The following is a 134,034-nucleotide window of genomic DNA, read 5'->3' on the forward strand; positions in this document are numbered from 1 at the left end:
CTGTTGTGCCCCGCTGTCACCCTCTTCTGTCCCCTGTTACACTCCTCTGTCCTGTTATGCCCCGCTGTCACCCTCTTCTGTCCCCTGTTACACTCCTCTGTCCTGTTGTGCCCCTCTGTCACCCTCTCTGCCCCAGCTGTCAACCTCTCTGCCCCGCTGTCACCCTCCTCTGCCCCTGTTACACTCCTCTGTCCTGTTGTGCCCCGCTGTCACTCTCTCTGCCCCAGCTGTCACCCTCCTCTGTCCTGCTGTGCCCCGCTGTCACCCTCCTCTGTCCTGCTGTGCCCCGCTGTCACCCTCCTCTGTCCTGCTGTGCCCCGATGTCACCCTCTCTGCCCCAGCTGTCACCCTCTCTGCCCCAGCTGTCACCCTCTCTTCCCCGCTGTCACGCTCCCTCTCACTCCTCTGCCGCACGCCAGCCATAGAATAAAAAGAAATAACACAGAAACTTACCAATGTGTCGGGCGCCGGGACCCAGCAGTCTCCTCTCTCCCGCAGCAGCTTGTTACTGACGTCGATATTCAGTGACAGCTGCGGGAGAGAGGAGTCTGCTGGGTCCCGGCACCCGACAGATTGGTAAGTTTCTGTGTTATTTCTTTTTTTCAATGCTCGGCCCGCGGCACCCCAGTGACAGCGCCGCGGCACCCCTGGGAGCCGCGGCGCACAGTTTGGGAACCGCCGAGTTAGACAAAAAACTACACATCTCTATAAGCATATTGTCAATATCATACTCTAAAATTTCCGAGATGTATGTTACAACCACTCTTTCATTGAGGTGCTGCTGTCCAGTGAATAGATGTAGGGAAAAACTGGATCTATAAAAGGTGCACTATGTAGTATTATGTCTCTTGTTTGAAATATGCATGTACCAAGTATTGACATAAAACTTAACTTTTATTAACCAAAATTAGGATAAGAGGTTTTGTTATATAAAAAGTAGTGAAATAATATATAAGTGAAAAAATGAATAAAGTGTTAATAAACTTGCCGTGCATGGCTTTTATTCCATAATTATATATAATTAATGAAAACACCCTATTTTTGATTGTCAGCTAAGGCAAAGTCAGCCCCCTTATAAGCTTTTTTTAATTTAGTTCGTCAATATTCCAACAACACTGTCTGATATTAGTTATAATCTGAAATAAAAATGATTGTTTGTATCTATTCAAATCCTTACCAATCTTTATTAAGAAACCTGTATAGTATTTATGTTGCGATTAGGTAATAATCACATCAGTTAATTATGGCCGTCTGCTCTTGAATACAGCTGATATGGCAGGCTATCAGCCATATATTTAAATTGTAAAGAGATTGCTTTTTTCTTTTTCACTGTGCCGATCTGATTAAATGGATAGTATCGTCAGGGTATGGAATAAGTGCAGCAAATAAATAGAACTACTGGTACTTCTTTGCTATCTGCAGCAGGTTACTAGTACAAAAGCAATAGTATCACTTGAGAAGTAGGATAGATCTTGGTGACGGGAAGTTAATCGCTATCTACCCCCTGCTTGGGACTTGGGCAGTATCCTACCTATAGCTGTCATAGAGGAGCTAATTCAGACTAAATAAATTTTGCATAAAGGATTGGTCATCCATAGCAAGAAACGCCAACTCGTGTTTCGCAGTTAAGCTTTGTCAAGGCAAACTTAGATTTAGATCATATAACACAAATTGTGATAGGCTAAAAATGATCACATATCACTTTGTTGTTTTTCTTTTCTTTTTTTTTAGGATTCACACCACACTAGCACAGTTTTTATTCAAAAAATTAGACATGATAAACGTTTCTATCATTTATTTCACTATTTATTGAATTCTTATAAAGAAAATTTGATATTTATAACAATTTTTTAAATATACTGTACGTATATGTATCTTGACTAAAATTATACCACACATTTAGCAGTTTGAGAGTGTATTTTTTACAAGGAAAAAAAACATATTTGATTATTATTGTATTTTACCGCCTTAATTTATTCTGCAAATTGGTTTCTGTTGTTCATGTTAGTAACGATAAGATTGCAATTAAAATCTTTGAAGCTTTTTGTCGCCTGGAGTGAATGAGATTTGTTGTGTACTGGAGTGGATTTTAAATCCTTATATTTCTAGATGTTTTCTTTCTCACTAATATACGTATCTTTATCATTTGTAAAATTTCTTCATTTCTTCTATATTTTTAACTTGTGCTTTTATTTTCTATGTCTTTTTTTGAGTTTACTTACAGTACATTATCAGAATTTTCGTTTAATAAGAAGATGATTTGGGCAGGGCCTGATTAAGGGTTCTGGCCGCCCTAGGCTAATACGGCCGCAGCGCCCCCCGCCCCCCCTCCTCCGAATATATAGGTGTATAGCAACACTCCTGAATATGAATGTTCAGGTGTATTCTCCAGCATTCAAATTTAGACAGATTGTGCCATTGTCTCTTACCTTGCTCTTCTCTCTTGCAACTTTGTTATCCTCTCGCTCTCTTCTGGAAAGTTGGCGTCCTGTTTTGAAAATGCAAAAATGTATTATAATGCAAACCCTGAATGATTAGGCCCTTTAGTTAAAACAAAACACTCCATTATGGCCAGCTAAAAGTACCCCATTGGACAGGCATATATAAGCAATATCTGAATATTTGTTGTCAATCAAATACAAACCTCTACCAGCCCCATCTCACTAATATTTAGTATTCTAGTGATTGCTGAGACCACCCATGTGACCACCACAAAATCATGAGATTCTGCCCCCCAAAGCTGCTCTATTTTTTAAATACCCCCTGCAACCATTTTCCTTAACCACAACCCCCCCCCCACAGCCATTTTCCTTAACCCCTGCTGCAGCCATTTTCTTTACCTCCCACCCTGCATCCATCCCCCTTGCAGCTATTTTCCTTACCTCCACTCTGTAGCTATCCCCCCCCGTCACCTCAAAACTCCCCCAGTCACATATATCAGCCCCCCTCCTCTGCCCTCCTTCATACATATCAACCTCTCTCCCTCCCTTTAGATTTTCATCGCAGCCACCCCTCCCACCCTATAGATTTGTATGACAGTCCCCCTCTCCCTCCCTATACATATGCATGACAGTCCCCCCTCTCCCTCCCTATAGATATGCAGGGCAGTTCCCCCCCCCTCCCTATAGATATGCAGGGCAGTTCCCCCCCCCTCCCTATAGATATGCAGGGAAGTCCCCCCCCTCCCTATAGATATGCAGGGCAGTTCCCCCCTTCACTTACCTGTAGTTGTGCCAGCGTCGCTCCTCTCCTCAGATCAGCAGATAGGAAGTGAAGACGTCCTGCTTCCTGTCTGCTGCACAGCAACAGGCAGCCTGGCGATTGGCAGTGTGTTGCTAACCACTGACCACCAATGCTTTTGATCGTCGAGCCCTCCACCCCCCCCCCCCCCCCGCGGCGACCCCCCCCCCCTCCCCCACCCCGAAAAAAAAAATGAATGAAGAAAAAATAAATAAATAAATACCCGCAGCGCCGCGCCCACCGGGACCCAGCGCCCCAGGCTGCAGCCTGGTCAGCCTAGTGGTTGATCAGGCCCTGGATTTGGGTGTTATACTTAAAAGGGGATTTGGGGGAGGGGGCTGGTGTATTCATTTAAAAAAAGAGTTGGTACCTGATTGAGACACCATTTACCTGGGTTTCAAATTTGGTTTATTCAGTATTACTGTCCTTAAGTTTTTTTAAACTTACAACTTCCCTTTGTTAATACTAATATAATATTAGTAGGTGACTTTAATATAGTGGCCTCCCAACATCTAGATAGAACAGCAAAACAAAATACATGTCAAAAATATTCACTTGGAATTTATAATCTTGCCACACAACTTCATTTGATAGATGTTTGGCGCATAAGTAACCCTACAACTCTTGATTATACTTGTTTCTCAGCTGAACATTCCACATTTTTACGTATAGATTTCTTCCTAATTTCTAAACCATTATTGACCAGGACACAGGTAGCCCATATAGAACCAATGAGCATATCAGATCATACACTTATTTGGATTAAGATTGATGATTTAGATCTAAGAGGAGATTCTCGCCACTGGCGACTCCCCACTTATTTAATGGCTTCAATCAAATTTCGTAAAATGCTGGAGATGGCCCTAGGTGTCGTATCAACAAAATAATCAAAATCATTTAACAAACCCAGCGCTTTTTCTGGCAGACAGCCAAAGCTGTTATACATGGAGAGATAATATCTTTCGCAAAACAATGTAACAGGGATTAGTCTGAGACATACAAGGTTTGATGAAGGGAGCTATCTAGAGCACTTCACAAATTGAAAGCAAATTCATGTGCCCGAAACAATCGATTATATAGTCAGAAAAAGGAAACTTTTGATAAAATAGTGACCCAGATGGGAGCTAAATATGCTAATAGAAGTAAATAATAGTTTTATAAACATGAAAATAAATCGGGATGCTTCTTTCAAACCTCCTCAGTGGTGAAAGACCCAAATCCAATATTGCAGCTCTGTTTGATGATAATGTGGCACTACAGCATACGGGGGAAGATATTATTGGGATCTTAAAGGACCTCTATAACAATTTATGTAGTCAAACAACTATTGATGTGGAAGCTAAAGTGATGAGAGACCATAAGAAAGTTCTATTAGCTTCAATTAAGATGGAAGAGGTTATCAAGGTGCTTAGTAACCTAAAACCCTTTATAACCCCATGTCTAGATGGATTTAGTGGGGAATTTTAGAAGATAACTCAACCATATATTGCTGAACTTTTATTACCCAGAGGTGATCTCCACAATTACATGATTTATATAAAAAAAAAAATTGACAATTCTAAAACAATCAATACTAGGTCATTGGAAAAATCTACATCTTTCTCTTTTTAAACAGAATACAGTCTTTAAGAGCATTATATTCCCAACATTGTCATATATTTTACAGATGCTACTACCTATTTGTATAACAAAAGCAGAAGCCTATGTTTATACCAAGTTATTTTTGCCGCTTCTTTGGCAGACGAAGAAACGAAGGACAGCTTGTGCTAAACTTTCGTTAGATAGGAAACAGGGAGGGATTGCCTGTTAAGATAATGGCCTACTCTAGATCAGTTCTGTTTAGATACGCCCTAGACAGGCTTTTAGACCGGGAATTATTCACAAATGGAGGTTTTGAGGAAGAGGTTTTTGCTTCATATTCAAGAGCTGCTTTGTTACATCTATCCACGATATTAATTCCTCCCAATATTAATAATAATTTATTGTTTGCACATACTTGTAAGGCTTGGTCTATAATTACAAAATGTTATTGTCGTAATTCAATATACACTAAGTTTGTTACATTTTGGGGGAAACCTGATTTTCGTCCTGGATTGGACAATACTACTTTACTTATATAGAAAAGAAAGGGAATTGCAGTTATTAAAGATATATTTGATCTTAGAGGTACTAAATATGCTTCCCAGCAGCTTAGAGGAAAAAAAATATGCCAAATATCCAATTTAATATGTATTTACAGGTCAGGCATTATGTAATGACTGTAACTCAATATAAACTTAATCTTCCATTATCTAATTATTTTGAATCCTTGTTACAAGTGTTAGCTACTAAGAAGTACAGGATACAATATATTTATTGGCATTTAGTAACAAGAGACCCAAATCAGATTAACTCTGGGACAGATAGTGAAAGGGATGGTAGAAATCAGCGAGAAGAAGGCCAAGGCTTAAGAATACAGGGAAAACAGGGCTAGCGAAGCAGGCCAAGAGGTACAAAGGGTGAAGGAACAGTAGAAGGAGCACATAAGGAAAGAGGGCCCTGCTCATGAGAGCTTACATCCTAAAGGGAAGGGGGAGACACAAAAAGGGTGGTACTAATTGGGGGAGAGAGCCAGGACAAGGAAGTTAGGAGAAGGACTGAGAGACTTGAATAAATGAGTCTTAAGGGCACGCTTGAAGCCTTTGAGAGTAGATGCTCACCTGATGGAACATGGAAGATTGTTCCACAGCAGGGGAGCAGCCCGGGCAAAGTCCTGAAGACGAGAGTGAGAGGAGGTGATCAGTGAAGTAGTGAGGCGGCGGTCACGGGCAGAGCTGAGGGGGGTGGGTAGGAGTGTAGGTAGAGATGAGATTGGAGATGTAGGGAGGGAAAGATTGACTAAGAGCTTTAAAGGTGAGGGTGAGGAGTTTAAATTTAATTCTGTAGGGTATGGGGAGCCAATGTAGTGACTCTTAGAGGGAGACAGCAGATACAGAGCGGCGGGAGAGAATAATGAGGCAGGCAGCAGCATTAAGGATAGACTTAAGAGGGTCAAGGCGACTTTAATACACAATTTGTGGTCCTGTAGAAAAATAATTAGATTTTGGGATAAATTAATGCTGTTTATAAATTCTAGCTTTAATATTTCATTACAAAAAGTGTCACACATTAGACCAGTGGACCTAACGCCCATGGACCAGTGCACTTACCTGTCCCCATTCCTTGAGCATCCTGCTAGCTCTGAGGCACAGCAGCTCCTGACACCTCTAGTCTGCTTTCCAGGACTGTGCATCTGCAGACCAAGCTTTTATCACATACTCCTCCCATTCATAATTATCCCTCAGAATATTGAGGGTACCTGTTCCACAGGTAAGATGTTCTTTGAGTCAGATCTCTCTAGCACTCAGACGTGGCTCCGTTTGCTCTCCTGCGCCATACCTGCTGCAGATTATCGCTCCTTGTCTCCAGCAACCCTGCAGCTAACCACTGTGGTTTCCATACCTCCTGCAGACCATCGCTCCTTGTATCCCGACAGACTCTGCAGCCATTGCCAAGTGATCACTCCTTCTGCCGCCCTCCTAATTATCAGCAGCCTTCAGACCATCAGGCCTTCTTCAGTCTCTATTGGATCATTACCTTTTCTCAGCCTCTGGGTTCTCCGTACTGGTCTTGTCTGGCACTCACTCAGAAGACCGTGACCTGCGGGGCAGAGGCCACAAAGTCCACACCTTCTTGCGGGGGTCCCTGGCGAAAACCATCTGCCTCATAACACTCCACACCTCTGGGCTGAGTAGCGCCAAGCCAGACAGACTACAAGGATCTGATCATCATAGTGTCTGTGACAAAAAGTTTATAAAGTTCTCCTTTTTTCAGATTTTAATGAATGGTTACCGGATCTTCGGGAAGTTGACATCAAGCCAGTATTGACAATTATAGTCACTATCGGAAAAAAAATATACTGAGAAACTGGATCTCGGCTAGCTCCCCCTACTCAATGCAGTTAAATCAGAGGTATTAAATGTTCTTTATTTTGTTAGGAGAGCAACTCTCCCAGATATAGAAAAGGGTGTGGAGCAGTTTTTTATTAAATGGAGGTTGTACATAGAATCTCTGAGGAAACACAAATTACCATTATGAAACTATTTGAATCCACTACATGGTCACTAATGCACAGTTTATAAGATATGCTACTAAGCATAGTAACTTTATTCTTTACAATAAATAAAGAAGTGTCCATAGGATAAAATTGGAGACCGGGCTCCCTTTTTACCTTTTCCCCCCTCTTCTGTTTTCTTTATTTCTTAGTATAGAAAGTATGTTCTGTTTACTTATATATATATATATGTAAATCATTGAGTGTAAAAAAATGTCAATAATAAAGCACAAGTCCATAGGCATAACATGTAACAAATGCAGAGTTCAATGAAATTGATAATACAATGGCAGCAGATACTGGGAGTAGTAGTAAAATAGGATTTCGATACTGCACTGCATAAACAGCAGGAACTGAGTAAACAAAGTTGATGACTCCCCGAAATTCTGGAGCCTCCCAGAAATTCCAGGAGAGTAGACAAGTATGATTTACAGACTTGTGTCATTAGAGAGTGAAGCTGTAAAATATCAAACAGAAGCATCTGGAACTGAGAAATTTCAGACAAACTAAAAGACATGGGGGTAAATGTATCAAGCTGCGAGTTTGCAACTCCAGCGATTTTCTCAGGAGAGTTGAAACTAGCCGATGTATGAAGCTGAGATTTCATGCAAAATCGCCAGAGTTGTGCTTCTGTCAAAATCGCTGTTTGCAAAATCGCCAGTGATCAAACTCCCGACTGTTTGCCACTGCAGCTATACAGCTCTCAAATGTATGAAGCTGCGAGTTAGCAAACTCAGGAGAGTTTGCTTCAAAACACGCCAGATACAACACGCTGCTTGATAGCAGCGTGTTGTACAAACACATCACTGTTACACTGCCCTGGCAGTGTTAAAATGTTAAAGAACAGATAAAAGTTGAAAACAAAAAAAGCGTGAGGTCCCCCCGCTATTTATGCTTAACCCTAGTGCTGCCTGACTAGTGCTGGTCCCGTGAAAATCGGGGAAAAATTTTGCGTGGGGTTCCCCCGATTTTCACTTTACCAGCACTAGGCAAACCAGCCAGGGTGTCACGGGCACTAGGAGTCTTTACCCAGGGATCACCAGGTGATAGGCTTACCAGAGCAGTATAGGTGGTAATATGGTACTCTGGTAGCAGGGTGATCACGGAACAGGAAATAGCAGATGATGGGATGCTCAGGAAAGTCTATGACTAGCAGCACTGGCAATATGGAGGTAGTAATACACGAGGAACTGTATGGACAAAGGACACGTGAAGGTAGTCAGTGGTCTGCGGTAGCAAGTTGTACCACTGCTATAGTGAGGAGGAATGTCCAACAGAAACGAGGAGGTGATGAGAGTCAGCGGTCTGCGGATAGCAAGTTGTACCGCTGTCTGAGTGAAGGAATGGAATCCAAGTGGAGGTATCCGGGGAGTCAGTGGTCTGCGTTAGCAAGTTGTACCACTGCTATGTGAGAGGATACTGGAACAGGTGAAACTGTAAACAGGAGTCAGTGGTCTGCCACTAGCAAGTTGTACCACTGAATATATATGTGAGGAGGTGCACGGGGAGAGACTGCAACACAATATATACACGGGCACCTTGACTTTGATCCACAGTAATATGCACAATATAAATGTATAAATGACTGAACAACACTGCCAATATAGAAAGTCTCTTGAAGTAATCCAGCATGAGATAACACAGTCAATGATGGCAGTAGAGTCAGCAGATAGTACACTCCAGAGGAGAACCAACACAGTCAATGATGGCAATAGACTCAGCGGATAGTACACTCCAGAGGAGAACCAACACAGTCCAGCAAGGTATGCAATACACAGCACAGTCAATGGGAAGTATGCATACCGTGGTTCAGGAGAAGGCAGTCAGACAGGAGTGCAGAGATACCTGAAGGGCAGGAGGCCAGCAGGATACAAGTCCCTGGATGGGTGAAGCGGGGGTCTAGCAGGTGCAGCGCACAGGTAGGTAGACCAGCAGGGAACACAGGAAGGCGTGGAGAGCGGATCAGCAGTAGATGGATGAGTAGCGCTGAGAAGTCACAGCAGCGGGTCTCTGCGGGAACACGGAGGTAACCAATAGCAACCAGCAGGTGCAGTAACGATGGGACCCCGGGGCAGAGTTGAACTGGAACAGATGATCACGGAGAGTAGCGGGTAGCAATAGTGGCAGCAGACTCAAGGAAACACGGTAGAGTTGACAAGGACTGAAGACTGAAGCGCACAGAGGCAGCGGATAGGAATCAGCTAGCAGTCACGATGATGAAACACAGACGAGTTGCAGGTTGAAGACTGTAGTGCATGGAGGCAGCGGATAGGAATCAGCCAAACAGTCACGGTGATGAAACACAGACGAGTTGCAGGTTGAAGCCTGTAGTGCACGGAGGCAGCGGATAGGAATCAGCTGGCAGTCACAATCATGAACAGGTGAGTGGATGTGGTTGAAGCCTGTAGTGCACGGAGGCAGCGGATAGGCATCAGCTAACAGTCCCAATGATAAATGGTAGAGTTGAAGTGATTAGAAGACTGTAGTGCACGGAGGCAGCGGATAGGAATCAGCTCACAGTCACGATGATACAGTAGATGGTAGAAGTGGTATGGGAACCACAGTAGTAGAAGTGGTTTGGAAACCACAGAGGTAGAAGTGGTTTGGAAACCACAGGAATCAGCAGGGCTGAATGAACAAGGAAACACAGGAACACCTTCAGAGACTCATGGGGAATGAGACTCCAAGATCAGGCAACGTGGTGTTGACCACAGGTGCTTAATATAGGGAGGTTGCCTGATCTGCCAATTAAGTTAAAGGAACATACACTGAAGGTTTGGAAAGGGCTGCGCATGCGCAGTCCCTCAGGATAGAGGACGTCCACGGTTCCTAATAGTCCGGGAAGAAGCACTCACAGTCCGGTGAGTGACAGTACCCCCCCTTTTAAAGGTGGGCACAGAACGCCTGGAACCGGGCTTGTCCGGATTTTTGGAATAAAACTTCTTCAGAAGGGCAGGAGCATTAAGATCTTCAGCTTTGATCCATGAACGCTCTTCAGGACCAAAGCCCTTCCAATGAACGAGGAAACGGAGGACTCCTCGCGAAATTTTTGCATCCAATACCTCAGTAATCTCGAAATCCTCCTCCTGATGAACTTGAACTGGCTGCGGTGCTGAGGAAGGAGTCGAGAAACGGTTGATGATGAGAGGTTTGAGCAAGGACACATGGAAGGCATTGGAAATCCGAAGATTCTTAGGAAGAAGAAGTTTAACACATACTGGATTGATAACTTGAATGATCCTATATGGACCAATAAAACGAGGGGCGAATTTCATAGATGGAACCTTCAAACGAATATTTTTGGTAGATAACCAGACACGATCTCCAATTTTTAGTGGTGGAATAGCCCGCCTCTTCTTATCTGCGAAAGACTTATATTTGTTAGATGTCTTCTTTAAACAGGTTTTGACCTGAGACCAGATATTTTTGAAGGTCTGACAAGCAGTCTCCACAGCAGGAACTTGGGTGGGCGGGAGGGCAGGAAATTCCGGAAAAGACGGATGGTGACCGTAGACCACAAAGAATGGAGTTTTGGATGATGACTCATGGTACATGTTGTTATGGGCGAATTCAGCCCAAGGGAACAATTCTACCCAGTTGTCTTGGTTGGCTGAAGAGAACATCCTAATAAAAGTCTCAAGATCTTGATTGACTCGTTCCGTTTGTCCGTTAGATTGCGGATGGTAAGACGATGAGAGTGCTAATCGTATGCCCAAGGTTTTACAAAGGGCCCGCCAGAATCTGGAAACGAATTGTACTCCTCTATCTGACACAATCTCAGACGGACATCCATGGATGCGGAAGATTTCTTTAATGAAATGTTCAGCCAGAGTAGACGAGGAAGGTAAACCGGACAGAGGGACGAAATGAGCCATCTTCGAAAATCTGTCTACCACTACCCAAATAGTATTGTGATTCTTACTTGGTGGCAAATCAGTAACGAAATCCATACTAATATGGGTCCAAGGCTTGGACGGAATGGGTAGTGGTCGCAGCAACCCTGCTGGAGTTCTGCGGGAGGATTTGAACTGAGAACATAAATTACAGGAAGCAATAAACTCTTTGACGTCTCTCCTCATTGAAGGCCACCAGTAACTACGAGAGAGAATCTCAAAGGTCTTATGTTCACCGGCGTGTCCAGAAAAACGAGAGGCATGGAACCACGAAAGGATTTTCCGCCTCAGAGTAGGAGGCACGAGGGTCTTCCCAAATGGTAGCATTTTGGTGGATGAAGCAGCCAGAGAAATACATTTGGGGTCTAGAATAGCATGGTTGGGAACCTCTTCTACATCAGAGGACGTCACAAAAGCTCGAGATAGAGCGTCAGCTTTCTTGTTCTTAGCAGCTGGTTTGAAGGTTATAATTAATTCAAAACGGGAAAAGAAAAGAGACCATCTTGCTTGACGAGGGTTCAAGCATTGAGCAGATTGCAAATATGACAAGTTCTTATGATCCGTGAAGATCGTCACCGGATGGCGAGCTCCTTCCAACAAGTATCTCCATTCCTCTAATGCAGCTTTGATGGCCAGCAACTCCTTGTCCCCGATAGTATAGTTTTTCTCTGCGGGCAGAAGACCCCGAGAGTAGAAGGCACAAGGATGTAATTTTTGTTGCTCCGAGCGTTGGGAGAGAATAGCTCCTAAGCCCACATTAGAGGCATCTACTTCTAGGAAGAAGGGGAGTGTCACATCAGGTTGTCGCAGAATGGGAGCAGACGAGAAGGACTCTTTGAGGATTTGAAAGGCTTGGAGAGCCTCAGATGACCATTGCTTAGTATTAGCCCCTTTCCGAGTTAAGGCCACAATGGGAGATGCAATGGATGAGAAGTCTTGAATGAAGCGTCTATAGTAATTGGCAAAACCTAAAAAACGCTGGATGGCACGAAGAGTAGTTGGCTGAGGCCAATGTAGTACAGCATTTACTTTGTCTGGATCCATCTTCAGGCCAACTCCGGAAACTATATACCCCAAGAATGGAATCTGGGGTAACTCGAATGAACATTTTTCCAATTTACAGAACAACGAGTTTTTCCGTAGTCTGGAGAGGACCTCTGCCACATGTTGGTGATGAGAAGGCAGGTCCTGTGAGAAGATCAATATGTCGTCCAGGTAGACAACGACACATACATATAATAAGTCCCGAAAGATCTCATTGATGAAACCCTGGAAAACCGCGGGGGCATTACACAGCCCGAAGGGCATTACTAAATATTCGTAATGCCCATCTCTGGTGTTAAACGCGGTCTTCCATTCGTCACCGGAACGGATTCTAATTAAATTGTAGGCACCACGAAGATCCAACTTAGTAAATATCCGAGCTCCCTTGATGCGATCAAATAGCTCAGTGATCAGCGGAATGGGATACCGATTCTTGATAGTAATGGCGTTGAGTCCACGAAAATCTATACAAGGGCGTAATGATCCATCCTTCTTTTTGACGAAGAAGAACCCAGCTCCAGCGGGAGAGGTGGAAGGTCGAATGAACCCACGCTGGAGATTCTCCTGTATGTACTCAGATGTGGCTTGAGTTTCAGGTAACGAGAGAGGATAGACCCGACCCCTGGGAGGAGTCTTGCCAGGTAGAAGGTCGATCGGACAATCCCAAGAACGATGAGGAGGAAGACGTTCAGACTGAGCTTTATCAAACACATCGGCAAATGAAGCATACTGAGGAGGGAGTCCCGGGGAGGAAGATGAGATGGAAGATTGCTGTACTTTAAGAGGAATAACTTGAGAGAGACAACGATGGTGACATTCAGACCCCCAAGACGTAACTTGAGGGGTGCGCCAGTCAATCTGGGGAGAGTGACATTGAAGCCATGGAAGGCCTAAGACAATCGGACTTGTCGTAACTGGAAGAATTAAAAACGAAATTTCTTCATGGTGTAGTACACCAATCTGAAGGGTTACTGGAGACGTACTCTGGGTGATGAGACCATTGATGAGACGTGATCCATCTATAGCCGTCACAGTAATGGGTGTTTTTAAAGTGATCACTGGTAGGGACCATTGATTCACTAGTGATTTAGAAATGAAATTTCCTGCTGCTCCGGAATCAATCAATGCCTGTGACTCAAAGGATTTGGTAGCAAAGGAAATCGTAACATCGAAAGCGCAGACTTTAGATTTCATAGACAATGGAGAGGACTCCAGGGACCCTAACTTCACCTCTCCAGAACTAGTTAGGGCCTGGCATTTCCCGATTTCTTAGGGCAAGAACTGAGCATATGTGTGGAATCAGCACAATAGATACAGAGTCTATTCTTTACTCTTCGTTTCCTCTCTTCTAAAGATAATTTGGAACGTCCTATCTCCATGGGAATCACAGAAGGTGAAACTGGACGAAATTGAGGGTTTAAACGAAGAGGTGCTTTAGCAGAAGTTGTTTTCTCAGATTCTCTTTCACGAAATCTCATGTCTACACGATGGCAAAGAGAGATCAAATCTTCTAGTGACGAAGGAAGCTCTTGGGTAGTCAGTGCATCTTTAATTTTATCGGAGAGCCCCTGCCAGAAGGCGGCAACTAATGCTTCAGTATTCCACTGAAGTTCAGAGGCTAAGATCCTAAATTGAATGACATACTGTCCTACTGTATGGGAGCCTTGTCGCAAACGAAGAATGCTGGAAGCAGCGGAGGTCACACGACCTGGTTCATCGAACACACTTCGGAACGTGGAAATGAATTTGGCACTATCTTGTAGAATTGGATCGTTTCTTTCCCACAGAGGGGAGGCCCAAGCCAGGGCTTGTCCAGAAAACAATGAGATAAGATAGGCCACTCTGGAACGATGGGTAGAAAAATTTTGAGGTTGGAGTTCAAAATGGACTGAACATTGGTTAAGGAAACCTCTACAAGTTTTGGGGTCCCCGTCATATTTTGACGGAGTAGGCAGGTGAAGCGTAGGAGCTGTAGACACCTGGGATGGCACTGGGGAAACGGAGGAAAGCACAGGAGCTTCAATACTAGCTGTAACAGTCTGTCCAGATGTTCCTTGGGAGGTTAACGATTGGTAACATTGAAGTAACAGCTGTTGGCGAGCATCCTGTTGCTCCACACGGCTGACCAGATGCTGCAGCATCTCTTTAGCAGTAGGTTCCGTATCTGGGTCTGTCATGGCCTGATCTTACTGTCACGGGCACTAGGAGTCTTTACCCAGGGATCACCAGGTGATAGGCTTACCAGAGCAGTATAGGTGGTAATATGGTACTCTGGTAGCAGGGTGATCACGGAACAGGAAATAGCAGATGATGGGATGCTCAGGAAAGTCTATGACTAGCAGCACTGGCAATATGGAGGTAGTAATACACGAGGAACTGTATGGACAAAGGACACGTGAAGGTAGTCAGTGGTCTGCGGTAGCAAGTTGTACCACTGCTATAGTGAGGAGGAATGTCCAACAGAAACGAGGAGGTGATGAGAGTCAGCGGTCTGCGGATAGCAAGTTGTACCGCTGTCTGAGTGAAGGAATGGAATCCAAGTGGAGGTATCCGGGGAGTCAGTGGTCTGCGTTAGCAAGTTGTACCACTGCTATGTGAGAGGATACTGGAACAGGTGAAACTGTAAACAGGAGTCAGTGGTCTGCCACTAGCAAGTTGTACCACTGAATATATATGTGAGGAGGTGCACGGGGAGAGACTGCAACACAATATATACACGGGCACCTTGACTTTGATCCACAGTAATATGCACAATATAAATGTATAAATGACTGAACAACACTGCCAATATAGAAAGTCTCTTGAAGTAATCCAGCATGAGATAACACAGTCAATGATGGCAGTAGAGTCAGCAGATAGTACACTCCAGAGGAGAACCAACACAGTCAATGATGGCAATAGACTCAGCGGATAGTACACTCCAGAGGAGAACCAACACAGTCCAGCAAGGTATGCAATACACAGCACAGTCAATGGGAAGTATGCATACCGTGGTTCAGGAGAAGGCAGTCAGACAGGAGTGCAGAGATACCTGAAGGGCAGGAGGCCAGCAGGATACAAGTCCCTGGATGGGTGAAGCGGGGGTCTAGCAGGTGCAGCGCACAGGTAGGTAGACCAGCAGGGAACACAGGAAGGCGTGGAGAGCGGATCAGCAGTAGATGGATGAGTAGCGCTGAGAAGTCACAGCAGCGGGTCTCTGCGGGAACACGGAGGTAACCAATAGCAACCAGCAGGTGCAGTAACGATGGGACCCCGGGGCAGAGTTGAACTGGAACAGATGATCACGGAGAGTAGCGGGTAGCAATAGTGGCAGCAGACTCAAGGAAACACGGTAGAGTTGACAAGGACTGAAGACTGAAGCGCACAGAGGCAGCGGATAGGAATCAGCTAGCAGTCACGATGATGAAACACAGACGAGTTGCAGGTTGAAGACTGTAGTGCATGGAGGCAGCGGATAGGAATCAGCCAAACAGTCACGGTGATGAAACACAGACGAGTTGCAGGTTGAAGCCTGTAGTGCACGGAGGCAGCGGATAGGAATCAGCTGGCAGTCACAATCATGAACAGGTGAGTGGATGTGGTTGAAGCCTGTAGTGCACGGAGGCAGCGGATAGGCATCAGCTAACAGTCCCAATGATAAATGGTAGAGTTGAAGTGATTAGAAGACTGTAGTGCACGGAGGCAGCGGATAGGAATCAGCTCACAGTCACGATGATACAGTAGATGGTAGAAGTGGTATGGGAACCACAGTAGTAGAAGTGGTTTGGAAACCACAGAGGTAGAAGTGGTTTGGAAACCACAGGAATCAGCAGGGCTGAATGAACAAGGAAACACAGGAACACCTTCAGAGACTCATGGGGAATGAGACTCCAAGATCAGGCAACGTGGTGTTGACCACAGGTGCTTAATATAGGGAGGTTGCCTGATCTGCCAATTAAGTTAAAGGAACATACACTGAAGGTTTGGAAAGGGCTGCGCATGCGCAGTCCCTCAGGATAGAGGACGTCCACGGTTCCTAATAGTCCGGGAAGAAGCACTCACAGTCCGGTGAGTGACACAGGGTTGGCGGCACTATAGCAGGGGGACGCGCGGCAGGGGTCCCCCTGCCATAATGACTAACCAACCCTAGACTGTTCAGCGCTGGGCTGGATTCCCTAGGGAGTGGGGTCCGCTGAAAAAAACGAGCGGGCCCCCCCCTAGAAAGAACCAGCCCTGCCCTGGCTGCCGTGGGTATGCTGGTGCTTGTAGTTATACAAGCACCAGCATGGCCACACTGTTTTTGGCAACCTGGCTGGCTGGGACTTGTAGTTCCACAAACAAAATTGGTGTCAGTTTGTTTTTTTAACTACTTTACGCTGTATTACCCTACTACCCACAGCCCAGGGGTGGTAGGAAGAGCCCTAGTGCTATCAGCACTGGGCTGGTTCTTTCTAGGGGGGGGGGGGGGCCCGCTCGTTTTTTTCAGCGGACCCCACTCCCTAGGGAATCCAGCCCAGCGCTGAACAGTCTAGGGTTGGTTAGTCATTATGGCAGGGGGACCCCTGCCGCGCGTCCCCCTGCTATAGTGCCGCCAACCCTGGCTGGTTTGCCTAGTGCTGGTAAAGTGAAAATTGGGGGAACCCCACGCAAAATTTTTCCCCGATTTTCACGGGACCAGCACTAGTCAGGCAGCACTAGGGTTAAGCATAAATAGCGGGGGGACCTCACGCTTTTTTTTTTTTCAACTTTTATCTGTTCTTTAACATTTTAACAGCTGCCGGAGCTCCGGCAGCTGTATGACAGGTCAGTGTAACAGTGATGTGTTTACATCTCACTGTTACAACACAGGAGAGTTTGCCAAACACAGGAGAGTTAGCTAAACTCGGGAGTGTTTACATCGCTCAAAATCGCCAGAGATGACCAGCGATTTTGAACATGAGTGTCAAAATCGCAGCTTGATACATTTCCACTTTTTTTTAAAAAAATCGCGGGTAAACACCCGCGATTTGCCGCGATTTAAACACGCTGGCAAACTCGCACTTTGATACATTTACCCCATGGTCTCTGGGATCTCAAACACGGACTTCATTTTCCAACACACTAGGTACCTCTGTTCAAGAGCAGGGAGTGTGCAACTAGGGGGCTCTATTTGTTAGATCAGTTCATGCTGTTAGGGTTCCCAGTATGCAAACAAAGAAGTTGAAAATAGAGTTCTTTATTTAAAACTAGGAACACACCGATAATAACTAAATGCAGGCAGCAGTAAATACAGCCCATAGGCACAACAGATAACAGATGCAGAGTTCAATGAAATTGAAATACAATGGCAGGAAATAATGGGATAGTAAAATAGAATTCAGATTCTGCACTGGATAAATAACAGCAACTGAGTAAACAGTGGTGATGGCTGGATGCTGGAAAATCATGAGGAAGTAAGAATAAGTGAATGTTGCACAAGTGTTAGCTAAAATAAATACTGAAGATAGCAAATTCTCAGAGACAGTGTATGTGTATATATATATATATATATATGTGAGAGGAATTGCACCCAGAACTGGTACCTGGTGAAGCAACCAATGGGAGACTGAACCCATAGTTAAATGTGTGAGATGGATGCAGGTGGAGGATGCCGTGAACAGAGGTACTGCTGACAGAGTACTTGGTAATGCTGGTAGAAGATATCGCAGTCAGGAACAGAGCAATTGGTAATGCTGATAGGAGATATTTGCCTAGTTGGATTTTTATCTGTTCTAGTAGAAAATAATAAGTTTGGATTTTATTTTTAAAAAAACAATGTATTGCACTAGATATTTATTTATTTTTAAATTTATATGGTAATGATCCATATGGGAATATTCTTTTCATGATTTTGTCAAAACGTCCCTACATACACTATTGAGGAGGCACTGAGGCTTGAGATATATGAAAAACCAAGATTGTTTCTAGTAAGTGCGCTACCTTGAGGGGATATTTACTATGGATTCACAAGTTTTGGTCTTGTAATTTTTCTCACAAAGGGGAAGTCACACTATGAAAGAATGAATAGAACAAAATGAATCACAGACTATAAATTTTGAATGTTTATTATATATGTAAACAATATTAATATAATATAATACAATATTACACAACTTTGTTTAAATAATTTTCTTTTTTATGTTTGGATTACATCTTTGAGAATCCTATTGGGGAACACCTGGTCAAGAGATCAAATATAAGTATTATTAATTTATATATTTGTAATTGATATATGGGAGATTGATAGCTCTCTAATCTTTATATATTCTTGATGTTTTTATATATATTTTTTCACCACTGTGATACTGACACTCAGCAGATGACAGATGCAAACTAGATATTGCTGCAGTAAACAGTGCTTTTATTGTTCACATCACCAATAAGACAGCCCACTTTCATCTGGATGACATCAGGCGAATAATACAGATGAGACACAGTCCTTCTGCCTAGTTACCGGCCAACTAGCTGGCATCTTTCACCCTGCACAAGAGCACAACACAGGTTTAAATTAGGGGTGTGCACCGGGCACTTTTAGGGTTTTGGGTTTTGGGTTCTGATTAGCTTGAGGTTTTGGGTTCTGATTTGTTTTGCCAAAACACCTGACGAAAGGTTTTGGTTCTGATTTAGGGTTTTGGGTTCTGATTTATTTTTAAAAAAGCATAAAAAGCGCTAAAATCCATTTTTTGGTTTTTTTTTACACTCCTACGCTATTATTAACCTCAATAACATTCAATAACAATCATTTCCACTAATTTCCAGTCTATTCTGAACACCTCACACCTCACAATATTCTTTTTAGTCCAAAATGTTGCACCGAGGTAGCTTTCTGGACTGCGTAGTGGAGTGGGCCCGGTACCCAATTTGGTACCGGGGCCACAATATATCACCCTCAACTGGTCTGAATTCCACTGCACAGCTGCCTGCTCCTACATCATCTGCAGCATATACAGGGTGTAGTTCGAGTGCGTCAATACCTCTTGTTTTTGACGATGACAGGTAATTTTCATTAACTTTGGATTTGCCCCCAACACTGAATGTAGTTTAATATCTGATACGCATCTATCTGGACTGCGTAGTGGAGTGGCCCCGGTATCCAATTTGGTACCGGGGCCACAATATATCACCCTCAACAGTTCTGAATTCCACTGCACAGATAAAAACAAAGAACATAGTATTAAAAATGGCAGTTCCCCTTTTTTGGAACTACAGAAATAAAGAACGTAGTAATAGAAAGGGCAGTTCCTCTTTTTTGGTACTATAAAAACAAAGAACATAGTAATAGAAATGGCAGTTCCCCTTTTTTGGAACTACAGAAATAAAGAACGTAGTAATAGAAATGGCAGTTCCTATTTTTTGGAACTACACAAACAATGACCGTTGTAATAGAACTGGCAGTTCCTATTTTTTGGAACTACACAAACAATGACCGTAGTAATAGAACTGGCAGTTACTATTTTTTGGGAACTACACAAACAATGACCGTAGTAATAGAACTGGCAGTTCCTATTTTTTGGAACTACACAAACAATGACCGTAGTAATAGAACTGGCAGTTACTATTTTTTGGGAACTACACAAACAATGACAGTAGTAATAGAACTGGCAGTTCCTATTTTTTTGGAACTACACAAACAATGACCATAGTAATAGAACTGGCAGTTCCTATTTTTTGGAACTACACAAACAATGACCGTAGTAATAGAACTGGCAGTTCCTATTTTTTGGGAATTACACAAACAATGACCGTAGTAATAGAACTGGCAGTTCCTATTTTTGGGAACTACACAAACAATGACCATAGTAATAGAACTGGCAGTTCCTATTTTTTGGAACTACACAAACAATGACCGTAGTGATATAACTGGCAGTTCCTATTTATTGGGAACTACCCAAACAATGACCGTAGTAATAGAACTGGCAGTTCCTATTTTTTGGAACTACAGAAATAATGAACAGAATATAAATAAATAAATAGTAAATAGCAGTACCTATTATTTTTTGGTACAGCAACAACAGTGAACGTAGTTTGACTTTTAAATAGCAGTACCTATTATTTTTTGGTACAGCAGCTACAGTGAACGTAGTTTGACTTTGAAATAGCAGTACCTAGTATTTTTTAACTAATTTTTTTAGCTTTTTTTTCAATTATTTTTTTATAATTTTTTTTAATTATTTTTGTATAAGTTTTTTATAATTTTTTTAATTTTTTTTTATAACTTTTGAATAATTTAGAAATGACAATGCCCTTAGCAGAACAGAGCACAGGACACAGGCAGCACCACTGGACTCAGCAGGACAGAGCACAGGACACAGCACCACTGGATTCAGCAGGACAGAGCACAGGACAAAAGCACCACTGCACTCAGCAGGACAGAGCACTGGGAAAAATAACCACTGGACCGATCAGCAGGACAGAGCATAGGACCAAGTAACCACTGGATATTAAGCAGGACAGAGTGACAGGACACAGGACGGAGCACCACTAAACCTATAACGTCCCTCTTCAATGATCTGAGCCCGACTGAAGTTGCCGGGCGCAAGCGGGGAATTTATGCAATCCGAGTCTTGCGAGTTCCGATGCGAGAATCGGAAGTCAGAGCCTCAGTTTCATTTTTTTTGGCGCCGGAAATACCCGAACAGTGCTCGGATCCAGTCAGATCTGCACTGTTCGGGTGGGCTCGGATTACAGAAATCCGAGCCCGCTCATCCTTAGTTTAAATACAATAAACCTCTCCCCTTAGTCTAAAGCTCTTAGAGCTATGTGTGCAAACGCTAGGAGCTTAGGAAATAAAAACCCAGAACTAATTGCAATAATGACAAATGATGATCTAGATTTTGTGGCTATGACGGAGTCATGCTGCAATGAAAATCATGACTGGGACATAGCTGTACCGGGATATATTTTATTTAGAAAGGATAGAGAGGAAAGAATCGGAGGAGGGATAGCAATGTATGTGAAAAAAAGCATAAATACTACTATAATACAAAGTATTTAAGAAAAAACTGAGACCCTGTGGGTGACCATAGAAACGGAGGAGAAAGCTATTCTTCGTACTGGGGTAATCTATAGACCACCAGCTCAGGAAAAGGAACTGGACAGGAACCTATTGCAGGACATCATTAAATGGCATTAAAAGGAGAGGTAACTGTCATAGGAGACTTTAATCTACCTCATATGAACTGGGAGGGGTCTTTTGCAAGTTCCACTAGAAGTAGGGACATTCTGAATTCCTTGCAGGGAGCATCCCTCAAGCAAATGTTGAGGGAGCCCACTAGCAAAGACGTAATATTAGACATGATTCTTAGAAATGGTGACAGAATATCCAATGTAAATGTGGGTGAGAACCTAGCCTATCCAGTGACCATCAAGATTAGTATAAAGGCAGACTGACTTATACCACACAAAAACAAAGGTGTTAGAATTTAGGAAGGCTGACTTTGTAGAAATCGGAAAATGTGTAAGTGACTTTTTGGCAAAATGGAGGAACTTGAAAGGAGTGGTGGGGAAACCAAACAGTGCAATACTAAAAGCAAAATACCCTTTGTTACAACTCTGCCTATGTTTTGTTATGGCAGCAGTACCTTTAATCCTCCAGAGGTGCTGCTGTTCTGCTCCTGAGCTTGCACAATGCCTGAAGGGGTTAACCTTCCCTAATTAGAACTGCACCTGGCTCACAGCTTCTAATAGCTGCCTCAACTTGTGCTCAGTGCAGTTCATCCGTGTATACCTGGCTGCTGCTTGTATCTCCCTGTTCCAGTTTTGTTCTGCTGCTACTTGATCTCCTGTTGTGACCTTGGCCTGTTTACTGTTGATGCTTGTTTGCTCGTGACCCCGAACTCTGCCTGAATACTGGATACTGCTTGAACTCTCATTGCCCAAGACCTCTGCCTGATTACCGGACTATGCTAGCTTTTTTGTGACCCTGTACTCTGTCTGGACTCTGGTTTTGCTTGTACTTGTGTTGCCAGACCTCTGCTTGGTCATTGGACTCTACTCCTCTGTTTGCTTCCCTGGACAGACTCTTGCATCCTGGCATTGGGTAACTCACCATTCTTATCCCTGCATTTAAACTTTATTTGCATTCACAGGAACCTATTATTTCTGTGAACTTTCCTGCCACACCTGTTCATGTTTATGTTGGGAGTTATACCTGTTTATGCTGTTACATGAAAACCTGCATATTCCTTGAACTGAATCTTTGCTCATATATTTTGCCGGAATAAAGACATTTGTATTATACTTCCGTGGCCGCTTCCTGAGTTTACAAGGAATCATAACATGATGAACTGCCATACAATCTAGGCCTGCTGATTGCACGCCTTCTGCTTAGTCCCCGGATTCCTAATATTTTGTATTGAACTCTGTGTTTGGCTAATGAGACCATGTCAATTAATCCACAACTATAAATACTGCATATGGACATTTTTCAGCTCCATTATCAAAACATACAGGTATCTTCTTTACTCCCAGAACTGCCTAAAACTCTTCCTGCTTCTGTGTTAAGTAGTTTCAACACTAATTCTGATTCTAAAGCAACAAACTTATCTAATGAAAGCATGCAGACCGCAGAGAATCCTCCCAGAACTTTTTCTGACATTGGTGCTAGATCTATGGTAGTGTCAGTGGTCCCTACCATTAGGGATTCTAAACGACCAAGCTACCTGCGTCCCCATCTCACTAAGGATGAACGATGGTGCAGAAGGATTGGTAAACTATGCCTCTACTGCGTCAGTGGTGAACATTTCTTACAAGACTGTCCACTCCGCAGGCCATAACATCCTATGGAGCAGCCTTCAGTATGCTCATATCCAGACCCTGGATTGTTCTGCACGTCACCTCCTGTTGCTTTACTTCAAGCTAATCCGTTCCCTGGGATGGGGCCTAATCTGCCAGTTCCAGCTGCCTGTCCTGCCGTGCCAGTTTCAGTTGCCGTCTGTCCTGCGGGGCCAGTTCCAGATGCCACCTGTCCTGTGGTGAAATTTCCAGTTGCTGCATGTCCTGCGGTGCCAGTTCCAGCTACCGCCAGCCCTGAGTCTCCTGCCACTGTGTCTGGTCCTGAGTCTCCTGCCACTGTGTCTGGTCCTGAGTCTCCTGCCACTGTGTCTGGTCCTGAGTCTCCTGCCACTGTGTCTGATCCTGAGTCTCCTGCCACTGTGTCTGGTCCTGAGTCTCCTGCCACTGTGTCTGGTCCTGAGTCTCCTGCCACTGTGTCTGGTCCTGAGTCTCCTGCCACTGTGTCTGGTCCTGAGTCTCCTGCCACTGTGTCTGGTCCTGAGTCTCCTGCCACTGTGTCTGGTCCTGAGTCTCCTGCCACTGTGTCTGGTCCTGAGTCTGCTGCCTGTACTCCCGAATCTTCAGCTCCAGAGGGGGTACTGCCCCTCCAGCCCGTTCCAGAGAGGGCCCTGTCCCTCCAGTCTACTCCAGAGTTGCCAGTCCATGCGATACAGCCCGAGTTGCCTGTCCATGCGGTTCAGCCCAAGTTGCCTGTCCATGCAGTTCAGCCCGAGATGCCTGGGCCGAACCTGAGATTGCCATAAAGATACTTTTTAAGACTCTATTATATCATTCAAATGTGAGTGAATTTTATCATTATTTTATGAATAAATCTTGTGTAAACCTTACTACACTATGGAGTTCTCTTACTTTCCATTTCCTCTTTTATATTAACCTGCCGGGATTGCTGGCTATTGAGGGTGAAAGAAAACACATGTGAAGTTAAGTGGATTTCCAAGAAAGATTTTCTGCACTGGGACTTTTGTTCGGTGACATCTGCGTTACACCTGGTTTGAACTGCCACATACTTTTAATAGTGGAAACATTTCAGCAGTGGAAACATATTGAAAACATTGTTTTTTTGTTTCTAGTTCAATAGAGGCTATATATGTACACATGTACTTAAGGCCTCAATACATATTTTATCCTAGTTCAACAGAGAATATATTTATGTCAACTTGCACACAGCTTGGTCTATTTTGACATAATTAGTTTGGAATATTCTGCAAACTTTTACACTTCAGATTAAAAATCTGATACATAAGGAATTAAATATATCACTCAGTGAGCTCTAGTGTGAAAGAAGAAATTTGCCCATGTTGTTATTATCATTTTATACATTGACCATTATACTTTAGGAGTTTGTGTCTATTTCCTAAGGTGATTCTTTATTCCGTATGTGTCCATTCCTATCCCTTGTGCGCCTAGTCCCAAATTGGCTATTTGCATTTTGGCTTGTAAAATTAGCAAGTATTCTGAGACAAAAAAAATAGCCTTTAGAAAATATAAGCAGACTCAGAATAATGAAAACAAAGAAGTGTATCTTGTTATATAGAAGGAGGCAAGAAGGTAATTGTCACGGGCACTAGGAGTCTTTACCCAGTATCACGCGCTGATGGTCTTATCAGAGCAGTAGAGTTGGTATATGATACTCTGATGGCAGGGTGATAATGGAACTGGAAACAGCAGATGGTTAGAGAATGCTCAGAAAGTCTATGACTAGCAGCACTGGTAAACAATAGGTAACTGAACACGAAGATCTGGATGGACAAGGACACGTGAGGGTAGTCAGTGGTCTGTGCACGGCAAGTTGTACCACTGCTATAGTGAGAAGAATGTCCAGGGGTAATAAGGAGGTGGAAGTCAGCCGTCTGCGTATAGCAAGTTGTACCGCTGTCTGTAGTGAAGAAATGGAATCCAGGTGAAGGTCACGGGGAAGTCAGTGGTCTGCGAGTAGCAAGTTGTACCACTGCTTATGTGAGAGGATATATGCAACTGGTGACACAGGGAAACAGGAATCAGTGGTCTGCCTCTAGCAAGTTGTACCACTGAATATATATGTGAGGAAGGACACGAGGAGATAAATGCTATGCAGAGTCTACACGGGTACACTGAACTTGATCCCACGTTGAACTGCACACAATGATAATAATGAATGAACAGCACTGCACAGATAAACAAAGTCACTCAAATAGTCCAGCAAAAGGAAACAGTCAATAATAGCAATAGTCTCAGAGGATGGAAACTCCGGAGGAGAACAACTCAGTCCAGATGGATATGCAATACACCAGCACAGTCAATGAGAAGTATGCATACCGTGGTTCAGATGGGCAGGCTGTTAGGGATAGCTGCAGGGATACCTGAGCGGCCGGGAACAGACGAGATGCGAAGTCCTTGCAGAATGGAAGCGGCAGGTAGGTGCAGCGCACTGTAGGTAGGCCAGCAAGATGACAAATACTCAGGAAGCAGTAGTATATAGAATAGAACAGCAGGAGACCACGGGAGAGTTGAAGCGATGTAGCAAAGCTGGAAGCCGAGGAGCGTAGACTCGATGCAACAGGCGAGTTGACACAAATGGACACACTGTAGAAGCAGTAGGCAGCGGGTCAGCTGACGGCAGGTAGAACGCAGACTGGAGCGCTGAGACGAGCAGACTCTGTAGACACGCTGAAGTAGCGAACAGGAATCAGCTGGAACAGTAGCGATGTAACTCAGGAGAGGTTGCAGTAATCTGTAGCTGTAGATACACGGAGGCAGCGGATAGGAATCAGCTGCTGGAGTCACGAAGAAACACAGGAGAGTTTGCAGTAATCTGTAGCTGTAGATACACGGAGGCAGCGGATAGGAATCAGCTGCTGGAGTCACTAGGAACACGAGGAATAGAAGTGGTCTGGAAACCACAAACGGCAAACAGGAATCAGCATAAGCTGAACACACGAGGAGGCACTGGAACACCTTCAGAGACTCATGAGGAATGAGACTCCAAGATCAGGCCACGTGGTATTGACCACAGGTGCTTAATATAGGGAGTGTTGCCTGATCAGCCAATTAAGTTAAAGGAACAGAACTGAAGGTTAACAGGGACTGCACATGCGCAGTACCTCATAATAATGGACGGACACGGTTCCTAGCTACTTTAGAAGTAGCACTCACAGTCTGGTGAGTGACAGTACCCCCCCTTTTAAAGGTGGGCACAGAACACCTGGAACCGGGTTTGTCCGGGAATTTGGTATAGAACTTCTTCAAGAGAGCTGGAGCGTTGAGATCTTCAGCTTTGATCCATGAACGCTCCTCAGGACCAAAGCCTTTCCAATGCACGAGGAAACGAAGAACTCCTCGCGAAATTTTAGCATCCAAAACCTGAGTAATCTCAAAGTCTTTCTCCTGATGAACTTGAAGTGCCCCTGGTGCTGAAGGAGAGACCGAGAAACGGTTGATGATGAGAGGTTTGAGCAAGGAAACATGGAAGGCGTTGGAAATACGAAGACTCTTGGGAAGTAAAAGTTTGAAGCAAACTGGATTAATAACTTGAATGATCCTATATGGACCAACAAAACGGGGAACAAATTTCATGGATGGAACCTTCAAACGAATATTCTTAGTAGATAGCCACACCCGGTCTCCGACTTTCAATGGTGGAATAGCCCGTCTCTTTTTGTCCGCAAAAGACTTATATCTGGCAGATGTCTTCTTTAAACAGGTTTTTACCTGAGCCCAAATATTTTTGAAGGTTTGACACAAAGTCTCAACAGCACGAACTTGGGTAGGCGGGAGGGCAGGAAATTCCGGGAAAGACGGATGGTGACCGTAAACCACAAAGAATGGAGTTTTAGATGATGACTCATGGTACATGTTGTTATGAGCAAATTCAGCCCAAGGAAGTAATTCTACCCAGTTGTCTTGATTGGCTGACGAGAACATCCTTAAGAAACTCTCAAGATCTTGGTTGACTCTTTCAGTTTGTCCGTTCGATTGGGGATGGAATGAAGATGAGAGTGCCAATCGTATGCCCAAGGTCTTGCAAAGGGCCCGCCAGAATCTGGAAACAATTTGTACTCCTCTATCTGACACGATTTCGGACGGACATCCATGGATACGGAAAATTTCTCTAATGAAATGTTCAGCCAGGGTAGAAGAAGAAGGTAAACCAGACAAGGGAACGAAATGCGCCATCTTCGAAAATCTATCCACCACTACCCAAATGGTGTTGCAATTCTTACTAGGAGGAAGCTCAGTGACAAAGTCCATACTAATATGGGTCCAAGGCTTAGATGGAATGGGTAGTGGCTCAAGCAACCCCGCTGGAGTTCTGCGGGGGGTCTTGAACTGGGAGCATAAATCGCTTGCTGCGATAAACTCTTTGACATCTCTCCTCATAGAAGGCCACCAATAACTTCGAGAGAGGATTTCAAAGGTCTTGCGTTCACCAGCGTGTCCAGAGAAACGAGAAGAGTGAAACCATGAAAGGATTTTTTCCTAAGAGCAGGAGGCACGAGGGTCTTCCCAAATGGTAGCACTTTCGTGGAAGAAGCAGCCAGAGAAACACATTTGGGATCTAATATAAAGTGGTTGGGATTCTCTTCAACGTCTGAGGACGCCACGAAGGCTCGAGATAGAGCGTCTGCTTTTTTATTCTTTGCAGCTGGTTTGAAGGTTATGATAAGATCAAAACGGGAAAAGAAAAGAGACCATCTTGCCTGACGAGGATTTAAACATTGAGCAGACTGTAGGTATGACAAATTTTTATGATCCGTAAAAATTGTCACTGGATGACGAGCTCCCTCTAACAAATATCTCCACTCCTCCAATGCTACTTTAATAGCCAGCAACTCCTTGTCCCCGATGGTGTAATTCTTCTCCGCAGGCAGAAGACCCCGAGAGTAAAAGGCACAAGGATGGAACTTTTGTTGCTCCGATTTCTGGGAGAGAATGGCTCCTAAACCAACATTAGAGGCATCTACTTCTAGGAAGAAGGGAAGCATCACATCAGGCTGTCGAAGGATGGGAGCAGAGGAGAAGGACTCTTTAAGAAATGGAAAGGCTTGGAGAGCCTCAGATGACCATTGCTTAGTATTGGCCCCTTTGCGAGTAAGAGCCACAATGGGAGATGCAATTGAAGAGAAGTCTTGAATGAAGCGTCTATAGTAGTTGGCGAAACCTAAAAAACGCTGAATGGCCCGAAGAGTGGTTGGCTGAGCCCAAAGTAACACAGCATTCACCTTTTCTGGATCCATTTGTAGACCAACTCCGGAAACAATATAACCCAAAAATGGAATCTGGGGCAACTCAAATGAACATTTTTCTAGTTTACAGAATAATGAATTTTTCCGGAGTCTGGAAAAAACTTCGGCCACGTGTTGGTGATGTGAAGGCAGGTCTTGGGAAAAGATGAGTATGTCGTCCAGATATACTACGACACATACATATAACAAGTCCCGAAAGATCTCATTAATGAAGCCCTGGAAAACAGCAGGGGCATTACATAACCCGAAGGGCATTACTAAGCATTCATAATGCCCATCTCTGGTGTTAAAAGCTGTTTTCCATTCATCACCGGACCTGATTCTAATCAAATTGTAGGCACCACGAAGATCCAACTTAGTAAAAATACGGGCTCCCTTGATCCGATCGAACAACTCAGTAATCAGAGGAATGGGGTACCGATTTTTGATAGTGATAGCATTAAGTCCACGAAAATCTATGCAGGGGCGTAATGTTCCATCTTTCTTCTTCACGAAAAAGAACCCAGCTCCAGCGGGAGAAGTAGAAGGTTGAATAAATCCTCGCTGGAGATTCTCTTGGATGTATTCAGCAGTAGCCTGAGTCTCAGGTAATGAAAGTGGATAAACACGACCCCTAGGTGGAATCTTGCCAGGTAACAGGTCAATCGGACAATCCCATGAACGATGAGGGGGAAGACGTTCAGACTGAGCTTTATCAAAGACGTCGGCAAATGAAGCATACTGAGGAGGAAGTCCCGGTGAGGAAGGTGAAATGGAGGTTTGCTGTATTCTACGAGGAACAACACGAGAAAGACAATGTTGGTGACATTCAGGTCCCCAAGACGTAACTTGAGGAATGCGCCAGTCAATCTGGGGCGAATGACATTGAAGCCATGGAAGGCCTAAAACAATCGGACTTGTAGTAACAGGAAGGATTAAAAAAACGAAATTTCTTCTCGGTGTAGAACACCAATCTGAAGGGTCACTGAAGACGTACTTTGGGTGATGAGACCGTTGATAATACGTGATCCATCGATAGCCGTCACCGTAATAGGAGTCTTCAGGGTAATCACTGGTAGGGACCATTGATTTACAAGGGATTCTGAAATGAAATTTCCCGCAGCTCCTGAATCAATTAGAGCTTGGGACTCAAAAGACTTAGTAGCAAATGAAATGGTAACGTCAAAGGCACAGATTTTTGATTTCGTAGAAGATGGAGAGGACTCCAGGGACCCTAACTTCACCTCTCCAGAACTAGTTAGGGCCTGGCATTTCCCAATTTTTTGGGGCATGCCTGGAGCATATGTGTGGCATCAGCACAATAGATACAAAGTCTATTCTTAATTCTTCGATTCCTCTCTGCAGAGGTTAGTTTGGAACGTCCAATCTCCATCGGTATTACCGGAGTTGAAGCAGGACGAATTTGAGAAGTGGGACGAAGAGATGTTTTAGCTGAAGTAGTTCTTTCAGAGTCCCTCTCACGAAATCTGAGATCCACACGATGACAAAGAGAAATCAAATCTTCTAAAGACGTAGGGAGTTCTTGAGTAGTCAGTGCGTCTTTAATTTTGTCCGAGAGCCCCTGCCAGAAGGCGGCAATTAACGCTTCAGTGTTCCACTGAAGCTCAGAGGCTAAGATCCTAAATTGAATGACGTACTGTCCTACTGTACGTGAACCCTGTCGTAAATGTAGAATGCTGGAGGCAGCGGAAATAACACGACCTGGTTCATCAAATACATTACGAAACATGGAAATAAATTTGGCACTATCCTGTAACAACGGATCATTTCTTTCCCACAGAGGGGAAGCCCATGCGAGAGCTTGTCCGGAGAATAATGAGATGAGATAGGCCACTCTGGAACGATGAGTCGAAAAGTTTTGAGGTTGGAGCTCAAAATGTACTGAGCATTGGTTGAGGAAACCTCTACATGTTTTGGGATCTCCATCATACTTTGACGGAGTTGGCAGGTGAAGCGTGGAAGCCGTAGACACCTGGGATGGCACTGGAGAAACGGAGGAAAGCACAGGAGCATCAACAGAAGGTGTAATATTCTGCCCAGACGTTCTTTGGGAGACTAACGTCTGGTAACATTGTAGTAATAGTTGTTGACGAACATCCTGTTGTTCCACACGGGTGACCAGATGCTGCAGCATCTCTTTAGCTGTGGGTTCCGAATCTGGGTCTGTCATGGCCTGATCTTACTGTCACGGGCACTAGGAGTCTTTACCCAGTATCACCCGCTGATGGTCTTATCAGAGCAGTAGAGTTGGTATATGATACTCTGATGGCAGGGTGATAATGGAGCTGGAAACAGCAGATGGTTAGAGAATGCTCAGAAAGTCTATGACTAGCAGCACTGGTAAACAATAGGTAACTGAACACCAAGATCTGGATGGACAAGGACACGTGAGGGTAGTCAGTGGTCTGCGCACGGCAAGTTGTACCACTGCTATAGTGAGAAGAATGTCCAGGAGTAATAAGGAGGTGGAAGTCAGCGGTCTGCGTATAGCAAGTTGTACCACTGTCTGTAGTGAAGGAATGGAATCCAGGTGAAGGTCACGGGGAAGTCAGTGGTCTGCGAGTAGCAAGTTGTACCACTGCTTATGTGAGAGGATATATGCAACTGGTGACACAGGGAAACAGGAATCAGTGGTCTGCCTCTAGCAAGTTGTACCACTGAATATATATGTGAGGAAGGACACGAGGAGATAAATGCTATGCAGAGTCTACACGGGTACACTGAACTTGATCCCACGTTGAACTGCACACAATGATAATAATGAATGAACAGCACTGCACAGATAAACAAAGTCACTCAAATAGTCCAGCAAAAGGAAACAGTCAATAATAGCAATAGTCTCAGAGGATGGAAACTCCGGAGGAGAACAACTCAGTCCAGATGGATATGCAATACACCAGCACAGTCAATGAGAAGTATGCATACCGTGGTTCAGATGGGCAGGCTGTTAGGGATAGCTGCAGGGATACCTGAGCGGCCGGGAACAGACGAGATGCGAAGTCCTTGCAGAATGGAAGCGGCAGGTAGGTGCAGCGCACTGTAGGTAGGCCAGCAAGATGACAAATACTCAGGAAGCAGTAGTATATAGAATAGAACAGCAGGAGACCACGGGAGAGTTGAAGCGATGTAGCAAAGCTGGAAGCCGAGGAGCGTAGACTCGATGCAACAGGCGAGTTGACACAAATGGACACACTAGAAGCAGTAGGCAGCGGGTCAGCTGACGGCAGGTAGAACGCAGACTGGAGCGCTGAGACGAGCAGACTCTGTAGACATGCTGAAGTAGCGAACAGGAATCAGCTGGAACAGTAGCGATGTAACTCAGGAGAGGTTGCAGTAATCTGTAGCTGTAGATACACGGAGGCAGCGGATAGGAATCAGCTGCTGGAGTCACGAAGAAACACAGGAGAGTTTGCAGTAATCTGTAGCTGTAGATACACGGCGGAGGCAGCGGATAGGAATCAGCTGCTGGAGTCACGAAGAAACACAGGAGAGTTTGCAGTAATCTGTAGCTGTAGATACACGGAGGCAGCGGATAGGAATCAGCTGCTGGAGTCACGAAGAAACACAGGAGAGTTTGCAGTAATCTGTAGCTGTAGATACACGGAGGCAGCGGATAGGAATCAGCTGCTGGAGTCACGAAGAAACACAGGAGAGTTTGCAGTAATCTGTAGCTGTAGATACACGGCGGAGGCAGCGGATAGGAATCAGCTGCTGGAGTCACGAAGAAACACAGGAGAGTTTGCAGTAATCTGTAGCTGTAGATACACGGAGGCAGCGGATAGGAATCAGCTGCTGGAGTCACGAAGAAACACAGGAGAGTTTGCAGTAATCTGTAGCTGTAGATACACGGAGGCAGCGGATAGGAATCAGCTGCTGGAGTCACGAAGAAACACAGGAGAGTTTGCAGTAATCTGTAGCTGTAGATAAACGGAGGCAGCGGATAGGAATCCGCTGCTGGAGTCACGAAGAAACACAGGAGAGTTTGCAGTAATCTGTAGCTGTAGATACACGGAGGCAGCGGATAGGAATCAGCTGCTGGAGTCACTAGGAACACGAGGAATAGAAGTGGTCTGGAAACCACAAACGGCAAACAGGAATCAGCATAAGCTGAACACACGAGGAGGCACTGGAACACCTTCAGAGACTCATGAGGAATGAGACTCCAAGATCAGGCCACGTGGTATTGACCACAGGTGCTTAATATAGGGAGTGTTGCCTGATCAGCCAATTAAGTTAAAGGAACAGAACTGAAGGTTAACAGGGACTGCACATGCGCAGTACCTCATAATAATGGACGGACACGGTTCCTAGCTACTTTAGAAGTAGCACTCACAGTCCGGTGAGTGACAGTAATCAGATGTACAAAGGAACAAGCTGAAGAGAGAATGGCCCAGCCAGTAGGTAAAGAGGGCACTGCTGGTATGTAAGTGAAAGGAGAGAAACAAAAGCAGGAATAATAAAGACTTAAAACAGAGTGTGAGAGTCTTGTTGAGGGAGACAAGGAAAAAGCAGATCATCTTAATAATTATTTTTGCTGAGTATTCACTACAGAGAGAGGGTGAAGGAGCCACAGTTAAGTTGCAATTATATTCATGAAAATGAGTTAGATACAAAGTACATTTACAGAGGAGAAGGTACAAACGGAACTCTCAAGCCTGAAAGGGGATAAATCATTGGGGCCAGATGGAATACATCCAAGGATACAAAAAAAGTTTAAAGGGATTCTAATAACACCATTAATATAATTATTCATCCAATAGCTAGCTACAGGAGTAACTCCAAAAGACTGGAAAAGAGCGAATGTAGTCCCACTGCACAAAAGTGAAAGCAAGGAAGAGGCAAGCCACTACCAACCTGTGAGGCTTACATTAGTAGTAGGAAAATTGATGGAAACATTTTTAAAAGAAAGAGTTGTAGAAAATCTCAAATCGAGCAATATACAGGATCCTGCACAGCATGGATTTACTGGTGGAAGATCGTGTCAAACAAATCTTATTGTCTTTTTTGACTGGGTGACTAAAGTAATAGATGTAGTTTATCTAGATTTTAGTATGGCTTTTGACACTGTCCCACATTGTAGGCTGCTAAAGAAGATGGAAAGTTTGATCTTGGATTCTAAGATGGGCGAATGGATAAGATCTTGATTACAGGGTAGAATACAGAGAGTTGTAGTAAATGGAGTGCATTCACAGAAGGGAAAGGTTACCAGTGGAGTGCCCCAAGTATCTGTACTTGGACCAGTGCTTTTTTTTTTTTTTTTTTTTAAACACAGTTTTAGAGATTTTTCAAAAGGGGTACAGAAAGAAAAAAAGGGAAGGGTACTGTGACAGGATGGACCGCCTATGCCACCCTGTCTGTTGTTGCTGGGAACCGGCTGGACTTACTTTGTCACCGTTCCCTTTTGTTATCCAAAAAGCGCCCTCTTGCCGCAGTAGGAGGGGTTTACACAAGCTGCCACCACTGAGCTCCTATACCGGCACCCAGAACCGGGTTTCTTCTGCGTAACTGACGCTGCTAGCGTGTCTCCTTGCTGGTGTACCTGGCTGGTAACTCCGGACCTCTTACTATGGATCCGGATTGCTGTGAATGGATTCCCCCTGGCCTATCACACTAACCAGGGCTGCTGGGTAGCACAGAGCATTGGCACTGGAATAGCTTGGGTCCAAACCGCAGAGACAGCTGGAGAACGGATTAGATTTTAGGGTCTAATCTGTAGATCACAGGAAAACTGCAATATTGAAGATGATTCCAAGCAGGTCTCTGAAGCAAGATGGTTTATTTGCTCATGCACACTGGTGGAAGGTTCCAGTGTGATCAGGTCAGATGACAATTCAGAAGAACACTTACATGCTCACAGAGCTCCTCTTTTATACAGTTCAGAAATAGTCTATTTTTAGAAACAGGATATACTCTGTCACAAACATGAATTTACATACATTTCAAGGCTAACAAACGTTACAGTTATCTATGAAATTCACTCTGGCAAAGCCCACACAGTAACAACCCCCTGATGAGGTCTTTGGCCAGAGCAGGCATGACACTTCATCACAAAACTTCGTTAGCACTTTCTGCTATCAGACTTCCTTGCACATAAGCCTAATTGGAGGTTTCCACAAGCAACCTTACAAATCCTAAACAAAGACACTTCCATACCAAATACATCCCAATACACACAAGACCTCCATCCACAAAGGCCTATTGTATCAGATATATGCATCAGAAATAAGGCATATCCTTTAGCAAGGTTAAACAGAGACAAATTTCTTCCCTGGTCTCAGCAATAACAACTTCTTATCTTACACTAAACAAGAATAAGTGCAAATGCAATTACATAAATAAGTGCCCTGCGCTATTCGCTTTAAATACATTTTTACCCAAAGTTATTTAATAGTGATCCAGTCACAGGTACATAAAGGGAATGGAACACAATGATCCTGAAAGCATACAAAATCAGAACAATATCTATCTGACTATTTGTCATATATGGTAGACCCAGCTAATAGCCTACATACAGAAGCTCATTCACCAGTATCGTAAGTGGGTGTGAGTAGGGAACGTGACGGGGCTTTCTCCCTCTCTGTAACATAGTTATGCCAAGCTCTCCACTTAACCAGCAGGGATGATGTTGACGTAGAGTATGGGACACCTAGGGTTTCCATTTCAAAGTTAAAATTTATTTTAGAGATCACTTTGGCCAGGGGTGGGGTGAGAGACTCCATGCCTGAGTGATAGCTGCTCTGGTTGCTATCAACACCTGACACATATCTATCCCAACGTGGGAGAGCAGGAGGATAATAATGTTATAGAGCCAACTCTGGCGTGGGGGAGATCGAGTGACCAAGGACTGAGCTTATCAATTGGAAAACCTTGTTCTATAATGAACATGACATGACCAAAGTATATGAAGAATGTCACCTCATTCTGAACAATTGCGCCAACATAGTGGGGGTATGGAGGACCAAATTTTATGGAGTTTGTCTCGGGTGGCATACGTTCTATTCAAAAGTTTTACCAACATCTCCGTATGGTTAAGGCACTTAGACATTTTAAAAGAGTTATAATCTAGATTGAGTACTATCAGCGCTCCTAAGATCTGCCTCCCAATATGTACACACTTGAAAAGGGTTCCCTCTTTTCTGCATATATCAACAATACTAAACACATCAATGGTGTACATACATAAGGCGCCAATCTTTAACCGCAGCAGAGATAAGGCACTCTTTCTTCAATATACCGACAGTCTGCAAACTTATTCTTTTTGGCTAAAACTCAAAGGAACATAACATAGTGTAACATGTTTAAATCACATAAAGTCCCCAATTTCTAACCACAAATACTATATTCCAGCACCATGTGGTTGGAAAGAAAGATATCCTTATGAAAGAAAAAAATCTGAAGGAGAACAATGGAGAGAGGGAATATCTCATAATAGAAAAGGCAGGAAAGAATATGTAGATAATAATTGGGAAAACAGGATTGATAGAAGTCCCTTCAGTTGGTGGGAGAGAAATGAAGATTCTGTCCCATTACAGAACAGATTTAAGGTTTTAGATGAATGGGAATTAGAAGCCCCAGGGTCGTCTTCCCAATCTTTTTTGGACAAGGGGAGATTCAAAGAGAGATGGAGATAAAATCATATCAAGAGAAAAGAAGAATGTCCTGTAAAAAAAATCAAAAACATGTAAGGAATTAAGACTTCTAAAAAAGAAGAGGAAATAAAGGTGGTAAAAAGAAAAAATGGGAAAAATTTTAAAAGAGTTGAGAAAGATATGTTTCCAGTCTTCTTCTGACAATTCTAACTGGAGGTCTGTTTTCCATTGGATCTGAGGTTTAGACTTAGATGCAATGTTTAGGCACAATAGGGTATCATACCAGAGGGTAATGCTGGCATTACTACTACCATTAGTTAACGGGGAGGTCCTATCGCCAGATTTCTCAATGGTGGAGAAGCAAATAGATGCCTAATTTGGAGGTATTTATAGAAGTCACCTTTTGGCAGCGAATACAAGGCGCTAAGATGCGAGTAGGATGAAATCTCGCCCAAGTCCAACAAGTGTTCTAGAGTCTGAATACCCCTACTGACCCAACCAAAGAGATTTAAATCTGCTATTTGTCTGGTGACCACCTGTAACGACACACCCGTTGTGGGGCGTACCAGCCCCTCAGTATCCTGGCACAGGCGGTCCCACACAGTCAGGGTGTCCCTAGTAAGGGCCTGGCAAGGTCTCCGCGGGAGGTCTTCACTGACCAGGTACCCATAGAAGATCCATCAGAGAGAACTCTGAGTTACATGCTATTTCCAGGTCTACCCAGGGTTTCACACCCCTTGGAAGGTACCAATCCCGCACTTGGGACAAAATGCAAGCCTCATGATATTTTGTCAAGTGAGGAAGGCCAGTCCTCCTTGTTGTTTCCCTCTAGTCATATGCTGCATAGCAATGCGTGGGGACCTGGACTTCCAAACATATGTTTTCATCAGAGAGGTTAATTTGGCTAGTAACCCCGGGGAAAGGCAAAACGGGAGCATAAGGAATCGGTACATTAATTTAGGGAGAAGCATCATTTTAAACGCTGAGATCCTGCCTAACCAGGAGACCTCGAAGCACATCCACGATCCCATGAGCTTTTATAATTGTTGGCGTAGTAGAGAAAAGTTATGATCTACAATTGAATCTAGATGGGGAGTTATTTGAATGCCAAGATATGTGAGTCCAGTAGTTTTCCAAGAGTAAATAAATGTATCTTTTAAGGCCTGCAATCTGGCCGCTGGGACATTTATAGGGAGTACCTCTGTCTTTGAGGTATTCAATTTATAAAGGGAAGCTCTCCTGAACTGAAACTGAAGAAGGTCATGTATCGCTGGCAGCGAGGTCTCCGGGTTAGTCACGAACAGGAGTATGTCGTCAGCGAATAAGCACACTTTGTGGGATGACCCTCTACCCTCTAGTCCTGTGCACCTTTGGTCAAGTCTTATTCGTGCCGCCAGGGGTTCTATAGCCATCAAATAGATAATGGGGGACATGGGGCAAACCTGTCGTGTTCCATTAGTAATTGAAAAGTTTAGGGAGAGAAACCCATCACTATATACCCGCACCAATGGGTTTGAATATAGGGATAATATGGCATTCAGAATGTTACTGGGAAACCCGACAGTATGAAGAACCTGAGTCATGTAAGACCAATGTAACCTATCGAATGCCTTTTCAGCATCTAGAGAAAGCAATAATATGTTATCATCGTTTTTATGGCATTGTTCTATTAAATGGAGGATACGTCTCGAATTGTCAGAGGCCTGTCTACCTGCCACAAAACCCACCTGATCTGGGTGGATCAATTCCGGAATGATAGGATAAAGTCTGTTAGCAATAAGTTTTGCGAATATTTTGACATCAGTATTTAAAAGGGCTATGGGACGATAATTCTTGCAGTCAGTAGGGTCCTTTCCCTGGTTGGGGATGACCACTATATGTGATTCTAACATCTCGGATGAGAAGGAGCCAAAATGAGTTCCGGCCTCGTACAGTTGGAGAAGGATAGGTGAAAGCACATCTTGAAATGTGGTAAAAAATGAGGACCAGTGCTTTTTAATATCTTTATTGGTGACATTGAAGGGAAAATATTGCTTTTGCAGATGACACAAAGATACAGTCATGGCCAAAAGTTTTGAGAATGGCACAAATATAGGTTTACACAAAGTTTGCTGCTTCAGTGCTTTTAGACCTTTTTGTCAGATGTTACTATAGTATACTGAAATAAAATGACAAGCATTTCATAAGTGTCAAAGGCTTTTATTGACAATTACATTAAGTTTATGCAAAGAGTCAATGTTTGCAGTGTTAACCATTCTTTTTGAAGACCTCTGCAATTCGCCTGGGCATGCTGTCAATCAACTACTGGGCCACATACTGACTGATGGCTGCCCATTTTTGCCTAATCAATGCTTGGAGTTTGTCAGACTTTGTGGGTTTTTGTTTGTCCACCCGCCTCTTGAGGATTGACCACAAGTTCTCAATGGGATTAAGGTCTGGGGAGTTCCCTGGCCATGGACCCAAAATTTAAATGTTTTGATCCACGAGCCATTTAGTTATCAATTTTGCCTTATGGCAAGGTGCTCCATAATACTGGAAAAGGCATTGTTCGTCACCAAATTGTTCTTGGATGGTTGGGAGAAGTTGCTCTTGGAGGAAGTTTTGGTACTATTCTTTATTCATGGCTGTGTACTTAAGCACAATTGTGTGAAATTTGTCAGAACCTTTTTGTATTTGCATGACTGGTTAAGGTGGCAGACCATTTTTGCTATTGTTTTCAAAAACTGTATATGTTTTTCCATATATGCAAACACTAGCTGGTGAGCAGAGCAGAATCCTGTCTATTATGCACTCTGGCTAGTGAGAAATCAAAGTAATGTCCATATCTATCTCTCTATCTATCTGTGTGATATATATATATATATATATATATATATATATATATATATATATATATACACACATACCTTTTAACAGGCATGTCTCAGGTGCAGCTTCTAATCAGTCTGCTGTGAGCCTGCAGACCAGAAGACCCGGACTGGGCCTTTGTATGGAGCCCACCCTGCTCTCTCCATACAAAACACAAGGGTCCCTTACCAGCTTTTCCTGAAGCTGAACGCTCTTTTGGAATCTCCATCCTACAGTCATGGCCAAAAGATTTGAGAACTAAACAAATATTGGTTTTCACAAAGTTTGCTGCTTCAGTGTTTTTAGATCTTTTTTCAGATGTTGCTATGGTATACTGAAGTAAAATTACAAGCATGTCATAAGTTTCAAAGGCTTTTATTGACAATTACTTTAAACTTATGCAAAGAGTCAATATTTGCAGTGTTGACCCTTCTTTTTGAAGACCTCTGCAATTTGCCCTGGCATGCTGTTAATCAACTTCTGGGCCACATACTGACTGATGGCCGCCCACTCTTACCTAATCAATGCTTGGAGTTTGTCAGAATTTGTGGGGTTTTGTCCACCCGTCTCTTGAGGATTGACCACAAGTTCTTAATGGGATTAAGGTCTGGGGAGTTTCTGGCCATGAATCCAAAATTGTGATGTTTTGATCCCCGAGCCACTTAGTTATCACTTTCGCCTTATGGCAAGGTGCTCTATCATGCTGGAAAAGGCATTGTTTGTCACCAAACTGTTCTTGGATGGTTGGGAGAAGTTGCACTTGGAGGATGTTTTGGTACCATTCTTTATTCATTGCTGTGTTCTTAGACAAAATTGTGAGTGAGCCCACTCCCTTAGCTGAGAAGCAACCTCACACATGAATGGTCTCAGGATGCTTTACTGTTGGCATGACACAGGACTGATGGTGTCACAGGCACTAGGAGTCTTTACCCAGTATCACCCGCTGATGGTCTTATCAGAGTAGTAAAGTTGATATATGATACTCTGATGGCAGGGTGATAATGGAACTGGAAACAGCAGATGGTTAGAGAATGCTCAGAAAGTCTATGACTAGCAGCACTGGTAAACAATAGGTAACTGAACACGAGGATCTGGATGGACAAGGACACGTGAGGGTAGTCAGTGGTCTGCGCACGGCAAGTTGTACCACTGCTATAGTGAGAAGAATGTCCAGGAGTAATAAGGAGGTGGAAGTCAGCGGTCTGCGTATAGCAAGTGGTACCGCTGTCTGTAGTGAAGAAATGGAATCCGGGTGACGGGGAAGTCAGTGGTCTGCGAGTAGCAAGTTGTACCACTGCTTATGTGAGAGGATATATGCAACTGGTGACACAGGGAAACAGGAATCAGTGGTCTGCCTCTAGCAAGTTGTACCACTGAATATATATGTGAGGAAGGACACGAGGAGATAAATGCTATGCAGAGTCTACACGGGTACATTGAACTTGATCCCACGTTGAACTGCACACAATAATAATAATGAATGAACAGCACTGCACAGATAAACAAAGTCACTCAAATAGTCCAGCAAAAGGAAACACAGTCAATAATAGCAATAGTCTCAGAGGATGGAAACTCCGGAGGAGAACAACTCAGTCCAGATGGATATGCAATACACCAGCACAGTCAATGAGAAGTATGCATACCGTGGTTCAGATGAGCAGGCTGTTAGAGATAGCTGCAGGGATACCTGAGCGGCCGGGAACAGACGAGAGGAGAAGTCCTTGCAGAATGGAAGTGGCAGGTAGGTGCAGCGCACTGTAGGTAGGTCAGCAAGGATGACAAATACTCAGGAAGCAGTAGTATATTGAATAGAACAGCAGGAGACCACGGGAGAGTTGAAGCGATGTAGCAAAGCTGGAGGCCGAGGAGCGTAGACTCGATGCAACAGGCAAGTTGACACAAATGGACACACTGTAGAAGCAGTAGGCAGCGGGTCAGCTGACGGCAGGTAGAATGCAGACTGGAGCGCTGAGACGAGCAGACTCTGTAGACACGCTGAAGTAGCGAACAGGAATCAGCTGCTGGAGTCACGATGAAACACAGGAGAGTTTGCAGTAATCTGTAACTGTAGATACACGGAGGCAGCGGATAGGAATCAGCTGCTGGAGTCACGATGAAACACAGGAGAGTTTGCAGTAATCTGTAACTGTAGATATACGGAGGCAGCGGATAGGAATCAGCTGCTGGAGTCACAATGAAACACTGGAGAGTTTGCAGTAATCTGTAACTGTAGATATACGGAGGCAGCGGATAGGAATCAGCTGCTGGAGTCACGATGAAACACTGGAGAGTTTGCAGTAATCTGTAACTGTAGACATACGGAGGCAGCGGATAGGAATCAGCTGCTGGAGTCACGATGAAACACTGGAGAGTTTGCAGTAATCTGTAACTGTAGATATACGGAGACAGCGGATAGGAATCAGCTGCTGAAGACACTAGGAACACGAGGAATAGAAGTGGTCTGGAAACCACAAACGGCAAACAGGAATCAGCATAAGCTGAACACACGAGCAGGCACTGGAACACCTTCAGAGACTCATGAGGAATGAGACTCCAAGATCAGGCAACGTGGTATTGACCACAGGTGCTTAATATAGGGAGTGTTGCCTGATCAGCCAATTAAGTTAAAGGAACAGAACTGAAGGTTAAAAGGGACTGCACATGCGCAGTACCTCATTATAATGGACGGACACGGTTCCTAGCTACCTTAGAAGTAGCACTCACAGTCCGGTGAGTGACAGTACCCCCCCTTTTAAAGGTGGGCACAGAACACCTGGAACCGGGTTTGTCCGGAAATTTGGTATAGAACTTTTTCAAGACAGCTGGAGCGTTGAGATCTTCAGCTTTGATCCATGAACGCTCCTCAGGACCAAAGCCTTTCCAATGCACGAGGAAACGAAGAACTCCTCGCGAAATTTTAGCATCCAAAACCTGAGTAATCTCAAAGTCTTCCTCCTGATGAACTTGAAGTGGCCGAGGTGCTGAAGGAGGGAGCGAGAAACGGTTGATGATGAGAGGTTTGAGCAAGGAAACATGGAAGGCGTTGGAAATACGAAGACTCTTGGGAAGTAAAAGTTTGAAGCAAACTGGATTAATAACTTGAATGATCCTATATGGACCAATAAAACGGGGAGCAAATTTCATGGATGGAACCTTCAAATGAATATTCTTAGTAGATAGCCACACCCGGTCTCCGACTTTCAATGGTGGAATAGCCCGTCTCTTTTTGTCCGCAAAAGACTTATATCTGGCAGATGTCTTCTTTAAACAGGTTTTTACCTGAGCCCAAATATTTTTGAAGGTTTTACACAAAGTCTCAACAGCAGGAACTTGGGTGGGCGGGAGGGCAGGAAATTTCGGGAAAGACGGATGGTGACCGTAAACCACAAAGAATGGAGTTTTAGATGATGACTCATGGTACATGTTGTTATGAGCAAATTCAGCCCAAGGAAGTAATTCTACCCAGTTGTCTTGATTGGCTGACGAGAACATCCTTAAGAAACTCTCAAGATCTTGGTTGACTCTTTCAGTTTGTCCGTTCGATTGGGGATGGTAGGAAGATGAGAGTGCCAATCGTATGCCCAAGGTCTTGCAAAGGGCCCGCCAGAATCTGGAAACTAATTGTACTCCTCTATCTGACACGATCTCGGACGGACATCCATGGATACGGAAAATTTCTCTAATGAAATGTTCAGCCAGGGTAGAAGAAGAAGGTAAACCAGACAAGGGAACGAAATGCGCCATCTTCGAAAATCTATCCACCACTACCCAAATGGTGTTGCAATTCTTACTAGGAGGAAGCTCAGTAACAAAGTCCATACTAATATGGGTCCAAGGCTTAGATGGAATGGGTAGTGGCTGAAGCAACCCCGCTGGAGTTCTGCGGGGGGTCTTGAACTGGGAGCATAAATCGCATGCCGCGATAAACTCTTTGACGTCTCTCCTCATAGAAGGCCACCAATAACTTCGAGAGAGGATTTCAAAGGTCTTGCATTCACCAGCGTGTCCAGAGAAACGAGAAGAGTGAAACCATGAAAGGATTTTTTTCCTAGGAGCAGGAGGCACGAGGGTCTTCCCAAATGGTAGCACTTTCGTGGAAGAAGCAGCCAGAGAAACACATTTGGGGTCTAATATAAAGTGGTTAGGATTCTCTTCAACGTCTGAGGATGCCACGAAGGCTCGAGATAGAGCGTCTGCTTTTTTATTCTTTGCAGCTGGTTTGAAGGTTATGATAAGATCAAAACGGGAAAAGAAAAGAGACCATCTTGCCTGACGAGGATTTAAACATTGAGCAGACTGTAGGTATGACAAAATTTTATGATCCGTAAAAATTGTCACCGGATGACGAGCTCCCTCTAACAAATATCTCCACTCCTCCAATGCTACTTTAATAGCCAGCAACTCCTTGTACCCGATGGTGTAGTTCTTCTCCGCAGGCAGAAGACCCCGAGAGTAAAAGGCACAAGGATGGAATTTTTGTTGCTCCGATTTCTGGGAGAGAATGGCTCCTAAACCAACATTAGAGGCGTCTACTTCTAGGAAGAAGGGAAGCGTCACATCAGGCTGTCGAAGGATGGGAGCAGAGGAGAAGGACTCTTTAAGAAATTGAAAGGCTTGGAGAGCCTCAGATGACCATTGCTTAGTATTGGCCCCTTTGCGAGTTAGAGCCACAATGGGAGATGCAATTGAAGAGAAGTCTTGAATGAAGTGTCTATAGTAGTTGGCGAAGCCTAAAAAACGCTGAATGGCACGAAGAGTAGTTGGATGAGGCCAAAGTAACACAGCATTCACCTTTTCTGGATCCATTTGTAGACCAACTCCGGAAACAATATAACCCAAAAATGGAATCTGGGGCAACTCAAATGAACATTTTTCTAATTTACAGAATAATGAATTTTTCCGGAGTCTGGAAAGAACTTCGGCCACTTGTTGGTGATGTGAAGGCAGGTCTTGGGAAAAGATGAGTATGTCGTCCAGATATACTACGACACATACATACAAGTCCCGAAAGATCTCATTAATGAAGCCCTGGAAAACAGCAGGGGCATTACATAACCCGAAGGGCATTACTAAGTATTCATAATGCCCATCTCTGGTGTTAAAAGCTGTTTTCCATTCGTCACCGGACCTGATTCTTATCAAATTATAGGCACCACGAAGATCCAACTTAGTAAAAATCCGGGCTCCCTTGATCCGATCAAACAACTCAGTAATCAGAGGAATGGGATACCGATTTTTGATAGTGATAGCATTAAGTCCACGAAAATCTATGCAGGGGCGTAATGATCCATCTTTCTTCTTCACGAAAAAGAACCCAGCTCCAGCGGGAGAAGTAGAAGGTCGAATAAATCCTCGCTGGAGATTCTCTTGGATGTATTCAGCAGTAGCCTGAGTCTCAGGTAAAGAAAGTGGATAAACACGACCCCTAGGTGGAATCTTGCCAGGTAACAGGTCAATCGGACAATCCCATGAACGATGAGATGAAAGACGTTCAGACTGAGCTTTATCAAAGACGTCGGCAAATGAAGCATACTGAGGAGGAAGTCCCGGTGAGGAAGGTGAAATGGAGGTTTGCTGTATTCTACGAGGAACAACACGAGAAAGACAATGTTGGTGACATTCAGGTCCCCAAGACGTAACTTGAGGAGTGCGCCAGTCAATCTGGGGAGAATGACATTGAAGCCATGGAAGGCCTAAAACAATCGGACTAGTAGTAACAGGAAGGATTAAAAACGAAATTTCTTCTCGGTGTAGGACACCAATCTGAAGGGTCACTGAAGACGTACTTTGGGTGATGAGACCGTTGATAATACGTGATCCATCGATAGCCGTCACCGTAATAGGAGTCTTCAGGGTAATCACTGGTAGGGACCATTGATTTACAAGGGATTCAGAAATTAAATTTCCCGCAGCTCCTGAATCGATTAGAGCTTGGGACTCAAAAGACTTAGTAGCAAATGAAATGGTAACGTCAAATGCACAGATTTTTTATTTCGTAGAAGATGGAGAGGACTCCAGGGACCCTAACTTCACCTCTCCAGAACTAGTTAGGGCCTGGCATTTCCCGATTTTTTTGGGGCATGACTGGAGCATATGTGTGGCATCCGCACAATAGATACAAAGTCTGTCCTTAATTCTTCGATTCCTCTCTGCAGAGGTTAGTTTGGAACGTCCAATCTCCATCGGTCTTACCGGAGGTGAAGCGGGACGAATTTGAGAAGTGGGACGAAGAGATGTTTTAGCTGAAGTAGTTCTCTCAGAGTCCCTCTCACGAAATCTGAGATCCACACGATGACAAAGAGAAATCAAATCTTCTAAAGACGTAGGGAGTTCTTGAGTAGTCAGTGCATCTTTAATTTTGTCCGAGAGCCCCTGCCAGAAGGCGGCAATTAACGCTTCAGTGTTCCACTGAAGCTCAGAGGCTAAGATCCTAAATTGAATGACGTACTGTCCTACTGTACGTGAACCCTGTCGTAGACGTAGAATGCTGGAGGCAGCGGAAATAACACGACCTGGTTCATCGAATACATTACGAAACATGGAAATAAATTTGGCACTATCCTGTAACAACGGATCATTTCTTTCCCACAGAGGGGAAGCCCATGCGAGAGCTTGTCCGGAGAATAATGAGATGAGATAGGCCACTCTGGGACAATGAGTCGAAAAGTTTTGAGGTTGGAGTTCAAAATGTACTGAGCATTGGTTGAGGAAACCTCTACATGTTTTGGGATCTCCATCATACTTTGACGGAGTTGGCAGGTCAAGCGTGGAAGCCATAGACACCTGGGATGGCACTGGGGAAACGGAGGAAAGCACAGGAACATCAACAGAAGGTGTAATATTCTGCCCAGATGTTCTTTGGGAGACTAACGTCTGGTAACATTGTAGTAATAGTTGTTGACGAACATCCTGTTGTTCCACACGGGTGACCAGATGCTGCAGCATCTCTTTAGCTGTGGGTTCCGAATCTGGGTCTGTCATGGCCTGATCTTACTGTCACGGGCACTAGGAGTCTTTATCCAGTATCACCCGCTGATGGTCTTATCAGAGTAGTAGAGTTGATATATGATACTCTGATGGCAGGGTGATAATGGAACTGGAAACAGCAGATGGTTAGAGAATGCTCAGAAAGTCTATGACTAGCAGCACTGGTAAACAATAGGTAACTGAACACGAGGATCTTGATGGACAAGGACACGTGAGGGTAGTCAGTGGTCTGCGCACGGCAAGTTGTACCACTGCTATAGTGAGAAGAATGTCCAGGAGTAATAAGGAGGTGGAAGTCAGCGGTCTGCGTATAGCAAGTGGTACCGCTGTCTGTAGTGAAGGAATGGAATCCAGGTGAAGGTAACGGGGAAGTCAGTGGTCTGCGAGTAGCAAGTTGTACCACTGCTTATGTGAGAAGATATATGCAACTGGTGACACAGGGAAACAGGAATCAGTGGTCTGCCTCTAGCAAGTTGTACCACTGAATATATATGTGAGGAAGGACATGAGGAGATAAATGCTATGCAGAGTCTACACGGGTACACTGAACTTGATCCCACGTTGAACTGCACACAATAATAATAATGAATGAACAGCACTGCACAGATAAACAAAGTCACTCAAATAGTCCAGCAAAAGGAAACACAGTCAATAATAGCAATAGTCTCAGAGGATGGAAACTCCGGAGGAGAACAACTCAGTCCAGATGGATATGCAATACACCAGCACAGTCAATGAGAAGTATGCATACCGTGGTTCAGATGAGCAGGCTGTTAGAGATAGCTGCAGGGATACCTGAGCGGCCGGGAACAGACGAGATGAGAAGTCCTTGCAGAATGGAAGCGGCAGGTAGGTGCAGCGCACTGTAGGTAGGTCAGCAAGGATGACAAATACTCAGGAAGCAGTAGTATATCGAATAGAACAGCAGGAGACCACGGGAGAGTTGAAGCGATGTAGCAAAGCTGGAGGCCGAGGAGCGTAGACTCGATGCAACAGGCAAGTTGACACAAATGGACACACTGTAGAAGCAGTAGGCAGCGGGTCAGCTGACGGCAGGTAGAATGCAGACTGGAGCGCTGAGACGAGCAGACTCTGTAGACACGCTGAAGTAGCGAACAGGAATCAGCTGCTGGAGTCACGATGAAACACAGGAGAGTTTGCAGTAATCTGTAACTGTAGATACACGGAGGCAGCGGATAGGAATCAGCTGCTGGAGTCACGATGAAACACAGGAGAGTTTGCAGTAATCTGTAACTGTAGATATACGGAGGCAGCGGATAGGAATCAGCTGCTGGAGTCACGATGAAACACTGGAGAGTTTGCAGTAATCTGTAACTGTAGATATACGGAGGCAGCGGATAGGAATCAGCTGCTGGAGTCACGATGAAACACTGGAGAGTTTGCAGTAATCTGTAACTGTAGACATACTGAGGCAGCGGATAGGAATCAGCTGCTGAAGTCACGGTGAAACACAGGAGAGTTTGCAGTAATCTGTAACTGTAGATATACGGAGACAGCGGATAGGAATCAGCTGCTGAAGACACTAGGAACACGAGGAATAGAAGTGGTCTGGAAACCACAAACGGCAAACAGGAATCAGCATAAGCTGAACACACGAGCAGGCACTGGAACACCTTCAGAGACTCATGAGGAATGAGACTCCAAGATCAGGCAACGTGGTATTGACCACAGGTGCTTAATATAGGGAGTGTTGCCTGATCAGCCAATTAAGTTAAAGGAACAGAACTGAAGGTTAAAAGGGACTGCACATGCGCAGTACCTCATTATAATGGATGGACACGGTTCCTAGCTACCTTAGAAGTAGCACTCACAGTCCGGTGAGTGACAGATGGTAGCACTCACCTTTCCTTCTCCGGCCAAGCATTTTTCCAGATACCCCAAACAATCTGAAAGGGGAATTATCAGATAAATGACTTTACCCCAGTTCTCAACAGTCCAATCTCTGTACCATTTGCAGGATATCAGTGTGTCCCTGATGTTTTCCTGGAGAGAAGTGGCTTCTTTGCTGTCATTCTTGACACCAGGCCATCCTCCAAAAGTTTTTGCCTTACTGTGCGTGCAGATGCACTCACACCTGCCTGTTGCCATTCCTGAGCAAGCTCTGCACTGGTGGTGCCCCGATCCCACAGCTGAATCAACTTTAGGAGACGGTCCTGGCGCTTACTGGATGTTCTCGGGCGCTCTGAAGCCTTCTTCACAACTATTGAACCTCTCTCCTAAAGTTCTTGATGATCCGATAAATGGTTGATTTAGGTGCAATCTTACTAGCAGCAATATCCTTGCCTGTGTAGCCCTTTTTGTTCAAAGCAATGATGACTGCATGTGTTTCCTTGCAGGTAACTATGGTTAACTGAGGAAGAACTATGATTTCAATTACCATCCTCATTTTAATGCTTCCACTCTGCTATTCTAAATCAGTCGGCATGACAGAGTGATTTCCAGCCTTATTCTCATAAACCTCACCTGTGTCAACAAGAGAATCACTGACCTGATGTCAACTGGTCCTTTTCTGGCAGGGCTGAAATGCAGTGGAAATGTTGCTTTTGGGATAAAGTTCATTGTCAGGGCAAAGAGAGACTTTGAAATTCATGACTTTCTGGAGTATATGGAGTTTATGCAAATTGGCATCATAAAAACTGAGGCAGGAGACTTTGTGAAAAAATAATATTTGTGTCATTCTCAAAACGTTTGGCCATGACTGTACAATCTATTTGGAATGCAGCAGCAAGACTAGTTTTCATTGCAATATGTTTTTCTACTGCTTCTTCGCTCTGTCGGTCCCTACATTGGTTGCCTTTACTTTATCAAATATCAAATCATATATAAAATATTTCTACTAACATAGAAAACCATTAACAAAAACTGCACTAACATACATCTCCTCCCTTGTTTCAAAATATCTCCTAGCTTGACAGGTGTGCACTTTGTGGGGTTTTGCTGTCTCCGCATGCTCAAATGATGTAATCATAGAACGATCATAGATTGATGCATTGCATGTATCTTTGCCCGAGTCTCATCTGGCTGTTTTCTGGTATTCCCCTGCTGCTAATGCATCAGCTGTGTATAAGACAGACACAAAACACAACACCTCCCACAATGCAGTAGAAAGCAACAATAGTTCTGATTGGAAAAAGCTCATATGACAGCGCTGAATGGCTCTGAAGTAGTTAGGTGACAGCTGGAGAAACTTAACACAGTAGCTGCTCAGCTCCTCTGTAGTGTGGAACATGGGAAAGAGGAGAGTTATGAGGGGCAGGGGCCAGATATGAATACCCTTCTGCTGATATACAGGTGGGGACCCCCTTCACAGCCCTAATCCTGTCTGCACCATATCCTCTGGGAGTGTCTGTCTGGGCTTTGTTCCTGCCTGCACTTTCATTTGTAGGTCTGTGCAAGTGAAAATATAGTGTGAAATGCATCACAAACAAGCATTTTACATTGGTTGTAATTGTTGCTAATGTAAAAATCTGACATTTTGCAACCATTGCCACTACCAAATATCTGACATTTTGCAAACTTTGCCACAACCAAAAATCTGACATTTTACAAACATTGCCACTATTTGTCTAAAATAAGTACCTGTTGAAGGTTTATTGCAGCATGTTTTTGTTGTTGTTGTTTTTGTTCACTTATTCCATTATAAAGCATTGGCAAACCCTCCTCTAAGAATCCTGCATTTGCTCTACTTGACCCCTCTGCTCTGCCCAATATTTGCACCTCTCATCCAGATTCATTACCTGCATCCATTCTGAATTACAGGACTTTTTTCAGGCTGCACTCACTCTGTGGAATACCCTTACTTGCACAACAAGACCTTGCCTCCAAACCTTCGAGAACTCCATGAAAACGCAAGCCTTCTTACATACTTGCCAACTTTGTAACCTTCAGAGGGGAGATCAAGTGCCAAGTGTAGGGGCCAGAATTATATGAATTATGACTAGCCTCTGCATCGACGCCCACTTCCTAGAGAAAGGCCCGCTCTCCTGGGAGTCTCGGAGAACTACCCTAAATTTGGGAGTATCCCAGACATTCCAGGATAGTAGGCAAGTATGCTTTCTTAATATCCCTAAACTATTCTATCCAATTACCAACACACTACACATTTCATACAAACTAACATTTATTTTCCTACTACAATCAAAACCATCTGACTCCTGACTGGATCACATCGCCCCACAAAGCACTTTATCCCATTGCTACCTAGTTGGACCAACATGCAACAAGTGGCACTTAACCTCATGTATCAAACTCCTATTTCCCTATAGATTGTAAGCTTGTGAGCAGAGTCCTCTTACCTCTTTGTCTGTAAGTTAATATCCAGACTTGTATTATTACTGGGAAAAAACAGTAAGAAGCACCAATTAAATTCTATCATCAACTGAAATATCAAATATATCATACTTGCCGACTCTCCTGGAATGTCCGGGAGACTCCCGCATTTCGCTCGAGTCTCACAGACTCCCGGGAGAGTGTGGCAATCTCCCGGATCTGCCCACTTCCTAGTGAAGTGGGCAGATTTAGGTCCAAAACGTCGCAATTCACCGCCCAAAAGGACGCGATTTTTGGAGCCCCGTCCCTTGCACATCCACCTTCCCCGGCAGGCTCCCGGATCATACTTGCCATAAGTTGGCAAGTATGAAATATATATTATATCAATAAATATGGCAGAATGAACATAAGCTCCTGATTAAACAATTATACGTATGTATTAATGTCAAACATGTAAAAGATCTTGTGTCAGGTAACGGGTGTTCACTGGTTTTATTTCTACTATTGATTGAACATCTCCTACTTCTGGGGACAGATCTCTTCTAGTTGGATTAGCTACACAAGCACTGAACTAAAAGCTACACAGAAGCTGCGGATCATACTCCTCTCCATATTTATTCATATAATATATATTTGAGATATTAGTTGATGGTACAATTAGATTGGCACTCTTTACTCTTTTTTCCTATTTTATATTTATTATTATAGAGGGAGTTGGCGCCTCCTTCTGTAAGGAGCTGACTCTTATTGTTCTATTCAGTTTGATCAAATTTAGCACCTAGACCGGCGGTTCCCAAACTGTGCGCCGCGGCTCCCAGGGGTGCCTGCGGCGCTGTCACTGGGGTGCCGCGGGCCAAGCATTGAAAAAAAGAAATAACACAGAAACTTACCAATCTGTCGGGCGCCGGGACCCAGCAGACTCCTCTCTCCCGCAGCTGTCACTGAATATCGACGTCAGTAACAAGCTGCTGCGGGAGAGAGGAGACTGCTGGGTCCCGGCGCCCGACAGATTGGTAAGTTTCTGTGTTCTTTCTTTTTATTCTATGGCTGGCGTGCGGCAGAGGAGTGAGAGGGAGCGTGACAGCGGGGAAGAGAGGGTGACAGCTGGGGCAGAGAGGGTGACAGCTGGGGCAGAAAGGGTGACAGCGGGGCACAGCAGGACAGAGGAGGGTGACAGCGGGGCACAGCAGGGGCAGAGAGGGTGACAGCGGGGCAGAGAGGGTGACAGCGGGGCACAGCAGGACAGAGGAGGGTGACAGCGGGGCACAGCAGGACAGAGGAGGGTGACAGCTGGGGCAGAGAGGGTGACAGCAGGGCACAACAGGACAGAGGAGTGTAACAGGGGCAGAGGAGGGTGACAGCGGGGCAGAGAGGTTGACAGCTGGGGCAGAGAGGGTGACAGAGGGGCACAACAGGACAGAGGAGTGTAACAGGGGACAGAAGAGGGTGACAGCGTGGCATAACAGGACAGAGGAGTGTAACAGGGGACAGAAGAGGGTGACAGCGGGGCACAACAGGACATAGGAGTGTAACAGGGGACAGAGGAGTGTAACGGGCAGAGGAGGGTGACAGCGGGGCACAACAGGGCAGAGGAGTGTAACAGGGGCAGAGGAGTGTAACAGCTGGGCAGAGGAGTGCGACGGCTGGGCAGAGGAGTGCGACAGATGGGCAGAGGAGTGCGACAGTGGGGCAGAGGAGGGGCTCAGCTGGGCAGAGGAGTGCGACAGCAGGGCAGAGGAGGGGCTCAGCGAGGCAGAGGAGGGGCACAGCGGGGCAGAGGAGGGGCACAGCGTGAGAGGGACAGTGGAGGGGGACACAGCGTGAGAGGGACAGTGGAGGAGGACACAGCGTGAGAGGGGCAGTGGAGGGGGACACAGCGTAGGAGGGGACAGCGTGAGAGAGGGCAGAGGAGGAGGACAGCGTGAGAGAGGGCAGAGGAGGGGGGACATTGTGTGTGAGGGCAGAGGAGGGTGGACATCGTGAGAGAGGGCAGAGGAAGGGGGACATTGTGAGAAAGGGCAGAGGAGGGGGGGCATCGTGAGAGAGGGCAGAGGAGGGGGACAGCGTGACAGAGGGCAGAGGGGGCAGTGTGAGAGAGGGCAGTGTGTCTGGATGCAGAGGGGGCAGTGTGTCTGGATGCAGAGGGGCAGAGTGTCTGGATGCAGAGGGGGCATTTTTGCATACAACTAAATAAGTATTTCTGTCCTGACCTAAATACTTATTACAATTTTTTGACCCAACTACTTCTAAAACAGGACTGCTCAATAATTATTTTGGAGGGGTGCCTTGAAAAAATTTGGAGACTCTAAGGGTGCCGCGAACTGCAAAAGTTTGGGAACCACTGACCTAGACATTCTGGTTTATTATTGTTTGTCCCCAATCAAACAGTTGCATAGTATGCTAGGGTTACATAAATAAATGTTAATAGATAAGTTTCATGTTTTTATTTCTGCATTTAAAATTGTACAGCTTTGCATGGGCAAATAAGCTACATGTTCTATGTTGTTTTATGAATAAAGTTATCAGAAAAAAACGATGTAGGCTTAGAGAAGATACAGGAAGTGATATCAGAGGATGGCCGTGATGTGTGTGTGCAACTGATCAGAAAGCGTTAACGAGCAGAGTGATCGTAGGTATGGTTGCAGAGGGGGTGCTCATGGAATGGGACAAGAGTCGGAATGTTTGTAAACACACAGCGGGGGCGGCGATAGATATTTTGTAATTACCTACCCCGTTGCCAATAGGATACAGGAGTGTGATACAGTGTAATACGTCGCTGCTAAGTGGCTAAATGGAAATCAGCATCTCTGCAATATTTTATGCATCTATAGTCTAGAGATTTTTATGTAATAAACGGGCTTTTAACATTTTGAATGGCATCGTGAAAAAGACAAACGCTGTCTCAGGATGCAGCGATAGAAAATCTAGTCTTAATAAATAGAGCCCGAGATCTTTTATTTTGCAATTAGTATTGTTGTTTTTTTTTTTTACATTGGTAGTGTTAATGGCAGTATAGTATCTATTTCGTCTCCATGACTTACAACGTAAAACATAAATCCAGTTCAAAAAATGTGTGATTTATGTTGCCAATACCTAGATCCCTATTTAAACAATATTTAATAATAAATATATTGCAGAGATTATATAATTATATGCCTTCACAGAAAATTCACAACCATTACTATCTGTTATATCCATTCACATATGGGTTTTAAGACAGAAGTATACAAATGTAACTAGATTGTACTGATTTTTATACCTGACATATTTTTTTATATTGTTAGGCAGAAATAAAGTCGTTTTTTTTCCTGCAGAATTGCTTTATCAATTTCAGTGGCTTGATTTTCACTAGGATTGCAACTTTGTTTGATTATATATGTATTGGGGATGGTAAAAATGAAAATTACTTTGCCCCATGTTATTTAATAACATGGGGCTAACTAATGATGTGCTTTAGCCTCTTACAGCCAATCACTTATAAGCTTTTAGCAGTTTAGTGCAGGTACACTTATGGGTATTACTACTGAGTTGATATGCGTTATCGTACCCAGAAAACTTTACCAGCCGGTTTGCAATAACAATTAAAAATGTTGGATGTTATTGTCCACATCTGCCAAGACTGGTCAGACTGGTGGACAGTGGTTTAACACACACTGCTGGCTGTAGTGTTCACATAGTGCCCATTATAAAAGAAGAAACAATAGTTTATTCTATTATATGACTCTGTTGGGCTCCAAGAGCTGGGCGGCAAGCAGGGCAGCGCTGGCAAAATTTAGCCTGGGTGACAAAACTCGTCTCACCAGCTTATTTTAATGGGGAAAAATGTAGGCAGCTCAGTGACCCAGCCCAAGGTAGGCCACTATGGGACTGGCCTGAGGGGCAGATGCCCCCCAGCCCAGCCTGCCCCTGGCAGCAAGTAAAAACAGCCAGATGGAGCTCCTGGGAAATAGGTTCTGGGGAGAACACTGCTACCTGCACGTTTTGGTAAAGAAGTCCTATTTTTATATTTTTATTTCGCTAAGTATTTTCCAGCTGTCTTGATAAACTTGTATACTGCTTCCCAGTGTTGTAACTACTGTTGTTATTTGATTTCGCTATTTGATTGAATAGCCTGTTGGATAATACTGCTAGTTATAATAGCTGAGTGAAATAAGTGCAGCAACGGACATCAACTGGATTGCTGTGCAATACATGTTTGCCTACACTTCCTGGTCGAATTACGACGAGGTTCATGTTTTTTTCCCCTTTTCTGTTCCACCTGAATAAAGTGAATCCAATTTGTAGATTATTATCAGATGGGACCAAGCTCAGAAAATAGAAACAAATTTCTGTTCTCTGTATGTAGCAGTACATTTAAGCCATTTAGCCTATTTGTTATGTAGGGTTGTTTGGTGTAACCCTGAGTATTCATTATAATTTTCATAATTGTATTGGTTATATGCCAAATGTTGCCTTTCCAAGAAAGTGGAGAAAAATCTAATATATTAACTTGGCTTAATACTAATATAAGTATTTATTTATTCCCCATTTGGGGAAGTTATTCTAGTAGCTGTTATGGCCAAAGCGATCTGGTTTGTTTTTTCAGCTATGAATTCTTGTATTTTCTCATCTGTCTGCAGTACACATGGACTCATGCTTAACCTCCACTCAACAGAAGAATATTACCAGGCTTTGAAATGAAAAATGTGGCCTTTTTAGTAAGATGTATGTGCCTTCTCCTGAAGGGTATGTCCACTCAACTAGTTTTTACTTAATTATTTACCACAAAAAATTGCACAGAATATTAAAAACCACTTAAACTTCAGATGATCTAGAAGCCAATTCAGCTCTATCTGTTCTGCAGTTCCCTCAGTTTTCCATCTAGGTTTTTCCGCAACTGCTTAGCTACAGTTATTTGAGGGTCAATATTGCCTTTGCTTGGATTACAGCGTGCTTTGTTCACTCCTCTATTTCTGTTCTACCATTGATCTGATACATCCAGCTATTGAGGTTATCTGCTGGCCCAGTGATCTGACTGGATTGGATTTTGATCTGGCTCAATGAGGCCAAGCAAAAATGATCAAATTATATCAAATGCTCAACATAACTTTAATTTGAAATTTCTGTTCTACAATTAACCAAGATAGTTGTTTGTTCCCCAATAGCACTTTTGTATAGGGTCACCACTATTCTGATGCCTAATGCTGTAGTACTTTACAGCTGGTGGTACAGCTAAGTATTAGAGACCATGTTTAAGTCTTAATTCCATAGCCTAATTTATGCTTCCCTTAGATATCTGCTGCTTCCACTTGGTAGAAAAGTGCTCTGACAACTCCTGGAGGGTTTGCAGTTAAGGAGGCCTTCTGTTTTGTGACAAATCTACTATAGTTTCTTGGGTGAGGAGCATCTTGGTTTGAGCATATACAATTCGGATGTTTCTTCATTTTGACTTGATGGCATCTCAGCTGCACCACAAGATGGAGAGCCTTTGCTCAAAGACCAAGGATCGACAGGTGTTTTTTGTAGACACCTTGATGGTTCTGTGGGATTTTCACATGATTTATCTGTTGCAACTGGTGGCAGTGCTACCATAGGTTATTTAAGGGTAAAAAAGAAAAAAGTTCTTGATGCTGTTGATAACACCAAACTGGTCAAGTTGGTCGTGTTACAGGAACATTCTCCAGTTGCCTGTGGTCTCACCATGGCATTTCCCTCTAGGAAGGATCTGTTAACCTGGGAACTGTTTCTTTCAGGGCTTAGTTCTACTGGCTTGAACTCTGGCTGTTGAAGCCATGATTCTTAGAAGTAAGAGGGATCGTAGATTTTCAAGACTATGCTCAGGGCTGTTAAATCAGTTTCAGCTAGTAATTATGATATGTTCTGAAAGACTTATGTTTCTTGGTGTGTGTGATGGAGAAGTTCCCAACAACTTCTTTTCAGTTCACTTTCCTAATTTTTTACTTAAATGGAGTTCGTTTATGGTACACCTTTAGGACATCCCCTTGGTCACAGTTTTTCCCATTACCCTGCAATTACACAGATACTAGTCTATTTGAGTAAAGAGGTGTTCTGGGATACAGCGCTCCTAAATATGGTTTTGGGAATAGGTTGGGGAATGCAGCCCTATTGCCCTAATGAAGATAGTCTGTGGTCTTCTATATCAAGGTACGTATCATACAAAAAGTTGGGTATAAAGGCGCAAAAGGAAAAAAGGGGGTATGTGGGTATATGTAGGGGTATTGGATAGGGGTATGTGTAGTGGGCCTGCGGATAGATATGTGTAACTTGGTTGAGAATCAAGAGTTTATTCCAAAAACACACAAAAGGCAGAACATTGAGGAAACTCAAAACGCGTAACTGAACATATGAGAAACATTGGCCATAGAAACACACAGCCTCTCAAACCACTTCAGACTAAACCATAATAAAGACCCTACAGTCCTCCAGTTCACTGGTATACAAAAAGTAAAAAAACGCTGGAGAGGAGGTGACTATAATACCCCTTTCACACTGGCTCAAAAATCCGGGTTATTGCCAGGGCAAGCCCCAGGTTGAGGCTCAGTGTGAACCGGTACCCTGCTAATTCTCGGGTCAGATGACCTGGCAATTAGACCCGGGTCTTTTTGAGAGTCCTGGGTCCGAACCAGTTAGCTTTGCAGTCTCAATGGTTTTTCAACCCGGGTCTCGCCAAAACATATTGGAAACGAAAAGGAAAAACTTATATTACAAGAGGAGCCAATCGAAGCTCATCTGGTGATGTTGCCATGGAGACCCGCGTTCAGTGTGAACCCAGTCGACCTGGGAATTTGCAGGGGTGGGAGGCTCTATATATCCCGGGATATTGCCGAGGAGGCAATGTGAAAGTGGTATAACAGATCTCTCAATCAAACTAAAGCTATATGGATCTTCACGCTAAAAACACTCACACCTACTGGACTGAATATTGATTTTTGAGTTCAATTCTTTTCTCTCCAATTAATACACTTGGAACTAGAATTTTCTAGTGCAATGCTCTATATGTACAATAGTGCCACTCTTTTCCAATACCCCCACCTACACCCCTTCCCTTTCTGCGTCTTTATGCCCAACTTTTTGTTTGATACCGGAGTCTAATTGTTGGATTATCGACTACCAGAAATCCAATCTGGTCCCTAGACAGAGGCTTGTCTTTCTAGATTTTCTGTTTTGCACAGCAGATGAGGTTTCTTCCAAGGGACTAGATAGACTTGTTACACAGAATAGTAAAGTGTGTATTAGCTCTTAAACAGACTCCAGTTCATTTCTGTATGAAAGTCCTGGAGAAGATAGTTTTGACATTCAAAGCTATGCAGTTTGCACGGTTCCATTCGAGAGCATTACAGTACGAACTCCTGTTGCAATGGAACACCGCACCATCATTTGACTAGAGAACATATCTTGTTGTCTCCTAGAACATGTTTGTTGCTTCTTCTGGTGGCCGAGGCTGGACATCATCAACTCAGGTCGTCCTTTTGCCATATGGAATTGGACATTTGTGATGAGGGATGCCAGCTTTTGAGGCTGGTGAGCAGTTGCCCGTTATTTCCAGTTACTGCTTGCAATCAATGTCCTAGAACTAAGAACTGTGCTAAACGCTCTAGTTCAGTGACATCTTCTGTTGTGGGGAAAACCCATGAGGATTCACTAAGAACACCACCACTGCATTTATGTACATTAACCATTAGGGAAGTACAGAGAGTACCCTTGTAATAAAGGAAACCAGCAGGATAATCTACTGGACAGAACTAAATGTTCCAGCGATTTTGATAGTGTTCATTTCAGGCCTGGTAAAGTGGAAGGCCATTGACCTCAGTAGGCATGATCTGCATCCCAGATAGTGGTCTTTCAACCCGGACATCTTTCAGCAGATTGTGGAGAGATGGGACTGGTACCTGTAGTTAGAAGAGGCATTGGTTATTTGTATTTATTTATATTTTTGCCCCTTTATTCATCACCAGGGGTGAATTATATATGTGTATGCTTTGTTAGTTTATATGTTAGGCAATAGAGTTTTGAGTGGAGTAGATTATCAAGGAATAAGGGCATGTTCATGACGATTGCAAATTATTGAGATCATTTACTAGGTATTATGTTTTTTTATGATTGGAATGTGTTTACATTTGTATTGATATTCATTATTCTTATGTGTCTGTTTTAATTTGTATATTTATCCCATGAACCGTATGGAGATAGATTATTCATGTGAGAGACTGTTTAATTAAGCAACACCTGCTTGAGATCTAATGAGAGTTAAATCAATGCCCTATATATAGGGGTGGATTCATTGTTACCATTATGGCTGTGAAAAAGTCCTCAAAAAGAGGACAAAACGCGTTGCCGATATTCCGACCTGTGTAGTAGATGGACTTCTGTTGAAATATCTTTAGCTGGATCGATTGCGTAAGTTTACCCGAGTGGAATATCTTATTGCAACCTCTTGTTGCTACCCAGACATCTGAAAGGTGCGCACCTTACTCTTTACACGGAGTCTATTAGCTGAGTGATATCAGAGACAGAGACAAGAGTTTTGAAATTCTACGTGTGGAGATTGTAAGTGCAAGGAATTTGCTAAATATCCATGGAGTACTGTGTATCAGCTGAAAAGTAGTATTGATGGATATCAAAAACTGAAATTCCATGTGCAGAGATCGTAAGTGCACGGAGTTTACTATAACTTCCCTCCAGCAGTCACCTATTGGATTGTTCATTTGGAATCTGTTATTTTATTGGTGATTGTAACCCATTGTTGGAGGTCATCAGTGCTAAAGATTGCCTATTTTGTGTCAATTGGCCTACATATTTTCATTGAACTAATAATCTTTGGACCTGAAGTGTCCTATTACATTTGTCCATCAAGTATATTAAGAGATTCCAACTCTGTGTCGATTTTAAGCCATCAGTCAGATGCTAATTATTATCATTTATTGTATACTTATATGTATTTTTAATGGTCGATTTTTGGTAATGTATTATGGTTTTGTTTGGTTTGTAATATATCAGAATTAGATTAAAAGTGATTTTTTTTTTTGCAATCCTTTTGGATATTGCACTTCATCTGATCTCCACCTCTTTTCCTATATTACTATACACTCTGGTCTGTTCTCTGCACTGTATATTTACAGTTTGTGGATTTCTATATTATGAGAGAGTGACACTATCCCAATACAGCAACATTTAGAGACATTGCAGAGTGTGGTTATTATAATTAGCGCCAGGTAATAATTTTTATTTTTTTTAGAAGAGATGGGAACAGACAGATATTTTCATGTTTGCATCCCGCTTGAACCACAAGGTGAATTGAATTTACTCCAGGACCCACAGGCATTCTTTGTCGAAACTGACACTCCCATATGATTTTTTATTTTTTATTTTTTTTACCCCTTGGTTTCTGTTCCCTCTGGTGACAAAAAGTTAAAAAAAAGTAGATATCTGGGTACTGTTGGTGGCACCAGACTGGCCAAGACTGTCCTGGTACACTGATATTCTCAAGATGTTGGTGTATCTATTGTGGTGTCTTCCTCTAAGATGGGATCTAATAACTCAAAGCCAGGCTCGCTGATACCTGATCCTTAATGTTGTGGCAGTTGAAGCCATGATGCTTAAGATAAAGGGTTAGTCCAACAGACTGGTCAGGACTGTGCTCAGAGCAAGAAAGCTTGTTTTGGCAAGGAATTGCTATAAGGTGTAGAAATCTCTGGTTTTTGATGTAGGAAGAGGTAATTTTGGACCACTTTCTTTCAGTTAGCCTGCTTGCTCTTAAATTTGCAGGATGATTTGGACAATGGATTAAAATTGAGCCCTTGAAGGTTCAGGCCTCTACACGTAGTTTGTTCAAATACTTTTTTGCAGTGTGTCTCATTTGTGACCACCATACAGTCCTCCACTAGTCCTATGGGACACGAATTTAGTGTGGATGACAACTTCCTTTTGAACCACTTGATACAGTGGATGTGAAATTTCTCTTACATGTAAAATAGCATTTCTCCTAGCTAATTTCTTGGTGAGTGTCTAAGTTGGGGACTCTTTACAAGTCTCCCTATCTGATTTTTTTCATGAGGTTAGGGCCATCCCCTGGATGCAACCATCTTTTCCACCTATGATGGTTCCTAAGTTTCACGTAAACAGGGACATTTAATTCTGAACCACATTGGGATCTCTTCACTCATTGGATTATATTAGGTCATTGAAGATTTGGCACAAAGATTCTTGATTTTAGGAAAACTGAACTCATCTGGTCCTCTATGATGCCTTAAAAAGATGTTGGCCTGCACAAAGCAGACGATGGCTAAATGGATCACTTACGTGATTCAGCATGTTTATATTAGGCTGGTGAAACTCATTCCTGACAATGTGAAGGCACTTTCTACCAGATCAGTGAGCGCCTCGTGGTCAGTGGGTTGCAGAGCCTGGGCAGAGCATCTGTGTTGAGGGCCACATGGTCCTCTGTGCATACTTTTACAAAAACTAGTTTAATGTTTTTTGTGTCTGAAGATGCCAGTTTTGACCTGAAAGTCCTGCGCACTGCAATACTGTCAGCGTACCCACCTGGATGTGCACCCGTCTGCATGGTCCATTGTCCCCCAAGTGGATGTAAGAAAAAACAGGATTTCTATTCTTGCTATTCTCTGAATTCATTGGTGGATACTGAGCTCCCATATGTTTACTCTCTCATTCTCCTGTATAATGTTTTCAGGGGGGTTATTTTACATTTTCTTTCTCTCCAATTCTGTCCCGTGGGACTTGGTTAAAAAATAACATGAGTTGCCTACAGGATGGGGATATAGAGGAGGGAGGAGCAAAAGCAATGGAAAGATTATTTAAAAAAAAATGTATTTATTTATTTTAAAGTGCCAGTAGACTCCGTACCCCATAGTCTTAGTAAGCATAAAAATCCCGGTTCTTATGGTGCCCACTAATAAACAGCTGACCCGACACATAGTCCCTACCTCCTTTACACACTGCTTACACCTCTTGTAGCCACTACACCCCCTAAAATACACATCATAAGCCTTATTTATCCCCACCTCAATCCTCCTCTTCATTTCTATGCTCACTCCTCAAACCTATTCACCCCCATCCTCCGCATCATCCCTACCCATGCATTCCTATTTTCCTACTGTTAAAGGACCCGTATTTACGCCATAATTGCGCACGCTATCTTCTTCTTTTGTTCCTGGATACGCTCTTTATCTTACCATATGCATTTACGCTTTACCACGTATGACACGCCTACTTCAGACCTTTAAACCTGATTTACTGTATCACACATTTATATATATATATATATATATATCTCCTATATCAAGACATTATAAATTCATAACCACAACGCAGATATATATGTATGAAATAGAATCTTTACTTGTACAATAATGTAATAATGTAATTTCAATAACATAATCTTACACACGGTACATATAATAGATGGCATTCTGTGTGTAGGTACAATAACTTATTAATTATACGTGTGTGTGCGCGCATGTGACTGTGTGTATGTATCTCAGATCATCTTACAATGTAGTCACCATCCAAAATGGCTGACTTGCTATGCTTGTTGCAAACTCATGTCGTCTCACAAGGCCTCAACGTCAGGACAGACCCATAACTCATTACAAGCAGTATTAGCTAGTCCACCACATATATCCACTAACTCATTTCTTGTCTAGCAGGGGGGGGGGGGGGGAATCTCTACAAAACTTCCCAGCAAGAGTCTTTTCACACATCTGTTTAACTAGTAGCAATTACACACATAGGGGGAGGGGATGAGAGCACAGACCAGCCAGAGATTTACCAAATACAGTCAGTATTAAACTCAACAATCAGAACTTCAAGTGTTATACAATACAGTATGAATATCTAGCAGATATTCACAGAGAAGCCACACTATTGCTACATCAAATACAATACTATTCAAGTATGAAGTCTATTGTATTGTTACAATCAAACTCCTAAGATATTACTAATTTCAAACCCTTAAACGACATCACTTCTTAAGCAAACTAAACACTTACTACAATGACATCTAATTCTATGACTATCCCATCCCATGCAACATTACTTTCTATGCTTACAGTATTACCTTAAACAAAAAACATTCTTAACAGCTAGACCAATGGTCTGTGACTCTATAACAAAGCTTACAACACAGCCTATTGTAGCTCCTATAGTCTATAGATCACTAACAATACACAGAGTACATTTTACTCATATTTACAATGTCAGCAGAGCCCTATTAAAGGGCTCATATATACTTTACTATTTTTCAGTCCATACTGGGAGATAATCCTTGGTGTGTGTGTCTGCGTAATCAGTCTGATCCAAAAAGGGCAGTTTTGTCTTCAAAAGTTAATTACAAAAACTTCTGTGGGATGGGCTGATGTATCTGATTGGAAGCCAATTCTTTTGATGTGTAAATGTACTGAGCCTCACAGTTCCTTTGAGACAAAAGCCATGCACTCTGACATAGAGACAATAGTTATTCAAGGAAGGAAAATTATATATAATATATATATATATATATATATATATATATATATAAAATCAATTATATATATATCTACAACACCTACCCATTTCCCCATCTCATACTCCTTTCCACATAATCCCTCTATCAACATGTCCCCTTCATCACTGTCGCCTTCCTGTCTCCCTCAACATCATCAACCTGTCCCCATCATCTCTTTTATTATAATCATAATAAGTAACAACCCTATTCACAAAGTCATCATTAACCCATCCAACCTGGATCATAATTAACCACAATTATTTTATTAACTCCTTCATTGTGCATCATTAACTACCTACATCATTAGCTCCATGGTTTATTAGTAATCCTTCACTTTCCGAAGCGTTACACCTCTGCATTTAATTAGATCATACATTAGTTCCCCTCTTAGTACTGTCATGCAACTGGACGACCTAAGCCAGCTTGATCATAGAGCAACTGAGCAGCGCTTTCAGGGCAAATATCCAGACTCCTTCAAGGCACAGCTTCTCAATCCTTTAGGCCCATTGCCATATTTTTTGGTGCTATAGTGATTTGGTGCTTGGATTTATAGAGCCCTGTATTAATGAACATACACTACAGTTCTGCTGTATAAGAGATGCACTTTACCCTTTCAAAACTAACCTGTTTCTGTACACTTTTGTACTCTCAAATCATTTGTTTAACAGCATGTACTTAACTTAATGTTTTGCCAGGGACAGTTGTAAAGTGTATTTTTAGAATCAATTGATCTTCTTTCTCCTTGTTTCATTACAGAAAGGAAGAGCTTGGCAATATGCAGTCATTCCGAGACCAAAGAAACTACCACGGAAATCAGCAAACCTATCCACCGGAAGCTCATGGGCCCTCAAGGATGGAAGAGTACAGCCTCCGACAACAGGCTCCGATGTTTCAAAGCAGCTATGGAGGACGTAGAGAAGGAACAGTCTCTCCTACTACAATGGCACTAGGGGAAAATTCTAATCTACAAAGTTACCAAGGATACAGAAAAGAATCAGATGATTTTTATTACCTAGGCAACAAAGGATGCCCACCTGGGGATCAGACACCACATCGCCGACCTCCTGGGCCACTGCCGACTTACGGACCTCCACAAGGAAATAGCAGTAGTAACAGCACAGGCTTCATCAGTCATTATGGGAGAGAAGGCCACCACAGCCATTTTGCAGGCCAGCATTCTCCGGTAGCCAGCCTGTCTCAGTACTCGCAGGATTTTCCAAGGTCCTTTTCTCCCGGCAGTGGCCAATATACAGCTCATGTTCCTAATCAACAATTGAGACAACGTTACCAGTCACATCAGCCCCTTCCTCAGTCTGGCAAGCCTCCTGCATCCATAGGAACCTCACATGTGCAGCAGCTGCAGCGTTCTGCTTCCCTTAGTTCTCCTGCTCTATATCCACTACCAGTAGGACACTTTGAACAACACTATCAGTCTCCTGCAGGTTCAACCTCTACTTCATTTCCTCTTCAGAGGTTTTCTGGAACAAACTATGAAGGCTACAGTCCTGGAGGTCCTAGCTCTCCGTATGAGAGTCCTGTATCTGGATCATCCGATGGGACACAACAAGGGTATAGCAGTTATGCCAGCCAGCACTTAAAAAGCTTTGATGCAGCTAAGATGCCACAAGGTGGAGGTCAGGGACAATCGCAGAAGCAGAACCCTCCTAATGCAGTGCAGTACTCAAACGCCTCTAAATTACTACCCCAAAGCCAGACTGGACAATACAACCAATCTGAGGTCCCTGTTCGATCGCCTATGCAGTTTCAGCAGAGCTTCAGCCCTATCTCTAACCCATCCCCAGCTGCTTCTGCAGTACAGTCCCCAAGCTGTAGCTCCACACCCTCACCTCTGATGACTAGTGGGGAAAATATTCAGTGTGGACAAGGAAATGTACCATTCCCATCCAGAAACCGTGCATTACCGATGTCGCAGCTGAGTCCTAACACACATATTTGCAATTTTAAAGATTTTGGTGTGGAAGGATCCCAAGAGAAATGTTTAGCAGATCCAGGTCTGTGTAGTCTTAGTGCACTCAGTAGCCAATTAGCAAACTTGCCTAATACAGTTCAACATGTGCTGCTTTCTGATGCTGTAGCACCTCACACAAAAGGTGGCAAACGGACTTCTAAGAAGACTGACATCTGTGCCAATTCAGAGACCTCATCCCAAAGTGAGGAGCAACTGAAGTCTCCAGTGGCAGAGTCATTGGATGGCAGCTGTTCTAGTTGGTCAGGAGACCCAGGCAAAAGAGTAAGACAGCTAAGTGGCCAGAGCACCAGTTCAAAAGCAGACGTGAAGGGACTTCCCTCAGAAAAGCCAACTTCACCTGACCATGAGTGGCAAAATGAACCTATAGGAAAGATTGCAACTCAAAAAATTGATACAGTGTTGGAACCAGTAGAGAGCTTTCAGGAAATTCCCAAGGTAGGTGAGAAGTCTGTTGGGGTGATAGTTTCAATAGAAACTGTGGCAAATCGGTCAGAAAAAATAGAGGATCCAACACCAGTTAATGATAAGCCAACACAAGAACCTGAATTGCTTGAAACGGTTAACAAGGAAATTGCTAAGAATTTCATTAACAGCCAGAATGGAGAACCTAATATTGCTGTACCTCTGTCTATAACAACTGCCATTATATCCCAAATAGAAGCTGCTAAATCTCCAGTTGACACTGCATTTGGCTCCATGGAAACACCTGCTACTTCCCGAAATCCCATCAATATATCCCAACATCCGAAACTTTCAGATACAGAAAGTGTTGGAGGGCAGAGTGATCGGAAGCCCAGAAAAAGTGATAAATATCCAAGCCTTTTGCAAGAGGTTCTGCAAGGGCACCATCAACAGGAAAGAAGATATGCTAGAAACACACAGGAGCATCCAGCAGTTACTGGAGGTCCTGATGTACCACTGAGGCCCAATGTTCTCATGAACCAAGCCAGTAATCAATCTAATCATAGCATCCTTGGGAAAACTTTAGCAACTCATTTAGAATCGCCACATTGGGAAAAGAAACACAATTTAGAAATGAAACCTATGAATCTGACAGATTATCCTGTAGCCAGAAAGCTTGAGGCTGAACCACCAAACTCTTGCCATGAACAGAGTGGTGGTCCTTCTGAAAGAAGGTCTGTTATTTGTGACATCTCCCCACTAAGGCAACTTGTGCGTGAACCCACAAGCTCACATGTTGGTGCTGGACAAGAAAGATCACCTAACGGTAGAGCTGGACAGTCCGTTATCCTGCCTAGTGGAATGTTGTTCATGGATAAGTCAAATATTCAACGTGTAGTGGCAAAGGGCAAGGATATTGAGTCCCAAAAGGTGCCCAGAAAGCGAACAGTAGAGCAGTGTGTGCCATATACCCCTAAAGATTCTACCTGGGTCAATACCAGTCAAAGATCCATGTCCCATGACCCTAGCCAGGAATATAGTTCATATAAGAGCCATATATCAAATACCAAAAGGGGTACTGGGAGGGCGGTATCTCGAGGGAGGTCACCTACAAAATCTCAAGAGCTTAGTGATTGGTTAAAGATGTCTCCAGGAACAAGTCGAGGTCCAAAGGAGGTTCATAATATGAACCCAACAATGAGTCTTTCAGAGCGAGCAAGTAGAGATGCTTTGTATTCTGCTTTTTTTCAGAATACTGATAGTTCTACTCTAGGTTATCATACAAATTTTAGATCAAGCTCTTATGGAGAATCTAACCCTACATTCAATTCTCCTTTACATTACAAAAGACAGATTTATCAACAAGATGAATACAAAGAACGCCTAGGAAGCTCTTCTCAAGCTATACGCTCAACCTTACAACATTGTAGGGAAGTACAGCAGAAAAGCCCAAGACAGGAACCATTTCATATTTGTAGTCCGGGTCGGAGTGAAAATGAGGGGTTAGGGTATAGTCAAAGTTCATATCAAGAATCCAGCAACATAGACTATATCCAACAAGTGTGTATTGGTGAAGGCACTCCTAATTCAACAAATGTTGAATTGAAACAAAACAGCCAAAAGATTCCTCCAGGAGAATCCCCAAGTTGGCACTTGGGACGACAAGCTTCTCCAGTAAAGAAAGTTGACTCTCCAATGGGTACAAATCAGAAGCCATTCGGCCCCATTAGAGAAACTGAAACGCATGGACCCAGGCCAGGAGAATCAATTGAGCTCCCTAAACTTGGGTGCAATGCACATCGGCTGTCAGGAACTGAAGAAGTATCACACCACAACCCTTTAATTATGAGAAGAAGAGTACGTTCTTTCATTTCCCCCATCCCAAGCAAGAGACAGATGCTTGAAGACAAAGGGAGTCTGTCTGCCTCTACCCTACAAGAACTTTCTTACAAAACAACTGCATTACATGTATTGTTACCAAGGGGGAAGGATGATGAGTCATCCATATCTGGTCCTGAACAGAGGTGTCCCCAAGCAGTATCACTTTCAAGTCCAACAAAGAGTAAAATTCTTCCTCCCCGCAAAGGAAGGGGACTCAAGCTAGAAGCCATAGTTCAGAAAATTACGTCTCCTAATGTACGTCGTACTGCTGCTCCAAGCGGTATAGAGAGTGCTGTTGAACCTGTAACACTTGATGACATCTTGTCTCTCAAGGAGAAGGGCAGTGAATTCATGCAAGAGGCAGAACGAACAGTTGATGTGGTACCAGCAATATCTAGCAATGAAGGCAATGAAGAGATTAAAATGCAGGGCCTTTTTACAAAATCCTTTGTCGCCTGGACTATCCATGATAATAAACAGATTAAAAAGGAAACTGATGATCAGTGTATGGTAACTAAAGAATTTCCACAGTTTGGACCTCTAATACAACAGACACCCAAACATTTTATGGAAGTGAGGGGAAACACTCCAGCTTTGGAATTGAAATGCCTTTTGCCACAGGTTCAACCAAGTGAAGTGTCAGACAAGGAGAAACTGGTTACGCCAAAACAAGAGAGAACCCCTCCAAAAGGATACTTTCCATCGGGAAAAAAGAAAGGTCGTCCCATTGGTAGTGTCAGCAAGCAGAAAAAACTGCAGCAGCAGCAGTTTCAACAAAAGCAGCAGTCGGGGCAAGAACAGCAGCTTCAATCTTCTGTTACAGGAGGCCTGATATCTCCTCTTCCTCCACCACCAAAGACACACTCCGTGTCAGAGCAGGGATTAGATTCTGAGCCTAAACCGAAAAGGAGACTGAGGGAGAGGAGTAAGGAAGCCGGAACAAGGAGAAGGGTTAAGCAAGCGGTTCCTATAGTTGCCCCCATAGAGCCAGAGATTATATTAAAGTATGCCAGCCAAAGCATTGACAGAACTGAGAACAAAGCCAAATCCTTTTTTCCTTATATCCACATGGAAATCAAAGAGGAATTAGGCTTGTCTTGTGTTATATTCAATGCTGAAGAGGAAGAACAGCACTGGAAAAAAATTACATCTGTACGAAAGGGTCAATGTACCATGTCTCCACAGCATACTGAGAACAAAGCTCCTCCAGTGTCAACCTTCATGGTACAGGGGCCAGCTGTCACAGAGTCTGCATTGGTGGGACACCTTGTCTGTTGTTTTTGTGGCAAATGGGCCAATTACAAGAATCTTGGAGATCTCTTTGGTCCTTTTTACACCCAGGAGTATGTATCTACACTATCCAAAAACCCACCACTGAAAAAATCATTAGAAGCACCAATAAAAGTTAAGGTTCGACACAAAGATGCATTAGATGGTTGCAAGACTGACTCTGATGAAGAGGAGGAGCCCCAGCAACCAAGGGAACAGCGCAGCTTGTCTGCCCACCCCCGTTATAAACGCCGGCATCGTTTCGGAGACTTTGCCTCTTCTAGACATGCTGTACCTTCTCGTATGAAGACCATTAACCCTTGTGAATTGTCATTGGACTCTAATGGACCATCCACTGCAGATAAAATCCATGACCGAGGGTTTCAGATCCCCCAACTACCTCTTGACTGCAATGAATTCTGGATGCATGAGGGCTGTGTCCTTTGGGCCAGCGGAGTCTACTTTGTTTGTGGTCGATTGTATGGCTTGCAGGAGGCTTTTGACATTGCCAGAGAAATGGTGAGTTAACTGAACTATAGATTTTTTTCTTTTTTTTCTTCTAGTAATCTGATTTATTTTTAAGCTAACTCTGCTGCACGGAAGTCGATAACATGTACAGTATAGTATTACCATTGCTTTATGTCACTTTTACACGTTAATTCCTAACCTAAATACGTTTGTTTTTGTTTTACTTCCTTTTTCTACCTTTTTAACTATCATCCTCCCTCTATCTTCAGGAGAACTCTCCCTTGCCTGCACTACTACAAAATGCAAATTGAAACACCACTGCGTTTGTAACAGATGTGCTGATTAAACATTTGTGGCTCTGTACAGTATGTTAGAAATAACAGAGCAATACAAACAGCACTTTCTGATGGTTTACAGCTCTGGTGGGGACACCCAAAGTTGTTCTAGTTGTGAGGAGGGTGAATGTTGCTCAAATGTGCAAATTAAGTTTCAGATGCAGTCAAATACTACAGACTTATTTCAGGGTAACTTGAAATTGAAGGATTAACCCTTTGCTGGCTACCCTCTAATCTGTGCCAAAATAGTCGGCCACTGTCACCACTGGTGGACTAAACCCCTCCTAGCCATGCAAATGCTTTGATCGGTATGTGACATGCATTCGCTTCATATACCTGCTTGTATCAATCTTAAAAATGAATTTTCTCTTCAATCATTCATGAGAGCCATAACTCTGTGTAGATTCCCTTTCCAGTTTAGTTAAATACAGGTTTCAAATACACCCCCCTCTTGGATGGTATATAAGGGATTCCCTCCTCTTACTGTATATCTGTTCCTGTCTCTAGAATAGATTGGATAAGTAAATGTTTTTTCATATAAGCAGGGGCTTATCTTTTAAGGTCTGGTGGCGCACCAGTCTCTGCTGCATGCCGAGGATAGGACTGCTGGCTACCTTGGAACATCAGACTGCTATCTTCAATAGTAGGTCTGCTGTGAAAATTTTTAATCTCGTGCTGATTTCCTGGACCTCTGCAGTCTGTGAATGAGCGCACACCCTGTCATAGGTCGCAGTGCACAAACATGTAGGACCAGGCTGTTAGCAGGCATTGAGCTGTTCTAAGGGTCCCTGCCGCTGGTGTAATATTTGCCTACCACTTACAAGCAGTCATTTGGGGGTTTTACGAGCAAGCAAGGAAAGTCTAATCATATTGATGAATGGTTATTGCTAAGATCAGCCCTTATTGACACCAGTAGGGGTCAGAATTCCACAGTATGCAGACCTGTGGGCCCACTCTGTCATAGATTAGTGGGTGTTTAATATTGTAAGAAACGGGCATGAGAGAGTTTCATCAATATAACTAAGGGAACTCCTTTATTTAGTTCAGAGCTCTGTTATTCAGGGCAGAATTGGTAGCCTTAAAGCAATCATTAATAGAAACTCATGGAATTTATCTTGCAGGTGGGTTCTTTTCCAGACCTTTCCTGGTCAGAAAGTCTTTAGAGACTTTTCGTACAATTTTAGATTTTTAAGAGGCTAAACAAGTTTGTCATTACCAGACATTTACACATGGACTACTTGAATTCCATCCTCACAGTCATCAGCAAAGGTAACTTTCTCACATCCATACATCTTCAGGATGCCTATTTTCATATGCCTGTTACATCACAGGAAGTTTCTCACATTCTGCTTCCTAGGGCAACACTTTCAGTTCACTTGCTTGCCCTTCGGGCTGTTGACCTCTCCAAGAAATTTTTACCAATGTGCTATTTACGCATGGGGCAGAATTGAGGAAACTAGGGATCAAGATATATCATTATCTAGCCGACCGTCTTGTAGTGAGAAATTGAGAATACTGTGGCAGTTGCAGGACTGCTCAAGTGTCAACATAGCTGGATTGTGTAAAAGGAAAAAAGTTATCCCATCAAAAAGGATACAGTTCCTGGGGGTCCAGATAGGAACTGTATCTTAATGCACCATTCTTGTGACAATGCCACTTTGTTCTGTATGGTGTCTAGTACGTTGGCTGTAGACTTATCGTTAAGCTTCATTAAGAAAGGGGCTTCAGTTGTTGGGGATGTCTTCATTTACCATAGGAGTCATCCTATGGGCAAGATGACTCAGTCGAGATCTCCAGTTGAAACTGCTAAACACAGAAACTTCTCTGAATCATGCCATCACCGTGTCAAAGTCTCCCAGCCAGTCCCTCAGGTGGCAGCTAAGACCAAAGACAGATGTGGGGCGTGGCGTGGAGGAGCATGGCGTAGGTCGCATACATTGAAGCTCCTCGGCCAAAAAATCCGATCATACCATCCTGGTCTGCTTCCTTAGGGCGGAAACTGTCTGATTCGGCAGTGTAGGTCCCCCTGCTCCCTCTGACCAAAAATTAGTGTGTGGCGGAAGGTCAGGGCAGCTGTCGCGGAGAGCTATGTGAAGAGCCTGGCAGCGGCTGAGCTGGTGGAAAGAGGCGACCTGAATCCTGCCAGTGTCGGGAGTTCCCACTTACCTGTCTCCTGTGGGGATCGCTGGAGGTGGGGAAGGCAGCCCTGTGATTGTTGGTGGCGCGGAGGATAGTTGGAGTGGATCTTCCCGCCATAGCGCGGGCAGCGGCGCCATCTTGGAGAGGAGAGTGTAAGGAAGGCAGGCCTGTATATATATGTCTGCTGCTGGAGGTGTGGATATCTGGAAACTGCTGTGTGTTGGGGCTTTCTGAGGAAAACAACTGAGACCCCCTATTTGGAGACAACACAGGGATCATTAGAATTGCCTGAAGGCCCTCATGTCTGAGCCATTGCTGTGAAGGTACTGTTTGATTTATATACAGCTCACCTTATTCAGTGCTGTAGTAGCCACATCCCTCTTTGAAATTACTGGATTCAGCTGAGGCCTGAATGATCTGTTTCTGAACACCTGCAGTGAGAGCGTCCTATATACAACCTTATACTGCATCTGCTTTTGGCTATATAGAAGGCATTATTATGGGAAAACACTTTACAAATGTTACTGCTGCTATTAAGCTGGAGAAGTATGCACGTTCCAATTCCTCCGCAGCATCGGGAGGAACTTCTGTACTTGAGCCGCAGGCGCCTCAGTCTTCCAAAGATACAGATTTGCCTGCTGATTCTACTCTTCAAGAGGTCCTGAAAGCTATCGCTGCCTCTGAATAGAAGGTAATGGACAAAATTGGAGAGGTACATGTTGATTTGTCATTGATGCGGCAGGATTTTCAGAAGATCCAAGAGCATGTGTCAGAGACAGAGGCCCGCATCTCCATACTAGAGGATACTACAGTTCCCTTGCCACAGAAAGTTGCTGGTTTGGAGGCTCAGATGGTGTCGGTTAAACAAAAAATGTCAGACATGGAGAGCCGCCTCAGATGCAGCAATGTTAGGCTGGTGGGTCTCCCTGAAAAGGCAGAGGGTGATGCTCCGGAGACATTCTTGGAGAATTGGATGATCCAGACATTCGGCAGAGAGAAGTTCACGGCCTAGTTTGCGGTGGAGAGGGTGCATCGGATTCAGAGGCCGCCTCCTGGTGCGCAGTCACGCACATTCATTGCTAAAGTGCTACATTATAAGGATCGGGATGCTATTCTGCGCCTGCCTAAGACACAGGGCCCCTTAATGTATCAAAACTAAAGAGTGGCTGCATTTCCTGACTTCTCTGTGGATGTATAAAAGAGCAGAGCTCAATTTATACAGGTGAAACATCGCCTTCGTGAAATGCAATTGCCGTATGCTATGCTTTTCCCGGCCAGATTGCGGGTGGTTGTGGATGGAACTACCCTTTTCTTTGGATCACCGTCGGAGGCTACTCACTGGTTGGATAGGAGAGCTCCCAGAGGTCTTCGTCCGGATTGAAGATGCTTCTGGTGACGTATTGACCTCCTGGACTGAAATGATGCTATTAAACATTGTATGCCTTTGATAGTTGTAATGTTTGAGATAAGCTCCGTGAGTGTGTATTACTTTGATTTATGTTTATACATATTGAAATGCTTTGATTAATATAGAAGTTATTGGATGTTTATGAAGGTGTCAATTATAAGGTGATTAATTTTGAAAAATTTTGGGTCTCATATTTGATGTTAGTGGATCGGGTGGGTGTAGGGTGCTTAAAGGGTCACGATCTCACTCTCCTTTTTTCAGTGTATACCAGTGTTTCCATAAATACGTGGAGATAGTTGTGTGCGTTGTTTGAGGAGATGGGGGTGGATATATACGGGGAGGGGGGTTGTTTGGATAGGGAGGGGTAGGTTTGTTAGAGTTCAATGCAGTGTCAAATGTGGTATTTTTTCCTCTGCAAATGCTTTCAGATGATGAGGTTAACTGTTTTGGTATATGTTATTGCGGTTGACTGGTGGCTGGGTGTCTGCCTGAGTTGGAGGGGTTTGATTTCTATGTGGAAATGTCTCATGTGTATTCCCTGGTGTTATGGCAAATGGGAAGATGAACAGGGGATTTATTAAATTCCTGACTTGGAATGTTCCTGGCCTAAATGATAAAATTAAACTGTCCTTGGTCATATATCAGTTAAAAAAGTATGAGTCGGATGTTATTTGCCTCACTGAGACTCATCTAGTGGGAGGTAAATTATTGGCCCTTAAGAAACCGTGGGTTGGATGGGCCTACCATGCTAATCATACGGTTCACTCTAGAGGAGTATCTCTTCTTATACGTAAAAAAGTAAATTTTGTTTTGGAAGAGGTGGAATTCGATCCATTAGGTAGATACGTTTTTGTAAGGGGTATTTTTGATACTAAACGTTTAAACTTACTGTCAGTTTATGTCCCGCCCCTTATAGTGGAGAAGTTTTAAAGAAATGCAGTGATTTTATCTCTCTATCTCTCTATCTCCGGATATTCCGGTGATTTGTTGTGGGGATTTCAATAATGTGTTGGACCCTAATGTTGATAGGTGGAGGGAGGTGAGGGATACTACACATGCTATAAAATCAAAATTTGCTGATCTGGTGGAAAAGATGGGCTTGGTGGACGTGTGGCGTCTGAGATATCCGGCAGAGGTTTTTTTTTCATGTTACTCTACTTCGTATAATACCTTTTCCCGAATTGATTTAGGACTTATATCAAAGGGGTTGCTGCCGGCTGTCTCGGATGTTGCATATTTACCAAGGGGGATTTCAGATCACTCCCCGTTGGTACTGACTGTAAAGCTCAATGGCTCTCGAGGTCAAGTATTTTGGAAACTTAACCCCTTCTGGTTGACATTATTGAAGGATGAAAATACATCAGAATCTCAATGGGAAGGGTACTTTGCTACTAATGTGAATACAGCAGCTCCACCTCTTGTCTGGGATTCATTTAACGCTTTTTTTAAGAGTTTCCCTAATTAGAAGTATTAACGGTTTCAAAAAAGAGTCTAGGCTGAGAGGTGATAGATTATAAAAGGAGATTTTGCGGTTGGAGGAGGTGTATCTCTCTTCTCATATGGCTTCTGACAGGCTGGTTTGGTTAGCGGTACAGCGAGAATGGTCGGACTACTTAGCAAATAAGAACTTACAATTTGATTTGTCTAAGCATACTCAGTACTTTGAAGCGGATAAGTGTGGCAGGTTTCTGGCATATTTGGCTAGATCAGAGAGGGCGGCGACTGTTGTGGGGGGAATTACGGATACCCAGGGTGTTGTGCATACTGTAACTGAAGAGATTAGTGATGTTTTTTATGTGTATTTTAAAGATGCATATGCATCTAGGGCTGAATACTCTGATTCTGATTTAGACATATATTTGGCGGCTGTTTCCTTACCCGAACTAAGTGCAAATAGCAGGGAAAGTCTGGATTTGTCAATCACTGATAAGGGGATTGCAGCTGCGATATCCTCGTTTCCTAATGGCAGGGCTCCAGGCATGGACGAGATTCCTATAGAGCTGTATAAGAAGCATATGGGGTTTTTTGTGCCTCATTTACAAGAAATGTTTACAAGCTTTAGAGATCTGGATATGTGTCTCCGTCTGAAGCTCCTTTAGTTCTTATCCCCAAAACGGGAAAGGATCCCTTTTTCCCGGAGTCATACAGACCTATATCACTATTGACAACGGATATTAAAATATTGGCAAAAATTTTAGCGGAGCGTTTGAGTTGGGTGATTGGTGAGATTGTGCACTCTGACCAAACTGCTTTTATGCCGGGAAAATCTACGGCTATAAATTTGCGTATGCTTTTTTGTCATCTGCAGTTGCCCCATCCTGCGGAGGAGGAGGCGGTGGGGGTGGTGTCGTTAGATGCTGCTAGGGTCTTTGACTCTGTGGAGTGGAGGTGCCTGTGGGTGGTACTATTGAAATTTGGGTTTGGGGTGGTTTTTGTTCGATGGGTACGGTTACTGTATTCTTGTCCTACAGCTAGAGTCTGTGTAAATGGCTTCGTGTCTCGTCAGTTTGTTATGGCTAGAGGTACAAGACAGGGTTGCCCTCTGTCTGCCACCCTATTTGCCTTGGCCATAGAGTCACTGGCATGTGTTGTTAGGATGCAGTCAGATATTACTGGGTTGAAGATGGGCTGCAGGACAGACACGGATTACCCTTTACACAGATGATATGCTGCTTTTTCTGTCATATCCTAATAAGTCCTTATCTGCGTTACTCCGCGTGGTCTCGGAAGGTACTTGGGGCTTTTGATCAACTGGGACAAATCTAGTGCGACTCCGATTAAGGGTATTTGCCCTATAGGTCAAGTCTTACAGACTCCTCTCAAATGGACTCCGGTATTTAAGTATCTTGGTATCTGGATATCTGGTCATATGGGTCAGTATATCCAACATAATGTCGAGCCTCAGATTGATTATCTTAAGAGCTGGGTTGGGGTGTGGAAGCAGCTGCCATTAACGGTCACAAGTAGAATCAATCTGGTTAAAATGATAATTCAGTTTTGCAGCAGTCGCCGATCTATATCCCTCATAGTATATTCCGTTGTATTGAGCGTCTCATGGCTAATTTGGTGTGGTCGGGCAAGATAGCAAGGGTTAAGCTTACTTTGTGTCGTTCCCGAGGGTCGGGGGGTCTGGCTCTGCCGAATCTGCGGCTCTATTATTTTGCTTCTCAGCTGGCCCATATTGAGGTATGGTTCTGGTCGCAGATGGGTGTGGATTTGCATGATTTTCTAGTCTCTGGGACAGGCTCTAAACGTACACGGGTGCAGTTTCCCCTAGCTGGTAGGAAGTCGGGGGGTGATCCTCCTTTATTGATGCAAGCCATGAGGGGTGGCGATTCTCGGATTGGGGGTGAATTGGACTGGGATAATCTGGATTTTGGTGAGCTGGTCAGGATGGAGGGAGCTGGAGCTTGGCATATTTACAATATAGTGCATTTTGGACAACTGTATGAGAATGGGATACAGCACTCGTTCGAGCAATTACGGGGATTACATGAGCTACCTAGAGGTTACTTTTATAGGTTTCTACAGTTGAGACATGCTTTGGCCTTGCAGTTTAGGGGATCTGCCCCACGTTTTAATGTAGATCCATTGAGGGTGCAGCTGTCAAGGTTGGACTGCAAATTTCGTCTCTGTATTCATTGCTGTTGGAAGGATCTGGTGTGGGAAGATTGCCGGAGCTGCGGCGCCAATGGGAGGTAGATCTTGGGCAAATTAGTGATAAGGCATGGGATATTATGTTGTGTAGTCCGAAACAGGTCACTGCATCGGTTGTTTCGCCAGGTCCAGGTTTTCCTGTTGTATAGAGCGTATTTTACTCCTCTTCGGCTCTCTAAATTTAGCGGTGGTTCTGTGTCCTAAGTGTGGAAATGAGAGAGGGAATATTTGACATATGCTCTGGGAGTGCCCGTTGGTCTCATACTTTTGGGGAGAGGAGGGGGCTTGTATTAACAGGTTGGAGGTGGGAGTATCTGCCATGACGCCAAAACTATGTATATTTTGTTTGGGTTTGGACAAAAACATTCATAAGCTAATTAGATTACTCATTAATACGATACTTATGCTGGCGAAAGTGGTCATCGCTAGGAAGTGGATGGCATCGGAAGGCCCGACAGTGAGGAGTTGGATTGATCTTGTTAATGACACAGTAGGTCATGAGGTTCATGTACACCAGTAGGAATCTAGTGGATAAATATTAAAGGATCTGGTACAGATGGAGAACATCCCCATATGTTACAGAAGGATTGAGGGAGGTGGAGCTTTCCTAATGCAGCGTTCAGAGCAGACCCCCAGCCGCCTTTATTATTAAGGTCAAAGTTTTGTATTTTCTGTCAATATTGCTATGTTATTGCCTCATTGTATCCTGTATTTTAGACAATGTGCAAAATCTGTTCATAAAATCTGAGTTATAATGAATTTTGACTGTGCTGTTCATGAATATTTGACACTGATTGTGCCCCTGTGTGGGTTTTAGTTTGTTATACTAGCCTAATGTTTTGGGCATTTTGTTGTTAAAAGTAAAAAATGCAATAAAATTTTACTTGATTTAAAAGAAAAAGTTCAAGACAGATTGAATGTCTGTTTTGGAGCCAAAATGGATGATACTCTAAACAGACACCAGTACCACAGGCTGAGGAGCTTACCTTCAGGGACAAGTAGCACAAGTAAATTGGTCATGAAAGAAGTCTTGGAAAAGAGCATAGTATTGAAAGTAGTTAAACACTTTTATCTTCATTTAAAAGGAAAGATATCTGAGAACATTCTCAGCAGGATAGTGATAGTTTTCATAAATTGGCAGGGAAGTACCAAAAGTTGGACCTTGATAGTGGAAGTAGCAAAGATCATCTCCTGGGCAATTTCAGTATTAAATGTAGCAGGGAAACAGAATATATTAGCAGATTGCCTCATCCGAGAACAGATTATCGCCTCTTTCCCCTTCATCAGATAGTAATCCAGCTATTGATAGGATGATTCGCTTTTGTCATCATTGCGACAGAGAAAAATGTGAAGGTACCCAGGTTCTTCTCTTGCCACATGTATCCAGTATCAGAAGGAATAGATGCTCTGATTTCATGGACATTTATTACTTGCATGTGAAGAAAGGGCAGAAGTGATAGCAATTCTTCAATTTGGCCTCGGAATCCATTGTTTCCGTTAGACTGGGATATTCTCAAGGAGCCGCTTTGACCTCTGCCTCTGCCTTTTCGGTCAGGTCAACTACACAAAGGACCAGTTTTTCATCCGGAAACTGCTAAGGAGAAAGGAAGTATACGAACAGGTTATCAATACGCTTTTACAGGAAGGAAAGAAGAATTCTTCAAATATCTATTACAGGGTTTGGAAAAAGTTCATTGCATGGTGTAGCTCTAGGTTCAGTCCTGCAGCAACTGCCAATACACAGATCCTTGACTTCCACCAGGATTGTTTCAGCAAATGTACCTTAAATGTAGATTCAGCAAGATAAGTTGTCCACATTATGTTTTCCTGGGTACCAAATTAGCATCAGAAGATTTGAATATTCACTTCTTCCAAGCATTGATGAACATTTGGCACTCCATCAAACCTTTTTGACACCTGGGATCATAATTTAGTGCTAAACATGCTGATCTTTTTGAACCTCTGTAAAAAGTTTAATTGAGATGGATGACACTGATTTTTCTGATAGCAATTACGTTTGCTCACAGAGTTGGTGAGTAATGCTGTTTCACAGGTTTGGTTTGTTGTGGTGCAAGAAGCCTTTTCTCAATGTCTATATGGCTAAAATGTTGCTCATAGCCAGTCCAGAATTCCTACCCGAGGTAGTGTTTATCTTCCACATTAATCAGCCAGCTATCTTTTTGTCCGCAAACATAAAGATGAGAATGAAAGAAAACTGCATTCACTGGACTTAGTGAGAGCAATTTCCATATGTCTGTCCAGGACAGAGGGATTCAGAAAACACAGAAGAACTCAGTGCTTTCAACTGGGTCTAGGAAAGGATATCCTCCTTTTAAACGCGCCATCTCCAGATGGATCAGAGAAATTGTTATTCCGGCATACAAGAGTAATGCGCGTAAGGTGCCAGAGATTCTTGGTGTCCACTCAATACGAGTAGTGGCAACAACTTGGAAAAGCAATACTTAGGCTTCTAAAGTGGAGCTTTGCAAAGCAGCTGGATATTATATCTATTCATACATGTTCTAGTCCTAATCATCTGGATAGTTAAGCCACTAAAATAAGTTCTGGATTTTCATCATATCTGGCTGGTTTCTGTTTTTCTTGTGTGGCTCTCCCTACTGTTTTGCTTTGGTACATCCTAGACTTACACTTGCCATGCAGTGATTGAAAAGGAAAAGTGTGGATTTTACTTACAGATGCTTACTTTTCCTTGTAAGACTCCCTAGTAGCCAATTTCCCTCCCTATGCTTGTAATATTTTGTTTATATTTTTCAGAAGAAAGATTGGCAGTCACTCAGATATAGCGGAAGCCCCTAGGCTATTTTATATACCATCTGAGGTGTTTTTGTAACCCCATTACCTAAACTGGAAAGGGAATGGTTGCCATGTAGTCTTTTGACGGGAAAGCTGTTAAGTACAGTCCGCACTTTTCCAAGTACAGCCATCAGGTCAAGGGCTTTTGAAAATGCAAATTGCACAACCCTGGCTTAAGTGTCACTATCTACAAAGCCATATATACCTTTTCAACTTAAAATATATAAAATTAAAGTTGTTGTGTAGAAGTAAATAGCCAAGATATGTACCATTATTTTGGTTTGGAGCTGCTGAACAAGCGGTGTGATCTCTGAAATGCAGTTTGCTGCAGTATCAAAGCTACATATTTTATTATTCTGAAGTTTTGTGTGTGTGTGTGTGTGTGTGTGTGTGTGTGTGTGTGTGTGTGTGTGAGACAGCACCTGAGTTTATGTTGCAATTATTGTGAACTTTTAAAACTGTAGGATGGCAAATGTACTTATTACTAATGCTGATGGTCGCATCTTATCTGGCTATTGTCCCAGTCTGCAAGACTGATTGCAGTATACATATTTTTCTTTTTTGTGAAAACATGATGTCGCTACATTATGTTGTGATATATTTAACAAGTGATGCTTTTTCAGCAGTGCTTTGTGAATAGATACCATTTCGTAAACACCAGTTTATCAGTTAGTGGTTTATTTCATCACAGGAGTTGCCATCCATTTTTCTTTGGAAGGAAACAGCATGCTTTAAATTATGTTAAAAATCTTTGTATCTGCTGGCAAATCAACTGAATTTGAAAAGGCTCTATCACAACGGCATAAAAAATGCAAATTTAGCCTAAATTTTGTTTTTATAAATACTCATAATTCATGTGAAGAAGTTAATGCACATATTTAAAGCAATAAGCACGTTTCTAAAATCTGGAATTGTAAATGCCCAAATACTACTTTACAATGACACACGTTAAATAAACCAACAAAAGCTCATGCAGCCAGCTGTACATCCACTATAACATAACAATGGTTTTTCGCATTTAATAAATGTGTGTGGGACCAGTGTACATGTTTAGAAAATATTTTATGTATATGTAAAAGGGTCTAACTGGGATGCCTAACTTTCGATGCTACTACCTCTCCACCCAACTCGCTCATTGTGTTCTGTGGTGTGGCTCTGAAACTTTATAGTCAGGGTCCATATTGAGGTAGAAGGTCTGAGACTGCTCGCACCATCTACTCTCCTCTGGCTCCAAAAGGCTCATCTCCCAAAATGCTCTCTTCTTGACCCAGTCATTTTGCACTCTTCAGTGGTTTCGGACTTGTCCTCACAAAAATTCAGTCTCTCCTCGCCCCACTCTAGTAATACCATTATTTAACTCTCCTGATTTTTCCACCCCACCCCCCCAGTGTGTTCCAGCTGTGACTCTTGCGGGGAGTCGGATGCCTCAACAACCTCACTTCTACTGTAACATTTTTTCAATTTGCAGGCACCCAATCCTGCCTACATATCCCCTCTATTTTTACCAATATTTGCAAATATGCCATTTCACAGCACAATCAAATCCTGTCTCTTCTCACCCTCCCACAACTCTCAAAGCTCTCTGTTTGTGTCATTCCTCCATGAAAGGTCTCAACTCTAGTCTATACTATGAACTTGCACCATCCATTTCTGGTCTGCGAGACCTACATGAATTGACCTGGAAAAGAGACCTTGGTGAAACTCTCATAGGTGAGGAATGGTCTGAGAGCCGTGAGAATGCTGCCTCTAGTTCTATCTGTGTCAAAATAAAAGCCAATGTGTCTATAAGGTGGTGTTCCGCTGGTATTATGCCCTCTTGACTCCATAGAATCCTCCCTGATTCTTCTGATCGTTGTTGACGCGGGTGCTCCCACGAGGGTATCTTGCTCTATATTTAGACGGATTCATAGTTAAACCGCTATTGGACTGATGTCAAACATCTAATTCAATCAATCCTCCAGGTTGATATGCCCCTGGAAGCTAAAAAATTCTCCTTCCATCGGGAGCCCCCTCGGTGAGCTGACACCAGAATACGTTTATTAGTCACATTCTCTTGGCAGCCACCTGCCAAATGGCAGCTGACTGGCAGCAGTGGACTCATCCCATCCCTTCAGACCATAATTAATAAAGTTTTGCAAACACAGCACATGGAATATATGACTAGCATCCTATGCAACTCCTCAAAATTTTTCACCAAGGTTTGGGCCCCATGACTCTCCTTCTTTCAAGCTTGCTCCTCATGTGCCTGACCTTGTATTCTTCTCAGTCCTCTCCTGTCTCAATTTGCTCTTCTAACTCTTTTCAACCTCAGCTACTGAAGCAGCCAAGCCACTTATTTCTCTCGCCTCTTTCTTTTCTTGTTTCCCTCTTCTCTTCTGCTCTGTACTCTTAAAAATTTCTGGTCATCACTGTATCTATTTTTATAGTGCCAATATTCATGGAAGTCACGCGACTGCACGGGATGTATTTATTGTTTTTTCTCCTATGTTTGTATATGAATACTTTCGTTGTTGGTTGTAATGTTCATATGACTTTGCAAGAATAAAACTTTAAAGAAAAAGTTTACCTGGGGCTTTCATGTCATTTCTGCTCCCCCTCATACTTTATTAATACAGTACAACAGTACCTGACAGAAAAACATTAGAGCTCTGTCACCTTTCATACCTTTGAAAACAAAATGTTAACATACACATGCATTGTATTTTTTTTTATTTTATTTTTTTTACCCATAGATACAATTATCAGGCAGAAAAAAAATTGCTGATGATCAGTGAATATGTCATACATAGAAACTTGATCACCAAGTTTTTCCTTTTAAAGTGTGCGTGTGGAGCACTGTTACATTTAAATGAGCATGGCAATGTCATGACCTGTGTGGTGAAAAGTGGGATAATGCTTATATTTAACTTAATATATGTTTAGCATGCTGCTAAAAATTTTAGAAATAGCCTTTGTCTTAACACCCTTTTTCCCAAGCATTATGTATAATAGAGGCCATACTTTTAAAAAAAAAACAGCTATGTTCAGCCTGATTATTTTATATGTTTTTGATTTTGAGGATATATTTGACAGGATTGGCTTGCTCTGCCTCCGTGTCTCCATGGAACGTGGCTTTGCTGATTCGTCTTTGGGTTTATCTTAACGTCAGTAATCTGTTAAAGACCATCATTCCTATTGGTGTTCTGTGGCCACCAGACACTAACCAACTTTAAGTGCCAACTATTCCCCAATTGTAAGAGAGTAGTTGCACCAGGCTCCTTCGATGGCTCCTGGAACTGCTTCTTTCTGGATGTTGATTAAATTGAAATTTCCACCTACCTGCACTCGGGCAAAATTCTTAACATGTCATGTCCTGTGTCACAGCGTTGCAAAAAACACACTGTGGGCATCATTCTTGAGAAATATCGGTACCTTAAAACACTTTCTGCGTTTATAATCTGCACAAGGAGTGCTGTATCAATAATAGAGATTTATACCATAAGCTATTTTTTCCCATTTTCGTGTAGAGGGGAAGGTGGATCTATCTGGTCACAACAGGAAGTGAATGGCAGTTATTGTGTTAAGCATATGGTTTAAATCGTTTTCCTGTTTTTTTTTACATTGCACTGAAGCAATTACTAATGATCATTTAATTACTAATGCAATTAATTAACCCAATAAACAAACGGTACGGTGTAGCACTGTCCTATATGCGGCCAGCATGTCTTCCTTATGCAGTATGCAATGAGGGGGCTGAAGGGAATTGGGTAGAGAAGAATGCTTGCACAATTCCCGTTTATGTAGAAGACAGCGCAATTTATACCGTTCACTCTGCATATTGCAAGGACATATAAAGAACAGAAGAGTAGGTGCTGATTGTCTACTTCAGACAGGCTAGAGTAGAAATTATACTAAAAAAAAAAAAGCTCTAAAGATTCACCAGCTCTCAATATTTTAATAACAGCATGCCGTGAGAGATGAAACTGCAATGCTAACAAAGTTGCAGCTCTGCATGGTAAGGCTGGGTACACACAAGTGAACATTTCTCCAAACGTGATATCGTTAATGATTTTACCAATGGCGGAAAGTCCCAGTCAGCATGCCAAGTCATGTGTACACACTATACACAATTTACCTTCATATTTGTGCTCTTTATCTGTCATAATCATCAGCTGAAAAGATTGTGACTCTGAAAACTCTATGGAGATCTGCCTACAGACTTCAGAATTTGCCCGACATAGTTTATAGAGATTTTTAGTCTGGTTATAAAATCAAATGATACAATGTGCTTTGCTGCGATAAAACATGATCGTGGATGTATGCAATATTGGACCTTACGGTTGTTTATAATGTGATTGGCATGATCGGGGGAAAAAACTAGTGTGTACCCAGATTAAAACAAAAGAAAAACAGCTTTGTAATATTACAGGTAATGTCCCTAATTATGTGTAATCAATAGAAAGTTATACAAATTAAGAAAAATAAATAAAAGCAGGTGGTAAATAAAAGATCAAAATAGAGCCTTTGCAATTTACTGATCTCGAGAACAGGTCACTGAAACCTGTATAGCTCAACAATATGCAAAAAGATTTAAAAAGCGCTGATATGCAAAAGAATATTACAAATTCATTAAAATGTATATATAAAACATAAAAGATACTGATCATAGCTGACAATTTCTATAGGCAAATATCAGATTCAGGTATTTATGACAAGCAAAACAAGCAATGTATTAACAGTTGCTCAAATACGGTATTTCCAAGGATTGTATATCAAAATTTAGTGTTCCTTTATAAAGCTTTGGTATTGAGCTATTCTCCAGTCAGATCTTAAATGACCATTTACTTATGCATGTGTGTTTGATGATGCTATCCCACAACGCTCAGTGAATGAAACTGCTGTCTTGACAGCATTATAGTGCAATAATTGCTAGTATCCATTCAAAAATTCCCAATCTTATGTAAATTCAATTTTGTCCCGGATACTTAGCTGTAGAAATCCAGGTACGCATCGCATAATCGATTTAGGCAGACAGCCTCCAGTACAGCAAACAGGTATTACATGATCTAAAGTTCCTATCTGGAAAGGAAATGGTGTAATTTTATCTGCTGTGCATCCAGTCATTCATTCACCAGCCATAAAAGTGTGACCACTTAATAGAGAGCATGCTGTGAAACTAAAACAGGTGGGAAACACTGTGTCAGCGTCTCAACTACTTACACATTTTTCCGTCCCCTTTATTGCAGTTTCATCAGTGTAAGAAGTTAGACATAATACACTGTTTTGCTTTAAAAACAATTGTATTCAGTGTCGGACTGGGGCATAAAGGGCCCACCGGGGGACTGCAACGCTAGGGGCCCACCAGAGGGAGTGTGGTCAGCCATCATAGAGGCAAGACTAGACGCTAGAGGGGGAGTGGTCAGCCCACGAAGGACAGCTAGCATCATAGTGTAGTATATAAAGAATGCAGTGTGTGTATAAAGAGTACACAGTCTGACCTGCCCCTTAGATTGGGCAGAACAGTCACCATAAATCGGGATTGTCCCACTAGACCAGGCTTGGCTAACCTGTGGCACTCCAGGTGTTGTGAAACTACAAACCCCAGCATGCTTTGCCAATATATAGCAAATTATTGCTGGAAGGGTGTGCTGAGACTTGTAGTTTCACAACACCTGGAGTGCCACAGGTTAGCTAAGCCTGCACTAGACTCAGAAAATTTGACAGACTGTCATACCTGTTGTCACTTTTACCACCTGTAGCTACAGTTTTCTTTAGTTGCGGCTTGTCTGGATCCTGGAATGTTGAGGGCCCTATTTGGAAAAAATAATGGGTACATTTAGAAGATTCCAACCAGCCCTGTCATTAAATCAATAGGACCAACAATTAATACTTAGGCCTTCCTCCAGCCCCAACATGCTTAGCCCTTGACTCTGCCATCATGCTCCCCCTTGACTCTGCCATCATGCTCCCCCTTGACTCTGCCTTCATGCTCCCCCTTGACTCTGCCTTCATGCTCCCCTTCACTCTGCCTTCATGTCCCCCTTCACTCTGCCATCATGTCCCCCTTCACTCTGCCATCATGTCCCCCTTCACTCTGCCATCATGTCCCCCTTCACTCTGCCATCATGTCCCCCTTCACTCTGCCATCATGTCCCCCTTCACTCTGCCATCATGTCCCCCTTCACTCTGCCTTCATGTCCCCCTTCACTCTGCCTTCATGTCCCCCTTCACTCTGCCATCATGTCCCCCTTCACTCTGCCATCATGTCCCCCTTCACTCTGCCATCATGTCCCCCTTCACTCTGCCATCATGTCCCCCTTCACTCTGCCATCATGTCCCCCTTCACTCTGCCTTCATGTCCCCCTTCACTCTGCCTTCATGTCTCCCTTCACTGTGCCTTCATGTCCCCCTTCTTTCTTCCATTCCCTCACTTACCTTTTCTATCTGCTACTTTCTTCTCTTCTGTCTTCTGTCTGCGGCGCTGCTCACTGAATGTCGGGCGTGATGACGTCACGCCCGGCATTCAGTGCATACGGAGCCGGCGCCGCAGTCACGCGAGGTTTGGTTTTTTCCCCCCCCTTCAGTTACTCGCTCCCCCCACCAACGAAGAGGGGAGCGATCAGGGTCGGGGCCTACCGGTGGATAGACCGGTCCCCCGGCGGGCCATTCCGACCCTGATTGTATTACATATGACGTACAGCCAAACAAGAAAAGTATATAATATACTTCACTTAACATTACTGATAGATACAAAATATAGACCTCTCGCATAGTAACTCGCTATATACAATTAATATTGGGTACGTACCACAACAATCCGATATTATTACGCTCAACCATATCAATGAGACTTTGTGGAGCAAGGGTCTTCATCTGAAATATCCAGTATACCTCTCTTCTACACAAAATATTAAAACTATCTCCTCCGCTCTGTTGCTTTCACTGTGAGGCCTTTCATATCGCCATTTTGACAAGCTGTAAGATGGTAAACTATGTTTTCAATCTCTTTAATGTATTCTGACAATGTTTCAGAAACCTTATATGGAGAGGACTAGTTGTCCTCCCTATGTACTGTATCCCACCTGGATATTGTATAAGGCGGCGGTTCCCAAAGTGTGCGCCGCGACTCCCAGGGGTGCCGCGGCGCTGTCACTGGGGTGCAGCAGGCCAGCCCTAGAAAAAAGAAAGCAAACCGAAACTTACCAATCCGCGTGGCGCTAGGACCCTGCAGCCTCCTCTCTCCCACAGCTGTCACTGAATATTAACGTCAGTGACAGCTGCGCGAGAGAGGAGGCTGCAGGGTCCTAGCACCGCGCGGATTGGTAAATTTCTGTTTGCTTTCTTTTTTTTCTAAAGCTGGCGCGGGGCAGGGGAGGAGGGCAGATGGCAGAGGAGGGGGACAGAGCAGAGGAGGATGGCAGAGGAGGGGGAAATAGAGCAGAGGAGGAGGGCAGATGGCAGAGGAGAGTGACAGCGTGAGAGAGGGCAGAGGAGGGTGACAGAGAGCAGAGGAGGGGGACAGATGGCAGAGGAGAGTGACAGCGTGAGAGAGGGCAGAGGAGGGTGACAGCGTGAGAGAGGGCAGAGGAGGGGACAGAGGGCAGAGGGGGCAGTGTGAGAGAGGGCAGTGTGTCTGGATGCAGAGGGGGCAGTGTGTCTGGATGCAGAGGGGGCAGAGTGTCTGGATGCAAAGGGGCATTTTTGCATACAACTAAATAAGTATTTCTGTCGTGACCTAAATACTTATTACAATTTTTTGACCCAACTACTTCTAAAACAGGACTGCTGGGTAATTATTTTGGAGGGGTGCCTTGAAAAAATTTGGAGACTCTAAGGGTGCCGCGAACTGCAAAAGTTTGGGAACCACTGGTATAAGGTACACTCCATAACTTGAACGACAATCTGGCCATTTTTCTATGGAAAATGTTTCGTTAGATACATAAGAAGAAAATTCATTACATCTATGATCTGCTTATGTATACGCATTTTGCCTTACCACATTTATAGAAACCATTGGGTATACTGGATAAGGTAGACTTTTGACTATAATATTTTTCTTCAACTTCTCTCTCCTTTTAAATAAACTTGGACCCAATTTCTGTTTCAGGCTCTCTGATTTTCTAAGTAGGATATTTCTCCCCTTATTATTGCATGCTCCTATCAGTTCATCTAGTTCTAATAGTGCTGGATTCTTCTCTATAATCTTCCTAATCTCTGGAACATATACATAGCAAATTGTGTAACAAAAACAGTGGATCTATCCCTCATCATATTATTGACATTATTTCCAGATATGTATTCTAATAGAGTACTTCGATCTGTTTTATCTGCTCTCTTAAAGCTTTCTCAAGGATATAATCAGGATATCGCTGTCTTTTGAAGGGTTGATAAAGTGTACTGGCTCGTTTCTTAAATTTCTCTATAGTGGAAGAAATTAGATAAATTGGCCTTTGGGGATATTATTTTTCCATGACTATTAATCTGATGATTATATTACTTGTCAGTTTACATATGCCACCGAATGGAAGAAGAAGCACAATTAATATACACTTATTAAAAAATAAAATAATGTAGCCTGCATGCTATGAATAAAATGGTAATAGACCAATTGTAGCATTGAAAACAGGAAAAATCATTAAGTTACATCTGTAAAAAAGCTGAAAAGTATATTGTGTTTTTCTCCATGCCATTTCAATAGGTAACCCAATTGTATCTCTGAGTCCTACAAATACCAGGCAGCCATTGCAGCTAAAACATTTTCTGCCTAGTGTTTTTATTTTGGATCTTAGGATGTCAGTCTTTTGAGGCTGCAGAACTGAGTGTTGTCTTACATACTTTTTAAAGTGTGAGTATGTGAGTGCCGGACAGTTTTTGGACTAAGAAATGAGTGGGAAACGGTGCCTCTTCTCTTATTGTTGTCACTTGTACCTAGTGAGTTAATAGTCTGGACATGCAGCCCCCAAATTGACTGCTTAAACCTTGCGTCTAGGAACTTTTGTGCATTATTTGCTACTTTGTTCACACTTGTTTTAATTAATGTTTTGTTAATCTCTTATATCTGTGTATTTTCCTAGATGTGTGCTCACTGCCATGAGCCTGGAGCCACTCTGGGCTGTTACAATAAAGGTTGTGCCTGCTGCTATCACTTGCCATGTGCCATGGACTCAGGTAAGGCCAGCCATGCCAGCCACCTTAAGTCAAATATGTGTAATTTGACAAATAGGGGGTCCTTTGAATCCTCAATTGCTGGCGCGGTAATGAGTTGCCTGTGACAGGCTTCTGTTCAAATGTTAAATGCAAAGGGGAACGACTGTCTGCGCTGCCTTTAGTGGGGAAAGTTGTGTGTAAGTGAAATAGAGAAAGGGAAATCCGATTTCCTTTCATTAAAGTTAATCGTAATAGGTAATTGGTTCAAACTCCCTATCCCCTAAGTGCACAATACGAATATGAATAGAGATTTTAGCTAGATGGAAGAAATGAAAAATAGTGCAGAAAGCATGGCAAGGAGGAAATCTACATCACAAAATTTGCAAAAGAAGAGGCAAAGTGGATATTCACTATGAGTACCCTGCCAGACCCGCAAGCCGCCAGTACACAAAGTGTTAACTTCATCTGTAAACGATAGAAATCTTGTAAGCTTTAATGAATCTAAATATTGGATCTATAAAAAGTCCAGTTGCTGTCTGAACCAAAGTTTAAGCAATATTTCCAAACGGGTACAATAATAAAACTATGAACACTAACTATGTAACTGAATAAAGGAAATGCCATATCTTATATCAAACATCTATGATATGCACCATGGCCTGATTATCCAATAGTCCTAAGGCGCAACACATTTGGAGGGGTGCAAAATTATGACGGGAGAGGCATAAACTGAAATTAATTTTAAAATATAAGAATAGTTTTTCTTTAAAGTAAAGTCTTGGAATAAAAGTAAAAATCATGAAATAAAAATGTAGTAAGGTTGAAAACAATAAGTCATATGGGTGCTTAGGGATGAGCATTTAGGAGAGACAAGGATGTTGACAGGTGCAGATGAGAATTCTCCACCCTCAGTAGCACTTGTTCATGCCTCCGCTCTACTATACATTGCTGATTTGAATGAAAACGAAATGTGACAAAGATTGCTGTGACCCTTTTAGAAGGCCAATTAGTGCAAAGTTTCAAAAACATGGGAAAATAAATATTGGTGGGGGTGTGGGAAGGAAGCCAGATTTTAAATTGGGTACAAATTTGTTTTTACCGACCACATATTAGCCTGGCGTGGAAGGCGAGGGGGCACTACAAGTGTATTTGTCTAAGGTGGCCTGAACCCTTAATCAAGCCCTGCATGTTCATGGCCATATAGCACAGATCCATCTGTTCACTGATCAGGCTTAAAAACTGGAAATACAAGAAAAGATATTCCTCCATACAGCCTAGATGGCAGATGATTTTCTAAATGTCAAAATGAACTTGCATGCTGATCAAATTTTCCGTTCTGCCGTATTAAAACTATGCAGATTTTCTTCTTTCAGAATGACCTTTCTTTTGTTCCTGTGCATTGCAACCTTTTGTCGGATTGTTGTTTACACTTACTTATAGATAATGCTCCACTGACTCTTTCTTTCTTGCAGAATGTTTACTAAATGAAGAGGACTTCTCTGTACGGTGCCCCAAGCACCAGGTAAGGAATATTTCTGTGTTTTTTCATTTTTGTTGGTAACCATTATTAATCGTTGGGAGATTTGTGGGGATCCGGTGCATGTAACAAACTATTGCACCTCTGTCACAAAGGCACAAGTGTTTTTAGTATTTTTATGAATCTTACTGAGAATGTGTTACGTATAACAAACAAGACATTTTCTTACTAAACCAATCTATTACTCTTTTTGGGAATAAATACATGTGTAAAACATTTACACGGTTTTATAAAAATTTGGCTTTTATAATAATTGTATATTTAAATGTGTGAAAAAAAACCTGCACCAATTTAAGAAGCAAAATAAATGTGTCAGTATATTCTCTGTTACGTAATTACCTAACCTCCATTCCTTTATTCCTCTACGAAGCATAGTAACAGGAGATGTTATTATTTTCAATTGTATATTTTTTTATAAATATAATTATGACTCAGTCATTTGCTTCCTTTTATTTTGTGTTCTCATTCATTTTCCTGGCCTGTGTTTCTATGGAAACAACATACTCTGAAATTAATTAGAATTAATGGTCTGCAAATAGAGACCTATAGCACACACTCCTATTTTTACCTCTAAAATGTAATAATAACCCATGTTTATGAAACAGTATTACATTTCCATTTAAGTGGCCACAGAAAAGAAGAAATTATCCGCACTAGGTAAATCACATACTATATATCTTATAATGAGTTAATCATTTAGTAACTCATTAATCGGGGTATTTTAAATGTAAATAAAATCCCTGAACGGTGCACCTGGGCACCAGAAATACAGTCAATATTGAAAGAAAATAAGGGGAAAAGAAGGTGACTAAAGAGGCACTCAAGATAATGGATGTATGTAGAATATCCTAACTGCAACCACATGTTGCCAATGGGAGTGTGCAGGTAGCTAAAGGTGCAGTGTCTGGTGCGTGGAAGGCATTGGAGAGTCCCGCTGTATATCCTAAACAACGTAACCCAGGTAAGTAACCTGCCTTGGAAAAAAAAACAGGTTGTCAGGAATAGGGAGACTAATGTAAATAATGCTGGATTCCTGTACATAATTTTTTTAGACAGATTGTGTCAGTGTCGGACTCGGACATGAAGGACCTACTGAGAAAACCAATGGTAGAGGCCCGCTTAATAGCATCAAGGGGGCATGGCCAGCCAGAAGAGGATGCGCTTAGAAATATTGCTTAAATGTAAAATAAACAGTAATATTACTTATTTTCAGTAAAATCAATTATGTGAATTATTATTGTAATTTCTTTTTCTGATTTGATTATATGTCACAGATTCATTTATATAGTCTCAGTACTAACTAGTCATACAGCAGACCAACCCATCCCCAGTATTATATGACCACTAGATATTGAAGCATTCCAGCGTTTTTATAGTTTGGGTCGTCCCCAGCACCGCTCCCTTCACTTAAAAACGCCCTTTCAATGCTGTGCGCACTTTAGTACATGCAGCATTGACCTATGTTAGTGGGGCACAACGCCCAACTGTCCTGGAACCAAATTGGGTCTGTCCTACCTAAAACAGGACAGTTGGGAGAGGTATAGAGATTTATTTAGGGATGCAGATAGTTTGCCAGCTAATCTTTTAAAGAATAAGAAAATATTCTGAGAGCTAATATGGAAATAGTTTATCAGGGCTATGATACTCAAATTATTTTTTTTTCCTCAGTTTACATAAAATATGTCAGTGTCTGCCATATAATGTGAGGTAACATAGCTGTATGAAATTATGGAGTCTATTTAACAAAATAGGGTGATTTGGGAGGTCATCTATCACAGTGATAGAAAATTGCTCAATTAAACAATGACATTTTGCTGGGGCAGCTCCAGCTGATCTTTACTGCTTTGCCAAGATAGTGTGGGAGCGTATGCGCATGTGTGAACCCGCCCACACACAAATCCAAGAATAACATTTTTAAAGTCCTCACACTGGTCATTTCGGCTAGACATGTACACACTCCAGTCACATTTTAAGAGGCTGATTTGGACACATCCCAAAATTGTCGTATAATGATGTGGATGAACTGAGTTATCGTATGGGGTCCTGATCTAATGATACCGCAACGCTTAAAAAACAAATGTTTAAAAAAAAAAAAGACACAGCTCTGATAGATAGTATAGTAATACTAAGGTGTATGGGCCCAACTGAGCCATGGGCTCCCAAGTGGTTGCATCATTCCACCCATATTATAATATGACATGGCATGGCCCTCAGCAAGTGGGGCAGTCCATGAATTTTCCTGGTTTCACAGTGCTTTACTTCCTGCCACCTCCACAATGTATGAAACCCTATAATTCTGTACTAGCACATGGCATCCTTATACCTTTAAATTAATGTTTGATCCAACATTGAAAAGTGTAGAGCACTTATAGCTCCATAGTAATTCATGGCAGCCCTTTACTCACTATGCTAAAACCCTGCAACCCCAGAACCATTGCACCATTCCATTCCTACTATAATCTACCACAGCAAGTGGGGCCCACCAGGGATTTTTTCCGGCATCCCTGTGGGCCATTCCGACACTGGAGAGCGTGTTGTGCACTGACAACATGCTGTCAAGAGGAGCAGTGGTAGGAGCGAAGAAGTCATTGGGGGGCCAGCAGATTATCTGAGCACTATAATCCAGGAAACTAAACCTTGGCGACTGAGTTGTAGTTAGGATATTTCAACACAAACTTTCACAAACAAAGTTTCAGTTTTGGGTGAAATTCTCCTTTAAAAACCGTAAATAGTGCATATAGTTTCCATGAGATACAGATGATTGTTTTTTTTAATCTCTGTCGAAATGCTCAAGTATTTGAAAAGAAATTCAGTAGTATGTTAACCTGGAACATGTGTGGGGGAGGGACCAAATAAAACAAGTCAAAGGCTACCTCCTCATGCTCAAAAGTACTGAGGTTCTTCCAAGCATCCCTAGGTATGATAAGTACTCAAGGTGTAATAATAATTACCCACACCTTGGATCTTGGTACTGAAACCTGTGTATTCCATTTCAGAGAGTCTTGTTCAAATTACAACACTGAAATCAGACCTCACAGTTCAAGATTGCTCTAAGATCATATGTGCCTAACACAAATATTTTTTCTGTAGCGATTAACTTGATCATAAAATATTTAGTTGACTAGGGGTTCCACTATCTTAATTCCAGCAGGGCCTCTCTCCATATGAAGCTCAGCTTAGCTATTTCCACAGTCCCCAGCCCTTGGGTGAACATGGTAGACTGGAACATTCTCACAGTTATTACAATCATCTGGGGTTCTGAGAATGGGTGTCTTACCCTCTGCCACTTGCCCACTTCATCCACCTCTGCTTCAGTTTAATTTCAGCCATTAACAGCGCCATCTGCCATCACCACCTGTGCCACTAACAGTGAGGGAATAGAAGAGAATGTGCTTCAGATTCAGGCTGGAAGGGTGTGTAGGCAATTTGTATAGCTCACCAGCATGGGACTTTTGGGGTACCACCCTCCTTCCAACTGTGTATGCGCAAGTGTGAGGACTGGACTGACAGAGCTAGAAAATGTTAAGGGGGAGCTTTGCGGAGCTCCCTCTGCACATAAGCAGTGAAGGCTGGAGGGGTCCATTTTTTTTTTTTTATTTGAAAGCCGAAAATGTGTTTTTCTGATCTACAAGGAAATTTTTCCGCTCATCCCAATCAAATTTCTTGGACATTTGGGGGGGGGGGCAATAAGTTATAGCACTGCTAGGAGCACTTGGCACTTTTTGACTGTATTCTCATTTAACCAAGGGGATCAATAGGCCCTCAGCCAATCACAATTGGTTACTGCTTGGAGGCTATCTAAACACACACTTGTTAACTGTTCTTTACTGGTCAGCTGGTCAAGATGATTCCCAGCTAATAAAGCATTATAAACTTATTTTAAAACAAAAACTGTTTTCTCATTGTTATTTGGTCTGTATTTCAAGCTCCCGGTTGACAGTCTAAATTAACTCCTCAGAAAACATAATCATATCTTGTCATCCTTCTGGTGAATTAATCTTTCTCTGTCATAAAATGTATTGGGTTGGTTGGGAAACAGAAGGTTAAAACTGCCCTGGAAAAGAACAGTAGCGGGAGAAGAAATAAGTGGTAGCAAAATAGTCACCAGAATGGAGGTCCACTGCTAATATACAATGCAGAAATAAAATTTAGAGGCTACTATACAATGCAGTTCCATTCTAATAGAGGAAGTGCATTGAAAGTGGTGGTTGGCTTACACATTTGCAAATGCATGGAACTCAGACTTATGCTTTTATTCTTTTAGAGGCAGGTTTTAAACTGGATCTATTTAGCTGGCTGGCAGCAGTGCACAGTCATAGTATTGTAGAGCAGCCTGACAGAGGACATACCTCCGCAGTCAGGGCAAAGTCCTGGCTGCTTGAGACAATGGGACTGAATGACAAATTATTATATTTAATGTCCCACTATTCTTCTCCTGTGTAATACATTTTCAGCACTCTCCTGTTGCTCATTTCCTAACGTCCATCTCCTTGCATTTAATTTCCCACTGTTCCTCACACCCACCCTCCTGTGGTTCTATGCCCCTCCCCCCATGAAATTAATTTTTCATGTTCTCTTCGTACAGTACGGTGCATTCAATACAATATTCATAAATAATACTATATATCTAATGTGTTTATATCCATCTAAAATCGGCTAACTCCTCTATACTTGACCAGACAGGAATCTACAGCAGCTTCTGTCATTTGAGTGAGTGTGTGTCTGTATGGGGGGGCTGGTATGGCAAATGGGAACCTCCCCCACGCACACATGTTTTGCACCAGGACAGCAGAGTGCAGGGGATCTTTCTTTTGTACTCACAGTTAGCCCTTCCCTTTATTTACACCTTTTGCTAATTATAAATTGCATCTTTTTCTTTTGGAATACTGTTTGGGGAGAGGCTCATGATAGGTCTGCAGCTGCCTCTTGGCGTTTCTGGGCATGCCATAAGATGTATTACCTGTATTGAGGGCTCGGGTACCTTCTGGTATTTTTTGCTCTCAATGTAAGAATATAAAATTGACTAGTTGAAAGCCTGTCAGATCATGTTGGACCCTTTTGTGGTAACTTGTTAAATTCCTCACATTATTTATCCCACGAATGTTGAATCCGCTACCAACTCCAAAAAAACAAAACACAAATGCAAATTCACAAATATTTCTTTATATACCACAGTTTTTGTGTAAATCTTCTCAGTCTTTTACCAATTTCCCTGTTCCACGCCAAACAAATAATAACCGAGACTTCAGAAACTCCAGGCATGGGTATTATTGTAGTGAAGTTGAAGCAGAAGAATAGGTGTAGAGACAGGAGGGAAGAGGGCCCTGTGCAAGTGCACCTAGAAGAATTGAGTCTGTTTTGAAGGCAAAGGGTGGTCACACCAAATATTGATTTGATTTGGATTTCTCTTTTGTTCATTCACTTTGCATTTAGTTAATTGATAAAAATAAACTATTAACACTTCTATTTTTTAAGCATTCTTACTTTGCAGAATTTTTTCCACACCTGCCTAAAACTTTTTTCACAGTATTGTATATAGAGATTAACATATCTAAATCAAATTCATTTCAGTACAGTTATCTGTTGTGTTTTATAGCTCTTTACTGCCACATAGTGTTTCACCACACAAATATAAAATTATAAAATGAGTTGTGTGTTAATAATAATCATCATGAAGTAAAATTGTGCCATTAGAATCGGTTTATGGAGTATCTCATTTTTGAGTTGTGTTCAGTATTCAAGGTATATCTGTACCACAATGTATTTATTATTAATATGATAAAACACTGTGCTTGAATAAACAGTGATTATTTAGAACACTCTTAACCTGCTTGCATCTATATGCGTTGGTATGATTTAAATCTAATTGGAAAATATAATCAGTTATGTATCTTGTATGGATATATCTATTATAATCCAATTAGTATATTACTTATATATACCATAGTATCTCAAGTTGATAATTCCTGTTCATTGGTAAATCTCATAAATTGATATAACGTTCCACCTACATATACTATTTTTAGTGTGTGTGGATGTGTTCTCATTTATATAGCTGGTTTAGATAATACATTTGTATCACTCAGTGTTACTGATTAGTTATCTGCAAAGTACAAGCCCATTTAGTGTACTGACTTTTTAATGGCATCTGCAATCTTCAGGAAAATGACTCCCATTACTAAATCATTCAGACTCTTAGGCTGGGTATACACTACTGTGTTTTCAACAGGTTACCAGGCCAATAAGACAATAAACAACCTGTTGGCCCGACATCACAGTAGTGTGTACCCTGAAACGATGAACGTTTATTGTTCTAAAGCCCATCATATCGTTGAACAATATTTTTAAACTGAACTAAAAATCTTGTTCAACGATGGAATGATGTTGTTCCAATTCTACAGTGTGCGTGCAGTCACAACTATACATACACAAAAGAAGTTGCTTTGGGGCCTCTTTAAATAGAGACACAATATATTCAATTTGAGCACCTAGTAATAACTGTTGGGAAAGTAATTACAGCAAACAGTGTCCCGAAGTGCACGCATCTACCTGGAGCCGGGATAGAGGCGGAGTGACTGGAGCATGAACGGAGGGAGATGTGGATCTTTATAGCGGGTAGGTGTCACAGATCCCTCTGGTCTGTACAGGGGACTGGGTAGCACAGTGGCTGTCAATGTATCAGTGGGGGAGACCAGTTACAATACTGAATGCGGTTACTGGCTCTGTAGTCTCAGGGCTGTCACTGTATCAGAGACTGCACTAGTACTAATACTGATATTAGGATGATTACACTGTGTGTAATACACATGTGGGATAATGCAACTTCAGTACAGTGATCCTGCAGCGCGGTGCATGGGGTGATCCAGCATCGGGCTGCAATGTATTAGCACAAGTTCTGTAGAATCACCATCCTGCTCTAATCACTAAAAAAAGATAAAATCTCAGCAGGAACACATTATAGTTCACCAGCCACAATAGAAGAAATAGGAAAAGTAACCTTGACCAATTTTAAATATTGTATATGGTTTCACTGTTTTGTGTGTGTGTGTGTGTGTGTGTGTGTGTGTGTGTGTGTGTGTGTATATGTATATGGGTACCGGTGTGTGTGTGTGTGTGTGTGTATATATATATATATATATATATATATATATATATATAATGTATGTATGTGTATATGTATGGGCATTTATATTGCCACATAACTGGTACCATATACAATATGGAATATACCGAGCACAGGCTTGTTTTTTCTCTGATAAGCATATACCTGGACTCCGCCCACCTGTCATAGAGAGTATGGACGCCACTTATCCTGGACAATGGACTCGCATCACACAATATAGATAGCAAATATTTCGTTTATTTAGGAAGCAGTCCGTCTTGAAAAGCTGCCAGTTGCTGACAGCCTTCATTTTAACACAAAGTAGCATTGTAACAGCATTAACATAGTAACATAGTTGATGAGGTTGAAAAAAAGACACCAGTCCATCAAGTTCAACCTATTTTGAATTTCCTGCGATCCCTCACTTATATTTGAAATTGATCCAGATTAAGCAACTGCCAATCTGTTTCAATCGGGAAAAATCCTTCCAGACCCAATATTGCAGCCCTATTTTTTTCATTTTAATTAAGTCATATCCATGGATACACTTTACCGCTAAAAATGTATCTAAACTTTCTTAAACATATCTATTGAATCTGCCATCACAATTTTCCCTGGCAGTGAATTCCATATCTTGACTGCCCTTACTGTAAAGAACCCCTTCCTTTGCTGGTTGTGAAACTTTCTCTCCTCTCAACTTTGGGGGTGACTGTGTGTCTTGTGTATAGTCCTTGGGATAAAAAAGTTCCCATGAAAGTTGTCTGTATTGAACCTTAATGTATTTGTAACTTGGTAATCATATCTTCTCTTAGATGCCTCTTTTCTAAAGTAAACATGCCTAAACTGGCTAACCTTTCCTCATAACTTAATGACTCCATACCCCTTATTAATTTTGTTGCCCTTCTCTGAAGCCTTTCTAGTTCCAAAATATATTTTATATAGAGTGATGCCCAGAACTGTACTCCATATTCAAGATGGTCTTACCAACGATTTATACAGTGGCAAAATTAGTAATAATATTGCCACAATGCTTCTGTGACAGATGATGACTTTCTTAGGCTTACACTGGAATTTAGAAGCTGAATCTGTTCATATGGTTAAACTGTATCTGAATACACTGTCACTAGATACAAGGTTACAGCAGATTATATTGGGCAGTTTGCAGTGTGTAGATTATTTATAAACATCGCCTTCATAAGCACTTATGTTGTAAGTTATTTAACAGTAATAGATGAGTGTGTAAACTTGCTAGCTCATGTGTAGTGTCTGGCAGTTTGAAGCGGCTTCCTCCCTAAAGATGATTTATATCTAAGGCAAGTTGGTGAACTTAACTACATCAAATCGTTGATAAGATTTGTATCTCGGTGAGTTGTCTGAAATATAAACAATTGGTATTTATATTTACTCGTTCTAAACTTTTGACAGTCTGAAGAGACTCCAGCTGTCTATTCAGTCGCACCCACAGAGACAGGATGTCTCTGTGGGTGCGACTGAATAGCCAGCTGGAGTCTGTTATTTAGACATTTAGGATGTATTTGAAATGTCTGCAATGAATTTGTCGACATTTAAAATGTCTACTTCATAATGTCAACTGAGATAATGTCTACATGTTCATAATGTCTACATATTATAAATGTCGACATACCTAATGTCTACACATGCAAAAACTCTTCATCTAAAATGTTGATATATAAGACGGTCGACACGGTCATAATGCCTACATTTTTGCAATGTAAACGTACCTAATATCAACACATGCGTAATGTCAAGCAAATCAAAATAATCTCGGGTAACATTGAATGTTCTCACACACATTTATTTAGGCAGTCTGTATTGTTCCTCTATGAGGTAAACACTACAGTGAAGGCTCAGAATGAATCTGATTTACTTCTAACACATACATAAGTCTGGCAGTCGTGGAGACGAACACTATCTATTGAGTACACCGTCAAAAGGAAAAAATTCAAAATAGCCTTGGACTAATTAGATAGACAAAATTTAGGGCTGCGCTCTACTCTTGTTAGGCAAGGGCAGCTATACCTAAAAGGGAATCCCTTCCCCAAAGCAGATATTAAACGAAATAGAGTATGCGCTCTATTGCCTACAATGACATAATATGCTTGTGAATATTAAATAATTGCTGAAATTGGAACAATATAAAATAGATATAACATTTATTAATATATAAAGCCAACACACTATTGTATGTATAATCAATCATAGATTGGATATTAAGCGTTAACCACCAATATAAACATGAATCCCCTGAGGAAATTTGCATGGCAAATGAAACGCGTTGGGTCACGCCTACACAGTGACTACATACAGGAAGGAAGCATGGTACATTCCACTGAGGAACGCACGCCACCTGCTGCCTGAACATTCACCAGGTTCTATTATCACAATCTCCGCTGCTGTTCATTGTATACTCAAACATCTTATGAAGAAATCTGCTACTTTATAGGACAACCCTGCAGCTGTATCTACTCCGGCCCCGGCTACAAGGATCAGTAAGTCCAGTAAGTTTCAAGTTCTGCTTTCAGTAGACGTCATTTACATTTCTCTGGATCATGTGACTGAACCATTAATATCTGAGCCTTTGTATTTGTATGTACATATTGCTGTGAACTTCAATAGTTCTATCACCCGATCACTTGTGATTAATATTGTATAATATCCTAATCACAATCCATTTGTGCATGTTTATATTGGTGGTTAACGTTTAAAATCCAACCTATGATTGATTATACATACAATAGTATGTTGGCTTTATATGGTAATAAATGTTATATCCATGTTATATTGTTCCAATTTCAGGAATTATTTAATATTCACAAGAATGTTATGTCATTGTAGGCAATAGAGCGCATACTTTATCTCGTTTAATATTAGACTAATTAGATGTATAGAGTTGTATAAGTCAAGAGACTTTTTATGGAAACATCTTGTCTGAAATGCTCCTAGTAACCCACAATAATGGAGTTGTAACATCTCATGTTATGTGTGAAGATGCGTGGTTCTCAAATCACTCAGACACGGTATTAGAGGAAAAATAGAAGGATGATTTATTCTGCAGAACAGGATTAAATACAGCAAGGCTCCTTAATGATAGCAGGTCCAGCAAGTGAGGAAATCAGTTCAAATAAATCCAGTGGGATAGGGACAGCACAGTCCCCTTAACAGTAGCAGGTCCAATAAGTCAGGAAATCGGTTCAGATAAATCCAGTGAGATATGATCCACAGCAACTCTCTGGCAGAGCATCACCGCTTGGCCAAAAGTTAATCACACAAGTTCAGCTTCCCGGGTAGCCTCTTTTATCACCTCCTAATCCCCCTTTGGGATCTGCCTGCCCAGTGAAGTTGCAAAAGGTCTTGATTGGTGGGCTGCTTACACTATCCAGCCCCCTCCCCTACCTTCCCAGGTGTCTTCAATCAGGTGACCCCTACTCTGTCTGGCTCCTGGCTGGCTGCAGAGCTCACTACTGGACAATGGGGAGCAAACAGAAATAACAATGATATGTTAATTCACTTAACATCTGAGTGTTCCCTGTGGAGGTGGAATTTAACCCCTGAAGTACTTTTCCAAGGATATGTTATAGATACCTCACTGATAGTTCCTGATAACAACAATGGCTGAAAAGTGCAGTTCAGGTATGGAGTAGATTAAGGGGTTCTAACATCATACACCATGCCTGTTATTTTACATAATGTTTTAAATTAACCCTTGTTCATGTCACCTAAATATATATAATGTCAGTACATTCTGTTTATCAGTGGAATAGCAAAGCTTTCTAAATGCTTGTCAATTTTATTACTTCAAGTTTTGTTACTGTAATGTCTGTAAATATTAATCTGAAATAAAAATGTTATGTCACATAACTTTTCATAAATGTAGAATTAAAATAAAAAGTATTAGAGTACACTGTAACCATTTTTAGATGACCCTTATTTCAAATAAAGATTACATGTCATTCTGTGAAACTGCTTAGGCTATAATCACACTTTACATATAAATTAAACAACAAATATTTCTAAGCCAGTATGCCATGTACATCTAGGTGTTTAATACTACTTTGTCATCTCCTAAATTATTTACTCTAATTAGTACAGATAGATCTGTCTCAGAATTTGGGAGACAAAGATTACACTGGTCAACACTAATTTTATTGCCAATCATAATAGAATGATTTTGGGGTAACTTTGTGGTGCTGTTTCTGAATATGACATCGGTTTTGCTAGATTGGGTCTAATTTTTTAGACAACTGATACACCATTGAAAAACCTATAAATGCAGAAAATGTAATGGTCAGGCAGAGCCTACTTTACAAATGGCATTGAAAAATAGTCTCAGATCCTACAAAAGTAAATACATGAAATGGCATTCTATTTGTTATAATTACAGATAAACATAGTATGCTGATTCAGATAATTACAATTGATGCATAGTAAAATGCTGTGTGTAAGGTTTTTCTTGTTTGTTTGTTTTTTTTACGCGAGTTATCAGGACAATCATTTTGGCGGCTCCAGCAATATGTCTGTCCCATCTGCCTTGATACTTTTCCTCCATTACCTTTTATATCTTGATGAAACCTCCCCCTTGTTCCTAAAATCGCCAAAATTATCCGGATATCTGTGTAAGTTGCTATGGAGAAAGTGTACATATATCAGACAAACTACTTGTATGACCTCTTATTAGCACTTCCTATGGATTGCTGCCTCAATATACAACTAAGTGGCACTTCACTCTATACAACATAGATAATATTAACATATGTATACCTCAGGAGCATGCCATATATCTTGACAAATGCAATGTATATGTTCAACTGGTATTATAAGTAAAAGTGTGAAACTACTTTATAGGTACAAGTCCTTAGTAGAAAAGTCCAAATCGTAGTCTTAAAAAACTCACATCGCCAAAAATATTCATTAATTATCCGATAGTGTTCTCCAAAATGGTGATGGCATATAGGAGACAAAAAAAAAGAAAATAATATTATAGTGTAGTAGATTCTGAGAAAACAAATACTACATCCCAAAAACTTCTACTAACATATGCACTTGTAATAAATGGTTTCTAGAAATGGATCATTCTTAATGTTAGTATAACATCACCATCTACAGGCTTTTTCCTATTGTGTACTAATATCGGGGCTCTTGTCCCGTTCAAATGCACTTACATAAAACCGTTTGCCGCAATAGGATTAAATATGTTTAGCAGATTTTCCTTCCTCGAACCTCCTCTTACGAATTTTCTACGACTTTTCTACTAAGTAAATGTGTACCTTTTATGCTCATCAATTTTTTTAAGTTTGTGAGTATTTTCTGTATCACCAGCCAGAAGCTTCAACACCATTCATTCAGCCTTGATACGTTTACTTGAACATTTTCTCAACCACTCAGTATACAACTTGACCTATTTACACTAATAACATGTATACTAATATATTACACAGACAAGAAAAAAAGAAAAACACAATAGACAATGCAAACCACTCAACTGGCAACTGAGTGCTGGTTTTGTGACTGATGTCTCTTATATACAAAGGGGGAATATTCTAGAATAATCGTAGAGTGAACACCTAGGGGTAAATGTATGTAGCATTGGTTTCTGCAAGTTTGCCTTTAAAAGCCATCGCCGCTTTAACTTTCTCCTGCAAAGTCACTGATTTCCGGCGACTTGCAGAAACCGATGCTTCATACGTTTACCCCCTAGAGCAGGGGTGTCCAACCTTTTAGCTTCCCTGGGCCACATTGGAAGACAGCGAGTTGGTTTGGGCCGCACATAAAATACACTAACACTAACGATAGCTGATCATCCAAAAAACCATAGAAAACAGTTAACATATATATATATATATATATATATATATATATATATATATAATATATATATATATATATGAGAAAAAGTGATAATATATATCACTTTTTTTTCAAATCCCCCTTTCAATCGCCCTGTTCAAAAAAATCCTCTCTATTTATTATACTATAATCACTTTTTGTATTGTTAAAATGCAATATCAATAAAGTACATTTAAGCCAGGCATTGTATATCAGGGTGCCCTGACCAGGCCTGCGGTGCCTGACATATACACCACTGTGATTCCAAATTGTGACCTGTTTTGTTAATTACACCACTATGTTAGTTAAGGGATAACAACATATAATGGGCCAAAGAGAATAATATATAATGCCCCATTAGTATTACAAGTAGAAGTATGTAGCAGGGAGATAAGGTCCATGATGCTCCAGGACCAGGTGACTTTTATTCACTGGTCAGCGTCCCTTGAAATAATTAAAAAAATCCCCCTTAACTTACCTTTAAAATCGTCTTGTTCTCCTGTCCTCATCTTCTTCTTTTCACCATTTCTCTGCTGCTGATTGTTCTTCTCGCGCGGGTGACTCCTCTGTGCTGCGCTCCGCAATGGATGTTGGGCGTGATGACATCACTCCCGACATTCACTGTGAGCGCCGCACAGAGGAGGAGACAAGGGAGGGAGGCGGAGTACCAGCTGACGTGACCGCAAGGTAAGTATTTTCTTTTCTTTTTTTTTGCAGGATTTTTTTCCCCATTAACAGCGCTGCCCCTTTGCCACAACCAAAACTCCTGCTGGGCCACATTTACAGGCGTCCTGGGCCGCAGGTTGTACAAGCCTGCACTAGAGTATTTGCGTGTCTTATCTTCTAGAATGTTCTAGTAAATTCCCATATGCACGCGTTATGGCTATTTCCTATTCATTAAGGATATCCATTATCTCAGGAGCTAGAGCCATATCAAAAAATAAAATTTTGAATTCCGCAGCCACAACCCTAAATTCGTTAAAATTTCCTTTGCAACTAAAAAAAAAATGTTTTTTTGTTAGTCTGTGTTATCTATGTAGGCAACTAGCTAAAATACAAATTAGAAAACACAACACCTACACTTTTACGCAATTAGTATATCACAAGACTCTGAATAAAATATTTTATTCCAACATGGTGGCACTAATTGAAATTCCATAATACATCCTTATGAAATGTTCACATATCTGTAAAATATGGAAAAGACAGGGTAGATCTTAGGTAAACAGTAATATAATCTCTAGCCATTTTAAATAATCTTCTATCGTGATATCCTCCTTGCCTTAGGCTGGGTATACACTACAGAATTTTCCAACCAATCTGTCCTCTACAACGATTGTACCAGCGACTGGAAAAATAAAAGTCCGGGTCAGTATGCCGATTCATGCGTATGCACTACACACTATATATGTTTTAAAAGATTTACCCTCAGAACTGTGCTCTTCAACTGTCATTACCATCGGCTAAAAAGATCATGGAAGATGTGAGAGACATTTTCCTCGAATCCCGATGGAAAATGAGACAAATGGATATGAGTAAAGAAAACACTCCCCTAATTAGAGACAAGTATTTAATATAATGAGTAAAAATATGCAGGATATCAAAATTATGACTGATAGATGGATTTTGAAAGAATGTAGACCTATAAAAATTGATGTGCACATCCACTAACTATCTTTTTATTAATATGAAGATTATGGTATTTAGTGATAAATGGAATTGGGCAAACATGCATAGGATGGAGTGATAATCACCCTATAAGCAACCATATTAAGCATCAATGTAAGTATTTGTGTAATATATCTGTCATATAAGAATTATAACATTATCAAATATTTTTAATTTGATTGATAAAATAAGCATCTAAAAATAGAATTGAGCAAATTTAATACACATTTCTATACTTAAAGCCTCATGATTCGATTCCCTGAGATAATTGACAGGCTTAGGACCAATCTAATTTCATCTGGGATTATAAGTACCATTGAAGGTGGACTCGCCACACAATACTCTCTGGAAACAGTCTGTGGTACAAATGAAACGCGTTGAGACACGCCCACTGACTTAGAACTTCCAGCTGATCTTGTGCGCTCTATAATGGAACACATATGGCCAAACTGACCAAGCTTAACCTGCAACAGCTAATCTTACTGGGTACCCAGTTAAAGCAACATAGAGACCAACAAACATCAAGTATAATTTCATACACCCTCATCCTATCTGCACCAACTATTGTAAGAAACTTAGAAATTCCAACTCTCCATTGCCTGACATCAGCGCACAAGACCACCTCAGCTTCTATCACACGATATACCACCGATCGATTTTTGTTTTAATTTTATTCTTGTTAGGAATAAAGTTTTTTATTAATCAGAACATCATTTAGCATAGTCACTATTCATCCGATATCTTAAGTTGTAATCCATATATAGTATTCATAGTGTGACAGAAGGTACCTACATAACATTTAGTTATTACCTTATCATTTATCCCTACTCTTACCATTCCCAATAGTGCAGTCACACCCAGATAGGTATTATATAATCTTAGTCAAGGAACGCCCATTTTTGTAATCTAAGATGAAGACTCTTACATTAGTAGCAAGGCACTTTATGACTAACCATAATGGCAACACCATAGGATTAACAGCGTTCAACATTGAAAAAGTTCACTTGGGAATTTGAGGGGGGTGAGTTCGCTCATGGATTATTAAAAAGGAAAAGCGGATATATATTATTCCTCGATATGTTACATCCAACTGAACTCAATGAATATGTTAGCTTCTCTTAATTTCTATGAAGCAGGATTTGATTTACTTTTATATGCATCAGTTAATTATTATGGATAATATATACTCTAGACCCATTGATAATTTCACATGATGTTTTATTGAGATTAATTTTAATTAAGGTTCAAACACTTGTAACAATAAGATCACAGTTTATCTTCACTGTAATATGCCTTAGGATTTGTTTAATCACTTGATTTCAATGTCTTTGCAACTTTCTTTGAACGCTTGCACTTAGAACTATTAATACCTAAAAAGCAGCTACACACAAATATGACAAGTGATGTAATTACAGTCAAACTCACAAACAAAATTCATAATAAAGAGATTTAATATTTGTGAAACACCATTTTCAAATTAACACAAATTAACACAATCACAAACCAAAAAAATTTTTGAAAAATGAATTAAACACATGTAGCACACGAAATCTAATATTGGATTTCACTCTGCCATTTCAACTCACAACACCCAGATATTTTTGCAAGGAAATAAAGAATAGTAATATTAATACATTATAAAATATTTGTAGATTTACCTGGGGGGGGGGGACGACTTAGCCTTGCCTTGCTTGGGGCATAGGCCGCTCTCTGGAGGTAGGTCTTTGGGAGTGGGATTGCAGATTACAGGAATCACTTAAATAATATAAAAACACTAGGTGAAAACCACCTCTCTTTGCATAAAATCAATAAACTGAAAGATAATAACAATGAAATTACATTTTATTTGATATTAGTAGTCATATAATCCAATTTTTTTGTTATAGAATAATTGTTAGACTGTTCAATGATGTTTAATTACATATTATATGATAAATAAGATGAGCAATCAAAATATTGACACCATAATGTTGACGGTTAAAAGGTCAACATTCAGGATATTCATTATGTTGACAGAGTGTGAAGTCGACAATGTCAACATAAAGCATTCAATTTTAAAAAAACCCCCAAGAAACGGAGGTAAATGTAAAAAAAATAAATAAATGCATGCCCTCCCAAAAAAGCACAACCAACCCTATTGCAGCCAGCCTGGTACTAACAAAATTGGGGGGACGACGACACAAAAAGCGTGGGGTCCCGTATCTCAAAGCGCATGGGTTTACTAGTGTAACACATTAATAGGGTAATATGATGCCAATAATATAAACAGAATAGTGAATATATGAACACTCACTAACAACTGTGAATACAGTATGTACTGTGGGGGTTAGCAACACGACAAGCATAACTGCAAACAGATGGCTTTTTGCTGGACAACTCCTGCATGAAATTTACCATAAAGCAGAAAAACTAGTTGGAGCTATTGGCAATTGAACCGGGTAATGCTTGTTAATGTTTATATAAACAATTATGCATCACAAAGCACAGGTACTTTGTATCATCATCATCTACTTATATAGCGCAACTAATTCCACAGCGCTGTACAGCGAACTCCTTCACATCATTCCCTGCCCCATTGGACATGAACGAGTTATTTGTGAAACACTGTTAGTTATAGGGTCAGATCCAGTTAATTCAAATAATTCAGTTGGTGCAACTGAATAGACAACAGAAGTCATTATCTCCAGACTGTCAAATATTAAAAAACGGGTCAATACAAATATCTATTGTTTGTTTTTCAGATAAGTCACTTATACCCCTTTCAAAATAAAATCCTGGGTCACACACTGGATAATGAACACGGTTTCAACCCGTGTTGAAACCCAAACAACCGCACTTTGGACCCGGTCTATCCCGAGTCGCTGCCTTACCCACTGGACCCGTGTCTGCCTTTCATTTTCAAGATGAATCATAAAGGGGACAGCAGAGGCTCATATAGATGACGTAGCAGGCTGTTAAAGATGAGTCATAAAAAGTGGACAGTGACTGCATTGCTGTAATCATGACTGACGAGATATCAGCAGCTACTGTGCAGTACAGAGTTTCTGTATTATTGTGGATTTCTTCTGTTTATGGATGTAAATGACAGCTAAATGTAGCTGGTTACAGTCTGTAATCTGGTCCATTATTTCCGCAGGAGAAGGGCGGAATTTTTGTCTGAGAGGGCTAAATCTCGTCGCCAATACTTACACAGTAGGAGAGCCTTTATGTTGTCCACAATTTACACCGTACTAAAATTCAGCACAGCCACAAACAGAAGAATGTAGGTCAGAGAACAACGTCATGAACTAGCTTTCATGTGTACTGTGGAAGTTTCTGATGATGAGCAGAGTATGGCACACTTTCGCATGTCACGTGCAACATTTATCTATTTGTTAGAACTCATCACCCCAGCTCTAGAAAAACAAACCACAAACTACACAAAAAAACAATCAAACCAATTAGGGGATTAGCTATTGTGTTGTGGTATGGGAGAATACCGCACTATTTTATGTTTGTTTGGTGTAGGGCTATTCACTGTTTGCACTCTAGTAATCGAAGTGACTGCAGCATTGGTGAAAACCCTGTACCTCCGTTTCATCTGCATGCCACATGCACAGCGCCTAGATGACACCATAAAAGGTTTCAAGCAGCAAGGATATTCACAGTGTGTTGGAGCCATAGATGGGACACACATCCCAATTATTGCTCCCAGAGATATCCCAGCAGACTACTACTACAGAAAAGGCTGGCATTCAATTATTCTACAGGCTGTAGTTGACCAAAATTTCTGGTAAGCATTCTATACTCTTGATGTTTTGGTTAAAAAAATAGATAATACATAATGTCTCTCCTCTACTGTTATATATATATATATATATATTAAAAGGTATTCTTTTCAGTTTCACAGATGTTTATATTGGATGGCCTGGTCATACACACGATGCCAGAGTGCTTTCAAATTCAGAACCCTACCAAATTGCAGAGGACCAACATGATGGCTGGCTTTTCCCCAGAGAGGTAGGATTGACTTTGTTTTAAAAATTGTTATAAAATGTAAAGTTTAGTATTTTTTAAGTAATTTTTAACCTACAGTGCTGGTTATGAAATTGTTAGCAATTTTATTGGATATGTTATTTTTATTCATAGCAGTTTTAGTATTTAACGGCTTGGATTGCATATTGCATATTTTGAGCAGACACATTCCCATATGTGAAACCTACTGTAATGTTTCATTAACACTGTTGTATTGTTTTTCAGAAATCCAAGATGGTCCAGGGAGTAGAAATACCAGTGCACATAATTGGCGATGCTGTGTACCAATTGAGACGATGGCTGATGAAAGGATACACCCAGCATCAACAACTTTCACTTGAACAGATGCTCTTCACCCATACCCTCAGCTTTTCCTGGATCGTGGTTGAAAATGCATTTGGGCGACTAAAAGGACTTTAGCGTTGTTTGATAAAGTGGAATGACATTGATATCAACCTAATGTCAGATGTAGTTGCTGCTTGTTGCATTTTGCATAATAAATGTGAAATACAAAATGAGCAGTTTCTTCCAGAGTGGAATATAGAGGAACCTGAACTGCCAGACAATCAGGTAGATGCAGTCACCTATGAGGGAGAGTGACTTAACAGTACTGAAGTCATCCGGAACTTTATTACTGCCAACATCACAAAATGCTAGACACATAGACAGCATTGGGAATGATTGTTAAGACACATTGAGTAGTATTTGCAAACTTCTTTTTTATTATCAAGTCACACTTGGTCAAAATTGCATTTCACTTGTAGACCATTTCTATAAACAATTTTAACTTTAAACCCATGAACAATAATATGTTTCATTGTAAATATGGTTGCGTACACAATAGCCTGTGTCCCGTGTTAACTAAAGAAACGTTCAACAACAAAAACATTTTTCATGATTTAAGCAATCGCAAATCAATATGTTTATAAAAAACAATTATAACAGGAAACTCAATAAAACTACAGCAACTAACTACATCTTTACTTGTGAATTGAAAGGAATGTCCATTGTGCTGGGTTCAAAATAAGTTGGACCTCCACTGTAATTGGAATAATTTCCTGCAGAATAGTGGTGGGAAGGGTGTGGATGTGCTGTTGGACCTTGCACTCTAGTAATCAAGTGATCTAGGAAAGACATCTGACTCTCTATTCTCTGTTGATACGCTCATGCAAGTTCATTAGTTTAGCCATAAAATTGTTTTGCTGCTCCTGTTCATGCTCCAAGAACCTCTGCTGTTCCACCAATAACGTAGACATTGCTTTAGTGGCTTGTTTCATCTTTGTGTTCTTCTTTTTCCTTGGTGGAACAGTATAGACTATAAAAAATAAAAACAAATGTAAAAATAATAATAACACATAAAAATTTGCTGTAAGGCTAGGGAGGGAGAGTACGATTCCAGCCATCCAAAATGCAGGGTAACTTGTAGGGAGAGCTGGTAATGTTGATAATTAACATTTACTATATAATGTGGATATTTTCATTAAGATTGTAGTTCATTTAGTTTACCAACTCACTTTGAAGATAAATCAACCTTAGGAGGTAGCTTCCTTGAATTGCCAAACACTTCAAATGAGCTAGCAACTGTACATATTCATTGATTACTGTTACATAACTTACATCATAAGTGCCTTTGTAGGAGATGTTTATAAATAATCTTCACACTGGAAACTACTCGTAATTATTGACTGCAACATTGTATTTAGTGACAGTGTATTCAAATACAGCATAACCATATGAACAGACTCTGTTTCTAAATTTCAGTGTAAGAGTCTGAATGATTTAGAACTGGGAGTCATTTTCTTGAAGATAACAGATGCCATTAAACAGCCTTTGCTGCCTGCCTGGAGGTTTCCGTACTATTGTTGGGATTGTTTCTCTATTTGAATATATGATGAAGTCAACAAGCACTTCTTATAAACTTTTTGATTTATTCATTTGGTACGCGGATATTAATCACAGCTCTTCATCATTCATTTTAAATGTCTGATAATGCTAAACTATGGCACTATTTTTCTTGTTTGTTTATCTTTGATACTTACCTGAAACAGGTGTCTGAAATGAGCAGCCTACTGTACGGTGTTAATTTTATTTGTTCTCCTCTTTCTTTATATATGAGATAAAAAAAAAGAAAACATGTAAGTGTGTACAGATAACTGTAATCTGTTTAATTGATAAGATACATTTAGTTTACGAAAAATGTAGTAGGCACTGTGGAGTCAGTGATGGGGAAACAGGCAGACTCCACGTTGTGCCTTTTATTTTTGATACAGAGACAAACACCAGCAGCAGGGGCACAGCAAGCAGGTTCATAGTAAACAGGTGCAAAACAAACAGCAGCAAGTACCTTAGATGACAGTTGATATTGAAGGCTTAGTTAGTAGCACTGTGTCGGACAGAAGCTTTATAGAGCTTAACAGGAAAACTTCCTCCTGCCACTGACAGACTAATTCAATTCTTTGTGGGCTATCAGATCTTATAAAGGTTATAACCTTGCCCAGTTCAGTAAGGAAGGGGAGGGGCAGTGGAGACGGAAACCCAGAACTCCCAACACTATACAAGACAAAAAGTTTGTTGCAGCCCATTCTTTGACACCCCAAAAAAAAGTAGGGCTGGAGAACCTGATATAATGTGGACAGTCATTGATTGACATCCCATATAGTGTTTTACCACCTCAGTTGCGTGGTTGATGGCAACCACAAATTGCAATCCTCTATGATAGTACTGAGGAGCCTAAATTGTCCATTTTATAGCTAGCCACTCATTTTACACTGTGGAATAATTCACCTACTGGATGGAGATTTTGGCTTAAATACAAGGCCTGCTTCACCCCCTCGAATTCCTGACCAAACTGCTTCAAGATCCACATCCAAATCATCGATTTCCAGGATAAATTATCAGGGACTTTATTTAATTTTGTCAAATGACTCCTGACGACTAAGAGTCCTCCAGATAAGGTTTGGGACCATATTCGTCAAAATAAACTATTTAAAGGGGCAGCACGGTGGTGTAGTGGTTAGCACCTCTGTCTTACAGCACTGGGGTCATGAGTTCAATTCCCAGCAATGGCCTTGTCTGTGAGTAGTTTGTATGTTCTCCCTGTGTTTGCGTGGGTTTCCTCCGGGTGCTCCGGTTTCCTCCCACACTCCAAAAACATACTGGTAGGTTAATTGGCTGCTAAAAAATTGACCCTAGTCTATGTCTGTCTGTGTGTGTGTTAGGGAATTTAGACTGTAAGCTCCAATGGGGCAGGGACTGATATGAGTGAGTTCTCTGTACAGCACTGCGTAATTAGTGGCGCTATAGAAATAAATGGTGGTGATGATAAATAGAAAAATGAATTATAAACATTTTTGCCAGGAAAGGAATGTACCTTTTTCTTTGTGGGGCAGAGACATCTTTCAAAGCCTGGACTTTATTTACTAGAATATTTAAGCAACCATTTCTTACCATGCACCCTCGATATGTGGACTTAAATTTTCATAGGGCGCATTTTTTCAAGGGACTTAAGAACCGAATGTAGTCTACTTAGTGAGCCTTCCAGCCATCACTATAATTAACTATATCATCTAGGTATGACACTGTATTATTCTGGTGTTTCCACGAGACATTGAAAGGAACCAGGAGCTCCATGGACTGCAAGCGTCACTGTTTGGAACTAGAATAGCCCTAATTGTGTAGCAAATCTGGTGTTCTGCTTTGCCTTCTAAGACATATCAAACTGCCAATAGCCTTTTGAAAGATCGAGTGTAGCTACAGGTATATACTGGGCAGAACCAAAACAGACTAGAAGCGTTTTCCACAATGCATAAGATAGGCATAAAACTCGGAGACACTATTTGCTCTGCAAAAAAAACACTCAGATATGAGTGTTTCTGTCAGACTTTCAGCTCATGCACTATTCAATAACTTTTCTATTCACTATTCAATAACTTGGACCTTTTTTAACCTGTCCAGTTTCCTTTTATGGAACTTATAAGGTCTTTGGTGAAGTTCGACCTTTGGTATATCAATGTTATGCTGCACCAGATTGGTATAACCAGAAGTGTCAGTTAATATATCTGGAAACTCCTTCAAAGGGGCCGTAAAGAGGAAGAAGGAATAGCACTGTGCACTACATCCTCCGGGTTATGGCATCTGACTTCCCTGCACTGTGCAAGGAGGTCACAGGATGTGAAATTCGGCTGCCCCCGGTCTCATAAGGCTGGCTGGGAAGGTGAAGGCTTGGCGGGCCCCTGGCAGCCAGTTTCCAACTACTGCTATACAGTATTGTGCTCTACCACAAATTTTTGGGAAATTGGAAAAAAAAAATTGGCGGGCAAGATGGGTTTGACCACATGTTGCACCTCTCATTACATTAATTTTTTTTAACCCATTTCTTGAAATACTTGTGATAGAGTACAGTACTATACAGTCACAATAGAATCTGTTTAGAAATTGTTTCCCGACTAGGGCCTTATCTGTGTGGAGTATAATGACAAATATTCTCTGTACATCAATTGGTGACACTATATGAATTTTGATAATATTTATCCCATGGTATAATTAGCAACTAATTTTTGTCTCCTGGGCTGGACCATTAAGGTTGGTCATGGCAGGGAAGCAGTGGACAGTGTTACCAGCTACTCAGCATCACTTAGTACTGCCTCCTTTGGTAGGGTTCCCTGTCCCCATTTGTTTTTATTTCCTTCCCATCTAATCTTCTTTTGGCATTCCACTTTTTAACAACTTTAACACTGTTGGGGTGTACACTGTAGTTCAGATAGTGTTTTCTTATTTTATGTAGTGCAGTGGCTTGCCTTCTATTTGGTCCTGGTGACGTATCATCTGTGGTATAAGCTGAGGACTAGAAAAGCTACCCAGAGAACACCAGTCTGCTACCTCTGGGAGGAGATGTGATGCAATGTTTAAAATTTCGCCCCAAAATTGAAGAACAGGCAAAGAGAGAAATCTGAACCGCTTTTTAGTGTGCACAAATATGGATTTACTCTAGCACAGATTATTGAGTTTTGGAAACAAGATAGAGCTCCATCAGTGTCCCAGCAGAAACTTTTGTCCACTCCAGGGGGTAAATGTATCAATCTCCGGTTTTGTCAACTCGCGGGAGTTCGGCGAGATGACAGATTAAATTTAAAACGGCGCTACCTTGTAAAGGGAAACTTCCCTTTACAAGGTAGCGCCGCTTTAAATTTAAGCTGTTATCTTTCCGAACTCCCGCGAGTTGACAAAACCGGAGATTGATGCATTTACCCCCGAGACTCCATAAACCACAGTAGTATTTTTTTGCACACTTTAGGAAATACTCAATTTCTCTCCTTCCTGCAAGTCAAGAAGGCACAGGGTTTTATTCCAGACTTTTTCTCCTCAAGTTAATTCTGCCCTCAGTGTTGGAGATTTACAGGCACTGTGGTGCAAAGAAACCTTTTTAAATATGTTTTTAAATATCTACACAGATAAACTGATGCTTAGAGTAAATCAAATGTTTCTGCCAAAAATAGTGTATACCTTCTACATGAATCCGTAAATAGCACTGCCATCCTTTTCTCCACAATCCTGTGATTAAAAAAACAAAACTCATTGGACATGGTTAGGGCAATTTCCATTTATTTGTCCAGAAGACAGAAGGAATAGAACCACTTTTTGTGATTCTTACAGGACCTCAGAAAATGTATGTCCATTCTAAGCAAGCCATCTCTAGGTGAATCAGAGAAGTGATTATACAAGAGGAATGGACTTAAGGTGCCAGAGATTCTGAGGGTTCCAGTCAACATGAGTGGTAGCAACATCTTGGGCAAGAAGGGCTAAGGCTTCAGCAACAGAACCAAAGCAGCTGGATGAACATCTATGTATACCTTTGCTCGATTACCATCTGGATGTCATATACACGATTGACTCTCACACACAGTCACTGAATACATTTTCCATTTATGAATCATATGTGGCTCATCTGTTTTTTGTTGCCGTCTTAACTATATTGCTTGGGTACATCCCATTATAATGGCTGCCATGGGAATTGAAGAGGAAAAATCTGAATTATAGTTAATTACTTTTGCTTGAAATACTCAAAGGCAGCCATGTTGATATGTTTGTATTTTTCAGAGAAAGTGGATCGCTCAAAGATATAGGGAAGAGTAGTAACTGCTTATTGTCTTAGTGCATTTTTACTTAATCTGTCTTTACCTAAAGTAGAAGGGAAACTATCTATTGTAATGGCTGTGATGGGGTATTTAGGGGAAAAGGAATTAATGGTAATTGTAATTTGAATTTATTTTTAAACATATTTTTATCTCTAAATGGTTTGTGCTTAATCCTGTTAAGTTTGTATCCTACATATAGTGTTGTATAATTTGTTAAATGCTTCATCTTTATTTTTGTGAAAAGAAAGTTGTGTTCTCCCCTTGTATGTGGACACAATGGCCAGTATGATACAATTCATATGTTGTTATTCATGACTGTAGACAGGTATTATAAATAACAGGGCTATATGTGAAGGAATCTATGAGTCAAAACTGGTTGTGAACATACCTTAAAATTGTACACAGTAATACACCTGTAGTATTTCATAATATTATGTTACAATATAGTTTTGAATATATTGCTCTCAGTCATAGAACATGTGAGATTACAACTCTTTTATTTTATTACGTTTTTTAATTGTATAACCTGTTACTTTTTTGCCAGATAGTTTTAAACTATAAAGTTACATATAGAGTTGTTTTTGCATTAAGTATTTTAAAAGGAAAAAAAAGGATCTGTCAATTAAAATGTCAAGTTAAGGATATATATACCTATATCCTGACATATTATACTGATGTATACATAGTTATGAAGTTAATAAGTGCATTATATGGTTCATTTTGTAATTTGCTCTTCATGCAAACTCTAGATAGGTTATTATATTTACACTAAATTTACATGTTACTGTTATTTGAAACATGTTAAAAACATACAGCATGTTTAATGTTATCTCAGAAACTTGCAATTGATTTTACAGTTTTGTTATTGCAGACTATTACCTCTGGAGATCTGCAGAACATCGCCGCATTCTACTAATAAATGTTCAAGTACATCACATCTTAAGACAGAAAAGAATGATCTCGTCACTGGATTTATTGTAATGGTTTTCATGTGTTTTCAAAGGGAATCTCCTGATTCCAGTTTATTACAGGAACTCCTTCCCTACTTTGTACTGCTTGATTTACTCAGCAATGCAATGTGGAATATTTTTCTTTCAATTTTAACAGCAAACGAACATCTTTAATGTAGTTTATAAATTATTTTGTAGTTATTATGTTACCTTCTGCGATCTGTATCAACAAATGTACTGCTTACAGTGTATCTTGATGATATCTTATGAGATGATGCATTTATTGACTATTGTTTTAGATAGGGGTACTTTTTTTTTGTATGTTTGCACTTATTCTCCTCTTACTGCTTAGATGATTTTACTACTCTCCAAAATGAAGCCCAAGGGGTAAATGTATTAAATTGCGACAAATTTAAAACGTCAAACCTTGCTTTTAAAGACATTGTCGTTTTAAATTTGCCCTGCACAGTTGCCGAATATCGTCAATTTGCAAAAACCACAGTTTAATACTTTTACACCCTGGTCTAAGAAAGCTACTTGAATAAGAGAAGCAAAAGGCTGCTTTCAATATTTCTGTATAGTGAGACTTGTGTGTTATAATATTGAATAATATGCTAATATAGGTGTGTTTATACACCTGAATCTCATAAGATGGACAATATATTTTATCCTGTCTTAGAATGTGTGTGTTTGTATTTTAAAACGGCTACTGAGGATGATATTGTTCGCTGTGGAACTTCCTGTTATTGTATGACCAAGCTAATCTGGCAGCTGAGTGAGGGCTATCATAATTGCAGGGGTACCCCATGCTCGTCATGCCCATGCGTTAGCAGTAATCAGCCCAGGAGAAGGAGTACCATTTTTATTTTCTCTTTTAACAAAAAAGTAAGTATGTGACAATGATCAATATCAAGCATATTTGGCTACATCTATGCACCAGAGGGTATCTTTGCTGCATCTATATGTTAGGAAATGGTCAACTCAAAATCCACATGTAAAAAATGCACCTTTTCATACACATTTTTTCATGTACCCTTGGGTTGCTTTTTTATGTGCAACTCTAAATCTTTACTGAACCAGCATATTGTTCATTAGCTACTTTTATCAATGGTTAAAGTTTGACACATTGGGTAAGAACTTTGCAAGGTGATTATTCATGTACATGGCTTAGTGACGGTCCTTTCTTAAACTTGCAGACAGTTGTTATTAGGATCAAAGAATGAAAGAGTTCAGTATCAACCTGAGAATAAAGTTTATCCTATTTAAATCCAATTTATGATCAACACCGTACATTGCAGAAATGCCACTATTTTGGATGATAAACTTCCTTTTGCTTTATCTAATATTAGTTTGTGCTACCTGGAATCAGCAGAAATTCTGTACATCTATTATAAGGAGTGTTACATCTGACCATTCCAAGGATTTGTTTTGTTCCTACTGCACACATTATATATGGAAGCTGCTGCCTTTTATTCAAGATGACTCTTGGGTCCTACTAGTGTAGTTTGAAATACTTTGTTCTCAAACGCTGTTTTATAGGATTATATTTGCTTTTTAAAATGTTTCTTGAATATAATAGGTAATAGAAAATATGTGTTTTTCACATATTTTGCTATGAGACAGGTAGCTTCAAATTAATTAACTATGCAGAATGAGCAGTTAAATGAAAGTGAACGTGTAAATGTAAACATGTAAATATTGTGCTTATTATTTTACTAGCACAAACAGATGAAATAAAAGAGTTACTTATGTTGATATTTGCATTCACTATTGTAGAACTGAATTCATATTTGTAACTATTGTAAATATTTCTCTTACCTACTTACTGTAATATCAACCTTCATTTAGAGACACACTGGTGTCTTAGGAGAAATAACAGACATTATTTCTGATTAAATGTATAATGTTTGTGGTTCTAAATGTTCTCATAACAATTATATTGTTTGGGTTTTTTTGGCTGAAGTTTATGATGTACTTTGCCTGTGTGTTAGGTATATAAGTATATAAAAAAGTGTTTTCAAAGGCTGTCTTAAAAACAATGACTATGTATAATGACTCCAAATAAATCTATTTATTTTGTTATATTTTTATACTGCATATTTGTATAATAAAAGGATCATTCTGATCCCTTATAAAACACTTATAAAACTGACTAATAGTGTTTTTCCACCACACAGGTCCCTATTAAACTGTACAAAACCCACTCTTGTGACTATTATTCAATAGAGAGCCCATGCTTACATAGTACATAGACCATTCTGCTGAGTATATTCTACTGTGTATAGTCCATTCTGATAACTATTAAACAGTACAAAGCAGACTCTGGTGACTATTGTACAATAGAAAGCCTATAGTGGTATATATTGTACAATTGTAAAATACACAGTCTATTCTGGTGACAATTGCACAGCCTTACTGTGACCAGGTCTTCCTTTCAAATTCCACAAATCTGCTGATGTCTCTCGTGACACACCTTTTCTGTCTACCTGAAGCCTTGTCAGGCAGTGGGCTCCTCTATGTGTCCAATAGAAAAAACCTTGTGATTTCATAATTGTTCAGACTGCTTCTGTTGGTTAATATAATGGCAACCACAATATGATACCTCCTTAAGCTCCCTCTAGTTAACATATTTTCTGTAGCCTAAAACATCTCAGAAAACCTGGATGCAAAAAGAGGACAGATCAAGGGTTTGCCAAAGAGATGGTAACCTAACCACAATTCTAGTGGCTATTATATGTCCCCTCATTTAAGTACTTTCTACCACCTGCCCTCTCTGCCTGTTTATTTCTAAGAGTAGTGCTGGGATTTTTCATCCACATCTAGACCGCTCCAAACTAATTGGCTACAACAGGAAGCTACTTGAATGAATAGCGCAAGAGGCCCCAGCTCACATTATTGTTGGTGAATTAGTCGGGAGCTATCAAATAATTGTAATGACAGCTCCCAACACTTGCCGCTTTAAATATAGAAAAGTGGAAGTCGCTATGCAAACTGACGTGATTACAAACTGCCGTCTTTGCCAGGGTTCGGGTTATAACAGAAGCAGGTCGGTGATGTAGATTATCATCTTTATGCTAAGTCTTCATTTGTTTTTTATAATAATTTTTACAAATCAGATTTGTTTTTTCCGCTGTTGTCGTAGTCGGTGGCATCAGTGTCATTATGATGATTACCACCAGTCTCCGGAGAATGCCCAGCGGCGGAGCTTTGACAGGAATCTCCCCTCATTTTTCCTCACAGCTAGCAGAGATTCTTATTGTAATTACCAGCAATGTGCATAGCGCAATGTCCGCATGCCACATCGCTGGCAATTGAATCTCCTTCATATTGTGGAGACACTTGTCTGGTGTATCCTCACATGGGTACAAATCGTTTAGGCAATGGATTAGCTGCAAATATAAATGAGTGGTTTATTTGCTTAAATGCACACTGAACAACATAAGATTAATAGCAGTACATTGATATTAGCAAATAGTTGGTAATTGCCCTGTGTGGTGCTTAGTCTCCAGCATGAATCTCTCTGCTGACTGTGTATTTCAAAAGTGTGCGGTACTATTCCGAGTTAATGCCGGCAGCAGTCCTGTGTCTCTTGACCTGGGATATCTGCTCACACAGTACGCTGCACTGCGGAGACTGTCTTCACTGATGATTCCACAAACTTTGCTCAGTGTTTGCAATCCAAATGTCTCCCACTCTCTGAACCATTCTCAATCATATTTTATAGCCTAGTCACAGACCTGTCCACATAAAAGGTGTCGAGAAGACAACATGACTGGATTACCCGGATGTAGATACTAAATATTACAGTGCTGTTGATTGAGAAGCATCAACTATATACAAACGAACAGTGGGCGAAGTGGACTGGTATACGGTGGTGTGCCATACCGCTACTTCTCCTATTGCTTTAATTGTAAATCTAACAAGTTCCATTAATTCACATTTTCCATACCGCAACTTCTAAATTTTCACTTTGAATACTGCAAAGGAGACAGTAGTTATGGGAGTATTAAAACCTGACCCTTGATAATTCTGATAAAATGCTAACTTTCGACAGATACAATACTAACTTTAGACATTAGACCCAGTAGTACTTATTAATTTATAAAATGTGAACTGTATGTGCCGATAATCTTCATCTGAGATTTACATATAAGATATATTGGTTATACAATCTAGAAAACAATAAAACAATATGCATTTTATGTTCAAGTGGCCTTATGTCTAGTAGAACATCTAAGAATGTGCAACCATTCACTTATTTTTCTAATGTCTGAGATGTATAATCTTGACAATATGTGAATTAATTCATAAAGATACAATATAGATATTGACAATATATGAATTCCTACATACAATGCTTAATAAGAGCACTATATGTATAGATATGTGCTTTTATTATAATTATATCTGCACTTGTTAGATAAAACCTGATTAGAATCTTGTTATATATAAGCTTAATATAACTTGTCTTACATATATAATTTAAATCTCATTTTAATAGTAATTTACTGAAATTTGTATTATTTAAATCACTACGGTCACAATTTCACTTGCACAAGAGCTGTCCCAGATTTGGTGCCTATTGTAGAGACAATAGCAAATGAGAAAGGCAGCAGGATGTAAATGCAGTGATAGTCCTGGCTAATGCGTTCTTTTCAATCCCTGTAGACCCTGCCTCTCAAGATCAGTTTGCCTTCGTATGGGATGGGCGCCAGTACACTTTCAACATGATTCCTCAAGGTTACTTTTACTCTTCTATGATATGCTATGAACTGTTGGCTAGAGTTCCAAGCATACTCAGTCTAGAAGTGAAGATTTTCTATTGTATTGAAGAGACAACATAATCACTGGGACTAAGGACACAGTGATAAAAAAAAAAACCCTCCCTAAACAGATTGCATACATGGAGAGCAGAGGACGGACAGTGATGAAGGAACAATATGAGATGCCTGGACCACAGGGCAACATTCCTTGGTGAAGTAACTGCTGGCTACGTATACAGCTTTCCATGATGTGACGCTCACCAGGATGTGTTGCCCAAAACAGGTCATACTGATGTATCTACTGCTGGGTGAAGATAAATGACTTCTTGTTAATACTACTGTGGCCCAAAAACAGACATTACACAAGAAGAAGTGGTACTTGCAGAAAAGAGAAGGAATTTCTGCAGGTGACATCAGAAACATTGCTAAACAGTTAGTGATAGTACTTCAAAAAACAAGAGTACCCTGTATACATTTATACAGACAGTGGGGCTGAGTTTAAAGGCTCTATTATCTAAATGCCAATCTGTAAAAATGCTAATTGGATGGTGCCTAGAAAACCTATTTGTATTGGCCTAGACATGAGATTTCATTTAGAAAACCGCATATGAAAGGAAATTACAAGTGGACTTACCTAAAGCAGACTTACTGACCAAAGTGTCTATGACTGGATTGCTAGATTCTCTACTGCTAAAAGTTGTTAAATGGGCTCATATCCAATCTGTACATAGGGTAAGATCAAGTAATGGCAGGTGGAGAGAAAACCACAGAAGACCTAGGACAGAGACACCAGATTTAGACAGGTGTGGCAGAATGACTACTGTTAAATAGTGGAAGCGACTTTCTCTGGAATTGTACAATATCATCCTTGCAAGCATGCTAACCAAGCATCAAACATGGATATGCTGCAGAAGCACACAGCTATTTACAGGCTTCCACAGGAGATATAGAAATAAGATGTAACACATTTCTTCAGAAGCAATGTTTAACAATGGGCTACAGAATCCAGAGTGTACAAGTTCTCTGTTGATCTAATTCTACCCACAGTCTGCTGGTCTTGTTGAACACATCAGCTGCCTTTGGAAGGAGCAAATTCCCAGGATTGCAACAACAAACACACAATGAGCTACACACTGAGGCTGTACACATGCTGAAGTATTAGTGTAAGCAGTCTGAACAATAGACTCACCCTAAAAACACATTATATCATCATCATCATCGCCATTTATTTATATAGCGCCACTGATTCTGCAGCGCTGTATAGAGAACTCATTCACATCAGTCTCTAACATTACAGTCTAAATTCCCTAACATAGACAGAGAGAGAGAGACTAGGGTCAATTTTGATAGCAGTCAATTAACCTACCAGTATGTTTTTGGAGTGTGGGAGGAAACTATACTATTGGTGTACTAAACAAAGGAGCTGATTCGTACACCAAAGGAGGAGGTGTACAGTGACAAGAGCAGAGGGCAAAGGATGAGGCCTTGTGGGAACTCCTAGAAATATGAAATGTAAAATGTTACTTTGGGGTTATTTTCCTAGCAATGCAAGTGAGAGAGCAGTTTCCTCAAGGAATTACAGAAAAGTGAAAAAGTAGAGGTTTCCCTTATAAGGGGGTATATTCCTTGCTCGTGGTAAAAAACAAACCTGTCTTTATTTTATATATGATGCATAAAATAGCCACTGATGTCTTAGAGTGCTTTAACATTCAAAAGCACAGATTAGAAAGGTGACACTCCCAAAGCCATATGTTTACAGATTTCATTTTGGCAAAAAAAATGGGCTCTGTGCCCTAGTGGAACAAAAATGTTATACATATATTATGGGCAATGCTGGTAATGTATCTCATGACATTACACAAATGATAAATACAAATGATAGCCTACACAACTGTAGGCTCTATACAACCCAGGAAGATGGTTTACTTACCTTGAAGAGTTCTGAAAAAAAAATTTTAAGGACGATTTAAAATTTTAATTGGAATTTATGAACCTACTTTATTTGCCCTTTGTTATGTTAAGCATGCTTTCATGATAACCTCAAAGATTCCAGTACTGAGAAGCCATGCTGACCTCGAAAAACAAAAAGTGGTACTAATTCTAGCGTTTCTGTGACAGCATAGATTAAACTTTAACTGCTTAAAGCATAAAACAGGAAGCCTCATAGCATCATTGAACCATGTACATACGTACATGCAAATAGTGCTGGGGTGTCATGCAAAAAGGGATCGTGTGTGAAGGTCATTGGGGGGAGGGGGTCACCCATTGTTAGGAGCTGCTTCTGTTGTTTTTTGTAAGATAATTTCTGAACTATTTCTCATGTTTCTCACACTGGTGACAATTTCTGTGTGTCTGTGTATGTCCCTTTGTGTTTTCCACTCCTTTTCATAATTTACTTGACCTTGGCAAGACATCCTTATTTTATATGTGTGTATGCAAGGTAGAAGTAACTTCAAACAAGTAAGTTATACTACAATGTCAAAAGTATGTGGACACCCTTTATAGCCATTTCATCCAGACCCATTGCTAACAGGTGCATAAAATAAAGCATATGGCAATGCAATCTCCGTCGTCAGACATATGCAGTAAGAATCGGACAGACATATGCAGTAAGTACTTTTGCCAAACACAAAAAACAGCACTGGAAAGCGGAATGCGTTCATGATATCATGATATAGTAAAAACATACAGAACTGTATTGATGCATATGCAAACAGACTAAACTATATATTCCAAGCACAGTAAAAAATACAATGAATCTCATGACCACACTAATATATATATATGTATATACAAGTTAACCCGTGCATGATACTCATGCATTCTAGTCAAATCAAGATACTTAAGGTCTTAAAAAGGTTCTTGTCATGCATTTGGGCCTAGCCCAGGCCTTCTCAGGGGAAGATCGTTACTTCCCGACGCAAGCGTCCTTTTTAATGTGTGTTCATGAGGTAAAATTACCTCACGAAAATGAGTTTGACCCCTCAACTCATAAATTTAGCCTTTACTACCCCTCCAACGGGGGGAAGGGGGGATGATGGAAGTTAACTGACTTGACTATTCTAATTTTTTTGTCAAATAATGTCAGTATACCAAATTTCAGGTCAATTGGATGAGCCCTTTCTGAGAAAATAGTTTTTTCCACACACACACTAACGCACGCCTCTACACATGTGTGTTCATGAGGTAAAATTACCTCACGAAAATGAGTTTGAGCACTACCAAATTTCAGCCCTTTTTAAAAAAAAATTCCCACACACACTAAGAATTTAGTAGGTCAGTGTATAACTCTGCCCAGCAGGTGGCGCTGCAACTTGTTTTGTTTTTTTTCACACACAGACGCCACTAAGCATTTATATATTAGATATATCAACCATTCAGGTTGTGATGTTCCAATTACAGTCCAATCTCAGATGAAAGTTCTCTATAATATCAAGCTAAATAGCCCTTCACAATAGGATGTAGATATCTAATAATACAAAGTTATAGTGGGTATTAACAAAGGTGGTTAGTTACATGAAACACACTTATATTTTGCCTCCCCAACACTGTTTTAGGCACCATATTTTATCATTTTGAATAAGAAGCTGTAGTTTTGCAGGGGTTAAATGCCATTGGGCCACCAATTTGATAGTGGGAAGCAACACATGATGGTTAGTTACATATAAAACACTTGTCTTTTGTCTGGCCCAACACTGTTTTGGGCATGAAATCAAGTGGCAAAGTGGGCACAGATAGCATTTTCATTATTTTGAATAAGTAGCTGTAGTTTTCCAAGGATTAAATGCTGTTGGGCCACACATTTGATAGTGGGAATCAACAAAGGTGGTTAGTTACATAAAAAACACTTATGTTTTGCCTGGCCCAACACCATTTTGGGCATGAAATCATGTGGCAAATTGGGCACATATAGCATTTAGATCATTTTGAATAAGTAGCTGTAGTTTTGCAAGGGTTGATTTTTTTTAACTTAAAAATTGCAACAAAAATAAATCCCATATCACTTTGTCCAAAATAAAATAGACTATATGCAACATCAAGGGGTAAAATGGATCAATAGGAACGAAACTTCACTGTCGTGAACATAGAGAACTTACAGTTATTTATAAGGTTTAACCCATCACATAATTGTGGGGAATAATGCCTAAATCATAACTGCAGTGTAAATATGGTATATCAAATGAATCCATTGATATATTGAGTTACTGAAGTGTAAAATGTGAAATCAGAAAGTCGGATGTGTGTATTCGGTGACTCTGCACATCCCTGTGTTAGAAGATAGCAGTGTCACCTGTGGCAGCTTCAAATGCCCCTGTGATGAGCTATATCCTTGCCTGGGATGAAGTTTTGAAACCTGAATAGACTTTTAGGAACCTCTCAGCATGGTGTCTGGCTCAAGGAGACCATATGTTGACTTGGCTGTATTTTATATAGACAAAAATAATTCAGTTTTAAAATATGCCACTTAAAATCAATAAAAGTAGTGATCAACCACATATTCCTCAATAGCATGACAAAGGGCAGCTCATATGTCAAATTAAGAATTCTGCCACCTAGGGAACTTGAGGAAATGAGTATAAGCTCAACTAATACCGTGTACCTAGGCCTGTTTGGGTTCAATAGATGGGTAAATTCATAGGGGATTTATTAATAATAAAATTGGGTCTGTGTGACGCTCCACTGAAAAAAGTTATGTCTCATAGTAGAATTGGGTAGTAAATCAGGCAACATGCAAATGATGATTGAAATAAGTGCTACATATCACAACTCCTGGAGGTGTGGACAGGTGTGGAAGTGTCTTTAAAAGCCTGAGACTAGTTACAACAAATTGTCAGTCTTTTGGGAAAATCAATCCACATTGATAAGCTGTCCATCTTCCAAGCCAATTTCCCATGGCACAGATTATACAACTCATGTAAATTATACTCTGAATTTGATCCCTTTTATTTTAAACTGTTTTGCTTGTGTATGTTATGTCAATTGTTGATTAATTGATTTTTATATCTGAATGCCCTGTACCTTTGTATATTAAATCTATAATAATTGATACTCTCACAAATCCATTAGCCTGTTAAGAACAATATAGCTCGACCAAGTTAACCCTTTGAATGCGGTGTGTGATTTGTTAATACATTTGACTAACAAGCCTAGTGTGTGCTTGCATTTACATTTGTGTAACAGTCTGGAGGTGTGACAAGTTAACCGCGAAAGGGGGCAGCCCTGTCTCGTCCCGTTGGAGAGGGAGAGAGGGTCAGATAGAGATCCGTTTACCAGGACCCTAGCTGAGGGTTATAGAGGGCAGATACCCCGGTCAGAAATTCAGCCGTGAAGCCGTACGCCTTCAGAGCAAGGGTCAAAAAAATCCCAAGAAATTCGATCAAACGCTTTCTCGGCATCCAGTGAAAGCATCATGGCCGGAAGACGTCTTTGGTTAATAATTTGAACAAGGTCTATCGCGCGGCGAGTATTATCCCTAGCCAGGCGACCTGGGATGAAACCCACCTGATCATAGTGGATTAGATCCTGAAGGACTCCATTCAGGCGGGTGGCCAGGATCTTTGCATATATCTTAATGTCAACATTAAGAAGGGAGATGGGACAGTAGCTTGCACAGTCACTAGGATCCTTTCCCTCCTTATGTACACTACAATACGCGCCTCTAACATCGATTTAGGGAAGGGATCTCCATGCAAGACAGCACTGAACAGGGAGCGGAGGTGGGGAACCAGGGTCTGGGAAAATCTTTTATAGTAGGCTGCGGAGAAGCCATCAGGCCCTGGGGCCTTGGAGGTCTTTTGGGCCTTGGTAACTGCCAGTATTTCCTCCGATGTAATCTCCTCATTTAGTTGAGGAGTAAGGCTACTGGAAAGGGTAGGGAGATTCACTTGCCTCAAAAAAGCTACTATAGTATCCGCAGGGGGAGCACTCCCGGGATTTAGAGCATCCAAATTATACAATGTAGAATAAAATTTCTAAAACTCGCACCCTATCTTGTCAGGACGGTAGATGGGCGAGTCAGAAGGAGACTTCAGGGCCATGACGTTGTTTTGAGATCTCTGAGCCCTCAGAATGGTGGCTAATATTCTGTCAGCTTTATCTCCCTTCTCATAGAATGTCTGCCTCTGCCGTTTCGGGGCTGTGGCAGTGGATTCAGAGAGAAGGAGGTTAAAATCAGATCTCACCTTTAGAAGTTTGGTCAGTAACTCTTCATCTGGGGATAGTTTATGCTGTCTCTCCAGAGTCTGGAGTTGAATAGTTAATGACGCACGTTTGGAGATGGCCAACTTTTTACGACGTGAGGCCATGCTAATAAGATGGCCCCGCACTACTGCCTTATGGCTTCCCAGAGGGTCATGGGGGAAGTATCGGGGAGGTCATTAAAGAGAAAATACTCCTCAAGAAGGGTCCTGAGCTCTAAGGTAAGTGGCTGATCATGGAGAATGGAGTCATTAATACGCCACGTAGCGGGGCGAGGGCGAGATACTATGTCTGAGAGATCGGCTGATATAGGAGAGTGGTCAGACCAAACCATCGGATGTATATGGGCCTCCCTGAGCCTCAATGACAGATCGTGGCTGAGGAAGACCATGTCTATTCGTGAATAGGTACCATGAACTGGAGTAAAATGTATAATCTCGGGATAAGGGTTCCCTAAGCCTCCAGGAGTCAAAGAGGAGATGATGGGAAAGAAGGGACACCAAGGCCTTAGATTTACAGGACTCCGAGCCACTGACGGGGGGGAGCAAAGTGGACAATCTATCTATAGTATCATCTACTACAACATAACTGCCATAATCACTTCTCCCTAGCGCACATGAGAGAGCAAGGAGTCTACGGCAACAAGAAATGAATGCTGTTTTTGATTTGGGCCATACAAGTTAACTAGGGTGCATAAGGTATTATTGCGTTTACCCACTAGGATTAGAAATCGACCATCAGGGTCAGAATGAGATGTCAAAAGCTCAAATGTCATATGGGATGCAAAAAGTGTAGCTACTCCCCGTTTTTTCTGTCTGGGGTCACAAGCATGGAAAGCAGAAGGGTACCATTTAGACTTCTGGATGTGAATGATGGGTAAAATGTGTTTCCTGAAGAAAAACTAGCTGCTCTATGTTGTTTAAGTGTGAGGTAAAGTGTTGTACACTTTTGTGGGCTGTTCAAACCTTTAACGTTCAATGAGAAGATCCTAAGAGCCATCGGGAGGTGAAGACAGGTCCCCCAGCGAGGACTGGTCGCACTACAAAAAAAAAACAAGAACAGTTCCAAGTTAATACTGTTGCAATAAAGACAAAAAGTATGAAAAAGTGCCTGAGGTAAAAAGGGATAGGAAGGAAAGGAGAAGGAAAAAAGGGAGGTAGGGTAGTGGACAGGGCCAGCCACCACACCGTTTTAAACCACATAATTTTAATAAAAATAAGAAACCCCCAATAAAAACAGTACATTCCCTCATTAATACCACATATATTTATTAAAAATAAGAAAACACCAAAATATTTACCAATCAGAATTCTTTCTCTTTCGCTTTCGTCGGCAGCTTTTAATCCAAAAATGCTTGAACCGTGTCCAAATAAATTGTAATTCCAAATGTTAAGCTTAAAATGAGAGGGTTAATCGTGTTCGGGCGGGGGGACCCCACGCTTTTTTTAAACTTTTGACAGCTGCCGGGACCTCCAGCTCTATATGCAGTGCAGAGTAACAGTGATGTGTTTACTAATCATGCAGGAAAGACAGGAGAGTTAGCTAAACACAGGAGTGTTTGACATCGCAGCAAATCGCCAGAGATGACTAGTGATTTTTAAGATCAGAGTAAAAATTGCAGTTTAATACATCTGGCAACTTGGGGACTAAAATCGCGGGTTATCACCAGCGATTTGCAGAGATTATAAAACGCTGAACAAATCGGACCTTTATACATTTACCACCATGTTTCAGTTTAAAGATAGACAGGCAAACAGATAGATAGATAGATATCCCGATTTCACCTAGAAATTGTGCCCACCATAAAGCCTTAATTCTGATGGTTCTCATATAGTATTGGTAGGAAAGAAAGTGCCAGTACCTCTTATTACCATAAACATAAACAAAACGTGCAGTTGCATTTTTAAGTCATTCAATGTATTAATGTATTAATATTTCTATGCTTGAAAACAGCTACTTTAATGGCAGATTAAAGCATCACTATCACCAAATTTGATAGCAACTGTGACAGGATGGACCGCCTATGCCACCCTGTCTGTTGTTCCTGGGAACTGGCTGGGCTTACTTTGCCACCGTTCCCTTTCGTTATCCCAAATGTGCCTTCTTGCCGCATGTGAAGATACCGGGTTTATCTGGCCCAGTGCTACCCAGTACCTTCTAGGATTCGTATGGTCACTCAGGCAAAATGCAGTTATAAAAATACAACAGTATATTTATTTATTTTTTTTTTATTGAAATCCTGAAAAGCAGTGCTTTCACCCTAGTGCTCGAAAAAAAAGTGCAAAACTTTAAAAAACGTGCATAAGGGTGCGGTACGTGGCCCTCCTTAAGAAAGGAAGGGCCCTAGTCCCCGACCCCCGGATCCAAAAAGGACCCTTAGGGGGCAAGGGTCTTCAGACCCCCCTTCGCCGCAAAGCTAGGGGGGGTCCCTTTGGCCCTGGGGTCCACCGAGGCTTCACCCAGGGCTCTACGTCTAGTCCACCCCCTAAAGGGAGGACCTCCAGTGTTTTCAGGGGGGCCGGAACCTTAGGGCCACACAGCCCCCCCTAGATCTCTCGGGGGGAGAACCCATAAGGGCCCAACCCGCACCAATAAAATCCAAGTGAGTAAAACGTATAAAAAAGTGATAGGGACAAAACAGTGAGAAAATAAATAGTGCCGTGTATAACGGCCCCAGCCTTTCGGCCGAGATGTTAAAAATTATTCCTGCCTAGCCAAAAGGCCGGGGCAAGGAAAGGTGTGTGGCATGAAAGTGGGGTTTGTGCAAAGTGCCACATCAAGTGAGGGTCCCACGCCCCAAGTGATTTTGGCACCCCTGGGTCACCACTCCAGGGGCTCTAGCCCAGGCTTTCAAAGCCACCGGCCCTCTGGCCAGACCAAGCTTTCCCATGGTCCTTTCAGGCACAGGCAAACCCTACTCAGACAGGTACTCACTTGATCTTAGCCAAAAGGCCGAGAAGCAGTATATTTACAACAGTATATTTATTGTCATACAAACAACACTAGAATATTATGTACACACAGTAAATAAATGCCAGGCAGATTTACCACATCATCTGTCCCTTACCCCAATAACTTAAGGAGATATAGTCACCTGCTGTCCAGACTTTATGACCCATGGATCCCTCTCAGCTGCATATATAGACTCGAGTTAGAAAACGACCATTCAAAACTCCATCTTGCACCTTCCTGAATCAAATCCAAGCATGAACCACTCTCCCCCCTGGAGTTGTTCCTTATCTATCACAGGTCTAATTTCCACAGTCTTTCCCCTCCCTGGGCAAACCCCTGCGTCTATTCTACTTAACCATTGGTCAGTGCTGGACTAGGGGGGGGGGGGGGTTTGGACAGGGGAGTGAAGATGAGCTGTCCTTTCAGAGAACCTCCCCTGTTAGATGGCCTGTCTGGACTAGCCTGGTGAGAACAATGGACACTAATTAGTTTTCCTACTCAGACACATGGCAGCCTGATCCCTACCCATAATCCCCCTGGCTTCACTTTAAAGACAATGAATAGCAACCTTACTTCAAGTTATCAATATACAATAAACAATATACATATGTACACTGAACTACAATGTCCCCTTAGCCACATGTTATTGGACAATGCAGTTATAGTCTGGTGAGCTGGGGAAACAAAATAAGGCTATAAAAAGTATTTGCTATAATTCACATTATGTGAGAAATGAGACATGCTCACAGGGTTATCAAACTCATTTCGTCACATATACCTCCCCTACTTTTTTAGCCCTTGTTCCCCAGTGGCTCCCTTGCTCCAAGTAAACCTTTCTCCCCCAAGTCTAAAATCTCTGGCCTGCTGTGGTTTCTCCTGGGTCTGATGGTAAGGTAGACAGCAGTACACAGTTCCTCAATCTCCCACCAGGGTCCCATGGCTGCAGGCATATCTTCCCACCCAGCTGGAGTGGGGGTTTATGCTGCCCTGTGTCATAAGATGAGACAACAATAAAACTGGGCCACTCCTGTGCACACATCCATGGCAGGAGAGTTGTAGTCCAACATCCCTTGTGTGCCTTATCCACCCTTAATTGCCCAACTGCAAATAGTCCCTTGGCTTGTCCTCTGTTTCTGGAGACCATGCTTCCCTCCCCCACATATTCAAGTGAAAACTGCCAAGTGGCAGGAAAACTTTCTGGCTCCTTGTCCGTTTGTTTCTGGCAAAGATCCAATCCCCCCTCTCCCCAACATTCAAGGGATAACTGTCCAGTGGCAGGCAAGCGTGGGGGCTCCATTAATTCTTTGCTTATGGGGAATCCTCTGTCCCCCTCCCAAACCACATGTGGGTGCCCCTGTAAGTATGTTGGTGTGCATCTGCCCTCCCCTGCTACCACATCCAACTGTTGCACTACTTCCCTCGCCTCTGGCGCATCGGGGTAGTGTGACTCCTCATTGGACACAGACTTGTCCTCCTGGTAGCAAAAAAAAGTGGATGGTCCAGTGCAGGCCTCTGGTATTGGGTCTTGGATTCCCAGATTTGGAGCTGGAGTGCGATGGTTCAAAGCATGTGGGGCTGGTGAATTTTGCTGTTCTGGAGCCCTCTCAGACACCCCCTCTGTCAACATCTCCTCATTTGCCAATTTGAGTAGCTCTTTTCCATCCAAGTCACCAAATGGGAGGATTTCTCCTAATCCTTTTTCAGTAGTCGGAGGTACAACATCCTCACCAAGCAGTTCTTCTCCAGTCTCCCCCAAGATAGTAGCTCGGGCAACTGTGTATAATCCACTGGGATGGACCTCCCCCTGATTAATAGACTGAGCAGCCATTTTTTTAGAGTGTGACAAAAGATATTGCAATTGGCATTTTTCAGTATTCACTTGATAACACTGATCCTGCCACATTTTAGTGTCCGTAAGTCCTTGTCGCCTTACCTCATCCACTGCTTCTTCAAAACTCTGTTGCAGACATTGCATTTGTTCCCAGAGAGGTATGTGGGGACCTAAAGTGAGCATCCATTTCCTATAAACACTAAAGGCATTGATGGGATTCTCCTGATCTTTTAACAAACGTTTCAGGATATCCATGTGTGTGCAGTACAGGTAAGGTACACCCCGGATCTGGCATTCCACTATCAGCTCCTCCATACTCATTGTCTCTAGTGGATCTGTAGAATCTGCTAATGGGACAGATTCTATTAATACATTTGCAGGGGATTCATCAGGCATGTCCTTGTGCTGTAATAGTCCATTTATGTCTTGTTTGTACTGCTGAATATTGTTGTATCTGGATTCTCCCTTGGCCAGATTCTGCATAGTACAAATAACTTCATGTGTAAAATCATCCCATGCTGGTTCATCCCGAAAATTACAGGCACTTGCCTCCTCTTTCAACATTAGGAACACATCCAACAGGTTCTCCAATTTCTCCTGTAGACTGGCTCCTTCCCACATAATAATCTTTGGGCACTCCTCATCCCAATAATCCAAAATGTGCTGCATTGTGGTGGGGTGGTGCAACACATCCATATCCCCATCCTGCAGACACTCCCACAGTCCTTCATCCCAGTACACCTTTCTCCTGGGTGTACTGGACTGCTTCATCCCTTCCTTTGGGAACTTTTGCAACATTGGGCTGTGATCTGCTCTCTTGTTCCTAGAGCTCACAGCCATTTTACTTCCAGGGATCACCTCACTGTGATTTCCCCTCTTTGAGACACGGTTCCATCTTCCGCTCTCCTCTTGCGGGGTGCGCTTCCCCTTATCAAATCGGCACTTAGGCGGCATCTTCCCTCGCCTAAAGCCCACAACGCTTTTCGTGACACTTTCTACCTTAAAGCCTTTAGGAGTAAGTTCAGGATAATGTGGTAACTGGTTTCTAGTGCTAACTGCTTTGCAGAGCCCTGGAATGTATCACAATACAGTTCCCCTGCAGCTCTACCCAGATAGGACCTGGGACTGAGTGACCCCACTGCTTGCCACCAGATATGTGAAGATACCGGGTTTATCTGGCCCAGTGCTACCCAGTACCTTCTAGGATTCGTATGGTCACTCAGGCAAAATGCAGTTATAAAAATACAACAGTTTATTGTCATACAAACAACACTAGAATATTATGTACACACAGTAAATAAATGCCAGGCAGATTTACCACATCATCTGTCCCTTACCCCAATAACTTAAGGAGATATAGTCACCTGCTGTCCAGACTTTATGACCCATGGATCCCTCTCAGCTGCATATATAGACTCGAGTTAGAAAACGACCATTCAAAACTCCATCTTGCACCTTCCTGAATCAAATCCAAGCATGAACCACTCTCCCCCCTGGAGTTGTTCCTTATCTATCACAGGTCTAATTTCCACAGTCTTTCCCCTCCCTGGGCAAACCCCTGCGTCTATTCTACTTAACCATTGGTCAGTGCTGGACTAGGGGGGGGGGTTTGGACAGGGGAGTGAAGATGAACCTCCCCTGTTAGATGGCCTGTCTGGACTAGCCTGGTGAGAACAATGGACACGAATTAGTTTTCCTACTCTGGCACATGGCAGCCTGATCCCTACCCATAATCCCCCTGGCTTCACTTTAAAGACAATGAATAGCAACCTTACTTCAAGTTATCAATATACAATAAACAATATACATATGTACACTGAACTACAATGTCCCCTTAGCCACATGTTATTGGACAATGCAGTTATAGTCTGGTGAGCTGGGGAAACAAAAGAAGGCTATAAAAAGTATTTGCTATAATTCACATTATGTGAGAAATGAGACATGCTCACAGGGTTTTCAAACTTATTTCGTCACACCGCAGTAGGAGGGGCTTAAAAAGACTGCCACCACTGAGCTCTATGGCACTCAGAACCACGTTCCTTCTGGGTAACTGACGCTGCTAGTGTACCTCGTTGCTGGTGTACCTGGGCTGGTAAACCCGGACCTCTTACTATGGATCCGGGTTGCTGTGAATGGATCCCCCCCTGGCCTATCACATTGACCAGGGCTGCTGGGTAGCAGGCAGAGTGGTGGTACTGGAAAAGCTTGGGTCCAAACCTCAGACAGCCGGTGAACGGATTATATTTAGGGTCTAATCTGTAGATCACAGGAATACAGCAATATTGAAGATGTTTTCAAGCAGGTATCGAAGCAAGATGTTTATTTGCTCTCACACACTGGTGGAAGATACCAATGTGATCAGGTCAGATGAAAATCAGAAGAACACATTTCAGTGTACAAGTCAGTGCATTTATACATTTCAGACACATGCTATTTTTAGCATCAGGATATACTCTATTTACACAAACATGGGTTTACATGCATTGCAAAGCTAACAAAATTTGCGCTTGGCTATGACTCACTCTGGACAAGAGGCCACACAATAACGACCCCCTGCTGGGCCTGGGCCAGAGCAGGCAAGACACTTCATCACAAAACTTCGTTGGCACTTCCTGCTATCAGACTCCCTTGCACATATGCCTAATTGGAAGTTTCCACTGCAACCTTACAAATCCTAAACAATGACACTTCCATACTAAATGCATCCCAATACACACACACAAGACCTCAATCCACAAAGGCCTATTGTATCAGATATATGCATCACAAATAAGGCATAACCTTTAGTAAGGTAAAAACAGGAAAAAACAGTTTCTACCCTGGTCTCAGAAATAACGATTTCCTATCTCAGAATATATACAATATAAAAAAATAAGTGCATATGCAAATATATAAATATGCACCCTGTGCTATTTCCTTTAAATAAATTGATACCATAAGTTATTTATTAGTGATCCAGTCACAGCAACTATGTAATACACTGGACAATGTTAGATGAAGCCAGTACCTACATAT

General features: G+C 41.7%; 1 protein-coding gene across 2 annotated transcripts; it reads left to right on the forward strand.

Annotated features, from left to right (window-relative positions):
- Positions 1 to 52,590: 52,590 nt before the first annotated feature.
- Positions 52,591 to 120,469, forward strand: LOC142099448 (transcription factor 20-like). Of its 2 annotated transcripts, none has more exons than XM_075182900.1 (5): positions 52,591 to 52,668; positions 63,294 to 68,598; positions 87,954 to 88,047; positions 89,499 to 89,548; positions 119,944 to 120,469. In XM_075182900.1, exons 2-5 carry the CDS (start codon positions 63,313 to 63,315, stop codon positions 120,004 to 120,006), a joined length of 5,493 nt encoding a protein of 1,830 aa, XP_075039001.1. In that variant the 5' UTR covers positions 52,591 to 52,668; positions 63,294 to 63,312; the 3' UTR covers positions 120,007 to 120,469. The 2 variants fall into 2 exon arrangements, with proteins under 2 accessions (XP_075039001.1, XP_075039002.1); XM_075182901.1 differs by lacking the exon at positions 119,944 to 120,469 and adding an exon at positions 115,197 to 117,357.
- The last annotated feature ends 13,565 nt before the right edge of the window (positions 120,470 to 134,034 follow it).

The sequence above is a fragment of the Mixophyes fleayi genome, chromosome 8 (assembly GCF_038048845.1).
Source record: "Mixophyes fleayi isolate aMixFle1 chromosome 8, aMixFle1.hap1, whole genome shotgun sequence".
NCBI lineage: Eukaryota > Metazoa > Chordata > Amphibia > Anura > Limnodynastidae > Mixophyes > Mixophyes fleayi.

What these genes read in the sequence shown, in the direction of transcription:
- LOC142099448 (XM_075182900.1), top strand. Translation starts at nt 63,313, where the DNA reads ATGCAGTCATTCCGAGACCAAAGAAACTACCACGGAAATCAGCAAACC. An exon ending in GCCATGTGCCATGGACTCAG is followed by an intron (nt 88,048 to 89,498) that starts GTAAGGCCAGCC and finishes TCTTTCTTGCAG; the next exon opens with AATGTTTACTAAATGAAGAG. An exon ending in TACGGTGCCCCAAGCACCAG is followed by an intron (nt 89,549 to 119,943) that starts GTAAGGAATATT and finishes CAATCCCTGTAG; the next exon opens with ACCCTGCCTCTCAAGATCAG.